This window comes from Microcebus murinus, chromosome 4 (assembly GCF_040939455.1).
Source record: "Microcebus murinus isolate Inina chromosome 4, M.murinus_Inina_mat1.0, whole genome shotgun sequence".
NCBI lineage: Eukaryota > Metazoa > Chordata > Mammalia > Primates > Cheirogaleidae > Microcebus > Microcebus murinus.
The window spans coordinates 60,690,561-60,832,756 of NC_134107.1; the positions used below are offsets into that span (position 1 = coordinate 60,690,561).

Sequence of the window (142,196 nt, forward strand, 5' to 3'; positions counted from 1 at the left end):
GCATGAATCAGTAACACACAGCCAGAGCACTTGGAAGCCTCATATGTTTCCTCCTGGGGACTGGAGGTGGGAGAGGAGGCTCTCCCCAAGATATATAGAGGCTGTGAATAAAGACTGAAATGTGGTAGGTGGAGAAAGAAACCCCTAAACTGGAAGTCAGGAAAGTTGGAGTTTAGTGCTGTCTTTGCCACTAATCTAGACATGATCTAGAGCAAATCACATACCCATTCTTTCTAAGCCTGTTTCCATTTGCAAGAAGAGGATATTGGCTTAAACAATCTTTAATGCTGTGTTCAGTGCTAATATTCTATAGTAGACAATTTTTAAAACAGAGAGGGAAAGGGACTTGCCCAAGGTCACACAGCAAGCTATGGCAAAGCTGAGCTTGAATTCGTGGCCCCTGGATTCTAACACAATGTTATTTCCTCTGCATAGAACTTACTCCTTCATCCACATCACAGACTTTCTTGCCTGGGGATGGAGGCTGAGAAAGTTAAAAACAGATGGGATTGTGTTAATTGGTGCCAACAAAAGAAAATAACATTTAAGATATGTGGAAATGCTGATATCTCTAAAGAGAAGGAAGAGCATGGCATGAGCAGTCAAGATTAGGCAGAAAGGGCCACCTGACAGAGACAGGAATTCAGCCCCAAACCCAGAGAAGCCCTGAAGGTTTTTTTTACTTGCCTGAGGCCATTCAATAAGGCAACTGTAGAATCTTTTTAAAGAGAAAAAGAGTGAGCTCTTATCCCTAGCAAGTGTTAGGGGTGCCCCTGTCAGAGAAGGGGAGAATGGACAATACCAATCAGCAAGAATGTATGAGGTTTCTAAAGTGTGCCCAGCTCTCTACCAGACACTTTGGCAGGGATATAAAGAATAAGACTTGAATCTGCTCTCTAGGCACACCTTTGATGTGCTGCTTCTTCTACTTGGAATTATTTCTAATGCACCTATGTAGGTCCAAATACTGCTGTTCAATCAAGACCCAAAGCAAATATCTCCCCTGCTAGGAAGGCATCCATAACCTCATCCAGAAACCACTTCTTACTCCTCTGAATCTCTAAAACATTTTCTTTGTTCGTGTGTTATAGTATTTAACACTACATGCCTTATCTGCTACTATCACCTCCTCTAACAAGAGTGGAGGAAGAGGGGGAGGAAGAGAGAGAGAGAGAGAGAGAGAGAGAACTATATTTTATTCAGTTTTTGAATCCCTCAGAATACTCAAAACAGATTTGACAAGCTATGGAATCTCAGTAAGCATTGGGTGGATGGATGATGAATACAGATATATGAGTGATTAGGAGAGAGGGTAGGTGAAGAAATGGATGTGTGTATTGGTGAGTGGTCATATTGGTGGAGGGGTGGGTAAATGGATGGATGGACAGATAAATAATTACATAATTGAATAGGAGGATAGAAATGTATGAAAAGTAAATGGACTGGTAGATGGGTGGGTGGATGGACAGGTGAATAAGTGCATGAGTGAATCTATGGACAGATGAATGGAAGGGTATGTAGATGGATAGTAGGGCTGGTAAATGGATGGATTAATATATAGTTGGATAGTTGTGTGGGTGAGTGATTGGATAGATAATTGCATTATTGTATGTAAAGATAAATGTCAGGGTAGATGGAGTGAATTACAGGGGGGAAAAATGGAGATGCTCCTAATATCACAAAGGTTTTTTTCATGGAGACTTTCCATTGCTAGTGCCAGAAAAGTTACTATGGGGGTTAGCTGTGCTTAAGCTAAGTCAAAAGTGTGCTAAGGCCCTAAAAGACTTCAAGCTATTTCAGGCTATATCAATAACAAAACCCAAAAGAGTGATGGTCCTGCCCTGACCTGAGCTGTTCACACTGCTCTGGTCTGTGTTCTGATTTGTGCCTCTGGAGGGATGATGACATCCACAGCTAGTGCACTGCTATGGTTTGAATGTGTCCCCCAAAGTTCATATGTTGGAAATTTAATCCTCAATGCAACAGAGTTGAGAAGTGGGACGTTTAAGAGGTGATTAGGTCCCAAGGTCTCTGCCCTCATGAATGGATTAATGTTATTGCGGGAGTGGGTTCATTATCTTGAGAGTGGGTTTGCTATAAAGGCAAGCCCTCTTTTGTGCTCTCTCTCTCTTGTTCTCCCTCTCTCCCTCCCTCTCTTGCCCTTCTGTCTTCTGCCATGGGATGATGCAGCATGAAGGCCCTCACCAGGTGTAGGGCCCTTGATCTTAGATTTCTTAGTCTACCGAAGTATAAGAAAGAAATCTCTGTTCTTTTAAACTACCCAGTCACAGGCATTCTGTTACAGCAGCACAAATGAACTAAGACATTCCCACAGGAGATGCAGTACGGAGTAATCCATAGAGTCCACCAAATGAGGAACTGGTGAGGTGACCAGAAGTGTTCAGCCAGAGAAGAGCAAACTCAGGGTAACAATCGCCATGTCACAAGATCTGGCTGGATGCCCTGAGGCATGCCCTGTGGCCCCAGTGGTGGAGCTGGGTCGCAGGGGAAGTCATGGGGCTGGTGTCCCAGCCCCAAGTGAGAAAGGACTTTCTCCAAGGTGGATTCATCACCCAGGGGAAGGACTATTTTCAGGGAGTGGGCTCCCCATTCCTGAGGGCACACAAGTAGAGTCTGGACATATCCTATCAAGGAAGCTGCAAAGTGGAGACTTGGTGTGGAAAGTTAATTAAAATTACTTCCCACCCTAAAATTAAATCATGTGTTCATCTCTTCATTCCTCAGCAAATCTGGTTTATCTGTGTCCTGTGCTCAGACTGGAATGCAGGGAACTTCTGTCCAGAGCTGAGGGTTTGAGGGGCTCTGAGAGACAGGTAGGGTCTTATTAACCCTCAACTTTCCCTACATGTAGGATGGGGGCTTGAGGAATGAGGAGCTGCTGAAAATGTCCTTTCATAGACCCGACTGACTGGGGAGGAGGAGGAGGATCAGAGCCGCTCAGAGCCAATCCATGACCCAGATTCCTTGTAATTAATGAGCCTACGTCATGATGTGTTGGCTTGTGACCAACGCCATCTCCCCAACCCCGGCCCCACTCCCTGGTATGAGAAGATTAAATCAATTAAGAGGAGGAGGAGATCTGGCTGGCGCTGGTTGGGGACAGCAGATAATTCACTTACGTAACAGGGGATTGAGGTTTGGACTTGGCCCTTGAGTAGTGGGGGTGGATCCCAGACCCCAGGCCTTTGGAGAGGGACTCCAGGATTTGCGAGTAAATGTAGAAGGGGAAAGGGAGTCCAGGGGAGAAGGCAGTGCAGACCCCAGGCCCATCTTCCATCTTCCATCTTCCTGCTGAGAACGAACCCCCTATTCTCTGGGCTGGAAGAGGTCCAAATTGAAAAATCACTGTCCCATTCCCAAATGAGGGTGTCCCAGCCACCAGTATCATTCAACAATGCAAATCTAGCCAAGCCTCTCTCCTTAGCCTGGCATTCAAAGCCCTGAAACCTCTCCAGCTGCAGCTTCTGCTTCCAAGGGGTGAGTGTGGGTAGAGAGGAAACTACCATGTCTTGGTGTTCCCTCTGTGCCAGGTACCAGCTGGGCACTGGAGGTACAGAGATAAATGGACCCAGCTCCTTCAGGAGGGCTGCCTGGTGCAGGGACACACACGACACTCCACAGCAAGTGGTACAACAGAGTTCTGCATGGGTGGGGCATGGAAGGGGCACACCTGAGGGAGGCCTCCCAGGCAGGGAAGGTTCTAGAAGACTCTCCAGAGGAGGCAGCATTTGCACCCTGAGCCTTAAAGGAAGGATGGATTAGTGGGAGTTCATCAGGCTGACCTGGCTGAGGGAGGGCTTTGGGTGGAGGGAACAGTGTGTGCCGCAGCATGGAGGGTGAGAGAGTTTGGCACACATTCAGGGATCATGAACAGTTCTTGTGGATGGAGCCTGGAGCGTGAGGCAGGGAGGGGGGAGACGAGGCAGGAGAGGTAGTCGGGTCCAGGTCTCGCTCTTGATGGCATGCCAACAAAGGACCGAGGCAAGGCTCCTAGAGTCTCTGATCCATCCACACTTCCTTAAGCTCTGACAGCACGCCAGGCCCTGTGCTGGGACTGGGGTGGAGTGGCAGCGGGGGAGACAGAGACGAACGTGACTCAGGCCCTGCCCCCCGAGGAGTTCTCGAAGGGCACACAAATATTCCCCCTTTCCAAGCTGGGATTCGAGCCAGCTGAGTGTTTCTGGAGCTCCAGCTGTTGGATGGGCCTGCCTCTATCCTATCCTGAGGACCGAGATACCCAGACAAGCAGCCTTGCTCATCAAAAGGAAGCTGACCTCTGGGGGCTGCTCCTGACACTTAGCTGGGGCCCTGAGGACCTGTCTTATGGTGAGCAAGGGCCCCATGAACGAATGCACACAGAGGAGAGACAGTGACAGGATGAACTGTATCCTGGGGGTGGGGGCGAGGCATGGATTGAGAGGTGTTTAGAAAACAGACCCACCAGGACTGACTGGCTGCCAGGAAAGAGAGAACAAGGAAGGGTCTTGGATGGTGCTCAGGATTCTGTCTCAGGCTGTGTCCTCCTCTGGGAAACACAGGAGGATGTGAGGTCAGGAGGGGAAAATGAGTTGCAACTCTTTCAGGCTGCTCAGATCACAGGATTCATCAGGCCGGCCAGGAGCCTTAGGAATTCAAGTGGACCACACACAAGCTGCCTGCAGGAGCTTTCTTCATCGTGTGGCATTCCTCCTTCTACTCCCTCCCTCCCCTGTTCCCTTCCCTCTGTCATCATTTCCTTGGGCAGCTCTCTGAGTACCTCCTCTTCCCAGGCTGGCTCTGGGCCAAGCAGGGAGGCACAGCTCTGAGGGTCATCCTGTTCTTTCTCCAGAAGGCCAGCCCTAAGCATGACACTCCTGGCATAGACAGGACTTTTCTGCAGGAAAACTTGGGCTGGGAATTGAAGCTAGTGCTTCCAATGTATTCGATTGCTAACAAGATTTAAGAACTAACCTTTGTTGTTGCAAGCAACAGAAACTGACTCAGGCTAAACAAACGTATTGGCAGTTCCGCCAGTCAGCTCAGAATGGATGGGAAAGCTGAGGAACCAAATGAGTGGGCAGCCAGATTCACAGCCAAGTTCATGCCATAGGAACAGCTGGCCCCAATGCCTCCACCAACGTGCCCTTGGCCTCTGAACATCACCCAGACTGATGCATGACACCAGCACAAATGAATTGTAATGAAGCTGTCTCCCAGCCTAATTCTCATGTCAAATCCTGAGCCAGGCACCCAGTTGGTCTAATTGCTAGGGGGTAGAAGTGGCGGGGTACCTGGCCACCTTTGACTGTGAAATAGGAAGTGGGATCCTAGTTTCCATAAGGGCTCATCTAGTGGGAGATTTACTCAAAATACAAAGCAATGGATTAGTCCTAGCAGCAAAAAAATGTGACAAATGTCCTCTGCACATTTATTGAGGACCCAATAAGTGCTGGATGCATGGCCATCCATTTTATATATACAAATTTTCACTGCAACACTATAACCTAGAAAAGCATTAATTCCATTTTATAGCTGAGGAAACTGAGGTTAATAGAGGTAAAGTAACATTCCCAAAGTCACTCAGCTGGTAAGTAATGGAGCCAGAACTTGAACACAGGTATTTTGTTGTTGTTAATAAATACTTTATTCTGCCTCCCAAATTGTAAACACAAAGCACTTGTGCATATCAAAAGAAAAAGTGTGGGGCACAGAAAAATAACTAGAAGTAAATATTCCAATATCTTTATACAATGGTTGATGGGATAATCGGGTTGTGAATAATATTTTTTTCCTGCTTTTCAATGTTTTTCTGTACTTTCCAATTTTTTTAAATGAAGAGCATACTTTACCTTAGTAATCATAGATAAAAATAAAGTAAAACATTTTTAAAGATTATAGCAGTGTTACCACAATTATGGAGAAGATATGTATAGAAAAAGAGACTGGAAGGATATTTGTCAAAAAAAAGTCTTTAGACTGGGCGCAGTGGCTCACACCTGTTATCCTAGCACTCAGGGAGGCCGAGGCCGGTGGATTGCTCAAAGTCAGAAGTTCAAAAAGAGTCTTTAGATGGTAGTAATATGAATGTGTTTATTTTTCTTTCAACTTTATTTTTCAAAGTTTCAGTAGTGAACTCATTCTCAAAAAAAGAAGTGATATAAATTTTATTTTGAAACCAAGCATAAGAATGATATTAACCCAGTGATGGGACCAACATGTGTTGGTCCTTCCAGGTTCTCATGGTCGTATCCTACAGTGGTTTGGAAGCAGAGGGAGGTCTGAGTGTTCTGGGGCAGCCGGCAGCCCCCATAGCGTTTGCTGGCAGAGCTGGTGTAGCTGACGTTGGTCACAGTAGCCACAGTCATCTCGGCCACTCGGAGCCAGGGTGGGAACAGCCCAGCGAGCCGCCGCCTCTTGTAGCAATGTGTATGTTATCAGCCCTTCAGAGCTGTGGCTGGAATCCTCCTTGAGGCTGGTTCTCATTCCCCAGGCTTCAAGGTTCACCTTCCCCTCTGCAAATGGGGCCAGGCTGCTCCACCATGTGAGTTGTAGTCCCCTCCGAGGGGCCTTCTGCGTCCTTGTCTGAGTGGCAAGCCCCCGGCCCTTCCCCCCTGCACTGTCATGGCCTCTCCTGGCCTCCAGGGCCCTCTGCCTCCTCACCCTTCCAAGTGCAAGGAGGGTTCTTGGTGCCCAGTGCATACTCTGCGAGTCACTCCCTTCTCTACTTCTCAGTTTTCTGCTGGGTGAAGCGAGGCAGCTGGGTAATCTCAAAGGCCTTCCACCCCAGTGGTGACACTTGTGTCTCTCCCACCCCTCCCCAGACCCCTTCCCTCCCTTCCGCCTTCCCAGCTTCCTGACCAGTCTGCTCCCTCCCCTTCTCTGCCAGGTACACTCCCTTCCTGCTGAGCCCTGGCTCTCCAGGCTGTGGCCCGCTTGGCTCCTGCAGGCTGGCTCTGCAGTACGGGTGCAGAGCAGCAGGACACAGGAGAGGCGGCCTGGGAGGAGGACAGCCCAGGCCAAGGCCGAGGTCGAGGAGGCTGGGCAGGGCAGGCAGCCAGCCCCGGCAACCCAGGCCAGAGCTACCTCAGCAGCTTCTGTGAAACTCTAGCAAGGCATCTACGCTTGAGCGGCAGCCCCAGGGCTGGAGAGGCTCGTGGGGGGAGAGGGACATTCCGCTGAGGTCAGCACAACCTCTAGAAACCTCTCCGGTGGAGGAGGAGGCCACAGAGTGACCCTGGACTCAGAGGTAGGTGGAAATGATACTTCCTGCTCCCTAGGGGAGATGACTCAAGCCCTGGAAAACTAGAATCCCGGGCTGAGCGGGTCCCCAGAGGACACCTGCTGAACACAGGAATCTCCTCTTCTCCCCCGTGGGCTACAGAGCCCCTGCTCTTGTGGCTGCTGGGGCAGGACGCTCATTCCCCTCCAGCGCAGCCCACTCCACTGACAGTCCTTTCTCACATCAACCATCACACTGTCACCCAGGCCTCCTCCGAGCCAGGGCCTGTGCTGGGGACCTGCCCTCCAGGAGCGCACCGTGTGGGGTTGGGGGAGGGGAGACACTGAGCACACGTGGTGATGGAGAAGCAGCGGGAGCCAGAGGGGGCCTGAGCCAGCCCCGGGGTGCAGTGGGGTGGGGTTCAGAGATGGTTTCCCAGAGCAGGGGAGGGACCAAGGAGGGCCCTGGATAAGTAGGTGTGGTGGGTCTGTCGCTTCAATTACCCCGTAAATGCTGACAAATCCCAGCTTTGCGTTTCTAGTCCTGACACGGCTCTTGAACTCCAGACTTGAATATCCCATTGTCCACTCAGTGTCTCCCTTGGGTGTCTCAGCATCCCTAACTCATCGGGACTGAGGCTGAGTCCACTGCTCTGCCCCCTCACTTCTGGCCTTCCTCTCTTGGCAAGTGTCCTCCTCACCCTCCCCACCCCGTATCTAGCTGGTCACCAGGCCCGAGTATCGGAGACCACCCACTGCCCCCCCACCTCCACACCACCACCAGCCAAGTGCCTTTGTCTCTCGCCTGCACTGCTCACACTCGGCCCCCTTCAAACATACAGTGAGAGTGATCTGTCCAAATGCAAATAAAATTGTGTCACCTTTCTGCTTAAAAGCTTTCAGTGGTTCTCCTTGACTTTGGGATAAAGGTTAGAATGGTTCACAAGCTGAGCATGGCCCTGCTTTTGCTGACTATGCTAGTCACATCTCAATAGCCCTTGTCCCCCATTTCTTGACCTCTCGTCTCCAGCCCCTCCTCCCCCCAGGCCTTGTCCCCTGCCTCAGCAACCTTTGTACGTGTTATTCATATGGTCTCTCCTATGGCCACAGAGACTTGGCCTGCCCTCTTTTCTTCCTCCAAATGACTCCCAGGACATCTGTTCTTCACATGTGCACTGCCCTGAACACCCGTCTCTAGCCCTTTTCACTTGAAGGGACAGCTGCAGGACACAGCGGGGGGTTACAAAGTAACGGGTGTGTTCAGAAGCCAAGGTCCTGGAACCTCCCAGCAGCCCCAAGGCACATCCCTGCCTGGCTCCCAGATGCCTTCCAGAACTCCCACTTACCTCCTGCTCTCTTCCACTTCTGGCCAACTTCTTGGCAAACTTCCTCCCTCAGCCCTGCCCCTTCCTGGGCCTCCAGGCTGGTTCGCTCTGAGCCATCCAGCCTCAGGCCTCAGGCCAAGCACTGCCTCCTCTGCCTCTGCCAGGGCTCCCCAGGGCGGCCCTGGTTTTCTCTGGGCTCCCACAGCATTCCACACTCCCAGCACCCTCAAATCCACCTGTTGTAGCATCAGTTTCTCTTCCCCTAGACCAGGAGCTCAGCTTGCCCAGGGGCTGTGAGTTTCCATGTCTGCACCTTGAGCCTATCTCAAGGATGGTCCCAGAGGAGAGCTCAGAAAAAGCTCAGCATACGAATGCAGGACTAATAGCAGATACATGTGTGTTTTGTTTTCTGTTCACATAAACTGCTACCAAGCTCTATTTCCTTCATCCTGAACTGTTGGTGAAGAGTGGACCTAGGAGTCTGCTGAGCCTCGCTTTCGATCTAAGACCCACCAATCTCTTACTATGTGACCTGAGCTGCTCCAGCCCTCACTTTCTTCCCCTATAAAATGAGAACATCCCCCGCCTAGGGTTTTCACAATTAAGTGAGAAACTAGGGTGTGCGTGGTGTACAGTGTATGCTCAGTACTTCCCGCTCCTCTCCCTCACCCCAAACTTTGAGCTCAGTGGGGACTTGGCCTTTACCTCCATGAACTTGAACCTATGGTGGTCACCTATGGGTCAAGTTAATCCAGATCATTTTGAAACCCAGTTCTGCCATCTGACATACTCAGGCTCCCACCCACAGATTTGATAAGCACATTTTATCTGGCCTCATCCAAGTCCTTCAAAAATACATCAGACTGAGTGAGACAGCATGGAGGACCAAGTCCCGAGCAGGGTACTGGTCTTCCCTCCACGCTGCCATTGATTCACTGACCCATTCTCCTCCACCCACTGTCCAGGAAGCTGGGCATTCCCCTAGGGTGTTGCTATTCAATCCCACCTCTGGCTTGCCGTAGAAGAACCTTGGGAAATGTTCCAAATGCTTTTTTGAAATCAAGATTCCCAAGACTCCAACAGAACCCTGATCTATTACAACTCGGGTTCTCCCAGAGCAAGAGGGATGAGAGATTAGCCCAACTTCTTTTAGGTAAACCTAGGCTGGGGCCTGGTGACCCTACATTTTCTTCTTTTTTTAATGATATAAATTGTTCATTTTCTGCTCTTGGTTAATGCTGTTAAATTGGAAGAGTTTTCAGTGATCAGTGAAAAGTCCCAGTTAGAAATGATCAAATGAACACAGGCTACCTGCCTACAGCAGTTGTCTGTTGGCTGAAAACAGTTTAAAACCCTTCAGTAAAAACCCACCACTAGCATAAGAAATGTGCTTTCTGAATGAATGAATGTTTTCTATAGGAAGATGAACATCTGTCCTGCTCTTCTGACTCATTTTAAGTGTGGAATGGTAAAACCCAAATACTTGCCATCTTGTGAGTCCAACTTCACATTTTAAAAACATAGCAACATTGTGTCTTAATAAAAGCTTAGCTGTGTATTTTAAGACCTAGAAAATAAGCTTGGCCAACCATGACTTTCAAAGTTTTCTAAGATTATGGAGAATACAAGAAGCCAGTACAAGAGGAAATAGAATGAAATCCAGCAGGAATAATTTGTAATTAGAAAACCCCACGCAATTCTTCAGCCGGGGATAATGGTGATCCATCTTAAAAACACACGTGTCCCACGCTGGGCACTGATGAGCCTAATCAGACACACTCCACCGGCATTTTTCACAGTGCCTAGCGGCCCTTAATTGCTGGTGGGTGTGTGCGGGCAAACCTCTTGGGCTGCTCTCAGGAGATCATGATTAAGGGCAGGCCTGGAGCCAAACAGCCAGGGGCGGAATCCCAGCCCTCCTCCTAATCATCTGTGACCTCAGGGAAGTTACTTACCCCCTCTGCACCTCAATGCTCTCATCTTCAAAATCAGGACTAAGAACCACCACCTTTAAGGGCATTGGTGTGGAGACGGCATCAGCTGCTAGGGGAAGCCTGCCTGGCCCACACTGTCTCTCCCCTCCCAGTTGCTACTGGGGCGCTCGCAGGCAGAACCAAAGGAGTGTCCACTTCCCTGCCTCTCTCCTCTGTTAGGGACTCTGGGCCCTGCCAGAAGGCCTGGCCTGTGTGAAGGGGCACTGTGCCCACAGTGGCCCTGCCTTGAGGCCCCGCAGGCCCTCTCCTCAGTACCCGCCCCACTCTGGCCGGTGGCCTGGCGGTGGCCCAGCTGGCCTGCCCAGCAGGGGTGGCTTCGTTCCAGCAAGGGCTGAGCTTCTTCATTTTGTTTTCGGCTTCAGCTTAACTATCAGGGGCAGCAAGGGGGGAGAAGAAATGTGCTGTTCCCAGGCTTCTGCCTCCTGTGCCTCACCCCCTGACTGGACATTGTTTTGGGCCCCAGGAAAGTGCCCCCACAGGTCCCCTGCATGGTGTCCCATGGATGGGAGTGACCCGACTCTCTCTGCCTCTGCAGCACCTCCACCATCTCTCCATCTGTCTCCCTCTTTTTGGGTCCTCTCCTGCCTGTCATGTCTCACAGCTCTTCTCAGCGCTTGCCACATGCCCGACCCTTCCTGGGCTGAGCATTGGGGGCACATAGATGACATAGGCAAGGGCTCTGCCTGCCGAGCACTCGTTTCACAGCACCAAGAACACGGGCTACACAGTGCACAGCCTGAGCTGGACCCTCCACTCAGCCCCTTTTAAACTGTAATCTTGGATCAACCACTTAACCTGAGTGTCTAGCTCTGTATTTTAAAATTAGGGCCAAGGTGCCTCTATTTCAGGGCCATTGTGAGAATTAAATGTGGTCCTCTGTATAAAGCCTTCAACTCAGTTTTCTGCACACAGCAGATGCTCAGCCTGCCTGCCTGCCCTCCCTCTTCCCCTTAGCTGGTGGCCTCTTCCAGACAGAGGGCCAGCGGGGCCCCTGGGTACAGGGGAGCCCTGCCCCCAGCCAGGTGGGGCAGTGTCAGATGAGCCTGTGCGGGGCCAAGTCCACAGAGGCAGTGGGGGCGAGGACCAGCCAGGCTCTGCCTGCCAGATGCTTTCTTTCAGTAGACTCAGTCCTCTGACCTCCTTTTTCTCTCTCCCAGTGGCTAATTAGTGCTGATTGTGGGCTCCTTTTTAGCCTTTCCTTTTCTGAACTTCCAACTGGCTTCTTTTTTCCTTCCCCGGGGCAGGGATGGGACCACACTGACAGGGCACAGCTAAAGCCCCTACCATAGCCAGGACCCGTGCTAGAGATGGATCAGAGCTGTTCATGTTGGCTGTGCCATGGGTTGCTGAGGCCCAGAGTTTGGGGTTGCCCCAACAGAGAACTTCTTACCTACTTCCTCTGCTATCCATCCATCTGTTCTGAGGTCTCTGTCCTATGTCCAGGATAGGTGGGACAGCCAATAATCAACATGCTGGCCAGCCTGCAAGGTCTTCCCGACCCCCACAGCCTTCCACTGAGTGATGAGCTCATAGAGGTCCCCAGGGATATCACACCCCTACTGGGTGGGGGAAGCTACTCCAACCCCACCTGGGGCTGCATGCTTTCTCTGTCATTTTGGTACACAGTCAAGGAAATCTGGGGTCCTAAAACCAGACCCACTGGGGGAAGCTAGCCATAGATCATCCTGGTAAATGGCCATCCTGAGGCTGGGGAGAAAAGGCTCTGGGTGGCAGGAGCTCCTGTTCTTGAGGCCACAGCTGGTGACAACAGATGGTCTGCCTGCAAAGAGCAGGCTCTCGGGGGGCTCCAGCACTCCAGTGGAGGGGGAGATGCACAGTCAGTTATGAGTCCCAGGGCCAAGTGTTAGCAGCAAGGGGGGGGGGGTTGAAACCCAAGGTGGGACCCTAACATCTTCAATGATGAGGAAAGGACTGCGGCTGCAGTGAAATGAAGCTGCCCAGCTGGGCAGAGAGGAGGGCTGTGGCAGCTGGAGCCAGGAGGGCCACCACTTCCAAAGCAGCACAGATCAATGCAAATGGTAGGAAGTTCAGGGCGATGTCATGTTCTGACATGAGTTCTGAGCAGAAGTAGAGAAAGAAAGAGACTGCAGGAGGGGAGTGGTCAGAGGAGGCATCGGGAAAGCTTCCTGGAAGAAGAGTGTCACTGTAAAAGTTGTGCAATCTGGTGTCAAAGGTTTGGGAAGTGAACTGAAGATGAGCTCCAAGGCCCACAACTCTACATTCTCGGCAGGTGCCGGGGGTAGACGCTGGAGCTTCGCAGTGCCAAGGTGTCCTCCCTGCTCCAGCTCCAGCAAACGGGAGGCTGCCACATGTTCTCATCACGCCTTCTTCACCTGGAGCCAGAGCCTGCTGCCTGTTGGCCCCTCTGCTAATGGCTTCCAGGTGTGTCCTTGCGCCCCTGGAGGGAGACTTCCTAGAGGACACACCCCCTCCTGCCCACACCCCATCCCTCTAGTCACCTTCAGCCACAGTGCCTGGGGCAGGCCCTGGTGCCCTGCTGCAATCTCATTCCAGATGCGAGGGGCGTGGAAGGTAAGACTGCCTCCTTGTCTGATTGGCTACTGAGTTCTGAGGCCTCATCACCACCAGTGTGTGGAGCCCAGGTAGGAACATGAAAGTTGTCCTCTGGAATAAGACAGCTGGGTGGCCTGCTGCATCCTTGTGAGACAAGTGTGTCTGTGCCGGTGGCTCTCTGACCATGGGCCTGTTTCTTCCTGCATATCTGCAACTTTCTCTCTGCTGTCTGTCTTGCTAATAATTTGTCTCTATTTCTAAATCTATGTATCCATGTGCTTCTCTGTGTATTTCACAGCAAAGTTTTCCTTGACTATAATGACAAGTGCCATCAGTGTTTATTGTCTAATAAATAGAAGTTCAATATTGCCTTTCCTGCTTCCCCTCCCTGAGGCCTAAAGTTTTCATTCCAGAGTTATTTCCAGCCTGAATAGGGGAAATCTGATTCATGTTCTTCGGGGAGTGATTTGGACTTAAGAAGGCAGGAGGCTTGTAGCTGATGAACTGCAAAGCATCACTGGTGACAGAAATCACTCATGCATGGCTTGGAGCAGGCCCCAAGGCTCAGACACTTAGTGGTCACTGGGTCCATCCTCTGGTCTGAGCTGATGCTTAAGTGAGCATGTGCTCCTGGATCCGAGTTACACTGACCACCAGCTCCATCTGTCCCCATCCTCACCATTATCTCCTTCTTCATCACTGTCACTACTGTCATCACCACTATTACCATCATCACCACCACTATCACCATCGCCATTACTGTCAACACCACAATTCATACCACAGTCACCATCAACACCTCTGTTCCATTACTAATGTCAGACACTTTCAGGTTGCTTTTCAATAGCTATTTCTTCTGTATCCTCAGTAACAATACCATACCTTTTTGCTGGATACATTATCTCACTAGCCCTTCAAAGCTAGTTTAAGTGTGGCTATGTAAGGGAAAGTGCTAGATGAAATTATGAGATGTGCCAATAAAGAGCAGGGGCACCTTTGTTTATCTTTTTCCTCCATTTGCTATCTGATGGATGGGCAGCACTCTAGAAAGCCACTCAGACCACAAGAATGAGGACTATACCTTAGGGAAGGTAAAGTGGGAGGCTGGAAGGAGTATGGGGTCATCATGCTGTGGAGAGACCACTCAGATGCTAGACTCCCACATCTGGGCTTTGTTTTGTGAGATAACAAACAAACTTCTATTTCTGCATCATTTAAGAGATTATTTGGGGCATTCCGATGCATACAGTTGAACCTATCCTAATTACTATACATCATTACCACATATTACTTTGCATTGAACAGTCCAGGACAGTGATCTATATACGGGGCCAAGAGGAAAACAACAGGACGTGGGAGAAATCCCTACCTTGGGAAGTGGCCATGCTGATTCAGACAGTGGCAAAAAGGATAAAGATATTCAGCACCATGGACAGATCAAGGATCCCAGTTGTCAGGGACAGGGCAGGAAGAGGTGAGAAAAGAGTTTTATTTGTGGTAGGGCAGGTTATTTTCCTCAAGATATGTTCTGTGCCAGGCACTGTGCTAGGAACTGGGCTAAATACCAAAGATAAATTCCCACTAGGTCCACATTTAACTCCTGGGACGCAAGCAAGCAGATCAGCATGTGAAGGCTTCCTAGAGTAGAAGGAAGGGACTGAGAAGCCAGCTGAGGGGAAGAACAAGAAGACTGTGTGACAGGTGAGACAGAACACTGAAGAATAAGGGACACTTGTGGGTGGGGCGAGGCCCAGCTGAAAAAGGGTGAATGTGTCAACTCGTCTTTGAATGAAAGGAGAGTGTAGCCCTGGGCAGGAGTTAAAGACAGTGAGATTTCAGTATTTCTTTATTCCTCAAATTCTACATCAGTGGTTCTGGTTTCTAGTCCTAGACTTCTATGATGCTGTGATTGTCAGGACACATGAAATCTATGATCAAGATTCTATGATTCCAACTCTAAGGCTCTGCATCAGTTATCTACTGCTGTGTAACAAACCACCCCAAAACTTAGCGGCTTAAAACCACCACCATTTTATTTGTTCACAATCTGTCAATCAGCCATTTGGCTCAGGTTGGCTGGGCAGTTCTGCTGGTCTCACCTGTGGTCACTCAGGCAGCTGGAGCCGGGTAGAAGGTCATCTGGGAGCTCGTTGGTCTAGGGGGCTTCTGCTGGGGTGGCTCATTTTTGGTCTCCTCCTCCAAGAGGCTTGCTTGTGTTTCCATACATGGTGATTTCAGGTGAGCCCCACTGCACTGGCAACTTTTTAATCCTCTACTTGCCTCATATTTGCATGATGTATCATTAACCAAAGTAAGTCACATGGTCAAACCAAAGTCAGTGTAGGAAGAGATGGCACTGAAGTATGGATTCATATAGGCAGGATTCATGTGGGACCATTAACATCACAACCTACCACAAGCTCTAAGTGTCTCATTCACCACCATTCATATTACCAGCACCATAAGAATCAATGTGCTGATTCAAAAAGACCATGTTCTATGGCTCTTTCAGTCTGTAGTTCTTATAACTCTAATGTGTTGATTCTAAGATCCTGTGATTCTAGAACTGGAAGGCTCAATACAGCTGAGGAAGAACATGAGGACCAAGAGTAGGCTAATGAAGTTGGGCAAACAAAGGTCACACTCAGATCTGAGCAAGAACCCACCTGCCTCTTCCATCCCCAGGCCTCAGCCCCTATCTTCCTGCCTGGATCAGGGCAGTGGCATATGCACCAAGTCGGGAGCCAGAAAACCTAGATTATAGGCTCTGTTCGATCATGAATCAGGTTGGCCCCAAGCACAGCTCTTGAACTCCCAGCATTCTCACAGAGCCACAGAGATCCCAACCTTCCGAATGATGCAGAACAGTGGCAAAGCCAGGAGAACTGGGCCCACTAACTTCTGTTATCAGGAGCCTGGGCCCTGGTGCAGTTGAGGAAGAGGGTTTTGCTCTCATTTCTTTGAACTGCATCCACAGCTGCTGAGTTTTAAGGAAATCAATATTCAATAGCTTATTGCCCTTGGTCGGTCCTGACCTCTACTTGCAAAAGAAAAAGGGGAAGGGGAGGGAAGGGGAGGGAAGGGGAGGGAAGGGGAGGGGAGGGGAGGGGAGGGGAGGGGAGGGGAGGGGAGGGGAAGGGATGGGTCTGACTCAGATCTTTCCCCTTTCTCCCCGCCCACTCCTGTCCCTGACTCAGACAAGCTGAATCCTGGGCCAGCCCCTACCTGGCCTTGAGCCTCAATCTGCTGTGCCCTTTAGCTTCTCCCTGAAGATGAGTGTAGAAACAGAGTGGCTCTTTTAGGGAAGGAGGCCTAGACCAGCACAGCAAATCATGAAATTTTACAGCTAGAGGAGGACCAGCAGCAACCCACCAGCTGAAGCACCTTGTAGCACAGGTGAGGAAACAGAAACCCAGAGAGGGACAAGGTCCTGCTCACAGTCACACAGCCAGTCAGTAGTGACCAAGACCAAAAGCCAAGTGGGGTCTCTACCTTTTTCTAAACTTCAGTTTCCAGTTCTAAACTGGGATGACAAAGCCGGCCTAGGGCGCCACTTACAAACTATAAAGCAAGGTACCAATGCAGTTAGGAATCCACTTTTTTGATGGCCTGGGGTGGGAGGATTGAGGTGGGGGCAAGAACATTTTCAGAGAACTCATCCAGCTCATTTATTCTAGCGTCCCCCAGGGGCCCGGGCAGCAGAGTGGAGGAGGAGGGTATTAAATATCAGAGAGTTATTTAAAAGCCGGTTGCCTGCCCCTCAGAAGCAGAACCCGCCTCTGCTGACTCAACGGAGAAAATGAATCTTGGGCCTATGGATTTTCGTGTGTCTGATGGTGGTGGGGGAAGGGGGCAGTGAGAAAGGGGTGAACAGCAAGGCCCAGAGCGAGGCCTTCCCCTCCCTGTGGTCAGGAAGCTGTGCAAGAGGAGAGAACCCTCCCCCACGGCCTAATGACTGATCTTCATCATGCCAGGCCTGCCCGGCTGCTCCCCCATTCGCCTGGAGGAGGAAGGGGGAACAGAGGGAAAGGGAGGCAGCACGAGGACAAAGGGAGCCTGGGTCCCAGGACCCCTTGCGCTATAGCACCCAATCTGGAAGGGCCCCCAGCCGCCCTGCCACTACTTTATAGCTGGGCAACTAAGGCCTTAACTGGGGTGGAGCCAAGTTCAAGGTCACACATTAAGAAGGTAGGGGCATCAACTTGGGCAAATCACAGTATTATTGTCCCCTTCCAGACCTCCATCCCTAAAAAGCTAAGGGGCATTAGACTAAAAGGCCTCCAAGACCATCCTGTTCACACACACACGCACACACACACTTTTTTACAGGCAGAGAAACTGAGGTCTGGAAAGACAGAGACTTGCCCAAGGATTTCAGTAACAGTGAGACACTTCTGATGACAAAATAGAACTGGAGCTTGATGGGGAAGGAGCTACCTGCTGGATGACCTCAGGGAAGTCACCAAACCTCTCTGTGCTCCCTACCAAGGCTCAGTGGAACTCAAAGAGAGCAGAGTCTGTACCAGGAGAAAAGGGACCCAGTGGAGGAGCTAGAGGAACAGGGAGGAGACAACAGCTTGGGAGGCTCAGAGAGGGGCTCTGGGACCTAGTGGGGTAATACATTGAAGAACTGAGGTCCAGTGTGGCTGACGTGGGGCGGGCGGTCACTCTGCCTTTGTGGGGATGGGGTGCCTTGCTCGTGTTGAGTCCTAAGGAAACCCTGAGGGCCTGAGCTCTTGCCCACAGGCTCCCCTGGGATCTGACCCAGCCACACTCCGGGAGAGAGGGATCCTAGGACGGGGAGGGCTGTGGCAGAGGAGATGAGCAAGAAACCTGAGCTCTTGTCCGGCTCAGGTCCCAGTCAGCTGTGCAACCTTGGGGAAAGCACTTAACCTTTCTGGGTGGTTGTCTCCTGGTGTCGAGGATAGACAGGGGATCCTCACCAACCTCACTTTATAGGGATGGGAGAATAGAGCCAGGGATTTTAAAATCATTATTCCATTCAGTAAACAATTCCTGGTGCCTTCTCTGTACTGAGCCCTGAGCTGTGTGCTGACAACACAGGAAACAAAACCAGTCCTGAGCCCCTGTTGCTGACAGTCAAGGAGCTCAGGGGAGTCAAGCCCTCTGATCACTAAACGAAGTTCAAAGAAAGTCACAAGAGCCACAGGGCTGGACTGGAGAAACAGCCAAGAGGAAAGCACCCAGGGGGTGGGGGGTGGGGGCGGGGGGGGGTGGCAAACAGTCCAAGAAAACATATTTCTACTGGATGCATCAGAGAATAAACACACAACCCCAGACTCAATAGACATGCATTTATTGAACACCTACTGAACACTGACAACTCCCAGACGGAGAGGGCTGTCTTTCCAGAGAACAAAGACCACCCCTCCTCCAAACAGCTCACAGACCGGGGTCTAGGGGAACTTGGACAAGAAAGAACTTGGAAGGGAAACAGCTATACAGAGTAGGGAAAGAGGGGAGGAGGCTGAGTAGAGGCCACACCTTGAGTCAAGCAAGTACAGACTCATTTTATTAATAACCACCATGAATTTGATGTTTGAGGGGAGGGAGAGACATGGAAGAGGGAAAAATTACCTGAGAGCTAATTGAAACCAGAAAGGGACAATGCTGGGGTTGCAAGGATGGGTGGCCGCATGGGTACTAGGCCCCCCGACCCTAGGTGATATGGCTTTTCTTATTTTGACACACTTTCAATTGACTTTATCATAACAGCCCTGAGAGGAGTAGGAAGAAGAGGAATTCAGAAGCCTACCCACTTTACGGAAGAGGAAGCTGACAGCAGCCCGAGGTGGAGAGAGAGGTCGAAGGTCATGACAGACCAACCTTGGCATCCACTCCTGGCTCAGCGTCCTGGGCTCAGGATGAGGCTTTCCGGGAGAGGAGGACCCTCTCTGATGCAGCCCACCATCCTGGACAGAGCCCTGGGCAAGGACCCTGGGGCCAGGTCTAGGCTAAACCCTGACAACCACTGGCTTTGGGACAAGTCCCTGGCCCTCTGGCCTCAGTTTCACCATTTGTACAGCACAGAGAACATCTGCTTTGCTCTCCAGTACCTGATGATTCTAGGTCATCTCTGGGCCTCCTTTTCCCAACTGAGGTGTCACCCCCAATCAAGGCTGCCTACTGTCCTGCCCTTTCCAAGGGAAGGAGCTCTGGTCTTGGCAATGTCTGTGATTCCTCAGGGGCTGGAGGCAGAAGGGTCTGTATGCAGCAGGACAGGGAAAGACTGTTCTGTTCATTCACTCATTCACTTATCCACAGATATTTACTGCACACTCTCACTAGTCCCTGTACTGGAAACATAAAAGTGAAGATGACCTAGTGCCTCCCACTAGGGAAGATGTCAGAGCTGGGGCTTTTAGTTGCAAGGGCCAGTGTTGAGGGGCGTGCAGTAGCAGAGGGCCTGACCCCAACAGCATGTATTTGAGCACTTGTACCCACATGAGAAAAGACACCACCAGCCTTTTACCTCCACAGACCAAGGGCATGGTGCAGGGCAGGTGTGGGCGCCTAGCATGTGGCTAATCTCTGGATGCATGTGCTTGCATGCATGGGTCTGAAAACTTGCCCCTCTGAGAATGCACCCAGAAACTTACACAGCCCAGAAATATGCATATTCAAGTATGTATGTGCTTATGAATCTAAGGACACATACCAGGACGCACTCAAACCTATGATCCTATGTGCACATCTATGAATGCATATGTATATGAGTCTATACATACTCGCATGAGGTACACCTAAGCCTGCCTAGAATGGTGAACAAGCTTGTGTAAGCCTTCCCATGCATGTGTATGCACATCCAAGTAAGCGTGACTCTGTTCACATGCAGACACACCTACGTCTGTGTCGAGCTTGCCTTCACCTGTACAGATACATATGTATGTACAATCTCATGTGTGCATGTGTATAGATGTGTCCAGTCCTGCATGTTCAAGTTACTGTTCTCCATCTGCCAATACCTGGGAGAGCTATTAGTGGGGGAAAAAGGGCTAGGGGAAGGGAATGCTGGGGGACCCCCACCATCACCAGCCCTAGTCCTTAATGTTGGTCTTTGCCCAAGACCCAGGCCACTGCAGGGTCTGCCTCTTCTCCTTAAGTGGTATTGATCCGTTGGTCGATCTGTTAAATATAACCTTGGGGAAAGAATGAACCCAACAACGTCCCCAGTTCAGGAGAAAGAGACTGAGTGATTCTTGGGAGAAGGGGGGGAGGCCTCTATCCCAACCAGTTCTGCTGATATCGGAATGGCCTGAGGATCAGGTGTCAGCCTCTCCAGTGTGAATAATTCATGCTAAGGCTAGGAATGTTCTCTTCTCAGGAGCCTGTCTCTTTAAATCAGGTCTGGAGCTTCCCAGTTGGGGGGAGGGGGGGAATCCAGAACAAAACAAATCTATAAACAGCTCAGCTCCCACCTCAGCCTTGGCCCCTTCTGAGACCCCCACTCCATGCTGCAAAATCTGCTCCTGTTCTTCCAACCTCTGGAGCCGGGAACCCTCCCACCCCATTCGCCACTTACAGGTGGGGAAGCCTGAAGGGGTGGCTGGGCTGGTTGATGGTGTCTAACGGAACCCCAGGGGTCTAGTGGGGTACCGAGATGCCAGAGCAGGGAGGGAAAGCAAAGAGCTGAATCACTACACACACACACACACACACACACACACACACACACACACACACACACATCGGTCCCTGTGGTCAACAGAGTGCTTGAGCAAGGAGTCCAGCCTGGTGGGGAAACCAGATGGGAGAACTCCTAGCAGAGGGAGAGCAGCCAGAGAGTTGGGGGCAGGGGTGCGGGGGGACGGAGGGAGACTTCCACAGGGGATGGGATCGAGAAAAGTCTAGTCCCACAAGACCTTCAGGTGGTGACCCAACGGGGTCCAATGGAACTGGGGTCGCAGAGGAGGCGAAGGCTGGGGATTTTCCAATCTCTCTCTCCTAGTAAAGCCCTTTCCCTGATCACAGAGATTAGGAAGAGGTTGAAAAATTAGTAACTTTCTCAGCGCCCCCTTCATCCCTGCCTCCTCTGGTAGCGGCCGATCTAAATTCCTCTTCCCAAAATTCTTCCTGGTGCTGCCCCACCTGCCTGCTCTCCCCAGCCGGCCCTGCCCCACACGTGCCAGAGAGAGGGGAGGAAGGAACCAGCTTAATCCTGGGGGATGGGGAGAAGGGGGGGAAGCAAGTCAGAGCCTCGCGGAGCCAAACTTCTCAGCAGCCCTGGAGCTGGAGAGGGGGGAGAGAAAACGCAGCAGCCGAAAGCCCTGATTCTCCGGAGCCTCCCACCCCGCCTCCCTCGGCGAGGAGGGCGCGGAGGCTCCGCTGGGGGCGGAGGAGGAGGCTGGGAGGCGGGGAGGGGGGAGGCAAACCCTGCCCACTCGGCTCGGAGCCCGGAACGGCCGCGGAAGTCGGAGGCCGGCGCGCAGGGTGAGGAGGGCAGCGGGGGCGGGGGGCTCCGCTGCCCGCCTAACCCCTCTCGCCCCCAGCCAGGAAAGTGAAGGCTCCTCGGACTTTCGAGACGGCGGACAGACCCACACAGATTGGCAGCCACTCCGGGTCAAGGACTTGCCCCACCCGTGCCTCCCACCAGGCGCTCCCAACTCACTGGTGAGCGCAGCGGCCCGGGTGCTGGATGCAGGGACGGCCGCGATGGCCCCGCGCGCGGGACAGCCGGGGCTCCGGGGACCGCTGCTGCCGGGGCTGCTGCTCGTGGCGGCGGCGCTGAGCCGGCCCGCTGCGCCGTGTCCCTTCCAGTGCTACTGCTTCGGCGGCCCGAAGCTTCTGTTGCGCTGCGCGTCGGGCGCCGAGCTCCGGCAGCCGCCGCGGGACGTGCCGCCCGACGCGCGCAACCTCACCATCGTGGGCGCCAACCTGACGGTGCTGCGCGCGGCCGCCTTCGCCGGCGGGGACGCGGACGGGGACGAGGCGGCGGCGGGCGTGCGCCTGCCGCTGCTGACGGCGCTGCGCCTCACGCACAACAACATCGAGGTGGTGGAGGACGGCGCCTTCGACGGGCTGCCCAGCCTGGCTGCGCTCGACCTGAGCCACAACCCGCTGCGCGCGCTGGGCGGCGGCGCCTTCCGCGGGCTGCGCGCGCTGCGCTCGCTGCAGCTCAACCACGCGCTGGCGCGGGGCGGGCCCGCGCTGCTGGACTCGCTGGACGCCGCGCTCGCCCCGCTGGCCGAGCTGCGCCTCCTCGGCCTGGCGGGCAACGCGCTGGGCCGCCTGCCGCCCGCCGCGCTGCGCCTGGCGCGCCTGGAGCAGCTGGACGCGCGCCTCAACGCGCTGGCCGGCCTGGGCCCCGACGAGCTGCGCGCGCTGGAGCGCGAGGGCGCCCTCCCCGGGCCGCGCCTGCTGCTCGCCGACAACCCCCTGCGCTGCGGCTGCGCCGTGCTCCCCCTGCTGGCCTGGCTGCGCAACGCCACGGAGCGCGTACCCGACGCGCGGCGCCTGCGCTGCGCCGCCCCGCGGGCGCTGCACAACCGGCCTCTGCTGGGCCTGGACGAGGCGCGGCTGCGCTGCGCCGACCGCGACGCCGACGGTCGCGGGGAAGACGCGGAAGCCGCGGGCCCGGAGCTGGAAGCCTCCTACGTCTTCTTCGGGCTGGTGCTGGCGCTCATCGGCCTCATCTTCCTCATGGTGCTCTACCTAAACCGCCGCGGCATCCAGCGCTGGATGCGCAACTTGCGCGAGGCCTGCCGGGACCAGATGGAGGGCTACCACTACCGCTACGAGCAGGACGCCGACCCGCGCCGCGCGCCCGCCCCCGCCGCGCCCGCCGGCTCCCGCGCCACCTCGCCGGGCTCGGGCCTCTGAGCTTCGCCTCCCGGGGGCTGCCCCTGCCAGCTGGTGATCTTACGGGGGCCACCTGGCCTGAAGCCGTGGACATGAGATACCCGCGAGGTTGGAGCTCTTAGACCTGCCTGAGACCTTTGGATCCTGGCATTCCCCAACTCGGTGGCCCTGACCTGTACCCCTTCTCCACCGCCTCTGAGACCTACCGTCACAGACCCAGAGACATACCTTCTGGTTCCAGAAACCCCAACTGCCCACCCTAGGTTCTGAAACATCCCTCCTGGACCACTGAAACCCCCTCCCGGTTTCAAGACCCACCCATAGACCCTGTCTGTCCTTCCATCCGAAAGCTGCCTCCACCACCCTGGGCTTGGAGCCCCGGCACTAGACTGCGCTGACCCACATTTCCAGCTTGGAGCTCTCAGCTCTCCTCTCAGGGCTCATGGGCCCTCCCATCCCATTCTGGTCTCAAAAGCAGAGTGCCCCTATCAGAAGGTTTTTGTGGACTTTGAGCCCTTTGTCCCATCCCAGAGCTCTGAGCCTTCCATCCTACATGGAGACCCATATCCTTGGGCTCTGAAGGTCAGGCACCCTCCTCCTTATGAGGATATATTTCATACCCCTGCCTCCCTCATCACACACAAACGCGCACGCACACACACACACACACACACAGAGCTCTGGCTCAGGCCCCTCCCTTCCTCGGTCCAGGCATGGGCTGAGCTCCCAGTCTGTATCCCCCAGGGACAAGCACACTCCCTTCTACCCTTAGTGTAGAGCCGACCCTCAGCCTTTTCCACCCAGGCTCTGATCTCCCAATACTCAGTGCTTGCCCCCAGTCTCAGACTCTCAGCTCTTCACCCCAGTCTGAGTTTCATCCCACTGCCCAGGCCTTAGGCTCTGGACTCCCCCACATCTAGTACCTGTACTCAGTCCCCACCTCTGCCACTCACTAGTCAAGATCCTGGATGTGTTCACCCCCTCTCCTCCCTGGATGAGATCTCCAGTCTGCCAGACAGGTGCAGGTGCCAAGCAGCCCTAGTGCTTACTGGCAGGCCCCGTGGGGAAGGAGAGAGTCCTGGGTGTGTGAAGGGGATGGTGTGGCTTCAGAACCAGGGTCTCCCGTCTGTCGTGGCTGCAGAGAGAGGCAGGGAGTGGGCTCTGAAGGGCAGGGAGCTGCTGCTCACTGTTTTCTCCAGGCTCTTTCTCACCTAGTGTGGTTCTTCTCCCTGGGGTTTCTTTGCTGCCATGACCCCACCCCATATGCCTTCTGGAAGAGAAAGGGTCTTGCCTCCTGCCTCAGGCACAGGCTCCTGGTTCAGGGTCAGAGCCTCAGCACCCGCCTTCTGCATGATCCCAAAGCACAATTGGTGAGTAGGGAGGGGCCACCTCTCCCTGACTCCCCACCCCCTAGGTCAGGCAGAACGGCTGGCCTGTGCTGTCTCTGCACACAGGAAGTCACCCTCCTTTAATATATTGGCTTGAGGCCTGCCTTCCCACCCGTCCCCAAAACTCTGGATCTCCCTCGGGCAGTTTTCTATAAAGTCTGCAATAATCTCAGACACTCTGCTCTCGTAAGTGGTGCCATGTCATTCCCGATGACCTTGGGGCACTGATGGGGGTGGGAGGGGATACGTGGGAGGGCATTTTGGACTCCCTGAGGTGGAGCAGTGGGTCCTACTTGATGTGTTCTCCCTGACTATGAGAGAAGAAAGGGGCTCTGACTGTACATGGCAGGATTAAAGCTAGACACTTGAAGGGACTTCCCATTGGGATGACGCTGCTCTCCAAGCCAGTCTGTGTTTTATCCTCAAAGGTGGGGTTATGCACAGCCAAGGTGGCCTCGGATGGTTCCTCTGCATCTTCAGGGTGGGGGTGGGGATGTAGTTGGACTAACAAGCTAACAGATGAGGCTACGTAGAGGAAATCCATCTACAGAGGATGAGGCAGTTATTCAGACAGGGAAGAGGAGGAATGGTTTGCCGTAGGGTCATCCCTCTGATGAATTACCTGATACTCCTTATGCCCTCCGTCACGCCATGCTGTCCTGGCTGGAGGGGTAAGAACTGCACACTCGATATGGGAGAGGCTGAGAACAGCAGCCTAGAGGTCGGGGGGAGGGGTGGATAAAGTGACTCCTTGAGATATGTGGAGCAGGGGGACAGGTGGCTTCTGGGCCAGTAAGGCCTCAGGCCCCCAGGTGGGATTATTTTGCATTCAGGGTCACAGAGTTCTAGAACCATGGGGCAGAAGTCTAGAATCCGGGCATTTTAGAATCTTAGGGCCACATAATTCTAGAATTTGTGCCTTGTAAACATCGAGAAGGACCTCAGAGGTAATGTGGGAAGCCTGCTAAACTGTCTCAACAGGGAGCTGCCTCATGATGGGGAGCTCACTCCCTTCCCTCCTGGGGGCACTGGAGACACAGAGAGAAATCAGACCTAAGATGTGCCCATGGAGGCCAGACAGGCAGAGGGATGAGGGAAAGAGAAGGGAGCCTAGAACAGATCTTACGGGGAAAGGTGAGATGGGGGTCTGGCCAGCTCCGCCCCGACTCCCCGACACCACCGCCCACTCCAGACCCTCTCTCGGCGGTGCCAAGGCCCCACTGGATGGCCGGCCTCCTGCCCTAGTGGCACACTGTGAGTACTGCTGCAAGTGCGAGGTGGGCCAGGCCCGGAGGCCTGGGAACTGCAGGGGCCAAGAGGCAGAGGGAAAAGTCTACCTCTAGGATGTCGCTTTAAGAGCATTCGGGTAGGGAGCAGGAGAGAAGAAAGGTGTGTGTGTGACTGTCAGAGATGTGGCAGACAGGAAAGCAGCTGTGCACTGAAGGAACATGGCAGACTTCTCCAGGTTCTGTGACCCTGCGAACTTCTGGAAATCGCCTTGCAAAAACGTCTTCTTGAGACACCTTCCACTTGCATGCTCCCTGGCCTGCTCGCACCCCTCGGCCCTGCAGTGGGAGCCAGGCCGGCCTGTCTAGAGTTAGAGGACCGGGTCTGAGTCTGAACTCGGCACCCGACTTGCCACGTCACCTGGCCCTTGGTCAGAAACACTAGTTGAGGCCCGACTGCGTGCCGGATGCTGAGATTCAGCAGTGACCATGGCAGAGCAGCTCCTGCTTCCTGGCCCAGCCCGACACTGTGGCCTTGGATGTCCCTGCCCCTCTGGCTCCAGGCTGGGGCTGGACTTGTGACCTCTGGAAGCACGGCCTGCTCTCCGTGAAGTCCATCTCCTTTTTCATTAAGTCTCTGCCTGGCAGACTCTTGGCCCTAATTTATGGGCATGGCCTTTCCCAGACTGGGAGAAGTGACGGGGGCAGTTAATATTCCTGTGGTAATGTACTTGGCCGCCTTCGGAGTCCCCTCCTCCACTCCCTCACCCCTGCCTCACCACCCCCACCCCCCTCCCTCAGCGCTGCCACAAGGCAATTTACCAGGGATTGGCCAGAGCCATGCAGAACAGTAACTCTTCATTGGATGGGTGGGGAAACTGAGGCCCAGAGTGCGCAAGAGCCCATCCAGGTCACACTGGTTGGCAGGAGCAGCTCAAGAGCCCAGGATGTCCCCAGATACTGGGTCTGAGTATCTGGCAGGGCCACCACACCTCCTAACTTGTATCTCAACCCTGTGGTCACTGCCTCCAGGAGCCAGACCCAAGCCTGTGGCAGCCTGGAGGTGAAACAAATGAAGTGAATGATGGAGGGGAGGGAAGACTCTTCAGCCTCCACTGGCAGCTCCCAGCAGGCTTCAGAAATCCCCGCCAGCATCTCACAGGCAGCAGCCCTGCTGGGACCCATGTCCACCCTCCCAGAGGGGAGAAAGGGGCCAGTTCTGGACCCCCAAGCTCTGGGGTCCCCAAGCATTGAAGTCATTATTCCTGTGATTCTATTCTCTGCTGAGCACTTGCTGAGCATGAGTGAACCAGATCCTGCTTCTGTCCTTGGTCAAGACAGTGACCATGTAGGGTCACCGTGATCATAATGCACAGGGGCCCAAGGAGACCTTAATAAGGTGATCATCCAGACTGGCAAACTCTGGCGTGAAAAGGGACATTATTAATAATGACACGGGTGTGAGAATGAACTGGGACTGTACCAAGCTGGTGGGCCCTGGACTCCACTGACTTTTGACAAGACCTGGAGGGGACAAGAAAAAGTGCTAGACTATTAGGCGAGGCCGGCTAGTCCACCAGCACTAGGTGACTGTTACACTCCCTTTCCTGGAACCCTGTTCTCCAGCCATACCAAACTACTCCAATTTTAGTAACTGAGCCCAGCTATTTGATGTCCCTGTGCCATTGTCACACAGTCCCCTCTGCCTGGATGCCTTCCACGACACATACAGCATTCGAGGCAACTCGGGAGTCCCCTGGGCCTTCTTGACCTCACTCTTTCTCCCATTGCTGTGCCACCCACACCTTTATCTGTACTGACTGGTTTTCTTGTCCCCTGTCTGCAACAGACAAGAAGCTGCCCCCAGGACAGAGGCTGGGCCCAGTCCACTTTTAGGCACCCAGTCTTGGTGTGAAGAGATTTGTGAACACTCTTGCAGTCCCCAGCCCCACAGAAATACAAAACACAGGGGAAGAGGCACCACACGGGGAGCTACACGTGGGATGAATGCAGGCTTCCTCTGACTCCATGGCCTCTCGCTTCATGAAGCTGAGGTTGCGGCGATATACGATGCCGGCATGGCCAGCTGCTTTGTTCTACAAAGTGAGTAGACAGAAAGAAAATGCAGTTTTAGAACGTGATTGTGCAAAACACAATTTAGTCTTGGCTTCCTAACTGTGGTTTTCTAATACAGTGATAGCTTCCTGGCCCTGCGTTTGGAATACTTGTGCAGGGCTTGGTCGGGGCAGCGCCCACCACTGGCTGAGCCTCACTTCCCGGCCCCAGGGAGCTGCAGGGAGAGCTGTTTGCAGATCTGTGTCCCCGCAGAGACAACTTTAACTTTTCTCTGCATACCTACGCCATCTGCTGGTGGAGATGGGAAAGTTCCTTTTCTCAGTCAATCCATTCAAGTATTTAAGTGCCTACTATGTGCCAAGCACTGTGCCAGGAAGAAGCAGGAGATACGATTTTGAAGAAAACTGACAAGGCCTCTGCCCTTATGAAACAATAATAGTAATAACTTTCACTTGTATCATTTGCCATGGGCCAGGGATTGTTCTAGGCACTTCACATATTTATCCTGACGACGGTTCTATGAAGTAGGTATCGTTATTCCTCCTTTACGGATGAGGAAGCTAAGGCACATAGAGGTGAATAATACGCTGAAGGTCACATGCCTCACAAGAGGCCAAGTTCGGCTTAGAACTCAGGCTCTGCTCCACAGCCATGTTCTCAAACTGCCAACAAGTAAATGAATAAGCAAGATACTTCTGAGGAGGAAAGTAAGCAGAGTGAGGGCCAGGGAGGGAGCTCCTCCGAGTAGTGTAGTGCTGGAAGACCCCTCTGAGAAGGCAACCTACACTGAAGAATGGAAAGAACAAGCTACATAAAAAGCCTAGGAAAAAGTAATCCAGGCAGAAGAAACAGCCAATGCAAAGGTGCTGAGACCAAATAGTCAAGTGTCACATGGGATGCAAGTGTGGCTGTTCTAGCCCTAGACACCTCTCCAGTCTATCCTTTTTTTTTTGAGACAGAGTCTCACTCTGTTGCCCAGGCTAGAATGCCTTGAATTAGCCTAGCTGAAAGCAACCTCAAACTCCTGGGCTTCAGTGATCCTCCTGCCTCAGCCTCCCGAGTAGCTGGGCCTACAGGCATGCGCCACCAGGCTCTGCTAAGTTTTTCTATTTTTAGTAGAGATGGGGTCTCACTCTTGCTCAGGCTGGTCTTTAACTCCTGACCTCAAGTGATCCTCCTGCCTCAGCCTCCCAGAATGCTGGGATTACAGGTATGAGCCACCAGACCTGGCCACTTCAGTCTATCCTTATTCTCCATCCCCACCTGGTCCCAGCCTCCACATCTCTCATCCAGATCCCTGCCCCAGCTTCCTCTCTGGTCCCCTGCCTGCAGTTTCCCCTCTGGTCTGTCCTGCGCACTGGGCCCAGCCTTTGTCCTGAGGGTAGCTTCTGGTCTGGTGCAGACATGGGGCAATGAAAATGCGTGAATCTAACCCCGCTTACTGCCCTGCCTAAACCTGGCCCCTTGTCTTCTGGATAAAAATCAGGTTCTTTGGACTGATCATCCATAACCCCCACCTCAATCTCCTGCCAACTCTTCCAGGTCCCTTCTTCCCAGCCACACAAATGTCCTTACAGTTTCCTGAAGGTCCCAGGTTTTCTCACCCTCTGAGGCTCCCATGTGCTGTCCCTTCTACCTGGAATGTCCATAGCCCATTCTCACCCACCTAACTCCAAATTCAGTTCAAGTATTTCCTACTATAGGGAGTGTGCCTAATTCCCCATCTCAGCCACCCCAGCTGAACGTGAAGACCCTCTGTAGGGCTCTGACAGCATACTGTGGCAACATGTGAGGCCCATGTGCAATAGCCCTCAGCAGCAATTCCAAACCTTTGTCATCATGCCTTACCCCCCTATAGATCTGTGAGCAATTTGAGGAAAGGGATTGTCTTATTTATTTTAGTGTTTTCCAGGCCAGCACAAGCTCTAGCAAATGGTACATACCCAATAAATGGTACATGGTTTGCCATGGTACATGCCTATGGTTTGCAGTTGTGAGCTATACACTGTTTGGGGTTTTTTCTTTTTCATTGAAATTTATAGAGAGTAAAATCCATTTCCTTTTGGCATACAGTTCTATGAGTTTTGACAATTATTGATAAGATAGGGAACCATGCCATCACCCCCTCAAAATCTCTCCTGTTGTCTCTTTGTAGCCAGCCCTCCCCCAACCACAGCCACTGGCAGCTACTGGTCTGTTTTCTGTTCCCTTAGTTTTGTCTTTGCCAGGTGCCAGAATGTCGTATAAGTAGAATCATACATATTTGTCCTTTTATGTCTGACTTCTTTCACTTAGCATAATGCATTAGAAACTCATCCATGTTGTCAGTAACAAACTATTGTTATAGTTTATTCATTTTTATTGCTAAGTAGTATTCCATGGTATGGCTATAGAATAGTTTATCCATTCAATAGTTAAAGACCATTTAGGTTGTTTCCAGTTTTGATAGTTACGAATATAACCACTATATTCACTAGCCACTATAAACATTCATATACAGCTTTTTGAAGAAATATCACTTTTTATTTCTTTTAGGAGTGGAATTGGTTAATCTTATAGTTAAATGTTTAAATTTCTTTCTTTCTTTCTTTCTTTTTTATAAGAGATAGTGTCTCACTATATTGCCCAGGCTGGTCTTGAACTCCTAGCCTCAAGGTATCCTCCCACCTCAGTATGTTTAAATTTATAAGAAACTTCCAAAGTGTCTGTATCATTTTGCATTCCTAGCAACAATGTTTGAGAGTTCTGGTGTCTCCACATCTTCATCGCCAACACTATTTGTTGAAAACAACAATTGAATTGCCTTTGTACCTTCGTTGAACATCAATTGACCATATATATGCAGGTCTATTTGTGGATTCCCAATTCTGTTCCATTGATGTGGGTGTCTATTCTTCCACACTACCACACTGTCTTGGTTACTGTAGGTTTATAGTAAGTCTTGAGGTCAAGTAGTGGAGACCTCTAGCTTTACTCTTCTTTTAAAAATTGCTTGGCCATTCTAGTTTCTTTACCTTTCTATATAAATTTTAGAATCAGCTTGTCTATATCTATAAAAACAATCCTGCGGAAGTCTTGATTTGAATTGCCTTGACTCCATTGTCAGTTTAAGGAGGATTGACAACATAACAATACTGAATCTTCTGATCTGTGAACATGTTATAGCTCTCAGTTTAGTTAGGTTTATTTAGATTTCTTTCATCAGTATTTTTTACTTTCCAGCATAGAGATCATGTACATATTTTGTTGGGTTTATACCTAAGTATTTCAGTTTTGGGTGCTTTTATAAATGGTATCATCTTTTAAATTTCAATTTCAATCATTCAAATGTTACTGTACAGAAGGACAACTGATTTTTGTATATTGATCATGTTTCCTGCAACCTATCCAAACTCTCACTTATTATTTCTGGTAGCTTTTTTTGTAGATTTCTTGGGATTTGCAATGTCCTTAATCAAGATGTCTGTGAATAGAGGAAATTTTATTTCCTCCTTTATAAGTAAGCCTTTTGTATCTTTTTCTTGCTTTACTGCCCTGACTAGGACCTCCAGGACAGTGTTGAATAAGGGTTATCAGAGTAGTAATCCCTGCCTTGTTCCCAATCTTAGAGGAAAAGTATTCAGTCTCTCACCATTAACTATGATGTTAGATGTAGGGTTTTTTGCAGATGCTCTTTATCAGGTTAAGGAAGTTTTCTAAAAGTTGTTTGTTTTTTTAATCATGAATAGATGTTGAATTTTGTCAAGTGCCTTATCTATTGAGATAAGCACTGCTTTAGCTGCATCCCACAAATTTACATATTTGTTTTCATTTTCATTTAATTCATAATATTTTCTAATTTTCCTTGTGATTTCCTCTTTGGCCCAGTTAGAAATATGTTGCGTAATTTCTAAATATTTGCGAATTTTCCAGATAAGTTTTTGTGATTGACTTCTAGTTTAATTCTGTTATGATCGGAGAAAGTATTTTTTCATGATTTAAATTCTTTGAAATTTGCTAAGGATGTTTTTATGCCCAGAAAACGGTTCTTCTTGGTTCCATGTACATTTGAAAAGTGTATTTAATTGTTTAGAGAGGAAATATTCCATAATGTCAATTAGGTCAAACTAATTGATATTGTTGATCAGGTTTTCTGTATCCTGACTAATGTTCTGTCTTCTTGCTCTATCAATTACTGAGAGGGGAGTGTTGTGGATTTGCATATTTCTACTTTCAGTTCTATCACAGTTTGCTTCATGTGTCAGGAAACACCATGATTAGAGGCATATAAATTTAGGATTGTTATGTTTTCTTGGTAAGTTGACACTTTTATTATTATATAGGTCCCCTTTTTATCTCTGGTAACATTCCTTGTTCTGAAGTCTACTTTATCAGATATTAATATAGTATTTCCAGCTTTCTTTTTATTATTGTTTGTCTGTATGGAGGATAAAGCAACTCCATCTTGGATGCTAATCTGCATGTTGACTTCTGCTTAACCAGTTAAGATTTCTACTTTATCTTTGGTTACCCTAAATGCTGCCCTTAGGTCAAAACAATGTTGACCCTAAATCCTGCCCTTAGGCAGGTTCACAAGGGCTCCTTGCCTCTTTCCCTGAGGGTTTGGATTCAATTTTGTCTTACACATTTCTTCCCTATGGTATATAAGCCCTGGATCCCAGAGATAATGGTGCAGGATCCACTGGCTGGCAGCTGCCCAGGACATGGCTTCTGTTCATGAGTCCCTATTAAATGTTTCTCTCTGAGAAACTGGATATGTCAGCCTTTTTCTTCAGCCTCTCAGCTTCCTTGGCTTTTGGGAGTAGGTTTGCACAGACCTGCTCTCAGTGGAACAGCATGGTATATCTTTTCCATTGTTTTGCTTCTAACTTACCTATATCCTTATGTTTATTTAAAGTCAGCTTTGTTTAGAGAGCATATAGTTGGATCTTGTTTTTTTAATCCAATCTGGCAATCTCTTTTATGTTTAGACCATTTACATTTAATGTGGTTATTGATATGGTTGGATTTAGATCTATCATTTTTATTTTTCTGTTTGTCGCACTGTTTTTTATTCTTTTGTTTCAAATTTGCTGCCTTCTTTTGGAATACTTGAATATTTTTAGGATGTTATTCTAATTTTTTTTTACTATTTTAATGTATCTTTATTCTTGGCTCTAATTTAGTTATTGCTCTAGAAATCACACTGTACATATATAACTTTCCCCATTCTACTTAGGGTTAACATTGTACCATTTGAAATATAATATAGAAGATTTACAAACAAATAGGCTGCTTTATCTTCCCCTACTGACCTTTCCATTATAGTTGTCACATGTATTTCATCTATTGTTTATTATAGTTGCTATACATATTTCATCTATTTATCAATATTGATAAACCTATCAGAAAATGTTATAAGTTTTCCTTGCAACAGTAGTAAATATTTTAAAGAACCTCAAAGGATAAATGGAGCTTTTTATATTTATCTAAATAATTATCATTTCTGTTGCTTTTAATTTCTGAAGATCTCAATTTATCTCTGGCTATTTTTCCTTTCAATTTAACTAACTTTGTTTAGCTTTTGGGTGGGGGGGCGGTAAGTCCACTGCTAACAGATTCTCTTGGTTTTCTTTCATCCGAGGATCTCTTTATTTTGCACCCTTCTTGAAGGATATACATTTCTGAGTTGACAACTCTTTTATTTTAGCACTTTAAAGATACTGGTCCACTCTCTTCTGGCCTCCATTTTTTCTATGAGAAATCTACATTCAGGTATTCATTCTTTGTATGGAAGAACATGTAAGAATTTGTCTAGCTACTTTCAAGATTTTTAAATTTATCTTTGGTTTTCAGCAGTTTAGTTATGTGTCTATGTATTGTTTTCTTTGACTTTAACCTGTTTGAGATTTGCTCAGCTTGAATCTGTAAATTTATACCTTCCACCAAATTTGGGATGTTAATGGCCATTATTTTCTCAAACATTTTTTCTGCGCCAGTCTCTTTCTCTTCTTCTCTGGGAGTCCAATGACATGCATGGTCTTAGACCCTGTGAGGTATTGTTCCACAGGTCCCTGAGACTCCGTGTTTTTCAGACAGAATAATTTCTATTGATATATGTTCAAGTTCACTGACTCTTTCCTCTGTCACTTCCATTCTGCTATAAGCCCATCCAGTACTGTTTTTATTTTAGATATTGTATTTTTCAGTTCTAAAATTTCCATTTATTTCAAAAGCAGAATGTGACTAAAATGAAAAAAAATTAAAATTAAAAAAATATAATTTCCATTTGACTCTTTTAAAATAGTTTCTATATCTCTGCTAAGAACAATTATCTTTTTCTTTTCTTTTTTTTTTTTTTTTTTTTTGAGGCAGATTCTCACTCTGTTGCCCGGGTTAGAGTGCCGTGGCATTAGCCTAGCTCAAGCAACCTCAAACTTCTGGCCTCAAGCGATCCTTCTGCCTCAGCCTTCTGAGTAGCTAGGACTACAGGCACGTACCACCATGCCCGGCTAATTTTTTCCAAGATATTTTTAGTTGTCCAGCTAATTTCTTTCTATTTTTAGTGGAGACAGGGTCTCACTCTTGCTCAGAGCTGGTCTCAAACTCCTGACCTCGAGCGATCCTCCCGCCTCGGCCTCCCAGAGTGCTAGCATTACCGGCGTGAGCCACCGTGCCCAGCAGAGAACAACTATCTTTCCACCCGTTTCAAGTTATAATAGCTGCTTCAAATGCTTTTAAAATTTCAACATCTAAGTCATCTCAGAGTTGGCATCTGTTGATTGTATTTTCCGCTGAGAACTGGTGGCATTGTTCTGGTTACAGTAGTCTCCACTTATCCAGTTTCTCTTTCCCCAGTTGCAGTTACTTGCAGTCAACCAAAGTTTGAAAATATTAAATGGAAAATTCCTGAAATAAACAATTCATAAGTTATAAATTGTGTGCCGTTCTGAATAGCATGATAAAATCTCAGTCTGTCCTACTCTGTCCTGCCCGGGATATGAATCACCCCTTTGTCCAGAGCATCCATGCTGTGTATGGTACCTGCCCATTAGTCACTTAGTAGTCATCTTGGTTATCAGATCGACTGTTGCAGTGTCGCAGTGCTTGTGTTCAAATAACCCTTATTTTACTTAATAATTGTCCCAAAGTGCAAGAGTAGTGATGCTGGCATATTATTCTCATTTTTTAAATTTTATTATTAGTTGTTGTTAATCTCTTTCTGTACCTAATTTATAAGGTAAACTTTATCATAGGTATATATGCATAGAACAAAGCATAGACTATATAGGGCTTGGCGTATCTGCAGCTTCAGGCACCCACTGTGGATCTTGGCACGTGTCCCGTGGAGAAGGGCTGACTGCCGTATTTGTACATTGAGTGATTTCAGCTTGTGCCCTGGACGTTATGAATGTTATATTGTATAGACTCTGGGCCCTGTTATAATACTCTATAAAATGTTGATTTTGTTGTTGTTATTGCTTCAGTAGTTATTCAACCAATTTAGGTTCAGACCCTAAGTTCTGTCTCACCTTCTGGGGGGGGGGGTTCTAATCTTAGTGCAAAGCCACAACAGAAAAGAGGAAAAAAGGGAAATCACTCCATGGAGATTACTTCTCCGAATTTTGAATTCCCTGTACCATCTGCCTGCTGTTGTTTAACTTTCAGTCATCAGTTAGCTGTGCTTTGTACTTTTGTCCAGAGTTTTTCGGTATAATCAGGAAGAAAGATGGGCTACAGTGGATTTACGCTACTCCTTCTTGGCCAGAATTTGAACCTCCTGCTCAGTGTCTTTTGATTTGCTGGAGTTTTAAAGAGCTAAGAGAAATGAAGCCTCAAAGCACAATGAAGACAGTGAGAGCTGTAGAGAAGTTGAAAGAGAAGAGGAAACAGCAAACCTCTCTCCCTTGTTTAGAATCCCATTACGATGTCAGGGCTCCTCCTAAATCATGATAACCAAGCCAATGTAACTATTCCTATTTTTTGGACGAGAACACTAAGGAAGAGCTGGCCATTTGATTATTTGTCCTGAGATCTCATCCCCTTGCTCTGTATTGCAGGGCCCTGACCATTGCAAACTACATTTCCCCAAATTCCTGGAAAATTAGCTTTTAATTAGACTCTGCCAGTAGGAGGCACTGGCATAAAATTGGAAGAGAAGGTAGGCTGTTTCTTCCCCTCTCTTTGCTTTGGGCAGCTTTGCCAGCAACAGCTGCCTCTTCTGTGGTTCTGGCTTCCTTTGCAGAGACCCTCTTTCTCAGTGTCCCTGCTGGGCTGCTCTGGTTCCTCAGCGGGTCTAACAGCACCTCCTCTTCTTGTCCCTCCACCCTGGGAGAGGCATGGTTTCCCGTTGTACCTGATCTTTGGGCTGCCTCACAACTCATCTGCCCTTCCATCTCTTCCAACATCTTAATAACCTTTGCTCCACTTTAATTCCTGCTACGGCATGCACTGTTTACATGAACTTGGACTGATGCAGTCCTTACGGGAGGGCAGCAGAACAAAAGCTCTAGCTCAAGTCTCCTGACCCAAATGTCAATGTCTTCCCACTGCCCCACGCTGCCTGGGAAGGAACATCGAAAGAAACAGACTACTTTCTGGCCAATCGGGAGGGCAATGCTCTGATCTAAGTTGCACACTATTTTACAGAAATGCAAAAAAAAAAAAAAATGTTTTTCACATATAATTTTCTAGGAAAGTCATCTTATATTCATTGGCATCTTCCTTTGGTGTTAATACAGTACATCACCTATTAGAACATTGAGTCTCCCTCACCTATATCCCTACTCCTCCCCCCTGTTCTGTTAGACCAGGAGGCAGGTGTATCTTAGGATGACCCAGCAGAACACTGAGCAAGAACCAGGGCTGAGGTGAGAGCTCCACCTGATGTGATCAGTGGTGCCAAAGATGAAAGGTGGGGGCTTCGTACTGGGAGCACACCACAGGTCACGGAATCCAGCAGAGTCCGAGAAGGATCAGAGCTTCGGCGATTTCCCAAGACCATAAGGCTGGACCCTGGTGGGAGAGGGACGGAGGAAACGTTCTTGGCAGCCTCCAGAAAGGGGTACAAAGACCAGGTTGGAGTTGGGGACACAGACAAGGGAAGAGAACATGGAACCCAGCCATGGCCCTGTCTTCCAGTCCAGGCGGCATTTCTTAGTGTGTGTCCTGCCATGAGCTTATGAGACAGAAATGAAAGCAGAGCCAGCACCCTCTGGCACAAACAACCTTTAATAATCTCCTATTTATGTTTTTTTGTTCATTTGTCCTGTTAGAGTTGAGTAAACTATAATAACTTATCTGACATAATAAGGAATGCCACAGGTACAACAGATAAACCTGGCAGGTGGTCCAGGAATGAGAATGTCACAAAATAATCACTTAACAAAAGGGCCACAGACCTGGAGACCCATCCCAGTCACCCCTCACTTCTCGTGCCCAGGAAGAGGCCGGCCCCACAGCGTGTGGCTAGAACCTCACACTGGACAGGGATGCCCAGGAAGGTGAAGATGGCACATCCTACACTTGTTCCCGAGTCCTCTGCTGGTTTGCAGTGCAGGCCAGGACCTCATCCGCCTCTCGTATGCCACTACCTCACATGCCCACCTCTTCCCTTGCAATAGTGCCTGTGAGGTGGGAAGAGCCTGGCACAGCCCTACTCTACACGTGGGGAAACTGAGGCCAATGGGCTCCCAAGGGCACACTTGGACTGGAAGTACAATACCAGTAGCATTCAATCCCCTGTGTCATGTGGCTGGCTATGCCCTGAGCTTCATATTTTCACCTAGAATGTCCTAGGTGGGGGCACTTTTGTGCCAAGAGCCGGTCTGGGTCTCACCCAAAGTGCTCACCTGCTAGTGATCCCCAGCAAAGGCCCCGGGCAGAGGACAGAGTTCAGGTGGTGGGGGCCATAAGAGCCTCCTGTTGTCCACATGCTTGGCTGTCCACAAATGTGAGGATAAAATCCCACTATATTAAAGTCCCATTATATTACTTGTTGCTTAGGAGGTCTCTAGGGGAATCCTGCCCTCAACAAAGGGGCTTTTGCCACATATCCTCCCTGAATCTGTCTTTTATGTGAACCTGGGTCCCCATCCATCCGCTGTGTGTAAAGACTCATCTTCTTCCCCCATCACTCTGTCCCTTGGGCATGGGCCAGGGAAGTGGGGCACCGTGTAGGGGAGCAGACACACACCCTGGGTGGGGGGTGGGCCTGTTTCCTGGCTCCATGGTTCCCTGTGCTGCGTGGGCCAATATTAGGATCTAGACCCATCCTCACTGAGCACCAGGCCCCTGCCCAGATCAAACCCAGGCCAGAGCTTCAGGGTGGGTTGGCTAGAAAAACCATCAAATGTGTATGTGTGTATGCGCGTGTATGTGTACATGTAAGCAGAATCTTGGGCCTGGGTCTGTGACCCAAGTTCCAATACAAAAACCCTTTGCATTAGAATGCTGGAGCCATTCCAGCGTGAAAAGCAGGAATAGAACCTGTGCTTGCTGGTCTAAGATCAAACCTCAGAATGGTGGTTTGAAGTTTTTCTTCTAAAGAAAGTTTGAAAGTGAAACCTTAATAGGCAAGACAGATAAAAGCAGAGTTGTTCTGGTGGAAGTGGGACGGGGGGAGGGCTGGAGACCTATGCTGTGCCTCCACCCCCATCTTCCCACCTTAGCAGCCCCTGACTGAGCTCTGTGGAATACCAGGGGTTCCGCAGCCTCTGGTTTGAAAACCGCTGTGTCAGAGTGTCTACAGATCGTGGGTCCCAGGGACCTGTGCTTTGACTTCCCTTTTGGAGTGACAAGTTGGGAGAGAGTGATGGGGGAGCATATTCCCCCTTCATCAGGGCCACTCTTTGAAGCCACTCTTTGCCCTTGTGGGGAAGTGGCAGAGGTGAGCTCCTGCCCCACAGTGAGGCCATATGGATGAGGGTTGGAGGAGTCTGTTTTGGTCCTTATTGAGTTTAAAAAGAAAAATATCAGAACACGCATAGGCCTATGTCCATGAGACCCTATAAAAGTTTAAGACTAGGGCCTAGTCTCTCCCTCCTGGATAGGTGGAGAGTGCCCGGCTCCGGCCACTGGCAGGAGAGAAGCTGCCTCTCTGGGCTGCTGAAACCACTGGGAAAAGGAGGAGCTGGAGCTCAGCTCTCAGGCCAAGAGGCCTGGGTTTTCCCTGGGCCCAAAGCCATCCCAACAGCAGGTAGCTATGGTGGCTCCAGCTGGTCCTGGAAGTGGCCTTATGCTTTGAGGGGAAGGAGCAGGCAGTTTCCCTCTCCCCTTACCCGTGGATTTCTGTGATGGAATGGTTCAGCTCCTAGGCCTGGGGGCTTGTGGTTCTCTTCAACTTGGGGTCAGAACCAAGGCTGCAGGGCTCTGTGGGGTCTGAGCGAAGGGAGATGTGGATGACACTAGGTCTGGGCAGGTACAAGGTACTCTCCTCCCCCAGTCACTGACACTATCCATGCCTGCTCTCTGTGTCCTGGTCCCTGGGACCATGATTCTTGGGCATGGTGTTCCTAAATAGTGTCTAAATCTCCCTCTCAGCTGGGTCACCAAAGCCAAATTGGCTGCATCTCATTCTGGCTGACATCTACCTAAGTGACATGAAGACTGGTGGGAGGAGGGCTCAGCGTGACCTTGGGCCATGCCCCTGCACTTGCAGGGCCACACCTGTGCAGCCATTTGCAACGCACAGAACACAGGCCATGGACTTTCATCTCATCAGGGCCTTACAGCAATTCCTTGAGTCAGGAAGGGGAGGGATTACTGTCCAATTTTACAGTTAGAGAAACTGAGCCCAAGAGGTTGAGTAACTTGCTCAAGGTCACCCAGCAGCTGGTTGGTGACAGCTAGGACTGAGAGATGGGAACTTTCAGAACAGTGTTCCTTTCACTCTACCATGTGGGAACCAGCTTGTCAGGATCTCTCCCAGCTGAACTAACACCCGGGTGAGCCCACGCTAGCCTGGCTGGGCTGTGAGGCTGAGGTGGCCCGTGGGGTCTAGCCAAACAACTCAGTCCTCATGTTCATGGGAGCTGAACTCCTCTCTCGCTGGAGTGCTGAGAAGCCCAGCTGGCCCTCTGCGTGGCAGGTCTTCACCCAGGGCATGCTCTTCCCTCTGCCCATGCCACCCACGGGCCACACTGAAAGTCCCAGTGCAGGGCTGCTTGGCCAGCACAGGCCCCAAATGCTTGGCACAGAAACAGCCAACACTGTGGGCTGCTGCCTGGGACCTAGGGAGGCTCCCCCACCCCAAGTTTCACTCCAAAGTCTCACCTGGACAGGCTGACTCCAGATTAGAGAGGAGCCCCGCAGGGAAGCACTCATCATGCTTTGTAGGGCTGGGGTGGCGGTGGGGGGATGGTGTCTGGAGCCTACTAGAAGCCTGGAAAGATGATCTAGGCCTTCCTCTCCAGGAAGAGGCAGAAGGAAACACCAGGGCCTGTGTGTCCCTCAGGGCTGCAGCACATGGCTGTGTGGGAGGGCGTCTGGCCACGGGACAAGTTGTGCCCAGATCCAACCTGTGTGCCCCTCGCAAAGCTGCCCACTCCAGTGTGGGTCTGAGCCCACCTGAAAAGGGCCATTTCCTATTCACATCAAGGCACTGTATGGACCGGCAGCAGGCATGGGGCCCTGACGGCAGTGGCCCCTAGGACTTCCCCCATAACTTTCCCCTGAGGACAGGGGCTGGGGCCGACCCATCCCTGTGTCTCCAGTGCTTAGCACAGAGCAGAGAAGTGGTCAGCAAAGGATGGTTAGGCTGACTTCAACTAAACTTGACAAAAAAAAAAAAAATACCTGGATAGGGCTCTGACACTTTCCCACAGTTGGAGAAATTGATTAATAACACTAGCTAAACTCAAAAGGGTGTGATATTGAGGTGGAGGAAGCTTAAGAAACCAGCCTGACAGATCTTCTGTGTGCGTGTGCTAGGGATGGGGGAAGAGGTCTGTAGAGGAGTGCTCACCCCAAATGCTAAAGGGTCTTGTGTCAGCCCCAAAGGTTTTGGAAGAAAACACTGGAGGGCACGTGCTTGCCATGCGCTGTTCTAGCATTTCACCAACTCTACAGCTGCCCAGATGAGGTGCAAACTGCCCAGCAAGCTCTGGTAGGACGCGGATGCCCAGGCGTGCCTGCAGCTAGGACCCCAGGACTGGTCAGGGGAGTGTGTCTGCCCCCAGCTGACTTGGCTCTGGCCTGTGGAGGGGGTCTGCTGAGTTGAATGGTCATGAGAGTCAGAAGGTACAGTGCCAGGCTTGTGAAGTGGGAAACGGTTGCACAGCACACCCCCAGTGGTGCTGTACTGAAAAGGGTTGAGATCCAACTTGCACAATAAAATTTTGTTGTCTCCCTTTTCAGGCAAGTATGGAACAGAGATGGAAGGGAACAGAAATTAAGGAGAGATCCCCTTTCCCTGCTAGTCAATATATTTGCTTGGGTAAACCTCAGGGTGTTCACACTCCCCGGGGGCTGTGAGGCATTGAGGCCCCATCCCAAACCCCCACCCAAGCCTCAGCAAACACAAGTTCTTTCTAACACTCAGGCCCTAGGGCAGAGCAGCGCATGCCAGCTCCGGCCACAGCCTGACGTCAAGGCACCAGCCTGACACCGGGCTAGGTGCTCTGTGGGCCCTGCCCCCTCTGAGGTCCAGGGAGTCCCCTCTGCAGGCAGCAGCTCTGGCTCCACCACCAGACCAAAAGCTCTCATGTTCACAAATTCTGAGGCCAGGGCTGGGAGGGCCCTTTGTGGTCATGTGGTCAAACCCTTGGTTTACCAGGTGAGGACCTGAGGCCCAGAGTGGGAAAGAAACTTGACCAAGACCCGGCCCCTCTGGACCTCCAGCCTTGTTTCCTGCAGGATCATGTTAAGTCCACAAAGGAAGGGACGTAGGGCAGACTCTCCCCTTCCTGCTCCCTGCTCCCACCTCTGAGAGCCCCCTGCTCACTCTGCCCAGGGCTGGTACCTGCTGCAGACCCCTCCCTCTCTTTCTTTCTCTGTGCTTGTAGAGCGAGGTCCACACACATAAAATACAAAGAAGCTAAGGTGTCACTTCCTGACAACACTGAAATACACTCGGGCTAGTTCACACAGCTTGTCTTAGTCTAGGTAACTGCTGGTAAGAAAGTCAGTCCAGTTGCTTTTCTCTATTCTTGGGGTCTAGGAACCTTCAGCAGTGTCACTGTCAGACACAGAGGGACATGGGGCAGGAATGAGGGTGGAAGGAGAGAGGTCTTTGGTGGGTCCGAACTGCAAAAAGGCATTGAGAATCTATCCACGAGTCTGCCCTTCCAAGCCAGAAGGAGGTGGCCTTCAATGCAGTCATCTTTTAGCTGCCAGACTGTGTTAACCACGTGGGACTAGGACATCTTCTCATGTATCTTGAGCCCTCATCCCCACCCTCCAAGCCCCATGCCCTGTCCTCCCTGCCTGCTCCCCATCTCAGGTCAAATTCCAAGGCCAGTGCCCTGTGGCCTTTCTGGGAGTCAGTATGAAAAGGAAGGGCATGGAGAGGTAACTGCAGAGATGAGGGTGAAGGTGGCACTTTGTGGTCCTGTTGGCATGGTGATGTGGGGCCAACCATGAGGCCAGAGGTCCATCACCGTGACCTGGAAGACCACTGGGGCCCCTGGTAGAAACTGGAAGAACAAAGGGAGGAGAAACCAGGCGGGAAGAAGACGAATAAGCATCCTAGTGCATGAGAGGGGCCCGGAGCTGCCCGGAGGGAGGGCTGGCCCCTGTCTATCTGTCGTTGAGCTGTGGGGAGCCGGTACCGTCCTCCTCTTCCTCCTTGTCGTCCTTCATGCCTTTCAGTCTCTGGCGGGCAAAGTCCTCAAATACAATGTCGTCATCACTGGTGGGAGAGACAAGGAAAACATGGTGTGTTTGCAGGGGCGGGGGGAGGAGGCATCTCCAGTGTTCTGGCCATAGGTGACCCAGTCTGCTCTGGGCCTGGGGGAGAACCGCCCTCTCTGAGGTCTCTGGCTCCTGGGGTGAACCTTGGGCAGAAAGGCCAGCCAGGCTGCTACATGTGGATGCCCACTGAGGCAGTGAGGACAGTCACATCTGGACGTGGCCAGTTGTGAAAATGCCAAAGGGGGACATGAACTTAACTCTCATGCTTAAACACTAGGAAAGTGACCTGGATTCCTGAGGAGCTGCGGAGAGCAATGGGCTCTGTAGCCACAGGAAGGAATTACTCCCGCTGCGAGAGTCCAGGCCACCCGAGGGAATCCTCCGGGAACAGGCCCAACAAACCCTACCCACCCGCCCAAAAACTACCCTTAGGAAGCTTTCCTGTTGCTGGACAGGAAGGAGTAGACTTGGCTCAATGGAAGAAAAGGCTATAAAGAGCCTTTCTCCCCAGTGTCAGCTCACACTCTACCCTGAGGGACCCTGGATGGGACAGGGGCCGGGTAGGAGGATGGCAAATCTAGGAGGATGGGACAGGGGGGCAGAGGACAGGTGCGTGGGAAAAGGGGACGCCTGAGTGGGATTTCAGGGCTAAGACTGGTTCTAAGAACAGTGAATTCCCTTCCACCAAAACACACATCCACTTAGGACCAGGTAGGGCCCACCCAGGTCCCCTGCCCCACAGGGTTCAGCCAGTGCATGGGGCGTCCTCATTGGGTGATGGAAAACCCCACACCCTGGATTTCTCCTGGGAGACAAGGGAAGGGTGGCCTTGGAGCTGGAGCGAGAAAGCCGCTCGGCCCTGGAGGTGGTTCGTGCTGTCGGCCCAGGTCCTCCCCCTCTGGCCACTCTCCGGTGGGTGCCGCGATGGCCTTTGACCGCTGGGAAATCCACACGGTTGGTCCTCAGGAGTCAGAAGTGACAAGATCCCCAGACGCCTGCCCACCCCACAGCCTGATTCCACGGGTTGGGCGTGGGTGAGGCAGGAGAGCCGAGCCCAGGGCCATGAACCAGCCCTGTGTGAGCTGAGCAGGCGCTGTGGATGGACGGACGGACGGACGTGCAAGGACGAGGGAGGAAGACAGACCCCACCAAGGCAGGAGGAAGAGGAACAGGCACGAGGGTCCTTCAAGTCACATGCAGGCAAGCAGGTTGCTGAAGAGGCGAGCAGAGGCGGCTCTCAGCAGACCGGGTTAGACCAGCGGCTCCTCAGGGGTTAATAAGCATATATGCAAATGACCCCTCCGCCCCGCCCCCGCGGCCGCCCCCCCAGACGTCTGCAGGCAGGGTTTGGCTTACTTTGTGTCAAGTTCTATGAGATTGGTATCTACTGGCGCCTCGTTCTCTGGAACTAAACACAGGGCGGGCGGGCAGGGGTTAGTGAGCTGAGGGCGTGGGGGCGGGTGGGCACAGGCTCCCACCCTGGGACAACCAGGCTAAGATGAGGAGGGCAAAGGAAAAGGGGAGTGGAGAAGAGGAGCTCATCCCTGGTCTTGAAACCCACAAGTCACCTTAAAGGCAGGGAGGAGGTGCAGGGAGGGTACTGATGCCCACTGCAGCCCCAAAAGAGCAGAGAAACCTCTGGCCCCTGGTCCTTGCGACAGGTCTCAACATGACTTAGATTAATTCCTTGCATGTATCCCTTTCTTTAACTCTAAGACAACTCAGAGTTAATTTTTTCACATTTTTAACATCTGAACTTGAGGGGTTTGGCCATCAATGGCATTTCATAGTTTAATGGTGGTATATACCATGCTGGTACCTTCCATAATGTTGTCTCTTGCAACGGAAACAGTCTTAGATTCAATGAAATATGACCAATCTGGTATCACTTGTAAAAAACAAAAATATGGAAATGGTGTGTCCAGGGGTCATCTCATCTATGCAGCCCCTTCCCCTATTTCCAGACGGGACCCAGCCCATGCCAGGGCAAGGCAGGGGCTCAGAGCATGGCCACTGAGCTCCTTCCTCCAGGTCTGCCTCCCCCCGACAGAGGAGAGGAGCCAGGCCCCACTGTCTCCTGGAAAGGTCAAAAGCAAACAGGAGTTTGGGCCCCACGAGAGATCTGGGGAGCTAACAAAAGGGTGACACTGGCTGAAGGCTAACCCAGAGGGAGGTGGGGTGACAGGGTGACACGGCAGTGGTGGAGAACCCCCACCCCAGTGACCCACAGATCTTGCTTACCTTCCCGATGTGGGGGCTCCTCTTTGGGCTTGGGGTGCATTAAGGTGAAGGGCAGTTCCACAGCCACGTCGCTGAAACAGAGACCCAGAGCTGGTGAGCCTCGAGCCCAGTCTCAGGCTGTGAGCCGCGATGCCCTGTCACCGTGAGGACAGGGAGGGCTCGGTGGTCAGAGGAGGAGGTCTGAGATACAGCCTCCAGCTCTGCCTCTGTCTGGGAGATGAACTAGGAGGCCTCTTCTTCTGGCTCCCAAAAGAAATGGAAGCTCCCCCTTTCCCGAGAAGGATCCCTGGATTCCCGAGTGCTGGGCGGAGGCACAGGGGTGGGAAAGGACTGCCCAGGGGAGTGTGCACTGTGGCCACTGCGCAGCCCCAGGCGTGCCCTGGACCCTGCCCTCCTCAAATGGCCACAGCCACCCCAGCCTCCCCGACACGGCCCTTCCCAACCAGCGGGTTGGACCCCTTCCCGCCCTCACTCCATCTCATCTCCCAACACTGCCAAGAGGCTTCTAGAAAGGTGCTCAGGCTGGAGGAAGCACTGCTGAGGTCAGTCTAATCAAGTTTAAGTGGGAGGAGCCCCAAGGCCCAAGACTGTCCACGCTGTGCAGCCTTGTGGAGCCAGAGGGAGCAGCAGCGGTGGGGAAGAACTGGCCCCAGCCGGTGATCCTGATGGGGCTTCTCTGCCTCTGGCCCCAAAGGACCAAGAGCAGACAGCTCCGTGGTGCTGACTGTGCCAAGCACTATTTTAAGCCCCTACCCTGGAGTAACTCATTTCATCCTCCCAACCACCCTATTGTTATCCCCAGTGTACAGTTGGGAAAGTGTGGCACAAGGAGATTAAAATATCTTGCCCAAAGCCACATAGCTATCAATGGTAAGTGGTAGAGGATTCTTGCTCCATAATGCACACCCTTAATCACCGTGTGATAACTTCAGAATTGAGACTAACAAAAGCTGCCCTGAACACTCTTCTCAGCTTGGGGTGTTATCACCCCCAACTGTGAGCACCTCCAGGCACAAGCCATATCCCACTGATCTCATTGCCCAGGCCCAGCTGGGGAGGAGTACAGGACTGGAACGGACTGGTGAGGTGCACAAGCTGTGCAACCAGAGAGATCTGTCACCTGCCCCACCACTCCCTGGCAGAGCACTCTATCTCTGAGCGTCTCTGAGTTCATCTGGAAAGTGGGGTAACAATGCCTACCTTCTAGAACCACTGGAACTTCTGGGAGATGATGCAGGTACAAGGTTTGGTTAAACCTTGAGGTTTGTGCCTGTCAGAATATCACTTCCCCCCAGTGGGAACATGAGGGTTTTATAAGGCTGTCAAAATTATTTGGCTTTTTTAATCCTTCTTTTTTTCTTTTGCTTGCAAAGGGGAGAGCTTCTGCAGGTTCACTTGGAAGACTGAGCTATCAGAATGGAAGCCGGTAGAAGACTGAGTCTGCCAGCCTTCACTAAGGTTATACGGGATGGGAATGGAAGACTCCGGACCTTAACTAAACCATGGGTGGCAAGGGCAGGGGGCTGATTCCTCTCTGGGACTTCAGCTCCCAGCACAAGCCTGGGTTCTGGAAATCTTTGCTGAATTATATTGAACTGAATTGAATTGACTCAATTTCTTAAGATAAGTAACATTACCAGCTTGCTACAGGAGAAGGCCAAACTGCTGTGGTAGTAGCACGTGCATTTTTGGGATGTGAGTCCATCCAGCTGGCTACCAGGGAGCCTTGTCTACAAAAGTGGGTACCCTAAGCCAGCACTGGCCAGCACTTAATTCTCACTAGCATAGAAGTATGAAGGCCATGGAGCCTGCATTTCTCCAAAACATCCTGTACTTCAGGTGATGGGTAATTAAGACAGGTCTCTTGGGGGCCCCTCCCCAGATCAGTGCAGTTGGGCTTTGCTCTCTGTAAAGATCCCTGTCACTTGAGTGGGATGAAGAGCAAGGTGAGGTGTCTCCCCAGCACACACCTGAGCCTGGCAATCTGAAGTGAGCACTAAGATTCCTTCCAACCCAGTGCCCTGTGATTCTGGTCGGCCAGGCCAATGGTCTCTGGGCCCTCCAGGAAGGTGAGTCAACCAGGTCGAAGGGAGGGACTTTACCTGGATGCAAGATCTCCCAGCAGGCTGGGTGGGTCAGAGGAGGCAGGAGAAGTGATCAGGAGAGAGTTCAGAGAGGAAGAAAACAGAAAGCACACATTCATTCACCACTTCTGCTGCCCCTGGGATAGAAAAGACCCATGGGGCACATTCCCACCCACCCCTGCACAGCTCTGCCTGCTATTCAGGGATACACTGAAATGCCATTAGCCCTGTCCAGGGCTACCGAGATTCAGGCCAGCTCAGCAACCCCCCTGAGCCCCAGGATCCTTATCTGGAAAGGGAGTGTAAAAATTAACCGGGTGCTGCCCCAGGGGAGCCTGGGGGGCGGGGTGAGAGCCAGGCTCTCTAATAGCAAAAGGAAGCACTCCAGGTTCCCAGGAACAGGGAAGACTGTGGGTCCTGCAAGGTCACAGGACACTGGATCTGCAATTTGCAATTTTGAGATGTCCTATAGTGTGGTCAGTATTACTTATACATTGCCACCTGCAAAGAGGCATTATTCAAATAATTAAGGTAGCTCAATGTCAACATTATTGAGTTTCTTAATCTTTATATAGAAATTTATAAACTAAATTAGAAAAAAATCCCTCTGATAAAGTAGAAATTCCAGGTTTATAGCAGGTAGGCCCAATATATGGGGAAATGTGGGGTTTTCCTGAGCCTCCACCAACCTATGTTCTAGGGCAGGGGACATGTCTGGTCCACTACGGTGGCCCCAGCAGCCAGCCCATGACCTGAGGTTAGGGGAGGAGATTCAGGAAATGTCTGGGGAGTGTTTGGACCTCTGTTTCACCATCTGTGAAATGGGAGAGTCAGACCCCCTAACATATCCCTATTCCAGCTGTGGGAGCCCCTCTAGCTGTTTCCGCCAAGATCAGCCGGGGTAGGGGTGGGTGCTGTGCCCCAAGGTGTGATGAGGGGTGTGGCATCCCAGGGACCACACAGCATAGTCTCTGAGGACACTGTCCCCCAACTCTCTGTGCAAGGCTCAGACCCAATAGGGAAGAGAAGGAGGAGGAGGAGGAGAAAGAGGAGCAGGAAGGAGGAAGAGTGGGGGCAGGAAGCTCCTCCCCCAGAGGTGGGTGCATCTAGGAGGGCAGGCAAACAGGCAGAGTGGGGTCAGCTGCCAGGGCCTTGGAATCACTCCCCTCTGCACTCGGGGTCTAGGGTTGGCTAGACACTCACCCGCCCCGAGACACCACCAGCTTCACCTTCACCTTGTAGGACACGATGATGCCCAGGATCTCGCGGTTGGCTCCTTCCCTCAGCCTGCAGACACAGAGGAGCTGGTTCAGGGCTCGCTGGAGGGGAGGGACAGGCAGGGGGCAGGGGCAACAGCCACCCATCCCTCTGCTGTGTGTGCCCCACCCTGGGCCTGGTGGGAGGGAAGAAGGTGAGCCGTGCCCTCGTGCCCCTGGCCCCCAGATCCGGCTGTGAGACCCTCTGGGCCCCTCCACCTGCCAGGGCCAGCGTCCCCGCAGGGTCGTGTGTGGAGTAGGGGCAGGCTCCCCGACAGGTCACACGCCTGAGGCCCTGGACAAGCCTGAGGGAGAGGGTAGCCTGAGCCTTGTCCTCGTAGTGGTGGGACCAAGGAGGGTGTGCATCCACAGGGGTGCTGGGCAACAGGAGCCTGGGAGCAGGAGGGAGGGTCCTCACAGGGTGCTGGAGGCCAGGTTCGTGTCTTCGTGCTTGAGTTTCCCGTCCAGGGCAAGGCCCCGCTTCTCCCGGTTGTTGGCCAGGAAGGGGGTCAGCGTGTAGACCTTGCAGAACGTGGAGCTGGGTGCCACCGTGTCGCTGGGAGGAAGGGAGGCAGGTGTGGAGATGGCCCTCCCCAGAGCCGACCCCAGCCCTCGCCCCACGCTGTAGGACATCTAGCCAGGCCCTGCTCCAAGCCTCCCTCTCCCCACCTGTCCCCTGATCACAGGGACCACTTGGGCTGGCCCAGCTCTGGCAGGAAGACCACTGCCACCCAAAGGAGGCGAGTCTACACTCTATACATGAGCAGGACTGACCCTGGGATGTTCTGTAGGAAAAAAACTACCCTAGTCTAACTGGGCAGCACTAAGCAGCACATTTATTTTAGAAATTACAGCTACACACAAGCCATGCACGAAACTACTGGACTTCCATATACCCCCCACCTAGGTTCTGCAGTTAAACCTGTACTTGCTCTATCACAATTGATCCATCATGTATAGGGTAGTTCAACTGTTCAGTTTGGGGTTTTGCTCTGTGCCCACCCATCTTTTCAATCATGTAGCAGCCAGCGGGCAAGCCTTGGAGTCACACAGCCTGGGTTTGAGACCAGCTTTGGCACTTGCCAGCGCTCTGAGGCTGAGCAAGTCCCATCTCTCTGACCCACGTCCTCATTTACACACTGGGGCAGCAGCAGCCCCCGCCCCACAGGGCTTCCTGAGAATTACACAGGCTGGCAGCGCAAAGGCCTCCCCAGCCATCCAAGCTGCTGTCTGTTAGGCAGATGCCGGCACCATCTGCAGGGCTGGGGGTTTTCCACTCTGGGGACTTTATGTCACTCTGTCTCTAGATCCCCTCACTTTATGCCCCTGCCCCCTGCCCTACACCAGAAATCTGTTTCATGGCTCTGACTGCTTTCTAAATCAGCAGTGGATGTAAAAGGGCCCAATAATGGGAGAATGTTTGATCTGATCATAGCATGTTCACCTATAGGAGACCAGGTAGTAACATTTTTAAAATGTTTTTAATTTGCAAAAAAATATTGACTGCAAGTATATGTAAATAAATACACACATGCATATAAAATTACATAAAATTCATTTGCCCCCCCCCCAAATTCTTTGCAGGGCCAGGAGGAAAAAATGTGTGTGTTTTCTAATGGGAGCAACTACTCCTTTAGGTAAGTAAAGATGTTTTGTTTCAGATCTCCCCTCTTGCCTTAGCTGCCAACAAGCTTGGGACAAAATTCTATCCATGCTCAATCATAGTAGCTCTCCTCAAACCTAGATTTTTTGTGTGTGTGCATAATTATTCTCAACCTCCCACACATAACCCACTTTCCCCAGTGAACCAGATTACTCCTTTATCAGGCAAGAAAAGTGGTGCACCTACTGCTTTGCCCCCTTTGCACTGGCTACCAGGAAGCTCAGAGCACAGTATCTCCCTTCAACCTAGGTTTCAGGCACAGTGTAATTATCTTCTCTCCATAGCCCCAATCCTCTCACATTTATTAGCTCTTGTTTTGTTGTTCTAGTTTTAGTGGGTCTTTTGCTTAACTGATAGCATGTATCTCTTGTAGCTAACTCAGGTAGATGGTTTCTAAAAGGTTCTTCAGGATGATCTACTCTGAGTGGCAGGGAAGTCTGAGGCCCAGCCCTCTGCCAGGTGGGCCTGTAACAGGACCCAGAGCTTCTCTTTTTCCCACCCAGTCCCCCATGTCCAAAGCCAGGCTTGTGCTCACTTACTCAGCCTCTTCCATGGCCACAGGGCACTTGTACTGAGCTGTGTTGAAAAGGCAGATGTCCGCATGCTGGCGCACTAGGAGGTAGAGGGATGGGGCGCTGTGAGCCAGGGACCCAGCCCCCCCAGAGCATCTCAGGCTTCCCCAGGCGGGGGATGTCCAGCCCCAAGCAAAGGCCAGAGGCCACCCGGAGGCACTCCTGCAGGAGACCACCCCACCCTCCACCCAAAGGGTTTCTCCAAACACACCCATTCCCTCCCATAACCAGAAGTTTTCCCTTTGACGACAGCTTTGCCCAGAACCCAAAAAACCAAAAAGAAGAGGTCGCTTAAGCAGTAAATTCATTACCTAGCCCGTGATCAGCCTATGTTACCAGCCTCAAAAGCCTTACACTTTGGCTCAGAGCAGGCCCTGGGCTTAGGTAGTTATTTACAAGGCTGTTAGCAAGGGCAGATCCTCAGCTGCCCCCAACCCCTGGGAGGAACCCCTCTGGCCCACCCCCTAAGCTGACCCTCTCCCTGGGCTACCTGAGATCTTGATCTTCTTCACTGTCTTGTTGGTGTTGTTGGTGACATGGACGTTGACGCTGATGGGTTCTCCGTGGTAATAGATCTGGGAGGTGTAAGAAACGAGAGGGTTGGCTGGGAGGACGCCAAAGTTCTAGGGAAAGCGGAGGGAGGAAAGGTCCCACACAAATCTCCTGGGGTTCCCCAAACCTTGGCTGTTCTGCCCTGTGCCGGAGTTCATCATCCACTTCCCACTGATGCTAAGGGGGCGGGCACTACCACCACCAGGTGTATTGGCCCTCAGCTCCCTGTGGGATCCCTGACACATAACTGCTCCAGTGCCAGCTCGGCCACCAGTAACAATGACAATAACAACAGTAACAGTGATGATAGCGGTGTAACCTGGGCAGGTTATCTAAGCCTCAGTTTCTCCCTCTGTTCAATGAAGGGGCTGGACTAGGGGATGCCTCGAGCCTCTGCCAGCTCTAAACTCTGTCCCCAGGAGGGTCCAGAAGAAGCAGGGCAAGGTGGGGAGGGCTGCCCAGCTCTCTGAGGGAGCCAGCTCTGAATCTCACCCAAGGGCCTCACTTGCATCTTGTCCCAGGCACGTGCCTTCAGCAGTGCCCACACCTCTAGGGGAGGCCAGCCTGAGCTCACAGCAGGCACTAGTCAACTGGTTTTGACTCAGAGTTTAAGGAGGAGTCCCCTTCCTTCCACAGGGTTTGCTGCCTTATAGCTCAGGGTTGGCAGGACTATGCCAGGAGTTCCCAGGCTGCCTCTGTCTCCTCCTCTACCGAGCTGGTTGGTTTTTACCACTTGGCCTGATGCATGCAGTTGGTGGAGGTGCAGTGGGCAGCAGGGAGATGGCTGGGACCCTTTGGGAGGGTCCGCTGCTCCCTTCTGAAGTCAATCGCGTCCCTCGGGCTCATGCCCCTCTGCCATTCCTTTAGGCCCCAAGAGGCTTCTCCAAATCCCCAGGGAGGTCTCAGATTCCCTGAGCCCTGTGGTCCTCAGGCTGGGGGAGAAGCTCCTACCTGAGGAGACCCCACAGGCCAGGAGAGGGCTGAGATCTGAGGTCCAGGTCCCCACCCTACCAAGTCCGAGCCTCCTACCTCCTTATCCAGGGAGGCCTCTAGGTGCAAGGGCTTGTCCGACATGAGGAACTGCCTGGTGGTCTCAGCTGTGGGCTGGGGGCCAGGCCTCTCTGGGGCATACTGCACCTTCCGGATGACCAGACGCACGGAATTCCTAGTGGAGACGGGAGGAGTGAAAGATGCCCAGAGTCACCTGTCTTTATCCTCTCTCCTGTGATCTTTGCCTCACTCTCCTGCTCAAGAGACTGCCGTGGGTCCCCCCCTCCCCGCCCCACCTCAGAATCCAGCCACACTGCAGAGGTTGGATAGTGGCCTTGTCACCATCTGGTCCCACTCCATCCTCCCCATCCTGTCCCCGAACCACCCCGTGGCTGCACGTCCTTTGGGTCTGGTCTTGGCATTCTTCAGGGCGGTAGAAGAGGGACTGTGATTCCACTCCCTGCTTCCCTGTGTCACAGAATAGTGTGTGTAAGCTCTCTTAGGACAGAGCTTTTTGTCTAAATTGTGCATGGCTGTATTCTTAGCACCTGTGACACTGCCAGCCATGTAGTAAACACTTGTCAGGTCTCTCATAATGAAAATATGCACAGGAGACATGAGGAAATGGGTGCTAAGGGGGTGTTGGGGTTCAGTGAGGGGATGTAGACGCAGGGGGATGCCCGCCAGTGAAGAGGACAACTCGGTGACATGAGATGGGCCCAGTGAAGATGACAGAGGCTCGGGGGCAAACGCTAGTAAGGGCTGAGGGCATGGGGACTCGGTGTTCATGGTATGCAGCCTGTGCCAGCAGCCCCATTTCTCAGACACGTGCCTCCACGCCCTGAAACCAGAGGGCCAGGCTCACTTGCCCAGCTCCCCTCTCACTGTATGACTGACCTTGAGGAAATTGACCTCTCTCTGCCTCGGTTCCCTCATCTGGACATGGAGACAATAGCAGGACCTATCCCTTAGTGTTGTTGTGAGGATTAAATGAGTTCATACATACCCAGTACTCTGAACGGTGCCTGCACCTAACAGGCCCTTGGCAGACAGATGAGAGCCAGTTTATCATTATTACTCTTAACTCTTTCGCGTGGATTTAAAATGGCCCATTGGTGGTGGGGTGAGGATGATGGCTCTCAATGTCGCCTTCTCTTCCTTCCCACAGCCCCCAACACCCTTCCTCTCCCAGGGTCTCAGGTCTTATAAGGAAGTGGGGGACCGAGAAGCAAGAGAGAAGGGTCCCATCTACACACCTACACACACACAAACGTTGCCGGGGCTGCTGAAGGAAATGCATGCAATACGCCCTGTAGCCACCAGGTGGCGAACTCAGCCTGGTCGCTAAAGAGGCTGCTGTCCCCTCAGCCCGCCTCCCCCCGCTAGAAACTGTGCCTCAAGACACAGGGGCATGGGAGCTGGGGGCTGAGGTCAGCCACCCCGGGAGGCAGGGCCAGCCAGGGCCTGACCCGTGGCGAGGCAGGCGTGAGAAGTCAGGGCTGCCAGCTGGGCTCGCTGCTTGGGTCTGCGCCTCCCCTCTCTGAGCATGCGCTGACCTCTCCTCACTCTCCCCTGAGGGGTTCACTGTCTCCACGGCCCTCCTCGCTGAGAAGACTCCACTGGCACCCCCACCTCCTGCTGATCGCCTCCCAGGAGGAAGACCGGGAGATGGGCATGGCAGGAAACATCCTGCTCACTGCTGACTGAATGTAGGGTATTTTCCAAAACAAAATAAAAAGACATGCAGTCTGGAGGGGCTGAGACTGCAGGCAGGGAGATGGGGGGGGGGGGAGCTGCTACCAGGTGCAAGAGCGAAGATGAAGATGCTGAAGCCCCAGCCAGGGCCAATGCGGGAAGCTCTCCCGGACCTGCTGCCTCGCGGAGCGCCCTCCTCAGAGCACCCTCCTCAGAGCGCCCAGGCGGGAATGTGCCGTCCTTCTTCACACACTTCCAGGTATTGTTACTTATCTCCTCCTCGGACTCTGCCCATCCTGTCTCCCTCTCTCTCCCAGCAGGCAGCCCGCCCCGCAGCCTGGCGACCTGCTCACCGCTTGTGGATCTTCTCCTCCAGGTTCTCTGCGCAGAACGCTTTGACCTCGTAGTCCACACCGCAGGCCTGTGGGGACGCGGGCTCTGACCACGGGGCGGTGGAGAGGCAGGTCCCCAGCCCACTCTCTCGTTTCACAAACGGGGACACCAGGGAGGAACACCAGGCTCCCACAGCCCAACCCCACTGGCCTGACCCCAAAGCCCTTGTGCTCGGCCCAGCGCCGGGCTGCCTCCCTCTGCACCGTCTCCTCCATCTGACCTTCCGACCCAGCTGCCCCCCAACTCCTCATGACACCGGAGGTCCCAAACCACCCTGGCGGGGCTCTACGCTTCGGACTCCTGCCTCAGTCTGGGTGGCCGTCCTCACCCAGGCAGCCAGCCGGAAACAGCAACAGGCACTGAGCAGACTGTTGGGAGCACCTGCTGCGCGCAGACCTGCACTGGGTGGCTTGCTTCAGCCTCACACAACCCGCTAACGACACGAGGAGGCACTTCCTATTGTCTCCACTTTGCAATGAGGAAATGGGGCTCAGAGATCTGGGGCCTGGGACGCTAGTGGTGTCATGTCTCTCTGAGCCTCAGTTTCCCCAGCTGTGGAATGTACTTCTATACAGGGTTGCTGGGGGTAGTGTGAGGCCAGGTGTAGGTCCTCAGAACATTCTGGTCCTATTGCAGCCAACGCCGCAGCCAGTGACAGTGACTCGGGGAGCCTCTGGACTGTCACTGACTGTGGCAGTGAGGCTGACCTCGTGTCTGGGGCCCTGTCTGGAAAGAGACTGGTTGTCTGGGGCGGGATCAGCCCAGTCTAGACACAAGGAAATGACAGGAAGGGCGGTCTTGTTTATCTGCACCTTCCAGGGAAAAAGCAGGGACCTGGGGACATGAGAGTCCTGGTCCCAGAGAGATGCTCCCTTTGGGGTGACCCACCTTCCCCGTGTCTTCGGGCCCTGGCTGCAAAGTCACAGAGCATGGGAGGTTTGGAGGGATCTGTAAAGAAGAATGCAGAATCAGCCACCTGTCACATCCACCACTGTCCCTGCCCACATCCTGCACCCCCACAACCCCCGCCACCCCACACACCCCTGAGACCAGGGTTAAAGGGTTTAGTGCAGCCCAGTCCTCACAGCGACAGCTAAAAGTGATCTTCCTGTGATGCCCACTGTGGAAGGCAGAATAACAGCCCCCCAAAGATGTCACATCCTGGGACTGTGTGACCTCACAGGACAAAAGGGACTTTGCAGATGGGATTAAGTTAAGGACCTTGAGATAGGGAGAGTGTCCTGGACTGTCGTGGCCCAACATAACAACAAGGGTCACTGAAAGTGGAGGCAGGAAGCGTCTGAGCCAGAGTGACGGGGGTGTGAGGATGACACAACTGGCTGACGCTGCGGGCTCTGCAGATAAAGGAAGGGCCACGAGCCAAGGCCGTGAAGCTGGAAAATGTGAGGAAACGCACTCCCCCAGCGCCTCCAGAAGGAACGCAGCCCTGCCCACACCTCGAGGTTAGCCCAGGGAGACCCAGTTTTGGACTTCCAAGCTGCAGAACTGCAAGATCATGCATCGGTGTTGTTTTAATTGGTGTGCTTACTTGAGTCTGTGGCAATGTGTTACCGCAGCCACGGGAAACTACATCTACATGGGAAAGATGACTCCACATCCCCTCTCCGCTCTCTAACCCGCACGGGAGCGGCGGGACTGTGCGGAATCACAGAACCAGAGTGTCTGAGAGACGTGCAATTTTGAAATCCAAAATCTTGGAGTCTCGCATTTGAGAGGTGGCAGGGCAGGGGAATCAACTTCTTGCCGTCCCTCATTTGTGAGCTGAGCAGACACCTTGTAGTGACCCAGGGGTCAGAAAAGGCTCCTTTCTCTGCAGCTGCCTCCTCAGCCCCCCTTGCTCCCAACATGAGGGTCTGGGAGTAGCACAGAGGTAGGGGTGATGCCCCCAGCAGCGGCCAGAGAAGAGACACTTGCCAGGTGGTGTAAGTGACAGTGCCCCCGGTTCCACAATGCACCAGGGAGCTGGGTGACATGCAGCAGGTGACCTTCACTGCCCCCACGTGCCCACCCAGAGGTGGTGCTTCTGGAACTCGACGGGGGGGTGGGGGGGTGGGGTGGGGTGGCAGCCCCTGACCTCAAAGGTGAAGGGGTAGGCGTGCTCGCCCAGCTTCTTGATGAGGCGCTCCTGGAGCCGCGTCAGGGGCTTCTTGTCCTGGGGTGCCGGCGGGAAGGACTGCACGTTGGCCACGAAGAGATCCTTGCGAAAGGTCAGGCCCAGGACATCCAGGTCCTCCCGGCCGTAGCGGAAGGCGCAGGTCAGTGTCACGTAGACTGTGGGGAGCAGGGGCACTGAGGAGGGGTCTGGAGAGCAGCAAATAAGCCCCCAGAGCACCAGCCGCAGGCCTGGGACTGGCCCCGGCCACAGGTCCACAGCTCCCTGGAGATGGCCGCGCTGTCTTGCCATAGGGGCTGGTGTGGAGCACCTGCCCGTGGCCCGGCCCCTGGGAGGAGCCGGGGGCTGCCTGCAGGGACAGTTCCCATCCCCCCAGGGAGGGGCTTGGGAAATGGTCTGACAGGCGGGCATGGTGGAGGCTAGAGTAGGCTGGCAGGTGTGGAGTGGGGGCCAGGGGCCTGGGGAAGGAGCAGGGAGATCGGGGGGTGCTGAGCGATGTCCACAGGTATGGCCTTGTCTCCACCCCTGCTCCTGTCTTCTGCTGCCCTTGGACAATCCCCTTACCTCCCTGTATCAATGTTCCCTTCTGCAAAATGAGGCCTTAACTGCTGGCCTGCTGGCACCCCCAGCCTGGCCACAGTCGTGACATACTGATGTGAACGTGCTTGGGCACTGGAAACATTCTCCCAAAGTGGGCCTGGGGCAGGGCCCTGACTGCGGTGTTGCTGGGGTGTTCAGGGAACCCTGTTAGAGAGGGGCAGGGGGACCCTAGGCTGGAGGTCATGGGGGAGGAGGAGGCCCCGACAGGCCGGGGATTGGGCCGCAGCCTACCTCTCCTCTCTTTGAGATACTCAGGATCCACCAGCACCACACCATCTGTGGGAAGGAAAGAGTGAGCAGACCCTCCCAACTTGACCTCTTGAACCCCTGAGCCCCAAACACCAACCCAAACCCAAGCCCAACCATCTGTCCAACTCAGAGAATCCTGGGAGAAATGGGAAGGGCAGCACCCAGGGGTGGGCCTATTTCTACCATTCCACCCCGCTCCTGCCCCAGGCCGGCCCCACAGACCCAGCTGGTGACTGTCAGCAGTTACTTAACATCTCTGTTGCTTCATGTGTTAGTAAGAATAATACAATGGGTTGAAAATGCCTAGGACCAAGTATACTTGGAAATGTAGAAGTTTCAAGTCGTAGAGAGGCAATACGGCATGTGTTCCGAATATTCTGTGATTTCCTCTGCAGGACCTGCACCCACTATTAAAGCCATTGACACTTCCACGAGGAAATGCCAGTATCTCACCAAGTGGCTGAATAAGACATAAACAGCCTCACATCAGTTTAGGTCAGGCTTGCCAGTAAATCAATTCTGCACCAAACTTAGAAACAATTTTAGGTTTTCAGGGTTTTCTGGGTTTGGCACGTGTGGATCAGGGGTTGAGATCTGTAGTATTCACCTCACAGGCCTCCCGGGAGGACTGAATGGGTCGTATGTGCAGATGTGCACGTGTGTAAAATGTGTCATATGTGTAAAGCACTTAGGTGGTGCTTGGCCCTCGTGAGCAGCATGGAATGTGCCTCGGTGCCCTGAGGCCTGCCCTCGGGAGCAGAGTTCAGCCGGACACAAAGGACATCCTCTCTGCCCAGCACCCCGGGAGGCCAGAAACTGGCTCAGGGGTCACCCCCTTGCCTGGCATCTCCAGTCCATCTCTGGCCAAAGCTCTGTCTCCCCCTCCTCCTCTCTGCCCACACTCACCCACCGCCACCCACCCCTGCGGCCCCCAGTCAACCTCTCAGGAATCTCAGAGGCCTTGCCTGCAATGAGTGCCTGGAGGGATCCCAGTCCAACCCAGTCCTGGGCAGGCGCCAGGGCCACAGTCAGGGGAGTGGCCAACCTGTCCCCATAGCCTGACCGTGCATCTTCCTTTTATGGTGGGCATCTCCTCTGTGCCACGTCCTGCACCGGCACCAGGGGCTCAGTGGAAAACCAGTGTCGAGGGAGGCCCAGCAAGGGCACTCTGCCATAGGAGGCTCCCTGGGAGAGGGAAGCTGGAACCAGGTCTCAGGGGACAAGTAAATGTCGTTGATTACACGACTCAGGGCTTGGCCAACCAGGCAGTGGGAACAGCATGGCTCTGCGGCCTGGGAGAACAGATTCTGGAGGCTGGCGGAAGAGGGGGGCCAGACCTGATCGTAAATGTCCAATTAGCCGGGCCAGAGGCTTGGACTCGCGTGCAGATCTGATGGCAATAGTTAAGCATAGGCAGGATATAATCAGATCAATGAAAGGGCAATGCCATGATGGAAAAAGTATTTCTGCCTGTGAGTCACCTGGTCAACTCTGGACAATGCCCCAGAGCTCTTTGGGATCCCCAGGGCTCTGCCCAGGCACAAACTAGGTGCTCTGTGAACACTTGCTGAACAGCTCCCAGGGTGCCCACATGTGTGCCGGGAAGCTGGCTCCCTCCTGCTCCTGCCCCTCCCAGCCTCTGGGCCGCCTCTGCTGCTGCCTTTAATAGGCTAATGGGCATGGCCAGCCCTGGCCTCAGCCCCTGGGAACCACGCACGACCTGCAGCAGACCACAGGGGAACACTGGCATGCCTGCCGCTGCCTCTGAGCGGCCAGTTCAGGGAGAAGATGCAAATGGCAGAGGAACACTGAGCTTCAGAAGACAGGGAGGAGAGGAAAAGTGGGGTCACTCTGCTGCAGGCCACAAAGCCAGGGGCCTGGAGTGAAGCTGGCCTCACTGCAGCTCACAGCCCTCAGGTCTGCCCCAGAGTACCCAAGGTCCTCCTCCTAGTGAGCTGAAACCCACCACTGTGCATTCTCATTCTTTCTCTCTCCCTCCCCCCACCTTGTGTGGGACCCTGCAGACCACTCCTGCCCTCTGGCCTCAGGACAGCCCCCAGGGATGTGATGAGAGAGGCCACATTCTCTGGGACTTTTTTCCCAAGCAACACCTCCCAGTTTCTGCACCTAGACTCGGCCTCATGCAGTTTCTAGTCCCCATTCTCCAACCTGTCACCTCCTTTGGCCTCACTTTGATTTATTCATGTCCCTCTTTGAAAAGTCACTTACCCTCTCTGGGCCTCACTGTGCCTGCTTGTAGAACAGGGGTAACGCTGGCCTCCCACTCAAACAGCCGTGGGAAGAGGCAACGAGACTCAGGCTCTCCCAGTGAGAGCAGAGATTCTCAAACAGGGGTGATTTTGCCCTCCAAGGGGACATTTGGCAATATCTAAAGATGCTTAGGACTGTCGTAACTGAGGGAGAGGTACTCCTAGCATCAAATGGGTACCGGCCAGGGACGCTGCTATACATCCTGTAACACACAGGACAGGCCCCACCAACAGAGAATTATCCAATCCTAACTGTCAAGAGCGCAGAGGCTGTGAACCTCTGAACTTGAATGAGACCTTGGAAGGTGCTTTCAGCCACTGTCCAGCCTCTGGCAGGACCCCCACGTGGGTGAGGACAGCCCCCATGACTAGCCCCAGGAAAGTTGTTGCACCCTTTGCCATCAGAAAGCAGCAGGATGAAGGGTTTCTGTACAGCCAGACTGCAGGCTTTGAATCAGGCTCCTCTCCCTCCCAGCTGTGTGACCTGGCGCGAGCACTGAGCCTCTCTGTGTCTCATTTCCTTGTCTGTAAAGCAAGGATAGCAATGGTAGCCACCCCCAGTGTCTGCCATGTGATAAACCTTATGGTAAGCAGTGGCTGCTGTCATCGCCCTCCTTATCATCTTTATCGTCACCTGGATGCCTTCCCACAAGTGCACGGTCCCCACGTGAATGGGAAAGCAGCTGCCCAGTAAGAGCTTGCTGCCGAAGCAGGAAGCCAGGCATGCCCACTGCTGGCACCAGGCCCCTCCGAAGACCTGAGGGCTATTCCTGGAGGCTTGGCCGGCCCAGCTTTCCCCTTGCCCTCCGCCTGCCCTCCAGGGACTCACCCACAGGGTCCACCAGGTCGATGTGATCCACAAAGTCCCGTTTTCCCAGATAGACAGTGAGCTGGGGGGAGAGGCACAGGGCACGTTAGCAGCTGAGGGCCTGTAGGAGACAGTCCCCTCCCCTAGAAGAAACGCTAGGGGCAGCCCCTGAAACTCTCAGACCCATTTATAATCCTTATCAAAACCATAACTGGACTTGAACGCTCACCGCAGCCCTAACACTAAGAATAGCAAACCCCTATAAAATTTTAAAAGCATCTCTTCCTCCCGAAGACCTAGGAAGGAGTCATAATTGTTTGTTTTACAGGTGAGGACGCTGAGCTCTTCAACGCCAGGCATCCTGACTGTGCAGCAGCCGCGGCAGGGAGCTGGCCGAGCAGAAGTGCTGGCATCTCAGAGAGCACGAGGAAGCCCCTGAGCTGAGCCCTCCGGGGGCTCTGAGCACTGACACTGTGTTCTTCAATTGCTCGCCACACCCCATGCAGCCCAGGCAGGGATCCACTTACATGAGGACATATTTCTTTCTTTTTTAAAAAATTATTTTTTTAAATTGACATATAAGATCATATTTATTGTGTACAACCCAAGATTGCAAAGTATATACACACTGTGGAATGGTAAACTCTAGCTTCAACAAAGGCATTATGTCACATAGCTATCGTTTGTCTGTGTGAGGACTTGTCTGAGGCAGGGAGGAACTGGGGAGCTGGTGCCCCCCACTCAGCAGCCAGCCTGTGGGGAAGAACCCCCGAACTAGAATTCCAGCGGCTCCAAGCCAAATCCAGAGTGTCATCTTAGATGCTTGCTGTTCCTCAGCAATCTCCAATCCTGATGGCTCTACTTCCATTTCTCAAATTTCTCAAAACCGTCCCTCCCCACCCCACAGCCACTCCTGCCTGGACGGACGACCACACTGGCCCCTTGATGCTCTGCTGCAGGCAGCCTCGTGGCTCAGAGCCCTCTCCTTATCCAGACTGGTCATCCTAAAATGCAAATCCAACCATGCTCCTCCTGCCTGAAAACCCTTTCATGGCTCCTCCGTGCCCAGATGTAAGGATGACAAATGAGTTTCATTTCAAGAGCCGACTCTGATCGGCTGGTAGGGGCTGTCTGGGGCCTGGGCTAGGAGGAGTCTAAGATAGAGTCCCAGTGCTGCAGGAAAGGGTGATGATGACTGGTGGTGTCTGCTGCGGGCACAGCAGGAGGTGTGGAAGCACATGTGGCACTGTCTGCCAACACAGGCCACGGGTCTATGCTCCTAAGCTCAGCCACGGTCTCCTCGTGTCCAGCCCTGCAGCCTCCCAGCCTCAGCGCCCACTCCCGCTGCCTCCCTCCTGGCACCCTGAGGCTCAGCTGCTTGGGACTCACCCACACTCCCTGCAATTTTATGTTCCTGCCAAGAATACCCTTTTCCACCTCGCCTTGGAAATGCATCCTTCCTGGCAGGAGCTGTCACCGAGCACCTAGGCTGGGGCCTGCAGCCCCTGCTACCTGGCATCTCACTGTTGCCACTTCATATCCAAAGGATCCATTTCTGTGTGTGCCCTGCCGTCTGCTATGAGCAGCATGGCTGTGCCTGACTCATCTCGGCACACCCTGCCCCAGTGCCCCAGGCGTGGCCCAGACCTGGCCTGGAATAGCATCTATGTGCTGAACTGAGAGGGAAGCAGGATGGAGCCTGGGGCCAGTGGGAAGAAAGAAAGGGGAACAGGCCTGTGTGCTGCCCTAGATAATGAGGTGACAAGGTGACACCAGGGTCCTCTTCTACCAAGGGACTCGCTCACCCCATGCCCTTGGCACTTACGGATTGGCTTGTCCTGTGTTTATCACACTCGCGTCTCCCCCTACAGCAGGCTGGGGGACCCTGAAGTCCAGGGGAGCTGTACCTGTACCCCACTCACAGAAAGGTTCCTGGGAGCCTCCCCCTTGGGATGCAGGGCCCCTAAGGAAAGAGCTGCGCCACCTTCGGATGGGGAGCAGCGTCTGCCCCTCCCACGGGACGTGCGCATGTCAGTGGAGACGCCACGCCCTCTGTGGTCCCAAGAGAGGACGATTAGAGTCTGGGGTCCGGGAGGAGCCCGTGTGGCTGTTACAGACTTACCTTTCCATTCGGGCTGGCCTTCTTGAACACTCTGTGGAGAGAAAGAGAGGTAAGGCCCGGCTCCCACACGCTGCCCAGGGGCTCCTGCAGGCCACCCAGAGGCAGGACCTCGGTCGGCCCAGGGGCCTGGTGTGTCTGACAGGCACCACTCGAGCACTGAGCACGGAACAGTGCCCAGCTTACCAACTCTACCTCGAGCCACCATTACCGCCATGAGGGCTCTCCTGGGCCAGCAACAGCCACTTTGCAGCCTCTTCCTCGCGGGACAGGCAAGGGGGTCTTTCCAAGTGCAACCCACGCTCAAGCACAGAATGACCTGGCGTGCCAGGAGGCCTGTGGGACCTGCCCTTGCCTCCTCTGCCTCCCAGGTCACCTCCCCGGTTCCTCAAGCGCAGCAGGGCCATTCCCGCCTCAGGGCCTTTGCTCAGGCAGGCCCTTCCCTGGGGTGCTCTCCCCAGACACACGCTCGGCCCACCCCGCAGCCCCATCTGATGCTTCAACCTGCCCCCGCCCCGCCCAATCCTTCTCTGGCTCCACTTCTTCTCTGCTAACACGGTGCTCCATGAGGGCACCTGTCCACCGATGTGAATGTCCCAAGCTCCCAGGGCACCACACTTAACCGCTGTTCAATAAATATGTGTTAATGAATGGCAGGTAGCAAGCATTCAATTAATACCAGTTGAACAGGTGAATGAACGAATTAGTGAGGGAATCAACTGCCTGACTGGACTAAGAAACCAAGGCCCAGGAAAGGAAAGGGACACGCCTGTGGTCACACAGCAGAGCCCTGGACACAAGGGCAGGCCGAGATGCAGTCTCCAGCTCCAGAGAAGTGCTCACTTGCCTTCCGTAGCTCCCTCTGCTGTCTCCGCCCATCCGGGTCTGGGAGCCTGAGACCTCTCACCTACCCCCATCATCCAGCCCCCGACCTCCACACAGTCAGATTGGGAGAGAGAGAAAAAATGTGAAAGATAAAGACAGAGCCCCAGAGACAGGGGTGTTGGAGAAGAGGGGGAAGACAGGGACACAGGCCCTGGACATGTGAAAACAGAAGATGGAATGAGGGATGGAGAAAGCGAGAGGGCTAGGAACAGCCATAGAGAGATGGCGCAGGCCCAGCAAGGCTGAGAAGGACATAGGCCACCCAATCCCCCCGGAGCAGGAGGCCTAGCAGGCATCCCAGTGGGCAGGCTGGCGAGGTCTGAGACGGGAGCCACAGACACAGCTGCTCCCCACTCCTCCAGGAAGAGGAGTGGCAGGTGGCTCTGTGCTGCCTCCCCAGCACCGGCCTGCCTCCCCCACTTCTGGGGTCCCCAGGGACCACTGCTGTGCCTGAGCACGGCTTGCAAAAAAGAGCCTGGCACGTCCTTCCCCCACCTCCCCTAGGAGCCCTGGGCTCTTCTCCCCGCATAAATATTTATCAGTGTTTGGAGTGTGACAATGCCACCTTCAGCTGGGGTGTGATAATTGCTAAAGTGAGAAAAAAGACAGATCACACGACTTGAACCAGCAGCTCTCAAGATGGGTCTGGACCTGCAGAGGAGACCAGAGAAGTGGCACAGGCCACAAGGACCCCAGCTGCTTCTAAAAGCCCCAGGAGCACGGGGTCTGAGGGACAGGAAGGCCACGAATGCCTGAGGCCACAAACAACTGAGTCAGAGAAAGCCACTGTGGGGACTCGGTCAGGATTCAGATGCAATTCTGCCTGCCTGCCCCCAGAGACTGGGTGCTTTCTCTCCAATCCTGCTGCAGGTTGGATAAAGCAAGTGTTTTTTATCAGGAATAACAGCAGAGGGGAAATGAGGACGGGAGAGGTAAGGGTGACAAGGGGCAGGAAGCATGACCAGCAGTGAAGAATGACCTGCCACTAACTTAATCGACACTGGGGCCACCTCCTTCAGGAAGCCGGGACCGCTGATGGCTTCCTCAAACAACAATAGCTGCCGCACTCCCTGAGAGCACGTTATGCCCTACTCACAACTTTAAGTATTTTTCCCAGAACACTGCTGATCCTGAAAACAATCCCATTTCAGAGATGAGGAAACTGAGGCTAATGGAGGCAAACTGTGGTCTGCCTGTTTCCAGAGCCCACGTCCTTTCCACCGTCACACTGCCAAGCCCTCCCTGAAACAACTTCCCTGGCTCCCCGACCCTAATGCTGTCAGAAAAGAGGCCCCTGTGGGGGTGTTTCCAGTTTACCAGGACCCCCACGTGTGCAGCACCATACAGATGGCTCTGCCCGTCCACAAATGCCCAAGACCGAGGTCAAAGCCAGACTCCCAGGTTGTGGGAGGTGGTTTTTAGCTCACCCCTTCCTGTCGTCCCATCTATGCCCCGCAGCTGGGTCCTCAGAGCCACAGCTGGGAGCCCAGCAGAGAAACACCAGCAGCGTTCTAGCCGATTAAGGCTCACTGGAGACAAGGAACAGAGACCGCCCGACCCCCAGGGCAGCTCAAGAAAAGGGGGAGGGGACACTATAAGCGGGAAAAATCTCACGGGAAGGATGAGCAGGCAGGACGCCTGGGCGCTGGAGCCAGCACCAGGGACGCCATCCGATTCTCAGGCGGTCACGCTCTCTCTCCACCTCTCCGTCTGGGGCTGCACATCCTTCCGGCTGTGCTGCTCTCTGCGCGGCTGCTCCATTGTCTCTGCGGACCAGCTCTCTGCTTACTCAGGGCTTTGCCGCTCCTCCATCCTTTTGGCTTGCATGTGACTCTCACTCCGACCCTGTTTCTACGCTGCCTCTCCATCAGCTTCCCACTGCTAACTGGCTGAGTGGCCCAATTCCAAACTCCCAGGGGAGGAATGTGATTGGTCAGCTTCAGTCAGGTGTCCCACACCTGCGCCAATCAGCTATGCCTAGGTGTGTCACACACCTGGTGTGTCCTGTGGTCCATGAGGCATGGGCAAAAGAGGGTCTGTCTAGCAGTTTTTTCCAAACTAGGGGTCACAACCCACTGGTTGATAATGAAATCAACATAAAAGGATTTTTTGGTTTCTAATGAAATGGAATAGAATAGAATAGAAAATATACGCATGCACTGCAGGTAGCAGGGGTAAAACAGATAATACTGCATTCACCAATATTCAGTTTCTCACTAAGGCTTGGCATATGGGAGCATCGAGCTCCTCCAATCATACGAATCTAGGCATGCCCACGTGGCTTGCTCCAGCCAATCAAATACGAGTAGAAGTGCCACGTGTCACTTCCAGGCAGATGCATTTAAGTGCTGGTGCTTGATTCCACATTAGTTCCTATGGCTGCTGTGGCAAATTACCAAAACTTAGTGGCCTAAAACAACACAAATGTACTATCTTACAGTTCTGTGGTTCCGAAATACAAAATGGGTCTCACTGGGCTAAAACCAAGGTATCAGCAGGGCTATGTTCCTTTCTGGAGCCTCTGGGCTGGTCTGTTTCCCTGCCTTTCCCAGCTTCTAGAGGCCACCCACACTCCTTGGCTCATGGCCCCTGCCTCCACCTTCAAAGCCCACAAGAGCTGGTTGAGTTCTTATCACACTGCATCGCTATGACCTCCTCTGCCTCTTTCTTCCACTTTTAAAGACCCTTGGGATTACACTGTGGCCATCCGCATAATCCAGAACAATCCCCCTATTTCAAGATCAGTTGATTAGTAGCCACCATAACCCTCTGCCATGTAACATAACATATTCACAGCTTCCAAGTATTAGGGTGTGGACATCTTTCCGGGGAAGCAATTCTCCTGCCTGCTGTATTCTCTCTCTTTCCTCCAGCACTGAAACCGGCCGTGATCTGATGGGAAAGCCTCCACGAACCTAAATCCTAGGACTCTCCCACTACATGATAGATGTGAAGCTTAAGGCAGAAAGAAAGCTCTCGAACCATTAAGGTTTTGGAGCTGTTACTACAGCCGACCAGCTTTTCCTGGCTGATACAAAAAGTGAGTTTTATTAAATACTTAATGAAACTTTTGTTTTAGGTGAATATGTGTGTACTGAGTTACAATGAAAAATTAATTTTATGCAGCAAATTTTAAAATGTTTAAAATCAAGTGTCTAAAAAAACATACCTAAACCACACATGCCCTAGCAGTGTCTGTGCAGCCTGTTGGATGCTGTTTTCTGATTTCATTCCTTGGGGTGTTCTGCCAGGAAGACAGGCAGGTCAACTCTCCAGTAACCAGAATGTTGGCTTCTCCAGTGAGCCCCAGCCCCCATCTGCATCACGGGGTACACATTGATCAAATTTGACACTAATACTGCTCTTCTGTGAGCCAGCAGTCCTTCCAGTATCCCTTTGTGCCTGTCAGGAAGAGGACTGCACCACAAAGGACCTAAATGAAGTACGTTCTGAGACAGATTATCCAGAAACAAGAGTTTATAATTCTGTACCTTACAGCTAAACAATGGAATATTACACAGCACTGAAATTAGGCTTGCTTCTTTCATAACACAGAGAAATGCCTGCCATAGATTATTGAGCAGAATAAGTCTGGAATTAGAACAGCGCATTTGTCATGAGCTCAACTTTATACTCAATAAATACCCAAAATAAAAAATAAAAAGACAATGTTCTTAAGATGGCAATACCCTCCTAATTGACCTATGGATTTAATCCAATCTCTATCAAAATCCCAGCCGACTATTTTTGCAGAAAAATGACACGCTGATCCTAAAATTCATAAGGAAGTGAAAGGGACCCAGAATAACCAAAACAATCTTGAAAAAGATAGAACCACGTTGGAGGACTCACACTCAAGACTGTGTGGTACAGGCATAAACATAGAGTACAGATCAAAGGAACAGGATGGAGAGCCCAGAAATAAACCCAAATATTTATTGATTTAAGCCAAGACAAGTCAATGGGGGAAAGAACAATCTTTTCAACAAATGATGCTGGGGCCAGCACAGTGGCTCACGCCTGTAATCCCAACACACTTTAGAAGGCCAAGGCGGAAGGATCACTTGAGCCGACAAGTTCAAGATAAGCATGGGCAACATAGTGAGAACCCATCTCTACAAAAAAAAAAAAAAAAAAAAAAAAGACAAATGATGCTGGGACAATTGGATATCCACATGCAAAAGAATGAAGTTAGACCCCCTATCTCACACTGCTTACAAAAATTAACTCAAATGGACCAAAGACCTAAATGTAAAAACTACAATTGAAAAACTCTTAGAAGAAAACATAAAGCCAGGTGTGGTGGCTCACATCTATAATCTTAACACTTTGGGAGGCAGAGACAGGAGGACTGCTTGAAGCCAGGAGTTCAAGACCAACCTAAGCCACAGGGAGACCCTGTCTCTACAAAAAATAGAAAAATCAATTGGGCTTAGTGGTACATGCCTGGAGTCCTAGCTACTGGGGACGCTGAGGCAGGAGGATCACTTGAACCCAGGAGTTTGAGGTTGCAGTAAGTTATGATCATGCCACTGCACTCTAGCCCGGGCAACAGAATTAGATCTTGAGGCCGGGCGCGGTGGCTCACGCCTATAATCCTAGCACTCTGGGAGGCCGAGGCGGGCGGATTGCTCGAGGTCAGGAGTTTGAAACCAGCCTGAGCAAGAGCAAGACCCCGTCTCTACTATTAATAGAAAGAAATTCATTGGCCAACTAATATATATAGAAAAATTAGCCAGGCATAGTGGCACGTGCCTGTAGTCCCAGCTACTTGGGGGCTGAGGCAGCAGGATTGCTTGAGCCCAGGAGTTTGAGGTTGCTGTGAGCTAGGCTGACGCCACAGCACTCACTCTAGCCCGGGCAACAAAGCGAGACTCTGTCTCAAAAAAAAAAATGAGATCTTATCTCAAAAAAAAAAGTTCTTTGGGAGAAGAAAACATAAGTCTAAATCTTCATGACCTTGGATTGGGCAATGGTTTCTTAGATATGACAACAAAAGCACAAGGAAATGAAGAAAAAGCAGATAAAATTTAAAAACATTTGTGCTTCAAAGATCACTATCAAGAAAATGAAAAGACAACCCATAGAATGGAGAACATATTTTCAAATTATGTATCCGGTAAGGGTCTAGTATCCAGGATGTATAAAGAACTATTACAGGGCCGGGCGCTGTGGCTCACGCCTGTAATCCTAGCTCTTGGGAGGCCGAGGCGGGCGGATTGCTCAAGGTCAGGAGTTCAAAACCAGCCTGAGCAAGAGCGAGACCCCGTCTCTACTATGAATAGAAAGAAATTAATTGGCCAACTGATATATATATATAAAAAATTAGCCGGGCATGGTGGCACATGCCTGTAGTCCCAGCTACTCGGGAGGCTGAGGCAGGAGGATTGCTTGAGCCCAGGAGTTTGAGGTTGCTGTGAGCTAGGCTGACGCCATGGCACTCACTCTAGCCTGGGCAACAAAGTGAGACTCTGTCTCAAAAAAAAAAAAAAAAAGAACTATTACAACTCAACAACAAACATGCATATGACCCATTTAAAAGTGGACAATGGATTTATTATATTTGAATAGGCATTTCTCCAAAGAAAATATATGAATGGCCAATAAACACAAGATGTTCAATGTCATCAATCATCAGGTAAATGCAAATCAAAACCACAAGGAGATACTTCACTTCCACTAAGACGCTAAGGTGGCTATAATCAAAGGGAACAATAGTAAGTGCTGACAAGAATATGGAGAAACTGGAACCCTCACACAATGCTTGTGGGAATGCAAAGTGGTACAGCCACTTTGGAAAATGATCTGGCATTTCTCCAAACGTTAAATATAGAGTTAACATGTGACCCATCAAGTCCACTCTTAGGTATATACCCAAGAGAACTGAAAACATGTCTGCATAAAAACTTATACATAAATGTTTGCAGCAGCATTTTTCAAAATACCTATAAAAAGTGAAAAAAAAACCCAATGTCCATCACCGATGCATGTATTTTTTAACATTGTGTATACAGACAATGGAATATTATTCAGCCATAAAATTAGATGAAGTACTGATTCATGCTACAACATAGATGGATCTTGAAACATTATGCTAAGTAAATTAATCCAGACACAATAGGCCACATATTGTATGATTCCACTTACATGAAATGTTCAGAGTAGGCAGATTGATAGAGATACAAAGTTGATTAGTGTTCACCAGCTGTTGGTGGGAAGATGAGAGGGGAGTGATTTCTTTTTTTACCTACATTTCTGTTGGCTGTCAGGAGCAATGGGCACTGAGCTTAGAAAATGCTTCACAGAGTCGGGGTTATAACCACCATCAGGCTGAGCTAAGAATACAGCTGACACACCCCAAACAGGCCTCTGCTCAACTCGGACCAGTGGCTATCCCACTAATCATTCACTTGCCCACCAAACATGCACACGATCCCTCCCAGTGCCAGGCTCCGGGGGCACTAACATGAGCAATCCATGGTCCCTGCTGATGAAAGACCACAGTATAGACAAGTTAGAGAAACCCACTAAGAATAATGGCCACCATACATTAAGCTTTCCCAGGTGCTGGGAGCCAGGTGCTGTGCTAAGCATTTTATTAATACATACATTATTATATTATTCCGTCTAAATATTCCAGTTTTTCAGAGGAGAAGCCCAGACTCCAAGACCCTACATAACTTGTCCAGGGTCACAAAGCCAGTATCAGAAAATTCACACAGGAGAAACCCCACGAATGCTCCACCTATGGGAAACCATTTAGACAAAACACATCTTAATATCAGAAAGCTCATCTGCTTTCTGCAGATTCACTGCCAGTGAATTAAGAGAACACTAGTAACAATTCATTCCTTTGTGAGTGTCAGAAAATTCATGTTAGAAAAAAATGCTATGAATGCAGTGAATGTGGGAAGACCTTCAGATATTTACTCAATCTTTAGTCAACATCAGAGAACACATCCAAGGCCAGGCACTATGGCCATGTCTGTAATCCTAGCATTCTGGGAGGCTGAGGTGGGAGGATTGCCAGAGGTCAGGAGTTTGAGACCAGCCTGAACAAGAGCAAGACCCCATCTCTACTAAAAATAGAAAAATTAGCTGGGCATCGTGGTGTGCACCTGTAGTCCCAGCTACTTGGGAGGCTGAGGCAGGAGGATCCCTTGAGCCCAGGAATTTGAGGTTGCAGTGAGCTATGATGATGCCATTGCACTCTACCCAGGGTGACAGAGTGAGACTATGTCAAAAAAAAAAAAAAAGAAAGAAAGAAAGAAAGAAAGAAAGAAAGAAAGAAAGAAAGAAAGAAAGAAAGAAAGAAAGAAAGAAAAGAAAAGAAAACTCATCCAGGAGAGAATCCAGGTGCCAGTTACTGCTTCAAGTATGTCACAAATATTAACTCATTTATTCTTCCAACAACCCTATAAGGAGAGCCATTACTTGTTTTTCTTTTTTTTCAGGACCCATGTTAATCTTCTCTGTATGGTTCCAATTTTAGTATATGTGCTGCCAAAGCAAGCACTATTGTCCCATTTCACAGATGAAAAAACTGAGGCTCAGAGAGGTTAAGTGATTTGCCCAAGGTCATACAGCGAGTAAGGGGCAGAGCTAGATATTGGCGCCCCGGCAGTCTGGCTCCAGGGACCAGGCTTTTTTTTACCACTCACAATGTTGCCTGAGAGGTAGGATTGTGAGGTTCTGTCTGGGAAGTTGAGAAAGGCTTCAAGGGAGGACGCAGCAATGAGGAGGATTGGGAAGAACGCACAGAAGTGCGGAAGAGGTGCAGGCAGAGGCCTGGAGAGGGCAACTGTGTCCACTGGTTGCTGGGGAGATAGCAAGCGGCCCGGTGTGGCTGCAGTGTGTCCTGAGTGCCCGAGAAGAGCACGAGGTGGGAGGCTGGGTTAGAGAATGCTCCACTTACTCCCCCAGAGAGTCACGGAGCACCTCTATGTGTGGGCCCGGGCTAGGAGACTGGAGGATGCTGTGAAGGGCCTTGAATGCCAGGCTGTGATGGGCCTTGAACTTGGCCCATATCCAGAAGGCAATAGGGAGCCATGGGCATTTGGTAGGAAGAGAGGATGACTGGCCAGGACTGTATTTTGGACACAGAGATGCCCTCAACCCCATAACTTCCCCCCAATCTCTGCCCCTGATGGCAGCCATGGCTCAGCTGTGTAGGGTGGGCACCAGGCAGGGGGCATCCACTCTCAGACACAGCCACCCTACATTCTGACCTACTTTGCCGGCTGTGAGAACAGCCATCAGGGAGCAAGGAGGTGTAAGGAGCAGGTGGCAGCGGCTGCAAAGAGGTTCCTAGGGCCCTTATCACACTCTCCCTGGTAGCAGAGTTATTTGTGTACAGGCTTGTCTCTCTGCCAGAATTTCACAGCTGTCCTGTGTCCAAGCGCTGCCTGCCTGTTTACCCGCCATCAGTGCACCTGCTTCTTGGGACAGCCCAGGAGGGGGACGGAGGCAGGAAGGCAGGAAATATCACCCCATTTCACAGATTTCCGGAGCCTGGGGAGCCTGAGGGATCACGCACAACCTGCTTCATTTCCCAGACAGAGAACTCAAAGCCCAAGGGAAAGAAGAGTCTTGCCGGGGTCAGGAAGCTCAGGCTCAGAGAGACTTGCTGCATGCACAGAGTCAGACTAGAATGATGCTCCTGTCCCCTGTCACATCCCTGCCCCAAAGCCACCATGGCTGCCTTGGGCCTCTGCACGGCTCCCTGGGCACAGGTGGTGTCTGGCAGGCCTGAAGGGTGGGGGACAGTGTGGGGGGCCCTGACAAGTCAGGCTCCTGCACTCCAGACTTCCCATAGACTTCCAGGCGGACAGCGATTCCCCAAGCCTCCTGTCCGCATTCACGTATTCACTTTTCTGGCCACGACCCACAGTTGGGACTGTTTTTGCGGGTGCAGAGTGAAGAAAGAGGGGAGCTTCTGGTGGCCATGGACAGAGGGCAGAGTTTCTTAAAGAAGCTAGGCCCACTTTCTGTTAACCATGAAACTAGAGATCTGAGAATCAAAGGTTAGTAAAAATCTCCCCGAGCAGGCGCAGAAGTTGAAGCAAGCAGACCCTGCCTGACTGTGGCGTGACCTCAGACCAGTGTCACGTGCTCTCTGAGGCTCACCTTCCCTTGTCTGGAGAATGGGGCAATACCCACCCCACAGGCTGCAGCTCCACGTAAAGACCGGGCTCCTAGTCAGGAGTCGATACAGGGAAGCTGACACTGCTGACACCATCATCACCACCATCATCATTGCCCAGGTCAATGCCCTGCCCCGCCCCACACTCAGGGGAGAGTCCTTGCCCAAATGTCCCTCAGGCAACAAGGCCTGAGGGGTGGCAGGAGATGGGTATGTTACCCCAACTGGAGCCGGAAATGTTTCTAGCTGTCTGTCTTCCTCCCAGTCCCAGATGGAAAACAGTTTATGATGTGTTTTTCCCAGATGAAACCTCCACATTCCAGAACCCTCAGAGACATGCCCTGCTCCTCCCTCTTCCTGAACCAACCTTTCCATCAGTTCTCCCAGCTGCCATCCTCCCCGTCCTGCACAGCCTTCCCTGTGTCCCCTCATCCGAGAAGCCATCCCTGACTGCTTCCGATGAACACTCTGCCCTGCCCCACTCTTTCCCTTCCACTCTTCTCTCCTATTTCCCGCCTTTCATTTCTTCCTTTTATCTTTCAGATCTCTGGGCCCGGCTCTGTTCTGACCTGCAGGAGACCCAGGGCCGCGTGCCCTGTCCCCAAAGCACCTACACTCTGCAGCGAGAGACAGACACTCACAAATGAACAACCCCCCCCCCCCCGCAAAGCACAGTGGGAGGAAGGAGGCAGGTGCCACCTGTGATGTGCCCAGCTCAGCTCCAGGCCCACATCAGGTACAGCACACATTCACACCTTTCCCTCCCTCTCCCCACTGTCACCCCAGTGTCCACACAGGGCCCGCATGCCGCCACTCCCTGGTGACACCATGGAACTGAAATGACGGCAACCCCGGAGAGCAGGAACTGCGTCTTCCTCCAGTCATTTCTTTTTCCTTGATACAACATCAGGTGCTTAATAAAGATTCCGAATGAGCAAACAAATGAACAAACAAGAGCCAAGCCCGGAGCCGGGGAAAACAGGCCCCGGGCCAAGCAGCCTGTCGGAGGCAGCAGCCTCGCCAGCAGGACCAGACGCGCAGCTGCGCAGCCCGGCGGGAGCCCGGTGGATGCGGGGCGCCCCAGACACGAGACACTCCGTTATTTTCCCAGCAGGAAGAGATTATGTAGAGGGTTTTTCATCTTGTTTGTTTTGGGTTTGTTTTTTCATTTTACCAATTTAAACGTACAAACATTTAGGGATGTAGAATAACATTTTATGTTAAAATAATATGTTAATTCAGAAACATTATTTTCTTCCCATTCTCACATTTCATAAAATGTCACAATAGATCCAGCATGGCGCCACATCTCTGACTTTGTGTCAACCACTCTGTGGGTCAGTCAGGGACTCTGTAGGGACCCAAATCTCACTTTCCTGAGAAAGGATTTCTGGGGGAAAAAAGCCCAATGCCTTACATTTATCCAGATACGGTGCCCAGGGTGTGCTGGAGCTGGCCTGTATAGACTCGTGACTGTCACATTTTTAGGAATTTTGTGAGCTAGTTATTAAACACAACCACTACCAGTGGTTCTCAGCTTGGGGTGAATTTGCACCCCACGCACATTTGGCAATGTCTGGAGACATTCTGGGCTGTCACAATTAGGGGGAGAGATGCTACTGGCATCTAGTAGGTGGAGGCCAGAGACACTGCCTGCATAACACACAGGTCGGTAGCCCCAGCCCAAGCAAACGTCTCCAGCCCAGAATGTTAACAGTGCTGATGCTGAGAAACCCCAATATAAACGTATAATTAAATAAATCATATTAAAAACAAAAGGAATACATACTCAAAACTTACCACTTACTAAGTATTTCACTATTATGCTCCTGAGGTTATTTATGTCTACTGTATATTTATGTCTACTATATGGTGGGAATACCATATAATGGTGTCGTCTCTTCCTAACTCTGTACAATGACATCATCTTGGTAGTGTGAAATCCGTGGTGGGAAAATTTACACCACAGAAATTGGCAACTGCTACAATCCTACCCCCTTCCTTTTTTTCTAGAGGACCAGTTGTTACCAGTGTACCACTGAGTGTAGTCCTAAGTAGAGAGAGGGGAAACTCACAAGCCTGGTGCATCCTTCCCAGTTTCCAGCCAAGGCAGTTGGCTCAGCACCAGCCTACCATATGGAACACAGTCCTGAATGTGGCCACCTGCACATATTCTACACACCACACACGTGCACACACACACACACACACACACGCCATACGTACAAATTCTAAACACACCCCATATACACATGTGCATCACACACCCCACACACGTGCACCGTACATACTCCACTTACCTCCACATGCAGTCCCACAGTAGCCCTCTAGCCAGCAGAGGAATAATTTGAATAATGAGAAAAATAAGCAAAAGAATGACAATCTGAGCCCAGAAGTTTGAGGCCGCAGTGAGCTATGATGGTGTCACTGCACTCTAGCTCGGGCAACAGAGTGAGACTCTGTCTCAAAAAAAAAAAAAAAAGACAATCTGACTAACCGCATTGTTTGGTGTCTGAGCATCTTCACCTCTACTCCCTCCTCATCCTCTGTGGTCCACCCTTCCCCACACACCCCACATCCAGCCTGCTAAGGTGAAGGTCTCCATACCGCCCTCCCCACAAGGGGCACCCAACCCAGTGACCCCATGTCAGTCCTGCTGGAGGCCCTGGCTGCGTGGTCCCCATCCCTGCTCTGTGCCCAGCTCTCGGTAGGGCTGAGTCTGGCCTCCACCCCTCCCCAGAGTCCAGGACAAGCAGTTCCCTGGGTGGATCCACCCACCTGGCCACTTTAGCTGCCACCAGATGCTGGCAGCTCCAGACCTCTATCTCCAGCCAGATCCTCGCTGACCCCACACCCACCAGCCTTGGGACGTCTCCACTTGGATGTCCCCCAACTCCTCAGACAAGTCCCAAACAGACTCACACACACACACACACACACTGTTCCTCTCCTGTGCCCTCCACCCCTGCTCAGCCCAGAGGCTGGTGCACAGGAACAGCTCAATCCCCTAAAGAGAGGAAAACAAACTTCCCGGTGAGGCAGCTGGGAAGTCTTACCCCATTTCACAGATGAGAGCCCTGGGATTCAGCGGAGTTAAGGGGCCGGCCCAGGAGCAGCAGCGGAGGCAGTGGCCTGTGGGGCGGGGGAGGCCTGGAGAGCCAGAGCTGGGGCGACAGGCAGCAGCGGCCAGGCCAGGGCGAGCCCGGCAGGATTGGCTTCCCCAGCCTGGGTAGGGGCTCATCACAAAGAAGAGGAAAAGGCGTTCCTGATACGCGTCCTGTTTCCTCTCCTCCTGCGGGCTCCTCAGGCCTCACAGGGCGGATGTCCCTGGGCTGGCAGCACGCTGCCTGTGCTCTGACAGGAGGCCGCGGGGAGGGTCTCCCTGGGCCCTCTGCGTGCCAACGGTACGGCCCTCATGGCACAGGCGCTCACTGGAGTGACCCCTCACGGGTTCCTTATCCCCGGAGGGTATTGGTCACAGCCAGGTACCCCCTGTCCATCAGGGGTCCCACAAAGGCACCTCCACCAGGAAGCCTTCCATGTCACCTCACTTACAGGAGCCCATCTACAGTCCCTGTCTTCCCTTCCCCACAGCAGCCACGTCCATAACTCTGCCCAGCTCGCTCTGTGGCTGTTGCCCGTGGGACCCGGGCTCCCCACGCATCAGGAAGTGGAGGGGGTCCCCTAAGCAGAGGCCATCAAATGGGGTTTCTTGAGTAAGAGGACAAGGCGCACCTCCCCTGTCAGACAGGGGTCCTTCCTGAGGGTGGAGGTCAGGTCTCCTCTGTCAAATAGGGGTCTCTCTGAGGGCAGTGGCCATGACTCCTCCATTGGATTGGAGGCTCCTGCAGGATGAAGGTCATGCCTCCTTCCTCAGACAAGGAGCTGCAGAGGGCAAGAGGACTCTGTTCCCTCTGTAACATAGGGAGTCCCAGGGAACAGCAGCCATGTTCCCCCTATCAGACAGGAGTCTCTCTCTGGAAGGCAGGGTCATGCCTCCTCCATCAGACCAGGAGCTCCCAGAGGGCACAGTCCCCATGTGCTGCTGCCACAGCAGTTCCCAGAACAGACTTCAGTTCAGTCTGAAACACGGAGAAGGGTTTCCCTCTGGGGTAGAACTGGGCGGAGTCTCACAGGCTCCTGCCCTTGCCCAGGGCCCATGCCAACTTCCCACTCGTGCCTTCTGGTGAGCTGAAGCCACCATGCCATACTTAAGACAGCCACGTGTCTGGGCAGAGGCTAGCGACCTCTGGAGAGATGGCAATGGGGCACCTGAGGGATTCCTGACAAGAGGACACCCAGGACAGGACAGGCACCTGCTCTGACTAGATGTGACCAGGTGTGTGTCCTGGATGGGTCTCTACGCCTGGCTCTGCCACCAACTGGGCAAACCTCTTCCCCCTCCCTATTGCCAAACCCCATCACCACCCACCTCTGGCTAAAGTGGCATGAAGCATCAGGAAGAGGGGCCAGAAAGCCCTTCCTAGGACCCTAGTGAGAACAGCACTGGCCTTCCCTGGGTGCCTGTCCCTTAGCCTGGTCCAAGCAGCCTCCACAATCGTCTTCCCTACTCATGCCAGCTCCAGGGAGCTGCTATTAGTTAGCATCGATCCACAAAGTGCTTTGCCGACACTTTATGAGCTCAGCCTCACCAGAGGCCCCAGGGACTGGGAGCCAGAGGCAGAAACCAAGGTCTGGGAGCCCAGGGCATGGGGTACAACCAGGGAGCCGCTGAGCCAGCATTTGAAATCAGGCCCCAAGGCTGAGGCCCAAACAAGCCCACAGCCAGAACTAGGTAAATATTAGCTGAATGTATGGTAATGAAAAAGCAACCTGACTAGATATTGGTAACAATCTGGATATATTTTCTTTTTCTTTTTCTCTTTTTTAGTGATTATTATGTATTTATTTATTTATTTATTTTATTTTTCAAGATGGGGTCTCACTATATTGCCCAGGCTGGCCTCAAATACCTAGGTTCAAGCAATCCTCCCACCTTAGCCTCCTGAGTAGGAGGCTACAGGCAGGAACCACCATGCCTGGCTCAAGCATGTGTTCCTATTAAGAAATTATTATTATTGTTATAACTGATAGTTCAGTGTTTACTACAAGCCAGACACTATTCTAAACACTATATTAACTCATGAATACTCACAAGAACCCTATAAAGTTGATACTGTAATTATCCCCACTCGAAACTGAGACACAAATAGGTTAAATAATTTGCCCACAGTCACAGAACAGGAAATAGAATATGGAAGCAACTCAAACCGTCTGCTTGATAAATTAATAAGTAAAGACATAATAACAATGCTTCTGAATTTTAAAAGAATTAGATGCTTTATGAAAGATGCAATTTATCCTATGTGCGTTCCAAACCAAACACGTTCATTATTGGACATCCTGTGGTCTGGTTTAGGATGTAAGAGGGTCTCTGAAAGAGTAGTATTACAAATGTAAAACACATGCTGATCTTAAAGTCATAGTTATCCCTCTTTACAAACTTTTGACTGAGTAATTTTATTATTAACAAAATTTAGAAAACAAAAAGCCCCTTAATAACAATCATTTCAAGATTTGTCATTTATTAATTTGTCATGTTAGGTACTTTGCATATTTATCATGTTAAATCTTGAGGACAGCTCAAGGAGAAAAGGGCATTAATCCCACTTTATAAAGGTGGAAACTGGAGCCCAGAGAGGAGGTCAAGATAAGGCCCTAGTCACCCAGCTCATAGGAGGCAATGCCAGCCTGTCAGCCCCGAAGCCCTGCTCCTTCCCTGCCCGCACGCCCCCCTGTGCTCTCAGAAGGTGGCCTGGGGAGGCCAGAGGCCCACAGCCAGGGCGGCCGGCATCAGAGTGCTCAGGCAGCTGGCTGGTGGGCCCGACCCCGAAAGGCAGGGTCCTGGGTGAAGAGGGCTCACACTCTGCCTCCACCGGGAGCCTTGCCCAGCCTCCGGGCTGAGGACACCTATCTCACACCCCTTCCTTGGTGGGCAGGATCCATTTGGGTATTTGCACCCCAGGGATGGGAGCTTCTCTGGGGCAAGGCTGTGCTTGGCACAGAGGTGTGTGAGGAAGGAGTTAAGGGCACAGGCCAGAGGCTAAGCAGGCCTGCAGCTTCACGGCCCTGCACTTGAGCTGTCTGGAGAGTTAAGTGAGGCCCCAGCACACAGTGGGAGCTCTGTAAGTGGTGATAATACTAACCTCTGCCACACCCAGGCAGACTGGCCCGGTGGCCTGGGCAGGTCCCTGTCCTTCTTGGCTTCAGCTGGCTCACGGGCTCTCAGTGGGGTTCACGTTACCTCACAGGAGCCTGAGTAGCTGAGCAGAGATAATGGGTATGAGCAGTTCCGAGGAGACCAGAGTGCTGAGCAGAGACAAAGGCCTGTTATTAGGACAAGGCTGAATTATCGAGCATTTTTAAGAAATGCATTTCCATTACTTCCAAGAACACTCAGGCTTGCAGATGAGGTGGGCGCAGCAAAGCCAGCCAAGAGCAGCCGTGCCTCAGTTGGGCAGTGAGCAGGGGAGGAGCGTTCTGGGGCACATCCAAACCTGTCCCCAAACCGCACCCTGGGCCTTAGTAATAAACATCCCCTAAACCCACCCCCAAACCTTCCACCTGCTCCTCAAACCAGTTCCTTTATGTGGTCCAGGAGGGGTTGTGAGAGACCTGCCAGGAGGACTAGTACTGGTCCCCTTCTCAGCCACCAACCTATCTGGAGTGACAGTCTCCAAATCAGCCATGCCTGCTGCAGCCTAGATACTCAGGCCAGCTGATCCCACACCCCAGGGGAAGGTGCGTAAACGGAAACGGATGTGGGGAGGAACAATTGGGAACAGGTTCTAGATGTCTAACCTGGCACTAACGGCTCTGTCTGTTTGGACATGGCACCTCACCTCACCTGTTCTCACCTGGTTAATAGGATGGCATGACCTACCCAGGGCATTGAGGGGAATGGACAAGCTGATGTCTGTCCATGACTAGCACATAATCTAAGTTCAATACACGGTAGGATTAGTGCACCAGGAAGCACCAAGAGGAACAAGGCTATCCCTGACTTTGTGGCTCCTAAAGTTTAGGGGGCAAAGATGTAAGTAATCACACACAGAAACACAGATCAGGAAGTAGAGGAGCCTTTGACCGCCATGCAATGCTGTCTCCCAACATCTATTTGGTGGCCCTAGGCACGGGGACATGGGCCTCCAAGGTGTGTAGAGTATGGTGGATGAGCTGATGGAATACACTTCCTTAAGTCCTACACAGCCTCGCCTCTAACGCTGTCCCTCCTCAGCTCAGATTTCACTCATCAGGAGTCCGTGTGACCAGCATGGCCCCCTTGGTGTCCTGGTCATCAGCAGAAGGCTGTGGCTGGCGGTGGGCATGAGCATTCACATCACAGAGTGGGAAGGACCCCAGTGATCTGGTCGCCTGCTCTTAGCTCAGACTCCTGGGAATCCGCCTGCGTCGGTCATGGGGAGCTGCTCAATTCTAAGGGCTGGACTGCCACATGGTGACCTTGCCCAGGCCAGGCCCCAGGAGGCCAACTTCCCCAGTGCCTTTGCCATATTGCCTCTGTCCTTCAACAATTGCAGTGACCTTGTGAGCAGAGGGGTCTGTTATAGATGCTCTGCCCACATACAGCAAGGAGAAACAGACATGCAAACCAGTAAGTGGCTACCAAAGGCACACAAGAGAGGGTTATAAGGAGGGACACAGTAACCCAGGGACAGAACAGCCCCATTCTTCCAGGGATGGACAGAGCCTGCTGAGAAAGTCACAGAGAGCAGGTGCCATCTGAGCTGGACTTGAAGAATGAGGAAGAGTTTGCCCAGTCATCAAGGTGTGGAAGAGAGAACATTAGAGCAACATGCATATGAGCATTAGAGCAATACCCTTATATAGCAGAGGGCACATTTCAAAATCACTCTCTGATCTGATTCTCTCAAATCCCATAATAGTGTTATTAACCGTCCCCACACACACAGGCAAATTTAAAAAGTGAGGTCCAGTGAAGGCAGATGATGGGCCCAGGGACAAAGGGTGACTGAGTAGAGGGAGGGCACGAGGGCCCTGGCTGAAGGGTCCTCTTCTCCCCGAGGGCAGGGGCAGTTCTGTGTTCCTGTCCAGCGACAACTCCCCACTTCAGCCCTGCTGCCCTGGGACACGTTCTTCTCATCCCCAACATACACGCACACTCCTCCGGACGCCAGGGCCTGTCAGAAGGGGCTGGCCGAGAGAGGGCGGCTAGCAGAGGAACAGAGCCTCAGGGCCCGGGCCAAGGAGCTGAGGAAGAGCGAACCATTCTCGAAGGCCCAGATTAGAGGCCCTGCCCTCTTCCACCCCTCTAAGCACTGATTACCTCGACCTCTCCCACCGTAAGCCCCCAACCCAGGCCTCTCTTCTCCTCTCCTCCTCTCACAGCAGCTGCCACCAGCCTCTCCCTTCTCCTCCCTCCACCCTCGCCCTCCCCCGGGAGCAGTGAGCTCAGCCTTTCCCATCAGCTGTCCCTGGGAATGATGGGAAATGCACGCAGGCCAGGAACTGGGAGGAGAAGGGGCGTCCCAGGGGCAGGGCTCGAGTCTGCCACTTCCTATGACCCCCTGGCCAGCCGACGGCCCAGCCTGCCTGTTTGCACGCTCTGAGGAGGTGGGCTCAGACTGCTGGAGCTGGCAGGGGCCTCAGCTTATAGATGGGGAGACAGAGGCCCAGAGGAGGGAAAGAGGGGACTGACTGCCACATCCTGGGCACTGCTGGAGCCTTTCCCAGGCCTTGTCTCATGTAATCCTCACAACCGCCCTGCAACGTATGTGCACAAGGCTGAATGATGGTCTCCCAAGATGCCCACATCCTCATCCCAGAGCAGTGAATACATTACTGCACATGGGAGAAGGGACCGTGCAGATGTGACTTAGTTAAGGATCCTGAGATGGAGAGATGATCCTGCATTGCCAGGGTGGGCCCATGTAATCACAAGGGTCCTTATAAGAGGCAGGCAAGAGGGTCAGAGGGAGGAAAGGTGATGCGATGAGGAAAGCATTAAAAGACAGAGATACTACTCTGGCTTTGATTATAGAGGCCAGGAGCCAATGCAGGCAGCTTCTAGAAGCTAGCAAAGGCAAGGGAATGGATTCTTCCCTGGAGTCTCCAGAAGACACAGAACCTGTCAACCCATTTCAGGACATCTGCCCTCCAGAACGGTAAGAAAATAAATATGCGTTGTTTTAGGCCAGGCATGGTGGCTCATGCCTGTAATCCTAGCACTCTGGGAGACTGAGGCGGGAGGATCACTTGAGCTCAGGAGTTTGAGACCAGCCTGAGCAAGAGCGAGACCCCGTCTCTACTAAAAATAGAAAGAATTAGACCAACAACTAAAAAACTAAAAATAGAGAAAATTAGCCGTCATGGTGGTTCTTGTCTTTAGTCTCTCAGCTACTTGGGAGGCTGAAGCAGGAGGATCACTTAAGCCCAGGAGTTTGAGGTTGCTATGAGCTACACTGATGCCATGGCACTCTAGCCTGGGCAAAAGAGTGAGAATCTGTCTCAAAAAAAAAAAAAAAAATATATATATATATATATATATGTTGTTTTGAGTCACAAAATATGTGGTAATTTGTCATAGGAGCAATAGGAGACTAATATAGCAGGCATTCTCATTCCCATTTTGCAGATGAGAAAACAGAGGCTCAGAGAAGGTACATGACATCCTCAGGTCCTGCACGTCCCCCTCCACACAGCACTGGTTTCCTGGGACTCTCCATGGGCTCTTAAGCCTGGGAGCCCCTCAGCCAGGGCTTCAAGGCCAGAGTCTGCTGCTGCAGGGCTGAGGCCAAGGACAGGGTAGGGAACTGGAGAAGGTAGAGCTCTGTGTCCCCACGGAGGTGGTGGTTGTGGCTGGGCCCTTCCAGAGCCAGTGCCTGAGTCCTGCCATGTCCCGACCCAGAAGCAGAGTCATGTGACCCAGAGGAAGGGCCCTGACTATGCAGCTGGGCGTGGTTGGCTGAATGTGTTCAGGATTAACTGAGATTAGATGAAATCCTCCCCTCATCTCATTTTGATCCTGATAAAATCCCTGGGAGGAAAGCTCCTTATCCTTCCGCATCACTGGTAAGGAAAATGAGTCCTGGGGCCAGTGACTGGCTCAAGTTCTCCTAGCTAGTGACCCGGGGAGCCTGGGTATTCGTAGCAACAGAACAACAGCAGCAGAGCCCAGATTAATAGCTACTGAACACTTCTACACGCCTAACACTGAGTAACTGTTGCTGGCATTTTCTCAAGCATTCTAGATGCAAATCTGATCGAGTCCCTCCTCTGCCTAAAAACTCTTCACTGCTCCCCACAAGTCCTGGCCACCCTGCTCCCCTTGTGGGTAAGAAAGAGGGCTCAGGGGCGAGGGGTCTGCCTCAGATGGCAGAAGGCCCGGGAGGCCAGTCATCTCCTAGGTAGCAAAGGTCACGGCAGACTGGTTGGGGCAGGGTGTGGTGGCACACCTCCTGGGCACACAGGCCCCCCAGAAACACAGACCTAGGACCCTGGAGCTGAGGGAGCCTTGCAGAATATCTGGTCCGCTACCCCGAGGGTGCACATGGTGCCACTGAGGCTCTGAGAAGGCCAGGACTTGCCCCAGGCCCCATGGTGTCACTTTGGGAGTCAGGGCAGGGCAGTGGTTAAGAGCGTGGGGTCTGCCACTAAAGGGCTGGGTGACCAAATCTCTCTGACCTTCATCTCTAAAATGGGGAGAGCAACAGCGCCTTTCTTCCCTGGTGCAAGTGCCCGGGGGACAGCAGAGCCCGTGGTGGACGAAAGCCTCTCACCATTGAGAGAGCAGGGCCTGCACTCGGGCGCCTGGGTCCCAGTTAGTGCTGTTTCCACCACCCCACACGGCTGGATGGAGAAGTTCACCCCCTGTAGTGAATTCTTGTACTTTTTGTTGCCTTCGAGTCTATTCTGAATATGTCAGACTTCCTCATACCCAAAGCAGGGCTCAGTCACCCTTGACAGTTTCCAGTCCTCCCTGTTCCTCAGTGAGGTCCATCCAGGTATCTATCTGCCTTACGCAACCTCCTGCTGGTGACCACCTGCCTATGGGACAGCTGATCCAGCCCACCTGACCCTCCCCATTGACCCCAACCCCAGCAGGGCTACACTGACCTCCCTCAGTCACAGGGACTCGTGCCTGCCGGCTCTAAACTCACCAATTAGATTTCCCCACAGGAAACCTGCTTGGGTAACACCCTGGACACCAGCAAAGGTGCTGGCCCACAAGTCGCTTGCTCTCCCGCTGGCTACGCCCATGTCCTGGGCGGCTCCTCCCTTCCCGTTGGCCCCGCGAGGCGAGCTGCCCTCTTCCCTCTGGAGGAACAGAACTGCTTCTGTCGTGCCATGCGTTCTGCCGTGCTGCATCCTCCCCGTGTCACCTGACCAACACCCCCGAATCTAACTCTCCAATGTCTCAGAGCTCTCCTACAAAGTGGCTATCTTGTAGAAATAAACTGGACATAGGTCAGACAAGAGTCACAGAGCATCTACCTGCATAAACAAGTTTCCTGCGAAAGGGACACCTGGTCAGACACTCAGGCATTAGACAGTCAACTGCCGGGGAAGGATTCTGCGAAAGGCACATTGTAAACACCACGACCCCCTTCCCTGGAGCCCTGCCGGGGCAGGGCTAGAGTTTATAGCCACTCCCCAGAGAGACCTCAAGACCACATTAGAGGAAAACACAACACTCCCTCTCTAGGGATACAGCTGGGTGGGTTTAATTTAACCCCCAGGCTGGACCCCCAGGGGCAGGACTCCCAGACAGGTGGGCACTCAGCTCTCTGTGGAGCCACTGCTTCTGGGCCCCCAACCTGGTTAGCTCTTTATCTTCTCTGATCATCTCCAGGAAAGGGGTTATCAGCCTCATTTTCCTTAAAATTAAAGAAAGGGACCAGCACTCCCCCAAGGGAGCAAGCCTGGGCTAGGGGAACTTGTGATCCCAGACTGGGCTCCCCACTTCCAAACTGATACAAGGGAAAGAGGAGTGGGCTGTCACTGAGCACTTCCTGCGGGTGGGAGCTGTGCTCAACCTTTCATGCAATCATCCCACTCAAACTTCCCAGCAGCCCAACCGGAGGGGATTACTGGGCCCATTTTGCTGTGCAGGAAGCCAGGGTTTCCAGAGGTCAAACAACATGCTTGCGGTCCTGGCTGGCAGAGCCATACCCCTACACTGCTCCGGGAGGCTCTGGGGGAGCCCCACTCCCGTTCTAGAGCGCTGCAGGTTTTCGAAGGGAAGGAACCCAGACCAGGGGGAAGAGGCCCCTGAGGCAGCCTCTGACCAATCTTCAGCCGCTATGGCCAGCGCTTCCCTCCCAGCCCCTCTCACCTCACCTCAGCCTTCCTCCCCGAGCCTGTGTTAACACCTGGAGATAATGCATCTTCCTGGAGATAACCTGACAGCATCCCGCCCCCACGCCCAGTTCTCATCCACTTCCTCTGAGTTTCGCTCGGGGGGCACTTCTTCAGAAAGCCTTTAGTGAGCCTCTGCTAGGTCGGATTCCCCATCAGACCCTCTCCTGTCCTGCACTGTTCCCTTGGAGCACTGCTCACAGTGTGCGTCTCTTGCCATCCGCCTCCCTGCTCCAGACCATAAACCCCATTTAGCCAAGGACGTGTCTGCTTGGCTGCCATGGCATCCCCAGAGGTGTGCACAGCGCCGGCACCGGCCTCAGAAAGTCACTGCACACTTGGCTGTGCCAGGCCCTGCGCTAAGGGCTGTACCCGGGCATCACATTTAACACTTGCCAGTTGGGGGGGGGCATTGTCATCTTGCTGTAGAGATGAGGACAGTGAGACTCTGAAAACGAAAGTGACTTCCTGGAGGCCACCCAGCTAACCTGGGACTAGCTACGTAATTTGTGGGCCCAGTACAGAGTGAAAATGTGGGGCCCCTGTTCAGATGTCAAGATGGAGACAAAAGAGCAATGACCAATCAAGACGCCCTTCTGAGTACAGGTCCCCTGGGGATCCTGTGTCCTGACTCCAGGTCACAGCCAGGCTTCCTCCACTGAGATGCTCATGGGCACAGGCCCCGTAAGGCAGTGGGTCAGAATCACCTAAAAGGCTTGTTAAAGCACAGCTTGCTACTGCCCACCCCCAGAGTTCTGATTCAGGAGGTACAATGTAGGCCTGGGAACTGGCATTTCTAATGGTTGCATTTCTAAGAGGAACTGCCAGGTCGGTTCTATTATCCTTATTGTGGAAGCAACTGTAGTACGTAAAAGTTAATAATTTACCAAGGGTCACAGCCAGAAAATCAAGGACACCAGAACGGAACCTGGTTTCATCTTACATATCGTCACAAACCTGCTTCGATCACAGCTGGCCCTGCCTGGTTCCAGTCCCACGCACGACCCGCTCACCCAGGGGAGCACAGCCAAGGCTCAGGGAGGATTTGAACAGCCTCAAGCCCTGGAACCCTTGCAAGCCCCAGAACCCTCCCCTTCCACTGCCTGCCTGCCCACCAAACCCAGGCCTGCTACACAAAGACCTGAGACAGTGGCAGGGGCTAATCGCTGGCATCATTCCAGCAGGCCAGGGTCCCCACCACCAGGTCAGGGTTTCCTCACACGCACTCTGAGTGCCAGATTGGGCCACACTGTCTCAGAGTTTGCATGGGCTGTTCCTCCCGCCTGGAATGCCCTTCCCACCCTACCTATCTGTCTAACTCTTATTCATCCTTCAAAACCTAGTTCAGCTCTACCTCCTTTGGGAAGTGCTCCCTCGGCACCTTGTCCACCCTCACAGCTCCACCACGTCATTCTCTGCTTCCTGGCTATTCCTCCAGCCATTCAGTCCACAGATACTTATTAGGCATCTGCCCTGCCCCAGGCTCAGTGCAAGATGCTGAGGCTACAAGGCCAAGATTGAGCTCTGTCGGGCCAGGGTGTAGGTCTGCTTTATCTCTGGGAACCCCTGCTAGGAGCAGCAGGCAGAGAAAGGACTGGTGAGGGTCTCCAGAGGGATTCAGAGGGGTGATGGACCTCAGCTGGGGGGTTGAAAACTTTTGAGAGTACTCAAATTCCACATGCCAGGCCACTGCCTGGGTGGAAGGGGGAGCCCCTACCAATGCCCCCAAGCTTAGAGTATAAAGATGCTTGGCAAAGCAGCATAAAGCTCCTACTGAACAAATGCAAGACTCACTATGTATCTCTGTTCCAAGGGGCCCAGTCAGGCATGAGCACCCCACTGCCAGAAACCAAGGCCCCAACAGGGAAAGGGATGAGCCCAAGATCCCACCCAGTGCAGGAGACAGCCCTGGAGTGGGCCTGAAGCCTCCTCCCCCAGGAGGTTTGTTTTGTTTTGTTTTGAGACAGAGTCTTACTCTATCTCTCTGGGTGGAGTGCAATGGCATCATTACAGCTCACTGCAACCTCCAACTCCTGGGCTCCAGTGATCCTCCTGCCTCAGCTTCCCAAGTAGCTGGGACTACAGGTGCACCCTACCATTATGTCCAGCTAATTTTTCCATTTTTAATAGAGACGGGTTCTCACTCTTGCTTAGGCTGGTCTTGAATTCCTGAGCTCAAGAGATCCTCCCCCCTCGGCCTCCCAGGGTGCTAGGATTACAGGCATGAGCCACTGAGCCCAGCCAAGGTTTGGGTTTTAAACAGAGGATAAAGGGAGGAGGCGATGGGTGTCCCCACCTGAAGGACCTGCCCTGCAGACCCCTCCACTGGGCGGCAGGCATTAAGGGCGCCCTGGAAAGCCACAGCCCACAGAAGCCCCAGGTGGGAGAAGGTGGCGGCGGCCCACCCAAGGCAGGGAGGCTGGAGTGCAGCCAGGCTGGCAGCGGAAACATCTTGAGCGGCAAGCAGGAGGAAGGGAGGAGGAATGAGAGAGGAAAGAGTCAGACACGCAAACTCCTCCACCTCCTCCTTCCAACCAAAACAGAATCCCCAGCAGACTGAGACCTGTGTGGAAAGAGAGAGGGAAAGAAGCTGAGGCCCCCGAGGGTGGGTGGTTGAATGGTGACCCTGGGGCTGGAGCCTCTAGAAGCTTCTGGGGGCTGGGTAGCCCCACCAGAGATGGGGAGTGGTTGGGGAAGCCCCATTAGTCATCCGGGCCTGCCCAGCTCGCACCCACAAGGGCTACAGGCTCCAGGAGGAAGGAGATGTGGGTTCCACCTGGTAACTCCTACCCTTCCTTTGAGACCCCACCCTGGGGCTCAACTCTTCCCAAAGCCCCCAGACCTGACCTTGGCTGGGCTGGGCTGGGCTGGACTAGGCTGCAGCACAGGGGTTAGCAAAAACTCAAAAAATATTGTGGAGCACAACTGATCTGTCCTAGTTCGAAAATCCCAGAGTCTGCTGGGACTCAAAGAACCCAAAGGAGGCAGCACTGGCCTGGCACCGAGGTGGCTCTGGACTCCCAGACAACCAGATACTGGAAGCCTCTCCATGCCCATCACAAAGCCTTCATGGGCCTTTTCCTCTGGTAGGACAGGAGGCTGGGATGAGGGGACAGAAGGAGCCATGGAAAAGGGCCAAGGAAAAGGAAGACATTGTCTCTGCCCCCCACCCCTACCACATGCACGCACGCATGCACCCGCACACCTACATGCACACAAACATACACACACATACACACATGTACACACATGCACACGCCTGCACCCGCACACACACATGTGCACACACATGTACACACAGAGCACTGGGGGCTGGAGGCTTCCAGGGACCTGGTCTAGGCCTGGTTCTGTGACTTGGACAAATCCCTTGACTTCTCTGGTTCTCTGTGTCCCCTCTCCTGTACACTGGGGGCTTTCCTGTCCCCGTTCCTTTCAGGGCGAATAGGAATCGCACCCCCATCCCTACTCCTGCCCCTCCCGCCCCTCTGTCCTGAGGCCTCTGTCCCAGTGCAGTGAGCCCAGGAGGCAGAGCAGTGGTCAGGAGAGTGCACAGGCAGGCTCGGAGCCCACGGGGAGAGGGACCCCCAGAGCAGCCCGTTTTCTCTGTGGGGGCTGTTCTTCTCCTTCCTGTCTCCCTGACACACAGGTCCTCGCCACCGTCTGCGAGAGGCTTTATGGGATGCCTTTTGTCTGTGCTTTTCCTTACAGCCGTCGCGCGAGTTACTCAAAGCTGCTGCAATTTAGGGGTCCTTCTTTCACTCACTTTTTTATCCAAGCAAACCAATCTGCCTCCGTTAAAATCTCCGCTCACTAGAGGGTGTCTGTTGCATGACCTCCCCTCACTCAGCCTAGTTCCTCATCAGTAAAACGGAATGACAGCAGTGGCTACACCATCTGTTTGTTTTGAAGACTAAATGATTGCAGTGCCTGCCACCTAGGAATACTTGTTAGCTCTTATTATTAATGTTCAACAAATATGCTTTGAGCACCTGTTGTGTGTCAGACACTGTTGGCCACCAGACATAGGGTGAATAGGGCAGATTAGTGCAATGGAAGCTTCCCTTCTGGTCAGGAGACTGCAGGGACTGCACCACACAACTCCAGTGGGTCCCATGGCACGGACCACAACGCACAGACCACCGTGTGTCCCCACACGTGGGCTACACAGCAGGCCTGCAAGTCAGACATCAAATGAGTACATGTTGACTCTGACAATAAGAGCTGTAAAGTGCAGTGATTCAAGAGCCCAGGATGGGTGACAGACAGCCTGACGAGTCAGGGAAGGCTTCCCCAAGGAAGTGATGTCTGTGCTAGGAGCCGAAGCAGAAGCAGTGATAACCCTGCAAGGGGCAAGGGCTGGGAGTGTTGCAATGAGGCAAAACCCAACCAAGCCTGCAGTGGGAAGGCTCTGGGGCAGAGGCAGAATCACTGGAGGGCTACTGGAGCCAGGCAGGTGAGGCCAGCAGGGGCAGGGTGGCCGGGCCTGCTCACCAGGAGCCCTGGTCAGTGGTCTGGATTTTACTCTGACATCATGATAAGATGCTGGCAGGGTTTCAGCAGGGAATTGATACAATGCAGTCATGCTTTAGTATGCACACTTTGGGCCAGGTGTGGTGGCTCACATCTGTAATCCCAGCACTCTGGGAGGCTGAGGCAGGAGGATTCCTTGAGCCCAGGAGTTCAGGATCAGCCTGGGTGACATAGTGAGACCCTGTCTCTATTATTTAAAAAACAATATGCTCACTTTGGCTGCTGGGTGGAGAACGGAAGGGCAGAGAGGCTGGAGTGGAAGCAGGGAGACCAGTCGAGGGCAGGTTCAACTAGACTGCTCTGGGTTCAAATCCTGGATTTGCCATTTATTAGCTGGGGAACCTCTCAGGGCCTCAGTTTCCCCTTCTGTAAAATGGAGATAACAGCAGTACCTAACATCTTGAGTTGTGAGGATTAAATGAGTAACTTTATGAATATACAGAACTTGGAGCAATACCTGGCCCACCGGAAATGTTGGCTTTGGCAGATATTAGTCATCTAGACAAGAAATGAGGTGACCCAGATTAGGGAGGGAGGTAGCAGTGAGAAAGAAAGAGAGGTGAACAGATTCCAGAGATAATGTCAACAGGTAATGTTCCAAGCACCCGGCCACTCCAGCCCTCTGTGCCACCTGCAGCCACAGAAATTCCTGACCCACAGAAATCACAATCAACAATAAAATGAATGTTGTGGTTTTGAGCTACTTAGTTTTTGGGTGATTTGTTATGTAGCAAAAGATAAATGGAACAACCTGCGTTGAGATTTACCTGGAGGAAACCTCCTCTCTGCCTCCCCACGGGCAAGAAGGGGAAGCAGATGAGCAGGAAGGAAGCGGAAAGGTGTGTTTGTGGGGGGGATGGGGAAGGGCAAAACCAGACCTGGAACCTCGGCAACTTCCAGGGTTCTGCCTTCAGGAAATGATCAGAGAGCTTCAAAGCAAATCATTTCGGCACTATTTGCAACAGCAAAAACCCAGAAATAATGTAAATGCCCAATAAGAGGACAGTTAAATAAACTGTGGACCATCCACATGAGTCATTAACAAATATAGACACTGAGTTAATGGCATGGGAAATGCTGGAGGAAAAAAAAGCAGTATTCAAAACTTTATGTACAGTTTAATCACAATCGTGCTTGAATACCCAAACACATGCACACCCATAGCAAGAGGGGCAACACCAAAAATTGTTTTCAATGTTTTCTAAATGATGACACTGAGGAGGCGTTATTCTGAGGATGACACATTTGGTGGACGGATGAAGGGCTGAATAAATGAGCATCCTACCCAGAGAAGCCCTCCCTGATCACAGTGTGCCCAGCTCTCAGGCCTGGGGCCCGTGTGCGTGAGTGCAGAGGAGGGCGGGGCAGAGGGCAAGAACAGGAATACATCTGGGTGCTCCAAGAGCCAGAGAGCTTGTCTGCCTGACTCTGACTCCACCTGCCTCCCCAGCCCACTCCCCTTCGGCTGCAACTTTACCTGTCTGGTCCCCTCCTGAGACCACAGGGGAGTTCTGGAAGGTTTTAACTGCTGTGCCTTCACTCAGATGTAGCTGCTTTTAAAAGAAGAGAGAGGGCAAGCCCCTTCCTAGACTTTTCTGACCCCCCCTCCTCCCCAGAGACAATTTCTGGGAGGGAAGCCTGCAAGTGGAGCCCCAGGACTGGTGATTGGAGTGTGAGGTGGGGGGAGGAGGGGATGCAGGTGACAAAGACTCAGGCAGTGCTGGGGGGGGGGTTGTACAAGACCCAAGGAATGCATGGCCAGGTGACAGTGTGTATGTGCTGGCTGTCACAGGGACTGGGGGAGTGACAACTGAGGATGACAGGAGGGGAGATGCCAATGTGGACAGGTTGACAGAGTAGGGAGGGCTGCAGGTAGAATCAGATTGTTTTTGCCTGGGACGGCTGAGGTCACACTCTGAGCCTGAATGAATGCCAGAGGGAGGGGACGAGAATCCCCCAACCCCCAGTCCAACCCTCACCCTGCTGCCCAGCATGCCAGCCCGAAAAAGATGTTTTACATATAAATCTCAACGGGCATGACACCTCAAGCCTGTCCCAAACGTAGACTTGTGAATCCATGGCCCATGCCAACGGCAGGTACAGGCTGAGGCCACCAAAGCCCCTCCACCAGCCAGGCTTGGCCGTTACTGCCACCGCACCCTCATGTAGGCCCAGCCCTCTCTGGACCTCTGAGAGCCCTCAGGGACCTCACACCCTAGGGCTTTCTGGTCTGCCCCTGCCGGTGCTCACACATGCAGCTAAGGCCGGGCCCAACGCAGGCCCCTGTGGCTAAGAAGTTGCATTTTCAAACAGCCATGCACGAGCTCCGCTGGTCCCAGGGCAGGCTGTAGGCTGTGTGGGCTCAGGCAGCCCTGGTGAAGCAGCGGGAGGTGATGAATAATTCTCATTACAGGGAGCCAGCCGCAGAGCCACAGGCAGGCGAGGCAAGGAGGAGGGTGCCGCAGGATCTGACTCCTTCCCCAGGACCGGAGGGAGCTGCTGAGAGCAGGCACTGAGTCATGCTTCAGCTGCGTCCCCAGAATCCAGCCCCGGGCCTGGCTCAGCGTGGGTGCGCAGTAAATGAACAAATAAATAAAAACGTGAATGAGTGATAATACCAGCAGCCAGCGTGTAGTACTTACTTTGCGCCAAGCACTTTACAAATATTAACTCATTTAATCCTCACGAAAACATTAAGATTCCCATAATAAAAGACTACAAGTCCCATGATAAAAACCTTATTACTTCTGTTCTCTAGACAGGGAAACTGAAACAAAGAGAGGGCCTCTCTCGCACCACCCTGCTTCAGCAGCCTCGCCCAGCACCCACGGCTCACCTCAACTCCATCCTCTCCTAACAGATGCTGTCTTTTTTTTATCATTGCTAGCAATTTAAAAAATAATTGATTGAGGTAAAATTCACATAACATAAATTTTACCTTTCTTTCTTTCTTTCTTTCTTTCTTTCTTTCTTTCTTTCTTTCTTTCTTTCTTTCTTTCTTTCTTTCTTTCTTCTTTTTCTTTTTCTTTTTTTTTTTTTTGAGACAGAGTCTTGCCCTGTGGCCAGGGCTAGAGTGCCGGGGCGTCAGCCTAGCTCACAGCAACCTCAAACTCCTGGGCTCAAGCGATCTTCCTGCCTCAGCTTCCTGAGTAGCTGGGACTACAGGCACATGCCACCATGCCCAGCTAATTTTTCTATTTTTAGAAGAAACAGGGTCTTGCTCTTGCTCAGGCTGGTCTCGAACTCCTAGCCTGAAGCAATCCTTCCACCTCGGCCTCCCAGAGTGCTAGGATTATAATAGATACGAGCCACCGAGCCCAGACAAAATTTATCATTTTAAAATGAATAATTCAGTGGCATTTAGTACATTCACACTGTTGTGCAAAACCACCGCCTCAATCTAGTTCCAACACATTTCCGTCACTCTACAGTGAAATCCCTTACCCATTATACAGTTTCCTTCCATTCTCCCTTCTCCCCAAACCCTGGCCAACACCAGTGTCTGCTTTCTGTCTCTTTGGATTTATCTGTTCTGGATAGTTCACATAAATGGACTCACTTACAATAGGTGACTTTTTGCATCTGGGTTACTTTTTTTTTTTTTTTTTTGGCTTAAACAAGAGAAATTTATTTACTCACAGTTCTGGGTTCTTTCACTTAATGTTTTCATGGTTCCTTCACTTTATTTCAGTAATTCATCCCTGAATACTACAATATGGCATGGATAGACCACAATTTGTGTATCTGTTCATCCACTGATGGGCATACAGACCACCTCTCTCACTTCCTGGCTATCGTGGACGGTCAGGTGCTGCCCGTTAATCCTCACTGTAACCCTGTGGGTGAGGATGGTTGCTCTATCCCCATTCCCCATGGACAACACTGAGGTTCATTCGTGGTAAAGACGGTGACTTGGACCAGAGCCCCCCACCTCCCAAACTAGAGAGCCCTTTCTATACCCTTGTCTACCACCAGATATTCACTCATCCCAAGTGTCACACCTTTCCAGAGGACCCGTTACCACGTGCTGGGCTCTGGGCTGGGTGCTGGCACATGATGTGGACAGCTTAGGTCCAGCCTCTGCTACAATTACAGCCTAAGACCACAGAAGATAGGGGCTGCAGCGCCACCTTCCAGAATGGGCTCCTGCCCAGCCAAGGGGCTCCAGGATCCAGGGCTAGGGGCCAGGCACACCGCGCCCAACATGGGTGCAGGCAGGAGCACGTCCAGCTCCTCTCCTGCCTGGGTCTCAGTTTTCCTCCCTGCAAAGAGGGAAGATGGTCCCCAGCAGATGGCTCCAGAGATCTGCACAGGGAACCAGAGGGACGACTGCTGAGTGGAACAGGAATTGCCAGGCTGGAAGGGCCATCGGAACAGACAGGGGCATGGAAGTGGGACAGCCAGGGAGGGTTTCCTGTGCCAAGTGGTCACGGCACCTCTCAAATATAAATGCACTAGAAAAACCACTTTATCAGAAGTCCCCACGATCCCTTCTGCTGTACAACTTTGAGCCAAGACTTCTCTGAGCTGTCTCTGCCTAAAAGCAGGGCTCGAGGATCTAAAATTCCAGACTCTAGAGTGGGAGGAGTAGGTTGACTTTACAGAGCCCTTCCTGGTGAAGACTACTTCCATTCAAGCATCTCTTTGTGTAGGATGGTGTGGCTGTGATGACAGACCCGTGCAGGCCGCCACCTTCCTGGCCTTTCATGAAACTGCCTTCTGTTATACAGTAGCCTGTTGGTGGGACCATCGTGAGGGTGTTTCTGACGTTCTGTGTAGGGAAGAACAGCCCCTGAAAGTCACTACTGCCTCCTCAGGTTTCCTTCACATGTGACAGGGCCTGACAGATACGTGTTGAATGACTGAACGAATGAGTGAATGAACAAACAAGCCCTCACTAACTTCCCAACTCCTAGCCTCTGTTTTCTAGCCCATTTACCTACATAGCTGCCAAGTGAACTTCAGATCCTGCCACTCCGGCATGCTGTGTGGCCTTGGGCAAATCGCTTAACTCAGCTGAGCCTCAATTTGGTGCAAAAGGGGACTCCACTTGCTGGGTGATTAGGAAGATTGAAAGAGAAAGCATAAGCGCAGCAGCTCAAGGGCTAAGGAGGAGTCCAGGAAAAGTTGTTGAAGGAAAGGAATTCCTCACCACCCCACCCCGTCCCATCCCATCCCACACCACCTAAACCTCTAATCTCTCTCAGTTCCAAAAGCTGCAGGAAAGAGCCCAGCCCCTGGGCTGGCCCCTGGCTGTATGTAAATGTTTACTCCAAGCCCAGCCTCCCAGGGACAAGTTATTTGCTTTGCTTGTAATTAATTGCAGAAGGCCTGGCTGGGTAATAAACTCTGCTGGGGAAACATAAACAGTTTGCACAGAGCTCTAAATCCATTGTGAGGCCAGGAGAGAGGGTCTGCTAGGAATGGAATGTTCTCCTGTCTCCTCCCCAGTCAGAGGCAGAGAGATCAGGAAGGTCAGAACTGGAAGGACCCTTGGAAATCATTTGAAAAATGGCAGCTGGCACCATCACCTTGTTCCAGGCCCAGCTGAACACTTGATTTATCAAGCATGGCTATTTTCCCCATTCTAAAGATAAGGCCACTGAGCTGAAAGAGACAAAGGGACTTGCCCCAACTAGAAAGTGGCTGGGCTGGAAGTTGAACTAGGTCTGACTTCAGAGACGGAAAAGAAAAAGGCATTCATTCAACGGAATGGCCCGCATGCCCTCGGTGCCAGGCACTGGTACCTGGTGACACAGCTCCTGCGGCATTTGCATTCCAGGGGGGAGAGGCGGATCTGAGATCCTCACCAAGCAGCGATTTGATTACAGCGGGTGCTAAGTGCTCTGAAGAGAAGAACACAGCTGCTTATCGGGAGTGGCACAGCAACAGCTGCGAATGCCCACTCGGGCTGCAGGGCAGAGACCACACGGCAGTCCTCCGGCAGGAGCACACCGTAGGTGTATTGTAAGCAAGTTTCCAACTAAAACTCAATGCTCTTTTATTTGGGCCAGCGCACCTTCCTGCCAACCAATTCAAGGTGTCCCAAAGGGACTGTGCCAGGACAGGGAAATGTAGTGGTGGGTCAACTAAACTCAGCCTCTGCCCAAGAGAGCCCGCACCAAGCTGGGGGCACAGACAAATGGGTAAAGTGCCAGACGGAAGTTAATGAGAGCCATAGAGCAGGAAAGAGGGGCAATCGGCACTTATTGAGCACCTAATGGCTGTCAGGCACTGTATCAATAAGCCCTACACTATCTCACAGAAGCCTGCCACAACCCCATGGGAGTGAGGAGAGGATATTATTACCCCCATTTTAAAGACAAGAAGACTGAGGTTCAGAAAGATTATGCAACTGTCTCAAGGTCGCAGACATAACAAGCAGTAGAGGTGGGATTTGAAACCGGGCCTGACACCAAGGTGACGTTCGTTCCTCACAGCCCCCACCCCAGTTGCCACCTCCCTCCTCTCCCTGAAGGGGGCGCTGAAGTTGAGGAAGGACAGGAGGTAAAGCATCGCTGCTGCTGAACTACCCTTCCCCAACTCTGCAGAGGGATGCGCAGGAAAGGTCAGTCCGGCCCGCCCGGGCACCAAGCCAGACAGACTCCTCTCCTAGTCCCAGGAGCAGGAAAGGCCCGTCCAGACTCCCAACCCTCTCCCCTCCCCCCCCAGAAGGCCCCATTCCGGTTACAACACAGGTGAGCTGTACTCCACAGTTTATAACCACGTTCGCCTCCTCATCCGACCACCATTCCACCCCAGCAGCCTGTACCCCAGCACCTGGCATGGCACAGAGCAGGTGAACTTGACGGACAGCAGAACAAATTGCATCCCAGTGGAAGGAATGGTCTCCCCCAAAGCCATCTCCGCCCAGCTCCCACGAGCATTTTCCGAGCTCCCAGGACAAGCCTGGGGCTGGACCAGGCAGTTTCACCTGTGGTTCACTGTTTCAACCTTTCCAGGAAGATTTTATCCCCATTTTGCAGATGAGGAAGATTGAGGACAGAGAGGCCTCTCTGGTCTTTAATTTACAAGCAAGCGGTGCTCTGGGCTCAGCCTGGTCTTGAACTGGCTCCTCCAGGTGCCTTTCAGGTCCTGCTTCGGCAAAGAGAGCTCTAACTGGTGACAGGTCCATGCTGTGGGGTATGAGCTCCCTGAGGACATGCAGCAGATGTGGCACCAACATCCCAGCCCAAAGGACCAGCTGCCAGAACACGGCAGAACCAGGCTGCGGGCCTGAAGCTTACACAGTTTGGAAATCTTCTTTAAAAGAAAAAAGAAAGAAAGAAAAAGAGTACAAAAATATCTTCTTTTTGCAAATTGCACAGAACCCCAAGCAGGTGGACATGTCGCTAGGCCTTGGAAAGGGCCCTGGAGCATGAAGGGCCGGAGCTGAAGCGGCAGCAGCAGCCTCGCGGTGAATCCGCCTCGGGGCTGGAGGAAGGGCCCAGAGGCGATCTGAGCACCACCCGCCTTCACAAAGGCCCTGCCTCCAGCCCAACAGACAGATGAGGCTCCGGAGGACACTCCTTCTTCTTGTCACGAGTCCTGCTGCTACTTAACCCTCTCTGCAGTCAGTCCAAGTCTGTCTGTCTGTCTCTCTCTTGCCACGGTTTCAGAAGAAGCAGAGCTCATCTGAGTCCTGCCCGCAGCAGTCTGCTTCTCACACGGGCGGCGCAGTTGGATTTCTCTGCGATCCTCCCACACCTGGGCAGGCAGGAGCAGCCCTATTAAGAACCCCACCCCCAAACATTTGTTGGGTACGACATGGCCTAGTAATGTTAAATGTCCCCAGAACCCACAGTCCAACTGGCCCACACAACAGGCCTGACAGGTGTACAGGGCAAGTTTTATTTTCCCCATTTTATAGGGGGCAACAAATAACATTTCCTGTGTACTATATGTTAGACATGCCACCAGCTTTCCACAAGTGACATCTCACAGATACCCTGGGAGGAAAGGCAGTGTCCCTGTGGATTAAGTGGGGAAACTGAGGCCTCACTCAGCTTCTGGGCCTGAGAATGGGGGTGCAGCCCCACTCTCCCACCTCCCGACCCACGCCTCTGCCCAGCCTCACCTCAGCCTGGAGTGGACAACTCAGAAGGCAGTGGGCAGACACACTGCGACAACATCATGGGTTGAGGAGTGAGGGGCCTCCAGCCACCCAGGCAGAGGAGCAGCTGAGGGCTCAACACAGGCCTTCCTGGAAAATGTGGAAATCAGCCACTGCCTTCTCTCTGGTTGTGTCTGAGGAAGAGCAAATGGCCTTGGAAGCCTGAAACCTGTTTCAAAGCAGCAGCCTTACAGACTCAGGGCCTTATGTCTCCCTCACACCCTGCCAGGCAGCAGAAGGCCCCGTCCCCACCTCCCACTGCCCCCTCCTGGGACTTCCAGACCCTCCGGCTGCCTCGTCTCTCACCAGACCCCTCTCGCCCCATGAGTCAGCCACCTAGCACTTGCCGTTGCTTGTCCAGGTCACACCTCTCTCCTTCACTAACAATGCACTCGCTGATAGACCTATTCTACAAGCCTTTATGGAGAACGTACTGCAGGGTGACCAACATTTCCGATTTGCCCAGGATTGAGCAGACTCAGAACTGAGACAGTCCCAGGAAAACTGGGATGGTTATCACCCTAATGCACTATGCGCCTGGTCCTGGACTAAGCACTAAAGACACACTGATGTGCTGGACACAGATGGTCACTGCCCTCAAGAAGCTTCTAGTCTGAGGATGGCTACCACTGAGTGAGAAACCACTGCCAAAGGCACCTGCTCAGCACCGCACACAAACAATCAGCTAGCACCTTATAAGAAGAATATTATCACCTCTATGGTTTGCATAAAAAACTAAACCTCAGCAAGGTGTGACCTGCCCAGTGTCACAGAGCCACAAACAACATGCTAAGACTTAAACTCAGATCCAATAAGACAGATAAAGGAAAGGGCAGGTCCCGGCAGGAACACTAAGGAGAGAGAAAAATATAAAGACATGTTTTATTTAATTCATTTTTGTAGCCCCAGTGTCTGGCACTGTCCTAGGTATTCAGAAAATATGTGAAGGGAAGGAGGGAGGGAGGGCAGTCTAGGTCTTGTTTAATTATCTCCAGGCTAGGAGATCCCAACCCCCAATTCAAAATACATACATTTCCTTTTTGAAAGTCAGTTTCAGCTGTTTTCATTCAGCATCAGGACCAGGAAGGAAGTCAGAAGAAGGAAAGAGTGCTTCTCCTTTGGGTCAGCAGCTCAGGGCTCACTTCCTCCTGGGACTCTTCCCGACTCACTCCCCCACCCACTTCTGTCCCCACTGTGCCAGCCCCCTATCAGTAGCTGGGGGTCCAAGAAGTGTCAGACACATATCTGCCCCCCAGCAGAGGGAACCAACATGTCAGCAGTCAACTACGACAAAGTGCCACCAGGGAAGCCTGCGAGGTGCGCTGGGAACAGGGAGAAGGGCCACTCTCTGCCTGGGCAGGGAGCACAGCGTCAAGGGCAGGCTCAGAGCACGTGCCCCATGCAACTGCTCATGTGAACTATAGCAAAGTGTCTTTACGTTCAACCTGAAAATATAAGGAAGATTTCACCAGTCCGAGGAGGAAAGGTGTTCCAAGCAAAGAGACTAGCTCGAAAAATTGCACAGAGGCATAGAAAATACAAAGACTATTGAGGACTGTCCTAAAATGTTAGTGCATCCAGAGTGGTGGTGTGGTGGGGAGAGCTGGGAAATGAGCGTGGAAGGTAGTTAGGGACAGATCTTGAAGGGCCTTCTGTGCCACCTAAAGAATGTGGACGTTTATAGGAGATGGGGAGCAATGGATCAGTCTTTTGGCTGAAAAGATATGGTCAGATGTGAATTTCAGAATAAAAGGATGGTTTGGCTTGGAAGGTTTAGACTGAGCAGAGGGACAACAACTAGGAGACTATTGTAACAGTCCAGGCAAGAAGTGTGGCTTGACCTGAGCCAGTGGCAGTGGAATGAGAAGAAAAATACTTTGGGGGACATCACCATATCACCATTCAGCACTGATGCCCCAAACCAGGCTTGCCCATGGGCTTTTCTTCATGGAGCTTGGCGCACCTCCATCCACCTCTGCACTCACATGGAAGCTGAGGCTAGAAGCCAGGGCTGCCTGCACCCTGGGTCAGGGCTCAGTCTGGGGCCAGGTCATGGTTCTTTGAACATTTTTCCTGCTACAAAGTTTATCCTGCAAAATGGTGAACATCAGAGATGATTGTTTCAAGCATGCATACTGGATGGCCACTGCAGGAAAGTCAGCATTCTGCATAATGTGAGAAATGACTATGTGCATATTAACCACTTGATTATGATGTGTGATCATCTTTGTCATTTTTAGGATATCAAAAAAATCCATTGCAAAAAAATAAATTCTCCTTACTGAGTTTTAAAATGCCTCCAGGTTTCTCCTACTGCCCTGAGGCTATACAGACCCATAATAAAATCAACCGTTTGATGAGCCCTGCTAATGTGCTGGGCACTTTCATTAGCACAGATACAAGAGAGAAAGGATGAAAACATTATCCCCAGAGGCCGAAAACTCACCCACAGACAGGCAATTACTGGGAGAGGGGAGGTGAGAACCCCAGCCTGCTGCGGCTCTCCACCGTGCCAGGTGGCCTCCGTGTCCCCAAAGACAGCAGTCCAAGCTATAGAGACCAGTGCACACGGCCTCTGGCTGCCAGCCCGCAGCCCCAAAGCCTACTACACGGTTTCCCAACTATGCCATGGCTGTCGGTTCTCCTGGGAACAGCCATCAGACCTCTGCAGTGTCTCCTGGGCTGCAGGGAAGCTTTGCTCCCCCTGCCCTGCAGCACAGAAGACGTGGACAGTCCCTGGTTTCCAACGCTGGGTTTGCTGAGCCCCGTGTCTCCTGATATCCATTCCCTCTCTCCAGGCCAAAGCACTCACTGCGATGCCATGTGGCATAACTTTCTCTTTTCATCCTAGAAAATGCTTTGGGAGACATGTATCTATCACCATTCAGCATGGACACCCAAACTGAGGCTGCCAAGGGAGGCGGCGGGCAGTTTTCAGTCTGCATTCCCGAGACACTCCTTCCGACAGCAATGAAGCCAGCGCCTGACACCATGCCTGCCACACGATGGGTTCTAAACTCTCTGATGAAGGAAGCCAGTCCTGGAGGAAAACACACGTCACAGAGATATTGCCAAGAAAAGTGTCGCCTCTGGCTCCCATCAAATGTACTTTCCAAAGCCCTCCATCTGAGGAGCTGCCTCTGACCCTTAACCAGTGCTTACTTGACTTGCTTTGTCCCTGCTATAAACTGCTCCTGCTACCCCTCTTCCGACAGCATGTTGTGATCATCTATTTCCTTTCCCACAACACATGGGGGTGGCGTGAGGGTGGAGACTTGTTTGCTTCCTCTTCACACCTTAGGTGCCCAGCACAGGGCCTGGGACCCTGGGGCGTGGCAGGTCCTTGTAGTAAAAGCCTTGTTCACAAGAACCTTCTCAGGAGGGCGGTGGTGGCTAATAGGAAGGGTACAAATCAACCCTGAAAACGCCTAGCCCAGAGCCCCAGGAAAGCAATGCTCCATGTCACGATGTTCCCTGTCAACATAGGACCCAGGAGGCCAAGTCCCCAGCCTCAGAGAAAGGGCACAGTCTTGGACAGAAGACAGAGCAGAGCTGCTCCATAATCGCCTTCCCACTCCCTGCCTTGAGTGGCGGGAGAAATGTTTGTGGAAGTGAATGGAACAAACAGTAAAATGCTGGCTATTTGTTCCTCTGGCTGCAGAGAGGTCAGCTCCCCTCTGGGGACAGTTTGCAGGCAAATTATCTCAGGAAGAGGCCTGTTTCCTCTAATGAAGCTTCTCCCCTTTGCAGCTCTGCACCCAGGAGTGTGAGCAGGAATGCTCAGAGCCAATGCCAGAGGCCTGCACTGAGACAGCACGCACAGCTTGCCACCCACCCAAGGCAGAGGGACAGTCACCATGACCTTCTGAGCCCAGGAATTCTGAGCAAAGCACCTCCTTCCAAGGCCCCTCTGGGGAGGAACGGAGGAAGGGAGCAGGGAGTCATAGCGAGTTATGTAACCAGCTTCCTTGGAGTCAGAGGCCCTGGCATGTCACAGCCCAGTGAGCTGGGAGGAGAGGCTGGGGGGTGGGGGTGTGTCTCTCTTCCCCCCTTCACTGCTTCTCCTCCAGCCCTGGCAGACCCCACAGCAGGCGCTGCTTTCCAAGTGCCCAGGCCCCAGCAGGCACCTCTTGCTAGGGGTTGGGAACCAGGAAGGCTGTTGTTTTCCCAGTGTGTGAAACAGTGGCCTGCCGGCTGCCTTGGCAGAAAACCAGGCTCTGAGCTCTGCACCCAGAGCAAGGGCTAAGGGAGAGGGGCCTGGGGCCAGGATGCCAAGGGCCCTCTCCACAACCGCCCCCAGCTTCCTGCTCCCCAATCTCTCCCGACTTCCTCTTAGAGAATCTGCCATGGGCGAGTGGCAGAAAGAAAGAGGCCCTAGCTACTCTAGCACCACGCTGCCCTGGGCAATCTCACTTCCCTTCCTGCCGTCCTCGTCCTCGTCCTCTCTGTCCTCCTCCTCTCTGTCCTCCTCCTCTCACTGGAGTCTCCACCCCTGCGCACCCAGCTGTGTGCACAACCCTGGACCCGCTGCAGGAGGAGGGAGGGAGGGATACTGGAGGGGAGGAGCAAGGGCAAAAAGCTAAGATCCACACTTGGTCTTGAATAACAGTGACTTTTTATCAAGTCCTTACCCTCTCTGCCACTGAAACCGGTGTTGTGGCTGATATTGTTATACTTACTTCCCAAATGAGAAAACTGCAGCCCAGAAAGTTTAAGATCTGTGCTGACAGCCACGGAGCTAACAAGTGAGCAGCAGAGCTAGACCGAAAAGCCTTCTGATGGCTTTGCTAGCTGACAGACAGAGAAGGAAAGCGTCCTAGAGACCTCTTAGGCCAAAGCCTCCCCTACTTCCTCCTTGACACGTGGAGAAACTAAGGCCTGATGAGGAAAAGCAGTCTGTCCAGGTGTCACAGAGGCAGTCAAGAAGTGGGTCTCTGCCTCCCAGGCCAGATCCCTGCCCCCCACTCATCCCATGTGGGTGCTCTCCCCGGACAGCACCTCTCCATCTGCCTGCCTGTCCCTCTCCCTGCTCCCCAGCCTCTCTCTGCTTCTTGCTTCCCTGCCCAGCTGCTAGGCAGACCCAACTCCGAGCCTCCCCTCCCACCCCCCTCCCCTCGCTCCTCTGGGCCAAGGAGCCATTCTTGGGTGGTTTAATTAGCTGATTATGACCGCAGCCTACTGGATCCAGTGCCCAGAATTCTGTCCCCAGTAATTAGGTGGGTTCTGAGTACTTGCCCAGCGGGGAGCCGATGGGGAGCTCTATGCTCTGCCGGCCAAGGGAGTTCTCTCCAGATGCATAAAGAGCTCCTTGATCACCACTGGGTCATCGGAAGCCAGGGTCCCCTCCTCAGGCCAGGTCAAACCACACTGGATAGACTGGAGCCAGACTCAGATGTGCATCCTAAAGAGGGACTCCCTACTCTCCCAGACACAGCCCACACCCAGGAAAGGCTCCCCAAATGTCTGGGGCTAGGGATGATGAATGGAGCCCACCCCCTGGGGGCCAGGAGAGAATAGCTCCACAGCTGGGCACCAGCCATGGAAATGGATTCCAAAAAGCAGACAGAGCTGGGACAGCATTTGAGACAAAGGAGGAAAGGCCCAGAGGCTGGAGAGAGCCGCCAATCCCCTTGCCAGGTAGCTCTGGTCGTTAGAAAACACATTCTCCCCTGGAGAACAGCAAGGTAAAGCCATCGTCCAGTGACCGCTGCCCTTTGGGTCACAAAGAATAACCTAATTCCTACGATTCTGGACTACTTTTAGACATTTGGAAATCAGCAATGATACCCATTGTCCTCACCAACCACACGGCCCACTCCGCAAGTGTATCTTCTCCCAGGGAAAAGCCTACATTCAGCTTCCTTGGTTGAACAAATATTTATGGAGCTCAGGGCTGTGCCAGGTCTGCACAGGTGCTGGGGACAAGCAGCTCCAGGCCAGGTGCCCTTGAGTTCTTGACTTCACAAGAGGACATCACAAGTATGCACATAACCAGGACCCAAGCAGGAGGGAGGGATGAGCGCTGAGAGAGAGAGAAGATGGTAAAAAGGTCACAAAGCACTTGGAGATGAGGGAAGGCTTCCTGGAAGAAGAGGCATGCATGATCCAGGCCTTGAAGGATAGGAAGGGCATTGTATGGGGTCAAGTCACCAACCAGGTACTAAGAGCCATCAATAATATAGGCTTTTGCTGAGGCCTTGAGGGCCACAAAAAGTGAATCAAACAGGGTCCCCTCCTGGGGAAGCTTTCAGCCAGATGCGGGAAGCAGGCCCTGCGGCGAGAGGTCATCTAAGAGCTAATACATTATACTGACCTTGTGCCAGGGACTTTCTGTGCTTTATCTATTTTAACTCATTTAATCCTCACAACAACCTACTACCCCATTTTACAGATAAGGGAGTTACCGCAGAGAAAGGGTTAAATAACTAGGGATGTTACCAGCTGGTAAGTGTCAGAGCTGGGATTTGAAACCAGGAAATCTGGCTCTCCTAGAACCTCCCCTCTAGGCCAATCTGCTTCTAATCTCTGCTAATGGGATCACAGAGGGGGTCGTGGGCCCCAGAGCAGCCCCTGGAGGAAGCGATCCCAAGCTGAGCCTTGAAAGGGAGAGAGGGAAGGGTGCCCATGAGGAGGGAACAGCCTGCGCAGAGTTAAATGAAACCTTCACGGACCTGCCCGTTCCTCCAGGTGCTTTGACGTCCCTGGAGAAGGGGACAAGAGATGTGACCGGAGAGGCAGAACACGGCTGCCTTTCAACGACCTGAACCCATGGGAGAGAGCACAGCTCTTTCAAGCAGGAGCCACCTCCTTCCTGGCCTCAGCACCCACCCCCTACCCCCACGCAGGACATGCTCCCTGGCAGTCTCAGCCCCACTGGTCTGTGGCAGAGGCCTGAGCTGCCCAATCCCCCACTTATGCCCCCCCCACCTCCCACCCCATCCCCTGCCCACCAGCAGAACACAGGAGAAGGGCCTCACACATGGCTGATTTCATTCTCATAGGGACTCCAGGACCTGCAGAGAATGAATGTCATGCCCAAGGTCACACAGCAATGAGTGAGCAGCAGAGCACGCATCTGGGACCCTCCTGAGACGGTGCATCCCAGCAGTCTATTCCCCACACCCTCCCCTGGCCCTTTGTCGAAACTTGTCAGCGCCCATGGATGGCAAGCTGGGGGATGGGGTGAAGCTGCAAAGGGCCAGGTGGGCCGGTTGTGGGGCCAGAGGCCCAGGGCCAGCATGAAAGGGACCTGCTGCCTCATCTGGGCCCATGCACGGCCCGCCGAACCACTGAACAGCTCAGACGTTGAGTTCTGCCTGCTGCTGACCTGACATCAGTCACAGCACCCCGCCTTGATCAAGGCTCTTTAAACCAACAGAGGGAGACCCAGGCTCAGCTGTGGCTTCAGCCGAGCACGGCCCAGCCCGGGCAGAGGGAAAGCACACAGAACTCTGGGGACCTGTCTATCAGGTCTCTGGGACCTGGCCTCCCAAGGGCCTCCTCTGGCACAAGGTCTCCTGGGAAGGAACAAACAGTTCCTCTGAAGTGGGACTAAAGATGGGCCAGTCCCAGGAAGGAGGAGGCTCGTCTCCTGAGAGATGACCCAGCCAGGGCCCCTTGGGGGGGCGAGGGGACTGGGACAACAGAGGCCTTTGTTCCTCTCTCGAAAACAGCCACCCTGTCCTGCCACCCCCTCCATTCTTCAACCCCCTACTAGGACTCAAGCTACTCCTGGGACAGGACCCATCCTGCACGTGGGAGGTGCCGGGAACCATCTGAAACACGTAGCTGTACTAATCCCAGGGCTCATCCAAGGCCCCACCCCCAGGAGCCCCATTCTAATAGGGGTGCTACATCCCACTTCCCAATCTGATGGAGGAGTCATGACTCCACCCCTCTCTCCAAGCACCCAGTCTAAAGTGGGAAATGTTGCTTTCATTCTTAGGATTCCCTAATGGGAAAGATCTAATTTCAACACTTAGGGAGTCCCTGGGCTGATAGTAGAAGCAAGAAGGGAGGAAAGAGTTCAGTCCAGTTCAACGAACTTCTGCCAGGCACCTCCCATGAACCAGACCCAGCGGTGGATAATGGACCAACAACCAGGAAGCAGAAATAGCTCTGAACCACAAGGAGCTCCGGTTGGGGAACTAAGGCACCTGAGGTACGAATGAATGAATAAGAAAGTATCTTGAAACACACTCACTCCAGTACCCAAGGCCTGCTGGCCAGGGCTGCCCCTTTTTCTACAGCCTCACCCCTCACACTCCCACACCTGCACCCAGCATCTGCCCCTTGGCATAGGGCCCAGGGGTGGGGAACCTGTGGCCTTGGGGCTGCATGTGGCCTTCTGCATGCTTGGGTGAGGCCTTTTGACAGAATTCAAATTTTATAGAACAAATCCATAGGCTCTTCCTTGTGTCAAGAACACCCTCCTCCTGCCTAAGCCTTTCTCATGCTCCAGCACCCACCTCAGGGGTCACCTCCTCCAGGAAGCCTTCCCCAAGTCCCCCACCTGAGTCAGATGCCCCTGCTTTCTGGAGCCACCACAGTGCACGCCTTCCCCACCACAGTGCACGCCTTCCCCTGGGAGCAGCTCCCACTTCACCAATGTCCCTCCACCTCTCAGCCTGAGCCTGCAATGACAGCACAGGGCAATGGTCTTATGCCTCTGAACATGAGACAGAGGAAGGGGGTGGCTGGGATAACCACCCCCGGTCCCCAAGCCCCTAACTCCCACTGCCCGCAGCTTAGGGCCTCACGCCCTTCCTCCAAGAGGCTCAGCCCCAGGCATGTAGAAAAGCAGGGTCCTCCCTCCCTCCTCTGGCCCCTGTAGTCCAGCTTTGCCCTCACCACTCCACCACAGCCCCATGTCACTAGCCACTGCCCCCTGGCTAAATCTGAGGGGTCTTGCTCCAGCCCACCCGCTGCGGTTCCTTCCCTGCTTCTCTGGCTCCCAGAACACAGCCTCCCTTCAGGTCTCCCTCTTCTCTCCGTCCCCAGGCACTGGTATCCTCCAAGCCCCAGCGATCCCTGCTCATCCCCTCTTCCTATCCACATTCCCCAAGTCAATTGCCATCTCCACAAGGAAGACTTTCAAACCGCTGCCTCCCACCTTGATTCCTACCCCAAGATCCAGATCCAGGTATACAGAAGCCTCCCTGCATCTTCCGCAACTTCCAGCCTAGAGCACTCGGCCCTGCCCCTCCACCAAGCTGCTCCGGCTCTGCAGCCCTCAGCCAGATGGGCAGCATGGCCCTTCTGGCAGCAGTGGAGGATGGCCGGGGGCTGTACTGACTCCCAGCCTGCTGTTCTGCCATTGTCACCACCCCAAAGTGTCAGAAGCCCAGGAAGTTGCAAGCCCACAACTCAGGACCCCTGAACTCATGCCAATGGGAAGCTGCAACCTCAGGCAAGAAGGCCCAAATCTGGAAGAGAGCCATGGAGAAGTCTGAAGCCCAGAAGCTGGCCTGGAAGCAGGGATCAGAGACAGCGGGGCCAGGCTCAACACTACCACTCCCAGCAGCCCCACAGCAACGCTGGCCAAAGCCACAGGACTTCCCCATGTGCCAGCCAGGATGGGTCACACAGGGCTTAACCGCCATGAGAAATGACAGCCAAGGTTCACAGAGAGCTGGTGATTACACGACCCCGTCACAGCCACCCTCCTCTCCCTGAAAAAAGAGGAGTTCATAAACATCTGCAGGAAAGGAAATTCCATTCCATCCGACTGCCTCTCTCTCAGAAAGTCCTTCCTGTTGTCTAAATCTGATCCTTCATGTTGCCTATTGAGTTAGTGAGAATAGCAAGGCCTAGAAAGGATGCAAAACTTGAGGCTGGGGCCTCCCTCTGGGGAGGCCAACTGTGAGCCAGACAAGCCCCCTTCCCTCTGGGCAAAAGTGTGGAGTGGCAGAGAGGACTTTGTGACAAAAAGCCTGGGTTTACACGCTTGCTGAGTGAATGACAGTAGACAAATGCTTAATCTCCCTTGGTCCATTTCCTCATCTGCAAAAGGGGAACAGCAATCCCTACAATACCAGATCACTGGGAGAATACAATGAGACTGTGCTCAGAATTCTAACACACGCCAGACACCCGACAAAGGTCCAACCAATCAGCAAGGCCGATGGACCCCCCTGCTTACTCCTATTCGTATTTCTCAGTTCCATCCTCTCTGCAGCCTTAGTCCAGGTTCCTCCCCAGCCAGTGACCTCCTCACTGGTCTCCCCACTTCTAGGCCTGCTCCTCCCACCCACCCTCCGTGCCACTGCCAAAGACACTTCTCTGAAATGAAAATCTGCTCCCACCCCTCCACGGCCTCGAATTCTCTGAATTACCAGCGCCTTCAGGAGGAAATCCTCTCTCCTTAGCTTGACATTCTCGAGCTGTTGATGACCAGCCGGTGCTCACCTCTTAAGGCCCGCCCATCATCCCCTGCCCAGCCCCTAAGCCGCACGCAAGGTTTTGCACACCCTGCAGCCCCGGCCCAATCCCACCCCCTGGCTTCTTCATCCTTCCAGATGAAGCTCAGTAGTTCCAGTGCCACCTCCTTCCCAGGAAATCTTCCTTCGCCATGCCCCCCGCCCGGACTGGGTTGGGGACTCCTTCTAAGGCCTCCCACAGCACATGTCACCCTGCATCATAACCACCTGCTCTGCTCTAAACCCTTGCGAGGCAGAGTGGACTCATTCGTCTCTGAACTCCCAGCCCCGGGCACCCAGAAGGCACTCAGGCAACATTTGGTGGCGAATATATGATTGTCCCCAGAGCACCTTGTTACAGAACCAGCAGATTCCTGCTCTGAATTTGTCTCGTCCCCTTTTGCCCCTTGGTCCTGGGAGTTCCTAGAGGGCAGTAACAGCTGCTGATTAATTTTCATTGTCACTTTCACGCAGGGCATGCAATGCCAAATGGAGGGATGGATGACTCCTGACCCTCACGGTACTGGCCATTTGCAACGTCCTCTTCCAAGTCACAGGTAAAGTGAATCCCACAGCTTATGGAATGAGACAGTACAGCCCATTATTGATTTTGTCCTTGACTTCCAAATTACTCAGGAAACTGCCTGGAAAGGGAGAAGGAGACCTCGTGGGGCTGTCTGAGGGAAGGACAGGGCCACCATTGAGTGGAGTGTAGCCAGGCTTTGGCTCCAAGCTTCAGGCAGCACCTTTCCCTGACCAGTGAATGCACTAAATACAAGGAGAGTCCTGAAGAATGTAAGTATTGATAGCTCCAATTCACAGATGGGAAAACTAAGGTACAGAAAGGTGAAGGCAATTGCCCAACACCCCCAAGGTGCACCAGTGAGTTAGAGACAGAGCAGAGGGAGTCATGGAAAAAGCCCTGGTCCCAGAGACAGGGTCTCCATCAGGTGCCTGGAAGTCCATGGTATCCTCGCCCTGCTGACAACCCATGCCAGCAGAGGAGCAATGACACTCCTCTCTAAGTCACAGAGAGAGGCCCAAGAGGGGCTGAGTCACCCCAACCACAAAGTAGCACAGGAGGAACAAAGGAGGAGAGAATGACTCCTGACTCCCTGCTATGTCCTGCAGGGAGAAAAGCCTGACCTCACAGGTCAGAAGGATCATGGCTGTGGGGAGGCAGAGGTGGCAGGAGAGGGAGTCACATACCTTCCTGCTGAGGACAGAGGCCTGGATCACAGTGCTGTCCAGCCACCACAATGGGGATTGGCCATCAAGGTGCACACAGATACCCCATGACCTGCCATCTCCCCCACAAGCCTGGGCCTCCAGCACAGAGTGGGCACCCTTTCCTGGCCCTCAAACCTGGGGCCTGTGAAGGGCCTAGTGGTGCCCAAGGGCCAGCCGCAAAGACAGACCTAGTGGGCCCCAGCCTCTGCCCTCCCTCTGGCCCCTCCTGACCTAAAGCAAGTCAAGTGGCCTCTCTAAGCCTCTGGTTACCCTGTCAGAAAACAGGAAGAGCAAAATGAACGTCCCGAAAGAGGTGGCAGGAGGATGGCTGGGAAGCAATTTCTAAACATTAAGAGCCTAAGTTACCTCTGAGTCTCAGTTTCTTCTCCTGGAAAATGGAAACAATCTCTGAAGACCTTTCTCATGCTATTGGAAGACAATCTCAGAGGCAGTGGGTGAAAAATGGCTTTGTCAGTGGCCCCCAAATGTGGTGACTACTGTGATGGTTTCTCTCTCCACTGTCAGCACCCTCAGGGGAGAAGTGGGCCTCGCACCCCTACACTACACCTAGTGCACAGCAGGAGCTCAGGAAATGAATGTTGGAAGCAGGGAGGAGAGAGGGGAGGGGGGAGGGGGAAGTGGGACACAAGGATGGGAGAGGGTAAAGCAGCAAAATGAGAAAGAGGGAGCACAAGCAAAAGGGCTGAGAAGAGGAGTCCCAGCAGAGGACTCAGGGGTGGGAACGAGAAGGGGACATCAGGCGCAATGCTGAGCCTCTGACCAGGGCCCGTCTCCTCTGAAGGGCTGTCCCGGGGCTGCCCTGTCCCAGACCCCTCCCCCTTTTGTCCCAGTTTCCCACTGGAAGCATAGACTCTCCCTTTCAGAGTCTTTCAGGGCCAGGAAGACAGGAGCTGCTCTCCCCACCCTCAGTTCAAAAGAGCCCCTGGCCAGCCACCCCTCAGGAGGGCAGAGGGAGACAAAACAGTAGATGGAGGGGACCTGTTTTTCCCAGGCTCCAGGGGGGCGACTCCACCCTGTGTGATATGTGTGTTCCCACCTCTCGCCATGCTGGGCCTGGATGAGTGTGTCAGCAGCCCTAGGGTCTGGCAGCCTGTGCCCATGGGGTGCCAATCTGTGTGGACACTAGTCTGATGTGTGTCTGTAGGAGCCAGTGTTGGCATGGCCTTGCGCTCCACTGTGTGGGTAAGACATGTGTCAGTAAGGGTGACAACAAAATGTGTGTGCCAGCAAGAGTGTTTGTTACAGCGAGTGCAGGCGACAGCATGTATGTGTGTATCAGTGTATGGCCACATGTGTGCCAGCACGAGGGTGTGTTAGAGCCGTGTGTGTTGGAGTGTGCATGCCAACAGGGCTGTCGGCAAGAATGTGCTGGCTGATGCATGTGTACCAGGGAGTGTGTGTGACAGCGGCATGTCACCGTGTGTGATGAACCTGTGCCAGTGGTTGACTGTGTGTGTGCCAGCATGCATGTGCCCATGGGTTAGTGTGCCCGTGTATCAACCTGTCCCATGCGTCTCTGCATCTGCCAGCCGGTGCTGGGTGTCAGCGAGCAAGTGAGAGTGTGTGAGTGTGTGAGTGTGTGTGTGTGTGTGTGTGTGTGTGTGTGTGTGTATCCTGGCCAAGAGCTGCGGCCCACAGGGGGCGGCAGGGTCCTAGCCTTCTCGGTACCCACGCCAACGGCCCCTGCCAGAGACCACACAGGAGACCTCCGGTGGAAGACAGCCGGCTGCCAGGTCCTGGGGTGACCGCGAATGCAGAGCCAGGACGCCGACTGGAAGACCCGCCCGTGCCCTCTCCCACGTCGCCCCTACGCGCGCCAGGCCGGGCGGCCGCCCGCACTCACCGTGTCCCTTTGTCACCCATGGTCCGCGGCGGCCGCAGGGAGGTCCGCGGCGTCAGCGCCTAGGCTGGAAAATCCCCGGCCAGCAGGAGGAGCGCGGGCCAGCCAGCTCCCGGCTCCCTGCTCCGCCTCCTCCGCTCTCGCGGCCGCCGCCCCCGCCCCCGCCCCCGGTCTCCGCCCGCCGCACCGAGCCGTGCAGCGCCCGGGCCGCGGCCAGGGGCGTGGAAGTGTGCGGGGTGTGCGTGTGTCGGAGTGTGCGCGTCTGCGTGTGCGCGCCCGCCCAGTGAGCCCAGGGCAGGGCGGCGAGACGCGTCAGGGCCGGGTGGTCGGCATTTGGGGTCTACCCGGGTGCGCGTGTGCCTGTGTTTGCGTGCGTGTGTGTGTGGGGGGGGGGGGTGCACGCGAAGGCGCACGGCTGTGTGCGCGGGCCTATTAAGGAGTATATTTGTGTGGATGGAGGAGTGTGCACGTCCCTGTGCAGTTGTGCGTGTGTGCGCACGGCCGTGGGTGCGAGCGCGCTCCCCCGCGCACGCCAGGGCAGCCTTTGTGTGCGCGGGTGGGTGGAAAGAGGAGGTCTGCGGACCCCAGAGCCGAGCTCCCAGCTGCGCCCCTGCTTGGGGGAGATTCCAGACGCCTGGCAAGGCCCTGGCCCCACGCTCCACCCTCCCTCACCCTCCCCTCAACCCCTGCCCCCCAGCTCCCCTCTGGAGAGGTAACACCCAGACACCCAACAGGGACAAGCAGAAGGGGCCGAGGGGGCAGTAGACTGCGTGGACGCTGGGGAACTGAGGAGGGTGAGAGAGGGACCGGAGGCTAGCAGAGGTGGCGGGTGTTGGCCCAGAAAGAGGAAGCTGTGAGTAGAAGAGATAAGGAAGAGGGCAGAGCAGGGGAGCATGCCCTGGCCAGGTAGCAGGGTGGAGAGCCTGAGGCCCAGCTCCCTTGCCTGCTGTGGGTGACTTTGGACACCAGGCCTCTCAGGACCTGTTTCCAGACCTGTAAAGTGGGAATACTAATATCAGCTTGCAGAATGGTTCTTAAGTTGAAAGAACTTGCTCCTGTTTGCTGGCCTTCCCTGAGTACCTGCTCATAGTAGGTGCCCAGAAGACGTTAGCCCACCCCTCTGCAGGCTTCTTGATGTCCCGTGAAATCCTGGTCAGGACCCTGCTTTGTAACTAGTGGGAGAGTGTGAGGTCTTTCCCACACCCTCACTGCTGGGATTTGGCTAATTAGCCCGGATAGCTCCCTTCTATTGGAGTATTAAAGGGAAAGGAAGCTATCATTTACTATGATGCTGTTGTGGGTATGTAAACATCTCCAGTAATTATGCTCAGAAGCAGTTACCTAGGCTGTTTATATATAGTTGGTAATGATATCCCAGTATAATTACTATAATTATGTCCAGATTTGGTGTGGGGGGTGCTGATGGGCAGGCAGGGTAGTCCACATCTGGGCTATGTCAGGAGCCAGGAGAAATAGCCTAGAGCCCTCCTCCCGGTCTTGGTCTCTGGGGTCCCCCCTCACCCCTACACAGGAAGGAGAGGAAACCACCTGCTGTTCCTACACAAGTCCGGAATCTTGAAAGGAGCAGACTAGAGTCCTCCTTGATGACAAGAGGGTCACTTTGTGAGCCAGAGAGGCCCCTAACCAGGATGGAGAGGCCAGGTCATGCCACTCTCTGCATCACAGTTTCCCCACCTAAAAAACACAGGTTTGACCAAACCGGATAATCTCCAGTGGTTCTCTCCATACTGGTGCCCAAATCATCCGAATTTTAAAATTCAGGCAAATTCTTCATTCTACTCAATAAATATTTATGTTTATTCTACTATAAAAATAGTGTTTTAAATTACTTTGAGTAAAACAGTCCAAAAAGGTACGGCAGGGGGTTTCAGATAACCCCTACACCCACACTGCTTTCCCCAGCCCAATTTGGAAAGCATGGCTCTAACATTTGGGGACACTACGCAGATTGGTTCACTATGGAGTCAACACACAGGATTCCAAGTACTGTCCATCCCCACTAGCCTGTAAACTTCACAAGGGGGTGTGTGGTGTGCCCGGCGCTACTTGATGCTCATAATTCTATAAGATAAGTGTCATTTTATCTTTTTTATAAATCAGAGAAGCTAAGTCATTTGCCTAAATCCATGGCCTCCTCTGGACCCTGGCCTCTGACCTGCCTTCCTCCAGTCCTCCCCAAAGGGAAGTTAAACATAGTAGAGCCAGAATCTGGCCCTTGATTTATTCTTTATTCAACAGCCACAGTGTGCCTGCCATGTGTGGTTCTAGGAACTTACAAACCAGTGGTCAACAGGACAAACAGAACCTCCATTCCAGGGAGGGATCTGGAATGGGGGCAGAGGAGTTAAGGAGGCACATTTGCTTTACCTGTCAGGTAATATGCAGAGTTGGAGCTCACAGCACCAGCTGAGGGACTGGCTGTGGATAGCGGAGGATCCAGGATGACCCAGAGGCTCGGGGTAGGGTCTGTTTGTTCCATTCTCCCTATACATTCCTGCAAGGGGAGCCACAGTTGAGAGGACTGGACAGCTCCATCCTTCCTGTCTCAACCCATGAGTAGTACACCCTTCCCTGAGCACCAGGGTGACTTTTCTAAATGGCAAATGGATTCTACAGCTGAGGCTCATAGGAGATGGTCAGCTCCAACTATGTCCCAACTCAGGCCAGTCACATGTCTGAAATTTTCCACTCACAATAAAAATTTCTTATTCAAAATGAGAAAGGCAATATTATTCCTGCTTTATGAAACAAAACTTTAAGAAGGAAACTGCCTAAGCCAAAACCATAGCAAATGAAAGGTAGAGCAAAGGCTCAAATGCAAAGCTTTGCCAACCGGTCAGGTTGCTGAATGTCAGACTACAGTGTGAGTGAGTGGGTGGTGCATGGGTGGCTGAGTTTTCAGCTCCCTGTTCACAAAGGGCTTGAGGCTGATGGGTACTCTCCTTTGAGATGTTAGGAATTAAGAAACTAAGGGGCTGGGCACAGTGGCTCACACCTGTAATCCTAGCACTCTGGGAGGCCGAGGTGGGAGGAGTGCTTGAGGTCAGGAGTTCAAGATCAGCCTGAATAAGAGTGAGACCCCATCTCTATTAAAAATATAAAAAATTAGCCTGGCATAGTGGTGCACACTTGTAGTCCCAACTACTCCGGAGACCGAGATAGGAAGATTACCTGAGCCCAGGAGTTTGAGGTTGCTGTGAGCTAGGCTGACCCCCACCCCTCTCTAGCTCCGGCGACAGAGTGAGACTCTGTCTCAGAAAAAAATAAACTAAGGAGCTTCCCTAACTCAAGCTCAACCAGAAACCTAAGTGTGATCCTTGATTCCTGCCTTGCCCACCTCGGTTCATAACAACCCAGCCCCAGACTTCTACCTCCTAAGTGTCTCCCAACAAAGCTGGAGAAGTAGGCAGGAACCAGACCACGCTGGCCTGCAGAGTGGTGTAAGGAATTTGGTCTTCATCCAAAGATCAGTGAAGGAGCCAAGGAGAGAGTGACATGCGCAGACAAACGTTTGGAGAGCATCACTCTGGCTGCTGTGTGAAGAATGGATTGGACGTGGACCAGAGGGGTACAGAGGGGAAGACCAGTTAGAACATGGTGTCAGCAGTTCAGGGGAGGAATGATAACTCCATTCCAGGAAGAGGACACACAACAGCTGCAAAGCTAGGGAGGAAGGAAAGGGCATGACACTTTGGGGGAACTCAGACGGATCTGTGGCCAAAGCACAGAGAAGGGAGGGGCACTGGAAGGAAGATGGGGACATATCCCGAGGAAGCAGGTTCAGAGACGGGCTGCTGCCCAGCGCGGCAGGGGCTGTTTTAGGTCTGTCTAACAAGCTCTCAATGATAAGTATATGGACAAATAGCCCATGGATCAAAGAGGAAATCACAAGGGAAAAAATGAAATTATTTTTGAACTGAATGATAAAGAAAATGCATACAAACATTTGTGGGATGTATTAATACTTAAAGCAGTGTTTTGTGGGGAATGTATAGTTTTACACACTTTTAGTACAAAGGTTTAAAATCATTAATCCAAGTTTCTACCCTAAGAATAAAGAAAATATGTCCAGGCATGGTGCCTCATCCCTGTAATCCCAGCACTTTGGGAAGCTGAGGTAGAAGGATTGCTTGAGGCTAAGAATTCAAGACCAGCTGGGCATCGTAATAAGACCCATTTCTACAAAAATATAAAAATTTATAGCTGAGTGTGGTGGCGTGAGTCTGTAGTCTCAGCTATTCAGCAGACTGAGGTGGGAGGATTGGTTAAGCCCAGGAGTTCAAGGCTGCAGTGAGCTATGATTATGCCACTGCACTCCAGCCTGGGCAGCAAGTGAAATCCTGTCTCAAACATAAAAGAGAGAGAGAGGGAAAGAAAGAAAAAAAGAGCAAATTAAATCCAAAGTGGAAGAAAGGAAGTAATATAAGAATATAAATCAATAAAATAAAAAAATAGAGAAAAGCAACAAAGCCAAATGTTGGCACTGTGAAAACAGAATAACAAAATTATTAAATCACTATTAACACTGCCTTTTTTTAAAAAAAAGAAAGCACAAATTACTAATATCAAGAATGAAAGCAGGAATATGCAGATCCTACAGACATGAAATGTATGATAAGGGAAATTAGGAACAACTTTATGCAAATAAATAACCCAGATAAAATAGGTAAATACCTTAAAAGACACAAATTACCAAAATTGACACAAGAAGAATAGAAAATATGAGTTCATAACCAAATATAATTTTATAATCAAAAACCCTGCCACAAAAAAATCCAGGTCTGGAAAACTTCAATGGTAAATTCTAAAAAAGATTTAAGGGAAAATTAATTCTAATCTTACATAAACTTATTCAGAAAATAAAGAAGGGAATACTTCTCAACTTGTTTTATGTAGCCAGGAAAACCCTAATACCAAAATCTAAAAAAGATATTACAAGAAAAAAATAACTATAGATAAATATTCCTCATGAACTCAGATGCAAAAAAATACTAAACAAAATAGCAGATTGAATCTAGCCATAGGTGAAAAAGAGAATACATTATGACCAAGTGGGTTTTATTTCGGGATATAAGGTTGGCTTAAAATTCTAAAATCAATGTAATTGAGTACATTTATAGATTAAAGGAGAACGGCCATATGATTAATCTCAACTGAAGCAGAAAAAAGCATTTGGCAAAATTCAGCATCCATTTGTGATCAGAACTTTCACTCAGCAAATGAGCAATACAAGGGAACTTCTTCAATTCAATAAAGTGAAACTATGAAAAACCTACAGCATAACAGGATACTTAAAGCTGAAACACTGTGGTTTGAATGTTTGTGTCCCTCCAAAATTCATGCTGAAACTTAATCCTCATTGTGGTAGTATTTAGAGGCGGGGCCCATAGGAAGTGGTTAGTGCCCTTATAAAAGAGGCATAATGGAGTTCATTCACCCCTTTTCCCTGTGAGGATGCAGCACGACAGAGGCCATGAGGAACGGGCCCTCACCAGACACAGACTCTGCTCATGCCTTAATCTTGGACTTCCTGGCCTCCAGAACTGGGAGCAATAAATTTCTGTAGTTTATAAATTATCCAGTCTAAAGTATTTTGTTATAAAGTATTTTGTTATATAGTCCAGCAGGAATGGACTAAAACACTTTCCCCCAATATCAAGAATAAGACAAGGATCTCAGTTCTCACTCCTTCTATTTAACAAAATACCAGGGACCTTAGCCATTCCAATAAGGAATAAAAAGAAATAAAAGACTAAGAAAAAAGAAGTGGGGCTGTCTATATTTGTAGATGATGTGATTGTTTACATAGAAAATACTAAGGGCTGGGCGCGGTGGCTCACGCCTGTAACCCTAGCATTCTGGGAGGCCGAGGCAGGGGGATTGCTCAAGGTCAGGAGTTCGAAACCAGCCTGAGCAAGAGTGAGACCCCGTCTCTACTATAAAATAGAAAGAAATTAATTGGCCAACCAATATATATAGAAAAAATTAGACAGGCATGGTGGCGCATGCCTGTAGTCCCACTATTTGGGAGGCTGAGGCAGTAGGATCACTTGAGTCCAGGAGTTTGAAGTTGCTGTGAGCTAGGCTGACACCACGGCACTCACTCTAGCCTGGGCAACAAAGTGAGACTCTGTCTCAAAAAAAAAAAAAAAAGAAAAGAAAAGACAAGACTAAGGAAAGGGCACAGTGGCATATGCCTATAGTCATAGCCCTTTGGGAGACCGGGGCAGTATAATCACTTGAGGCCAGGAGTTCCAGACCAGCTTAAACAACATAGTGAGACCCTATCCATACAAAAAATAGAAAACTTAGCTGGGCACGGTGATATGCACCTATAGTCCCAGCTACTCAGGAGGGAAGAGGATCCCTTAAGCCAAGGAGGTGGAGGTTGCAGTGAGCTATGATGGCACCACTGCACTCTAGCCCAGGCAACAAAGTGAGAAACCCTTTCTCAAAAAAAAAAAAAAGAAAAAGAAAGAAAGAAAAGAAATACTAAGGAACATACAAAAAATTACTAGAATTAATAAATGAAGTCAATATATAAAAATCAATTGTTTCTGTATGCTAAAAGGAAAGAAATGAAAATGAGATTTAAAAATCTATTCACAATAGCATCAAAACCTATAAAATACTCAAGAATACCTTTATAGTGATAATCAGAAAACACTGTAAGAGAAATCAAAGAAGATCTAAATAACTGAAAAAAAATACCAAGTTCATGGTTTTGGAGACTCAATATTAACCCGTTATTTTGCCCAAAATTGATCTATAAATCTAATACAATAAACTTTTTTGTAGACATCTATATGGGAATAACCAAATCAAGCTTGAAAAAGAAAAAAAAAAAAGAACAAAGTTGGAGGAGCCATACTAACTGATTTAAGATTTTATTATGAAGCTACAATTATGAAGACAGAATGAATGGTCCTAGTGTAAGGATAGACAAATAGATTAATGGGAAGGAAATACGCCATATGGTCAATTGTTAACATCCCCTATGGATTGTAAGCTTTGTATCCGTAGTTGTTTGGTTCCCTGCTGTGCATCCCCAGAGCCTAGAACATGGCCAAGTTAATGAACGAGTGTAATGTATTATAACTTAATCAGAGCCTAGTATATAGTAGATACTCAATAAATAAATATTTATTTGTTAATTTTTTTTGGTGGGGGGCAGTCTCATTCTGCCACCTGTGCTCGAATGCAGTGGTGTCATCATAGCTCACAGCAACCTCAAACTCCTGGGCTCAAGCAATCCTTCTGCCTCATCATCAAGCTGTGGTACTACAGGCGTGCACCACCATGCCCAGCTAATTTTTGTATTGTTTGGAGAGCTGGGGTCTTGCTCTTGCTCAGGCTGGTCTTGAACTCCTGGCCTAAGGCGATCTCCTGCCTCAGCCTCCCAGAGTGCTAGCAGGTGTGAGCAACTGCACCTGGCCTCAATAAATATTTATTGAATAAATGCATTTTAAGGTATGGTGTGGGCCTAGCAATCTAGTCCCTTCCAGGGCCAAACTGTATGCTCCCAGACATGCTAATTCTGGAGGATGGGAAACCACCCTACCTTACTCTACCCTATTCCCACCTCTCCTAGTTCCGTTTCTTGGAGTCTTTGCTTTCCTTTAATGATCCAGAAATCAGCATTACCAGCTCCCTGATCTGCACCCCCACACATACTACTGCAGACCCTTCAAAATTCAGAAAGCTGGCCATGCTAGGGGCTCTAGAGGTTCTCCTGTAGCAGAACCAAGACTGAGGAGGAATGAGCGGGTGGGCTAGAATTACCTCCCTGGATGGGTGATCAACTGCACAGGTTTGCCCAAAACCAAGGAGTTTCCTGAAATGCAGGAATATGAGTTTTAAAACTAGGACAGCTGTCAGCAAACTGGGCTAGTTGGTCACCATACCTCCTGGGAAGCCCCCAACTTCCTTTACTGGAAAACAAAAGTGTTGGTGGACTATACCCTCCTACGGCAGGGAGCGCCAACTCTAAGGTCAGAAGTCTTTTCTTTTTTTTCGAGACAGAGTCTCGCTTTGTTTTTGTTGCACAGGCTAGATAGAGTGCCGTGGTGGCAGCCTAGCAACCTCAAACTTCCCGAGTAGCTGGGACTACAGGCATGCACCACGATGCCCGGCTTATTTTTTCTATATATATTAGTTGGCCAATTAATTTCTTTCTATTTAGAGACAGGGTCTTGCCAGGGTCTTGCTCTTGCTCAGGCTGGTTTTGAACTCCTGACCTCAAGCAATCCACCCGCCTCAGCCTCCCAGAGTGCTAGGATTACAGGCGTGAGCCACCACGCCCGGCCCAGCAGTCTTTTCTTAACAATTGGTTTAAATGTCCAGAGCAAAGACAGCTCCATATCTTCAGCCCCCAGACAGGGTCTGAAGCTCAACATGTTCTAGGTCAGCAGCTACAGCCCCTTCCCCTCGGCACACATTACACTCCTCCAAAGCAGGGACATGTCTTTCCTGCCCCACCCAGCCCCAACACGTCCCCTCCCATCCTGCACATTCCATCAAGGCCTGTGTGTTTCTACAGTCAATATTGATATACATTTTAATTATTTTTTATTTTTCATACTTTTTTAAATGTTTCAATACAGAACATTAGTAAGGGAAAAGCCAAAGTCCCATGCCACACCGTCCCCACCACCCCATCCCAGCCTGCCCTACACCCTCTCTCTAAAAAAACCAATTTTAACCTTTTCAGGTTTTAGCTATGGTGGCTTGGACCACAAATCTGATTAATATGCATCTACCTCAATTTCTTAATTTGTCAACTGAATTGACATTTATCGATTCCTTTCATGAAATAAATGAAGACATTTGCTCACTTTCACTAATGTTCATCTCCAATACTTTCCACATTATGTTATAATGTTAGTTTATTCTTCTATTGATTAATAATCACTTAAGACATTTATTCCCAGTTCTATCCACTTTAGATGGTATCTCTTGATTTCTACTATGTAAAATGAAAAAGTGAGCACCTGTGCACTGTTTGATCTCTCCTCCTCCACCCCAGCCTTCTGAGGCTGACAGTTATACTATTACTTTCCATTGCCAAGAGTTACGACATTTACACATGTTCTGTAACTATAATTAAGTTCTCTATGCTTTATCTAGAGAGTAATTCTGATCATTTCAATCCAATACATAGCATTTTCAATATTATGATTAGAAACAAATTCTAATGTGAGTTTGTATTGGATTCATAAAATGAGAAAGATCAAGCAGAACCTTGGAGGTAAAAAAAAAAAAAAAAAAAAAAAAAATGAGAAAGAACTGCCAATAAAAGAGTCCCGGGAAATGAAAAATATGATTGCCCAAATAAAAAATATAATTAAAAAGTCTAGAAGCTAGTGCCAGAAAATAAGGAAGTGCTAAAAAAAAAAAATGAGGATGTCAAAGGGACACAGGAGCCAATCTGAAAGCTCTCAGCAAGCCAGAGCTGGAACAATATGAGCGACAAAATAAATAATGTCATACTGGATTATAGCCCAAAGTATAAAATAAATAAACATGAGTCCACACTGATCTAAACAAATGGTTAAATAACTAAATACATGGGGAAGAAGGGGCAAAACTTCCTTATAGAAGAATACCAAATAATATATATAGATACTTTCCCTTCCAGATGGAGCTTAATTGGCCCTCCTCCTTTGAATGTGTGCTGGACTTAGTGACTCACTGCCAAAGAACAGAGCATGGAAAGGGAAAAAAATAGTAACTTTAAAGTGGAAAAATCTGACAAACAGTGCTTTAATCAAGTGGTCCAGGTTACTAGGCCTGCTAGGTGGATCACGCCTTTAATCCTAGCACTTTGTGAGGCTAAGGCAGGAGGACTGCTGGAGGCCAGGATTTCAAAACCAGCCTGGGAAACATGGAAAGACCCTGTCTCTATGGAAAAAAAAAAAAAAATTAGGACTGGCATAGTGGCTCATGGCTGTAATCCTAGTATTTTGGGAGGCCAAGGAGAGAGGATCACTTGGGCCCAGAAGTTCAAGACCAGTTTGAACAAGAGTGAGACACTGTCTCTACAAAAAGTAGGAAAAGTAGCCTAGGCCAGGCGTGGTGGCTCATGCCTGTAATCCTAGCACTCTGGGAGGCCGAGGCAGGTGGATTGATCAAGGTCAGGAGTTAGAAACCAGCCTGACCAAGAGCGAGACCCCATCTCTACTATAAATAGAAATAAATTAATTGGCCAATTAATATATATAGAAAAAATTAGCTGGGCATGGTGGTGCATGCCTGTAGTCCCAGCTACTCAGGAGGCTGAGGCAACAGGATTGCTTGAGCCCAGGAGTTTGAGGTTGCTGTGAGCTAGGCTGATGCCACGGCACTCACTCACAAAGCGAGACTCTGTCTCAACAAAAAAGAAAACAGAAAAAGTAGCCTAAGCTACTTGGGAGGCTGAGGCAGGAGGATCACTTGAGTCCAGGAGTTTGAGGTTGCTGTGAGCTATGATCATGCCATAGCCCTTACATCTGGGCAACAAAGCAAGATCCTGTCTTTAAAAAAAAAAATTTGCCAAGCATGGTAACACACACCTATACTCCCTGCTACTCCAGAAGGTTAGGCAGTAGAGTCTCTTGAGCCCAGGAGTTCAAGGTTATGTTACCAAAAGCTTGGCACTTGTCTTTGAGGACACACCAGAAGAACGAGAGGACAAGTCGTTTGAGGAGAAGGAAAGAGAAGTTTATTTATATTAACATTTCTGGGAAAGGAAAAAAAAGGGGGAGAATTTATTAATTTGCCAGCGAATGAGGAGGTTGGCAGACTCCCGTCTCAAAGTATCAGCATCCTGCTTCTGAGCAGAAATACAAAGCTTTTAAAGGTTTTGATCAATCTGGTCTTTGGCTAAGACAATCTTGTGATCTCTGCCCAATTAATCCCATCTCCTGTGTCACAAAGAACAAAGGACAGTCCCCTGCCCCTCCTGACCTCTGGTCTGAGACAGGGATGCAGGTCCTAGCTCTCCAAAAGGTGGGGGGGGGATGTTTTAAAGAGACATAGAACATTTTTGCCATTTTTTTCAAACCATTCCTTCTGTTACAGTTACAGTGAGCTATGATCAGGCCATTGGACTCCAGCCTAGGTGACAGAGTAACTCCCATCTCTAAAATTAAAAAAAATTATCTGTAAGGGAATAAATAAATTAAATTAGCATTGGGCTTCTCTGAAGCTAGAAGCTATGAAACAGTGGCCTGCAAATTACAAAACAAGCAGAGAGGCAAAATAGACTTGTGAGAACTAATAAAATTTACCTTCCATGCACTCTTGCTGACAAAAGTTACTTGAGCTTGGCCAGGCACAGTGGCTGACGCCTGTAATTCTAGCACTCTGGGAGGCCAAAGTAGGAGGATTGCTTCAGCTCAAGAGTTTGACACCAATCTGAGCAAGAGTGAGACTCTGTCTCTACTAAAAATAGAGAAAATTAGCCGGGCATGGTGGCACATGCCCGTAGTCCGAGCTACTCAGGAGGCTGAGGCAGGAGGATCGCTTGAGCCCAGGAGTTTGAGGTTGCTGTGAGCTAGGCTGACGCCACGGTACTCTAGCCTGGGCAACACAGCGAGACTCTGTCTCAAAAAAAAAAAAGTTACTTGAGCTTGCAGTCTAGGAAAACAAAAGAGGAAGATATAATGTAGTGCTTTGATTCTCAAAGGATAGTTCCAGAAGCAGCATCCGGGAACTTGTAAAAAAAGCAGATGCTTGGGCCTCATCCCTGACCTATTGAATCAGAAACTGGTGGTGAGGGCCCAGCAATCTGTATTTTAACAAGCCCTCCAGGTGAGGGTGGTGCATGCTCAGGTTGGAGAACCTGGAGCACCCTGGTATTGTAGATAGTGCCGGTGACCACCCAAATCCCCTTTGTCAGTCTGGGGCATTGCCTGGCTGCTGAGATCTGCTGCATAAGATGCCCCCACCCTCACCCCGACTCAAGGGGAGACCAGTCTGAAGCTAGTCTCCAGCCAAGAATACCTCCTAGTTTAGCTTTCTTTTTCTGCCCTATCCTGCTTCCTTCCCTCCTCTTCTGAGATTATTCCCACAATTGATCACTTTCACCAGAATCTATGTGTCCGGCTCTGCTTCTAGGGAGCTTGACCTAAGCCACCTAATAACCAGGAAACAATAGAACTAACCCAGACATACATTGAAAAGAAACTCCATGATGATAACTATTTGCCTGGAAGTATTTTATTTAAATTAGGACAGGAAAACAGACTCCTATAACAAAGTCTTTAGAATGTTTTTAAGAAAAAAAGTGAATTTCAGGCGATAGCACAATGAAGAAGCTAGAAGCCCTTAGTCATATGGTAAAGAAGGCACACATTTCTTCTCTCAAAAAGGAACAGGAAAGGTGCCAAGAAACTCCAGGAAAAATACAAAATTATACCAGAAAATTGTTATTTAAATATGAAAATGTGGCCTGATTTTAAGCAATCAATGATATATAAGGAAAGAGAAGTACTTGATCTGAACATCTGAAATATTCCATCTTTTCTTTTCTGGCCTTATTTTATTTTACTGTATTATGGAAAAATTCACACATAGGCAGAAGTAGAAAAAAATAGCAAAATGAACTTCATGTCCCCATCACTCAGCTTCAACAGTTATTAAGATCTAGTCAATCTCGTTCAAGACCAGCCTGAGCAGGAGCGAGACCTCGTCTCTACTAAAAATAGAAAAAATTAGCTGGGTGTAGTTCTGGCTATTCAGGAGTCTGAGGCAGGAGGATTGCTTGAGCCCAGGAGTTTGAGGTTGCTGTGAGCTGTGATGACACCACTGAGACTCTGTCTCAAAAAAAAAAAAAAAGATCGCCAACCTCTAACATCTAGTCAGTTTTCAAATTTCCCTAAATGTCTCATGTTTTTTTCCTTTTTGCATGTGGTTCATTTGAATCTGGATCCAAGTAAAGCGTATGTATTTCATTTAGTTGGTACATCTCTTATATCTCTCCCAGCCTACAGTGGAACACTCATTTGAACAGCTTCAGTTTAGAGACTTGGAATTACATTTTCTTCTCTACTGATATAGACACCATCCCAAATCTGCAATTACTATTTTGTTCATGCTTGAAGGCTAAATCCCTTGCCTTAATCGCCATTGTCTCCTGAAATAACTATTGGAGGCCAGGTGTGGTGGTGCACACCCATGATCCCAGCACTTTGGGAGGCTGAGACAGGAGGATTGCTTGAGGCAAGTAGTTCCAGATCAGTCTGGGCAACATAGTGAGACCCTGTCTCTACAAAAAAATATATATATATTTTTGAGACAGAGTCTTACTCTGTTGCCTAGGCTAGAGTGCCATGGCATCAGCCTAGCTCACAGCAACCTAAGACTCTTGGGCTCAAGCAATGCTACTGCCTCAGCCTCCCAAGTAGCTGGGACTACAGGCATGCACCGCCATGCTCGGCTAATTTTTTCTATATATTTTTAGTTGGCCAATTAATTTCTTTCCATTTTTAGTAGAGACAGGGTCTCGCTCTTGCTCAGGCTGGTTTCAAACTCCGGACCTTGATAGATCCACCCGCCATGGCCTCCCAGAGTGCTAGAATTATAGGGGTGAGCCACCACACCCGGCCTCTATAAAAAAAATTTTTTTTTAATTATCCAAATGTGGTAATGCACACCTGTAGTCCCAGCTACTCAGGAGGCTGAGGTAGGAGGAATGCTTGAGCCCAGGAGTTCTAGACTGCAGTGAGCTATGATTTTGCCACTGCACTCCAGCCTGGGTGAAGGAACAAGACCTTGTTTTGTTTTGTTTTTTTAAAGAAATAACCATTGGGTAGCCTTCAAGTTCAGATTGTTTCAACCTCTATTAAATTTTCAATATCTTTAGAGTCAAAAGATTATCTCTAGTTTCTTTGGGTCTTAAAGGACCTTTTCTTGGTGGCCCAGTCAATATAGAAATTTGAGATCACCTGTTCTAGCATAAACACTGAGGCAGGTGTCCTGTGTCTATAAATCTTCCCTTTTTCTGTTTACCAAAGTTTGTTAAGAGCTCCCCTGGTTACACACACTATGGATACTTGAGTGCCGGATGGAATTAAAGATATCCAAACAATGCTCTAATTTATATCTGGACCTCTCAGAAAGTCCAGGAAGTTTAGGTGAGGAGCCAAAAGGTATCTGGAGCTGCAGCCACAAAAGATCCTCAGAAATAATCTCCAGCTGTGGGTCCCAGGTTTTGCTCTTTATAAACAGCCCATGACCACGAGGATGAAGGAGGTGACCCTGCCTTGGGCACACAGACTGCTGTCACGGAAGCTCTGCCTCCTGCCTAACCCTGAGTCATGGCTTCTGGACTTTACCCTTTCCTTCTCTTTATTGGGGTGGCTGGTTATAGGGGCTAGAGGAGCAGGAAGGGCAGGTGGGGCTGGAACACAGATTGAAAGGAACTTTAGTCTTAGCTGCCCGAGAGTTCACAGCTACTAAGTTGTCAGGCCAGGATTTGAACTCAGATTGGTCTGGCTCCTGATTTTAACCCCTCCTCCCTCCTCCTCTCTCTCATGGATCTAGAAGGCCACGGAGAAGCCCTCATGCCTACTTGGGAATTCAATGAGGGACTCAGAGAGGAATCAGAATGGCCTGTTTCCTGCAGTTTAACAGTTGACTCAGACAAATATCAACAGACACACCCAGAAACATGAAACCAAAGTCAACCAACCAACTAACAGAAAGTCCTTTTGACAGGTGAGAGAAAACCAAAGAGTCATTCAGGTCAACCTCTGCGCCCTTGTCCTAGACCCCTGGGGAACTCCAACCTTAACCAGCTAATGGCACACTTACCTTGAATTATGCCAGACACCTGTGCTGAAAACTAGGGACTCCAAGATGAGAAGAGACAGCTCCCGCCCTCCAGGAAACTGTCCCTGAGTGCTCTCTTCCTGTGAGTGATGGACTCCCTTGACAGCAGGGGTGATTTCCATAGTCTCTAGTCTCATTGCCAGCAGAGGGCCTGGCACAAAATTACCATTCACCCCCTGAGTGAATTGCATTTTTGAAAAGCATCCCACTTTCTCTGTCACCTGATAATTCTTCTATTAATATAATAGTATTGGGTGATTTTGTAAATTATTAGAAAAGAGGAAAATGTAGTCAGATAAGGGAATTTAGAGATGATGATGCATGCTGCTTAGTAGACATTTTTTTAAATGCCTTCCTGGGTAAAATTTGGGAAGCAGAGGGAGGGGACAGCCAGGACTTAGAATGGCAATCCTGTATCTGCCCAGGAAAAAGGCCTGTGACTTCTGGCAGAGGTGATAGGTCCATCTGCTGCCCTCAGAAGTCCTAGGGATCCATAGCCCTGTGGTTGGGAAGGGGACAGAGTTTGGAACGGTTGTAAGGAGCATATCCTCAGGCTTCCAGGAATGGGTTTATTCATTCATTCAACATGTATTTTTTAAGCACTTACTATGCACCAAGCCCCAGGTTGAAAAATTCCTGCTCTCTCATGAGCTTACATTCCAGTTAGGGAGCAGGAAAAAACTAAAAAGTAAGATGAAATTATAAATACACTTACTCCTTGACCCAGAAATCCCATTTCTGGAATGTTAGCCTAGAGCTTCAACTGCACAGTAAGAAATGATGCCGGCACAAGGTTATTCATGGCAGTACTGTTTGAATCAGGAAAGAGTGAATACAACTTTAAATTTTGAACCATGTGAACATATTATCCATCCAAATCAAAACAAAAACTTAGAGAATTTTAGCATATGTTTTACTGGATGGCGATAAAGGTGTTATGGAGAAATATTAAGTGAGGAAAGGGATTAGGCAATGACGGGAGGTGATGTACTGTTTTAAATCGATTGCTAGGGAAGGCCTAATGGAGAAGATAACATTAGAGGAAGAACCTGAAGGAGATGAGGATGTACTGGGGCATCCTCCAGGCAGAGGGAACAGCAAGTGCAAAGGCCCTGAGGCAGGAGCCCATCTGACATGTCCAGAGAACAGCAGGAGGCTAGAGTGAGTAGGAGCAGCCTGAGCTGGGGGAGAAGGTGTCCCAGTGTTACCACCCCCAGCTGCTTGGTCTGAGGGGCTGTGGCTACAGGAAGCTCATGGCCCCGGAGGACCATCACCTCCTCCAGCCCACCGCCCACTCAGCAGAGCTGCTTACAGCTCTGCTCTCCCTGGGAACTCTCTTCTCCACTGGCTGCTCCACATTGACACCCTCCTCCCTCTCTGGCCTTGTCTTCCAAGTCTCCCTCACTGCCTGAAACCCCGAGGCTTCCCGTTCTGTCTTCATCCTCCTGTCTCTCTGGCCAGCTCCTGCCATCCCACCCTCCTCCAGAGCTGCGGCTCACCTGTCTCTCCTGAGCCCAGACCCACAGTTCTTCTGGTCCCTGGCCAACTGCCTTGGATGTGTGTCAGGCACCTTGGACCCACATATGTCCAGAGCTGACCAAACTGCCCGCTGATCACCCTCTGTCCCCCAGAGCAGTCAGGCTCATCCTCTGGACTCCCACTGCACATGCCTCCCTGCCCAGCCAGCACTGACTGCACCTGCTGCCTGCACTTCCACACCGCCCCGCCCCGAGCAGCCCTGCAGTCACCAGCTCCGCCTGTCGGCTGAGGCCTCCCCAGCACCCATATGGCATGTGGCCAATCTCAGCAAACAGATTTATCAAATGACGGACAGTCTCAGCCACTGCCCCCAACTTCTGAATCTGCTCCCCTCTGCCAAGCCCAAGGGTCCCATCCTCCAGGGTCCCCAAACCCTGTGTGGGGGCAGCCCTGTGAACCTGCTTCTCGAAGCTCCCCAGGCTCAGAGGTGCACTTCCTGTGGGAGATAAAGACCCCAGGCGCCCACCAGCCCTTTGCACCTGCCCACTGGAGGCTCCCTTTGCTCCTTTGGTTTTAGTGACTTCTGCCTGTGGAGAGCAGAGTGTGACTAGGTCATGGACACCCTTGGGGAGAGGCAGAACCAGGAGGTGGAGGCTCAGCCCTGCTGGGCACGTAAAGACCTTGAGCTGCACCTCCTGTTGCCTCCCGTTGTATGTGTTTCCCACGATGAGACTGTCAGCTCCATGGAGCGAGGATCCCTCCTCTGCTCCTTTGTGCCTGGCACCCTGGCAGTGGTTCTCAACGGAGGGTGCTCCCTCCACCCCCCCCCCAGGGCTGCCAGTTAAGTTTGAATATCAGATAAACAAGACATTTTTCAGCATAAGTGTGTTCTCTACCCAATACGTCCTTTAGGGCATACTTATACTGAAAAATTATTTGTCTGAAATCCAAACTCAAATTTAACTAGGTGGCTGGTATTTTTGCTAGCTAAATCTGGGAACTGTACCCCCAGGAGACATTTGGCCATGTCTAGAGAACTTGCGGTTGTCACAGCTGGGGAGGGGGATGGTACTGGCCTTTAGTGGGTGGAGATCAAGGACGCTGCTAAATATCCTACAGTGCGTGGGACAACCCCACAACCACGAATTATCCAGACCCATAGGTTGAGAAGTTCTGCCTGTGGGAACCCAGGGCACAGAGAACTCTCCACCTCATTTTCATCGCATACCCCAGCCCACCTGCCTTCCACCCCATGCCAGTAAGAGATGTGGAGAGAGACTCACAGACCTGGCACAGAAGTTAACCAATGCTAAGTTATGAAGTTAATGGGAAACATAGATACAAAATTGTGTGTACTTTCTCGACATTGCATAGGGGTAACCTATGCATGAAAAATGTGGGGGTGGTTACCGTAGGTAATAGAAACTAGATACTCCCAAATTGTTTCAGAATTAGCTGTACCACTGGGTGCAGTGGCTTGTACCCATCATCCCAGCTCTTGGGAGGTTGAGGTGGGAGGATCACTTGAACCCAGAAATTCAAGGCTACAGTGGACTATGATCACACCAGTGCCCTCCAGCCTGGGAGACAGAGTGAGATCCCATCTCTAAAAAAGAAAAAAATATGATCTATACCATTTAACTCTGCTGCCAGCAAGGTACGGCGGGCCCAGAGTGAGCCAATACTTGACACTAGGCTTTATAATGCTGGCCGGTCTGATAGGTGAAAAGTGTAATGTCATTGTTTTAATCTGGATTTTCCTTATGACAGTAGAGAATGAATATCTTTGGGTGTTCGTTTTTATTTTTAAATTAGTTAAAATTTTAATCTATATATGGCACATCACACAACTTTCAAAAAAGAGTAGGCAGTGAAAAGCAAGTCTCCTTTCCATGGAACCAAAGCCCAGCCCTACAGCCCCCTGTTCAGAGACTATGTCTGAAAGAAGATTCTGGTATTTCCTTCCAGAGATATTCAGGTATGTGTGTGTGTGTGTATATATATATATGTGTGTGTGTATATGTATATATGCACTTACATATATAGTCCTTCATTTTTAACCACTTCAGTACGGCACTCACCAGCTTCGAAACCTTGCCCATAGCCGGCACTCACAGTCCGCATGATTTGTGCATAGTTTGTGCTGTGCATTGACGACGGATCCGTTTTGCTCTTGTGTGATAAGGAAAGCTGTAAAGCACTGAAAGCCTGTTTTACAGGCAGCTTTACTTGTAATGTAAATCAGAATAGCTAACATATACATATATGTTTTCATTACGTTATTTTTAAATGTTCACAATTTTATTTATTTTTTATTTTTTTATTTTTTTTTAAGACAGAGTCTCGCTTTGTTGCCCAGGCTAGAGTGAGTGCCGTGGCGTCAGCCTAGCTCACAGCAACCTCAAACTCCTGGCTCAAGCAATCCTCCTGCCTCAGCCTCCCAAGTAGCTGGGACTACAGGCATTCGCCACCATGCCCGGCTAATTTTTTTGTATATATTAGTTGGCCAATTAATTTCTTTCTATTTATAGTAGAGATGGGGTCTCGCTCTTGATCAGGCTGGTTTTGAACTCCTGACCTCGAGCAATCCGCCCGCCTCGGCCTCCCAGAGAGCTAGGATTACAGGCATGAGCCACCTCGCCTGGCCCACAATTTTATTTTGATAACTAAAAAATTAGAAAAGTCATATCACGACTGTCAGCTAAAGTCACTGCGCGCGTTCATCTGTGGCTGTCGACTATAGTCAACACTCGTACCGAAGTGGTTAAACAAACGGTAACATTTTTCATGCTATTCTGCACTTTGCTTTTCTTTTTTAAATCCTGGAAAATAGTTTATCCCTATATACATAGAGGCATCTCATTATTGTACATGATTTCATAGTATCCCATTCGATGGACATATTAAGATTTATTTCTGTAATCCTAGCACTCTGGGAGGCTGAGGAGGGCGGATTGTTCAAGGTCAGGAGTTCGAAACCAGCCTGAGCAAGAGTGAGACCCATCTCTACTATAAATAGAAAGAAATTCATTGGCCAACTAATATATATAGAAAAAATTAGCCGGGCATGGTGGCACGTGCCTGTAGTCCCAGCTACTAGGGAGGCTGAGGCAGGAGGATTGCTTAAGCCCAGGAGTTCGAGGTTGCTGTGAGCTAGGCTGACGCCACGGCACTCACTCTAGCCTGGGCAACAAAGCGAGACCCTGTCTCAAAAAAAGAAAAAAAGATTTGTTTGAATAGTTCCCTAGCATAGGACATTTGGGTGGTTTCCAATATTTTGCTACAGTGAATATTCTTGTACATACATAAGTTCTTACCTATGGGAATATACTTTTAGGATAATTTCCCAGAAGCACAAAGGAAAAGTGTATTTAAAATGTTTAAGGTTATTACCAAATTGCTTTCTATATCAATGTATTGATTATGTCATTTTATGATTATAAAGAAACTATCTTTTATTTTTAATTTAGAGAAAAAACTAACATAGTGTCTTTGATGATAAGAAGCCATCATTTATGAAGCATCTAATATGTGTCAGAAACTTTACACATACTGCCAACAACACTCATGACATCTTTAAGGCACAGTGAATTAGGCCTTTTGTTTATAGCACCCATGAAGGAGGTGGCAAAGCCAGAAATCAAGCCTTGGCCTATCGGGCTTCCCAGCGTGAGCCTGGGCCTGGTCCTTGTCACCGTGCAGGAAGCTGACATCCAGGTATGAGGAAGTGGATTCCAGCATCACTCACAGCCTCTGGATGGAGCCTGGGAACACGGGCCCAGAGCACAGCACAGCTCCGGTAGGGCTGGGGTGGCTGAAAGGGCTTCCCAGAGGGGAGAAGGTTTTGTTTTTGTTTCTTTTTTTCATTGTTCCATATTCTTGATAATACATGTATAGCTATCTCATAACTTTTTTTTTTTATTTCAGCGTATTATGGGGGTACAAATGTTTAGGTTACATGTGTTGCCTTCCCCCTCTTCCCCCTTGGAGTCAGAGCTTCAAGCGAGTCCAGCCCCCAAATGGTATGCATCACACTCACTAGGTGAGAGCTTCTAAGGTGAGGCCTAAGAGGTGTAGGAAAAAATTTTGCTGGTGAAAAGTAGAAAATGATGCTCAGGGAAGAAGCATCAACAAAGACACAGAGGCTTGCAAATCAAATGGGGAAAGAAGGATGGGTATGCACAGAGTGGAGGCTGGTCTTCAGCTTCAGGCAGGGGGCGATGGCGCCCCCCCATGCTGTGCCCAAGAGCCTGGCTTCTCTGGGGGACATCACTTATATGGGACGCAGAGCACTGGTGAGGTAGCACAGGGCGGAGTCAGACTCTGGGGCCAACCCTACTTCTGCCCCTTCCTAGCTGTAGAGCTGTTTCCTTGGCTGTGAAATATAAAATCTCATTCATAAAATTGTTTTGGGAATTAAATGTGTTAAAGCACATTTAAAAAGCAAAAGACATCTGATGCTTCGCAAGCTCTTAATAAGCAGTAGCCATTTATCAGCAAACAACTACTGTTTTAAAAATTGTTAATCTTTTTCTTTACATTGTTAAAAGTTTTTAGCTGGCAGAGTGTGGGCTCTATTTGGCTGGAGGTGACAGGATGCAATGTCATAACAGCCCGGGACTGGCGCCATAGGCAAGGGTTTGAACAGAGCAACGTCAGGCCCATCTCTTGTAGCGCAGCCACTGAGACAGCTCTTGGTAGTTTCTTTTTTTCTGAAGGGGTGGAGGGTTGTAAGGAGGGGTGGAAGGTTGTGAGGAGGGGTGTTCAATTGCCTTGTTTGTTTTTTTGCTGAGACAGAGTCTCCCTTTGTTGCCCTGGGTAGAATGCAGTGGCAGGTGTCATTGTAGCTTACTGAAACCTCCAACTCCTGGGCTCTAAAGCAATCCTTCTGCCTCAGCCTCCCAAGTAGCTGGGACTACAAGCACGCACAGAAGCACCTGACTGGGTTCTTTTTCTTTCTTTTTGGTAGAGACGGGGTCTCGCTCTTGCTCAGGCTGGTCTCAAACTCCTGAGCTCAAGCAATCCTCTCACCTCAACCTCCCAGAGTGCTAGGATTATAGGTGTGAGCCACCTCACCCAGCTTCTGGGTAAAAAAATAAATAAATACTTATTCATTTTTTGGAGACAGAGTCTTATTCTGTCACCCAGGTTGGAGTGCAGTAGCATGATCATAGCTCATTGCAGCTTCAAACTCCTGGGCTTGTGATCCTTCCACCTCAGGCTCCCAGGAGCTGGGCGTGGTGCACGGCACGATCCCTGGATAATTTTTAAACATTGTTTGTAGAGACAGGATCTTGCTATGTTGACCAGGCTGGTCTCAAACTCCTAGGCTCAAGCAATCCTCCCTCCCTGGCCCCCCAAAGTGCAGGGATTATAGGCCTGAACCACCATGCCCAGCTCTTAGTAGTTTATATATTCTGCCAAATAATAATTGCTCTTAAGTGTTGAAATGCAGTTATGCCAATGTAGACTTTAAAAAGTTAACGATTATTTAGCTCTTACTATGTGCCAAGCATTACTATAAGTATTTCATTGAATCCTCACAACCACCTTCTTATTGTCTCCATTTTACAGATGAGGAAACTAAGGGACAGAGAGAGCTTTAAGCAATTTCCCACGGGATCCCACCAGGCTTGTGAGTCCAGAATCTGCTCTTATTTCTCTTTGGATCTGCCTTCCCGGTGGGAAACTGGATCAAGAATGCAGGTGGTGGTGGTGTTGTCTTCCCGCTCACAGTGCTCCTCTGAAGTTCAGCCATCTAAACTCTCAAACCTGAATCCTGAGCAGCCTGGTCGCAGACCAGAGAGAAGCAGAGGGACAGGGAAGCCACAAAAGTTTCCCGATCTAGGGCAGGATAGGCTAAGCTGCATTGCAGAAAGCCGCTCTGGTGTAGCAAGCAGGGGCCCCGAGGGGTGAAGAGAGAGACAGCAAGGCCTGGAGGAACTGTGTGTGGGAGACGTGGGCTGGCAGGGCTGGAGGTCAAGGCTGTTGATGGGGCCAGAAGAAGCCCTTGACCTGAGCATCTCCCCAGGATCCTACCAGATCCTTCTAAGCCCTTTGTCCACAGCAGGTGCTAACCTGACCCAAATGAACTATCTATGGCCACAAGTGGCTACTGAGCCCTTGAAACGTAACTAGTCCACTTAAGAAGAACAGTAAATAGAAAATATCAGATTTCAAAGACTTACTGCTGAAAAAGGAATGTAAGATATCTGAATGATTTTTATATTAATGACAGGTTGAAATGATAACATTTTGGATATATGGGGTTAGCTAAAAACTACTATTACAATTTGCGTCACCTGTTTTTTTTTCTTTTTTAAGTGGCTGCTAGAAAACGTGAAATCACGCCGTTATGTGGCTCACTATTGGCCAGCACTGGTCCATAACCTCCCTCCAGGTGACCCTCCCCGCTTCCCCTCCGGGAGGAGCTGTGTGCTGGCGGTGGGGAATTGCAGTCAGAGGGGTTCGTTCTCCCGCCAGGCTTTTTCATCTGGGTTGGCTCCTGCGGCAGGGCCACCGCGGGGCGCCTGCGACCGACCCGGCTCCGCTGCGTTCTACCACCCCCTAGCGGCTCCTCTTCCAAGCTGCCTCCCGCTCGTCAGCGACATCCCATCTTTGCAGATGAGACTGTGCTGGGCTTGGGGTCCTGAAACACTTTGCGGTCCCACACCGTTTATTCCACTACCTACTATCCTGTGTTGATTTGAGTGCATTGAAAGCACATGACGTGAAGAATGTAGTGCATATTCTTATCCCAGATTTCAATACAATTAAGATGTCTTAGGTATCTCTTCTCCAACTGTGGCTTCCAGGTGGTGAAAAGTTATCAATTATAGCTTGAAAACAATATTGCCTACCCCATTAAATTTCTGAATGTTAATAAGTAATTTGATTTAGGGAGCTAGATTTTTGGTCTCGGAAGACAGTTTCCTGTTGTTAGTAAAATTGGTTAGTAGTAAGGTAACAAGTTAAACAGCACTGTGAGGATTATGGGGTATATAAAGTATTTAGAACAATGAGAGTTAGTACATTACAAACTCTCAATAAAGGTAGCTATAAGTATATGAAATTAATTGTTGTTTATATAATCAACAACTGTTCATAACTTTTGAGAGTGTTATTGGCCCCTGCATGTCAGGACCCTGGTTCAGACCCTTTTTGAGTAAAAAAAGGGAATGGAAAAGAACTAAATCTCAACAGGTCACTGGGCTGGGAAAACACTCAGCTGGTCACGATTTTCCTGGAAAATTACCCAGCTAGACTAAACCCGACTCAACTCGGCCAACCGGGGCAAGGGGCGTGAATGGGTACAAGGTCACGGATCAACTCCACTGGGACTCTGGATTTTCCAGGGAGCATGAAGACATCCCCAGGGCTGTGTGGGATGGAAATATAAATTCAGAGAGAAAAATTAAACAATAAAAAATGTGCAACTGTTCAAGAAAAACTTATTTGTGTATTTTTCAAGTGATGATTGCGGGTATCACATCACCATGACATTTATATTCGTATGGATACATTTCGAAGAGTGACTAACTGCTCTGAAGTGTTGACATTATGATAATTCTGGAAATTATAGACTTTGCAAGTTTATTTAAACTTATGGTGAAAAGTTCTACTTATGTTAAGGTTCTACATGACTTTAAGTGCACAAAAGAAAACCACATCCCTCAGATTCTTGCAGGGAGAATGTGAGCTCAGCATTGTGAAGTCCAGGGCTCTAGGGGAGGGGTGGAATCGCCAGGCTGTTGGGGCGCACAGTCGACAGTCCTCGAGGATACCACACTTTCCAGGCCAGCTGTGCTACTTTACGTTCCTCACAGCAGGGAAGGCAAGATCCCCTGCCCGGCATCGTCCCCGACACTCAGTGACTGTGCGGAGGTCTGCAATGTCCACGAGCCAGACACATCTGACATATCTCTAGGGAAGCCCAAGGCTAAGCAGAGGTTTCTTGGAGCCAGGACCCCAGGCCTCCCAAATCTGTGGAGTCAAGGTCTAGAGAACTAGATTGGATGGTTCCAATGGCTTCTCTCTACAAAAGCCCATGGTACTCATCTCCAAGAAAGAGCCCTCTCTGTCCCTGTCATAGCCAAGGCCTGGTTCCTGCCCTCCCTGGACAGCATTGGCCACATGCCAGTCCCACTTTGCCTCCAAGCTAACCAGCCTCTTACACACTGCCCTGTTCTAGGTAGAAAGGTGGGCAGTTGGTAGCACTGGCTTGTTAGCATCTTGTTCCTGTCCTCTGGCCACATCAGTGGAGGTGCACAGTAAATTCAGTCCCTTATGTGCGGATTTCCCTAGTCCAATCCTGGGAAGCCAGCCTCCTGCCTGCTGCTTTTGTGGAGCACGCCCACTGCCCTCCCCAGCTATGTACTGTCCCACATTCTCAGACACTTCAATGGGGCTGCCAAAGATGCCCATCTGGTTAGTGGGCAAGTTGAAGGGGTAAGGGTGGCAGGATGGGGAGAACAGTAGCCCCAACGCATCTCGGAAAGAAATTGACCAAGTTGCTGTAGTTTCTATAAAAGTTGTGGCTGCCAGAGGGTGCAGTATGCACTGCTTTGGGAGAGCCTTCTAAAATTAAACTGGATAAACCTACTATCTCTCCAGAATGTTGAATGTCTAGAAAAAAAAAAAAAACAAAACCTACTATCTCTGGGCATTTCATCTGTGTTCTTGTGTCCTCCATCCTCAACCTGGGGTCAGTAACACCCTCTCAAGAAGGGTCCAGCCAGTCTTTCTTACTTGCATGGCCACTGAGACTGCCCTTCCCTTCCTAGCCCTTACTGGGGGGGGGGGAGTCCTTGGGCCACATCTCTCAAGAGCAGGTGCTGCTTCAATACCCCTGGATGAAGCCTGATGAGGTTGGGGCCTCTTTTGGCTTTTTCTCTTCCTTTTTGGAGAGAAAAGAGGCCAAAGAGATTTGGCCACACCTTTCTGCTCCAGCAGTCTGATTTCTGGCCCACTTATTCCCACATTTTTCCTTTGAAGGAGTTTTCTCTTCCCCATACACCATAGTAGTATAATAGTAGTAGTCAAATAGTGCCCAATGTGAGTGAGAATGAAAAGTACTGGTGTCTGTTGATCTTCCACTAAAAACAGAGATGTGAGCCATTTGTTAGTGTTGGGTAATACTTGTCGAAGGTGACTCACTAACCAAAAGCACTGAAATTAATGTAAACCTAAATGCCAAGTTGTCTTTTTTGCATTAAAATCAATGAAAATCCTTCTGATCCAATGAATCCTTTCCATGTGCTGAAGTCCTAGATAGCACCTTCTTCCAGTAGAAGGCTATTTTTAGGCTGGGCGTGGTGGCTCACACCTGTAATCCCAGCACTTTGGGAAGCCGAGGTGGGAGGATCACTTGAGGTCAGGAGTTCCAGACCAGCTTGTGCAACATAATGAGACCCTATCTCTACAAAAAAAATTAGCAGGGCACGGTGGCATGCACCTATAGTCCCAGCTACTCGGGAGGCTGAGGTGGGAAAGACTGCTTGAGCCCAGCCTCAAAAGTCCATAATTTCCAGAATTATTATAATGTCAAGTTCATGGTTACAGTGAGCTTTGATTGTGCCACTGCACTCGCACTCCAGCCTGGGTAACAGAGCAGGACCTTGTCTTTAAAAAAAAAGAAAAAGACTTTCATCTGCAGGAAAATCTGTTGTTCAGTGTGGCCACCTACATCAATGATCTTGGCTAGATCTTCTGGATAACTTGCTGCAGCTTCTCCATCAGCACCTGCTGCTTCACCTTTTATGTTATAGAGAAGGCTTTTTTCCTTCAACCTCTGCTAGCTTCAAACACTTTTTCTGATGCTTCCTCACCTCTCTCAGCCTTCAAAGAATTGAAGAGAGTTAGAACCTTCCACTAGTTAGGTTTTAGCTTAAGGGAATGTTGTGGCTGGTTTGATCTTCTATCCAGACCACTGAAACTTTCTCCATATCAGCAATAAGGCTGTTTCACTTTCTTGTCATTGGTGTGTTCACTGGAGTAACCCTTTTAATTCCTTTCAAGGACTTGTCCTTTGCATTCACAGCTTGGCTAACTGTTTGGCACGAGAGGCCTAGCTTTCAGCCCATCTCAGCTTTAGACATGTCTTCCTTATTAAACTCAATCATCCAGCTTTTGATTAAAGTGAGAGATATATGGCTCTTCCTTTCACTTGAACACTTAGAAGCCACTGTAGGGCTATTAACTGACCTAATTTCAATGTTATTATGTCTCAAGAAATAGGGAGGCCAGGTAGAAGCCATCTAAGACTTTCATTGAGTCAATGCCTGGCTTCAAAGCTTCAAAGGACAGACTCTCTTGTCAGGGGTTAATGTAGCTGCTGACTTTAAGTTGAAGCCAAATGCTCATTTACCATTCTGAAAATCCTAGAGCCTTGAGATTTATGCTAAATCTACTCTCCCTGTACTGTATAAATGGAACAACAAAGCCTAAATGACAGTACATCTGTTTACAGCATGATTTACTGAATATTTTAAGCCCACAGTTGCGACCTACTCTCAGAAAGAAAGATTCCTTTCAAAATATTTCTGTTCATTGACAAGACACCTAGTCACCCAAGGGCTCTGATGGAGATCTGCAAGAAGATTAATATTGCAAGAAGATTAATGTTGTAGATCTTCTAGAGAATATCTGCAAGAAGATAATGTTTTCATGCCTGCTAACGCAATACCCACCCTGCAGCGCATGGATCAAGGAGTAACTTCAACTTTCGAGGTTTATTATTTAAGAAATACATTTTGTAAAGGCTATTGCTGCCATAAATAATGGTTTCTTTAATGGATCTGGGCAAAGTAAATTGAAAACTTTTGGAAAGGATTCACTATTCCAAATGCCATTAAGAACACTTGTGATTCATAAGATGAGGTAAAAAAATCAACATTAACAGGAGTTTGGAAGAAGTTAATTCCAACCCTCATGGAAGACTTTGAGGGGTTCAAGATTCCAGTGGAGAAAGTAACTGCAGATGTGGTGGGAATAGCAAGAGAACTGGAATTAGAAGTGGAGCCTGAAGATGTGACTGAATTGCTGCAATCTTATGAGAGAACTCAAATGACATAGAGTTGTTTCTTAGGAATGAACAAAGAAAGTAGTTTCTTTTTTTCTTTTCTTTTTTTTTGAGACAGTCTCACTCTGTTGCTTGGGCTAGAGTGCCATAGCATCAGCCTAGCTTACAGCAACCTCAAACTCCTGGCCTCAAGCGATCCTTCTGCCTCAGCCTCCCCAATAGCTGGGACTACAGGCATGTGCCACCATGCCCAGCTAATTTTTTCTATATATTTTTAGTTGGCCAATTAATTTCTTTCTATTTTTAGTAGAGACGGGGTCTCACTCTTGTTCAGGCTGGTCTCAACCTCCTGACCTTGAGCGATCTGCCCGCCTTGGCCTCCCAGAGTGCTAGGATTACAGGCGTGAGCCACCGCGCCTGGCCAGAAAGTAGTTTCTTAAGATGGAATCTACTCCTGGCGAAGATGCTGTGAACATTGTTGAAATGACAACAAAGGACTTAGAACATTATATAAACGTGGTTGATAAAGCAGCAGTAGGGTTTGAGAGGACTGACTCCAATTTTATAAGAAGTTCTACTGTAAGTTAAATGCTCTCAAACAGCATCACATGCTACAGAAAAATCTTTCATGAAAAGAAGAGTTAATCCATGTGGCTAATTTCATTGTTGTCTTTTTCTAAGAAATTGCCATAGCCACTCCAGCCTTCAGCAACTACTATCCTAATCAGTCAGCAGCCATCAACATCAAGACAAGACCATACACCAGCAAAAAGATGACTCACAGAAGGCTCAGATGATTGTTAGCATTTTTTTAAGCAATAAAGTATTTTACAGTATGTACATTATGTTTTTATTTTTAAGATATTTTATTTTATTTTTTAGAGACAGAGTCTTGCTCTGTTGCCTAGGCTGGAGTGCAATGGTGTGATGATAGCTTACTGCAGCCTTAAACTCCTGAGCTCAAGTGATCGTTCCAGCTCACTTGAGTAGCTGGGACTACAGGTGTGTGCTAATACACCTGGCTAATTTTTTTAATTTTTTGTAGAGATGGGGTTTCACTATGTTGCCCAGGCTGGTCTGGAACTCTTGGCCTCAAGCAATCCTCTCAGATTTACAGTCTGATTAAGTGACTCTGAATTTTCAGAAAAAAAGGATTATGGGATTTGTTGTAGATGACAAAGACATCCACATTGTATCACGAGTGGCTATGTGATCAGAAATCTATGTTTGTGGTTCCTTGCATTTTTCTTTGTTTTTATTTCACAAGTGATATATGAATATATTTTCATTATAAGAAAAGTCAAACATAAAGTAAATTGCTCCTTAACCTCCCTCAGAAGTAACCTTAGTTATCTATGAATTGGGTATACATCTTTCCATGCATTTACTTGCATATACATGTTTTATTTTATTTTACATAAATATCATACAGTTATATTGTTCTGCAACCTGGTTTTTTCACATAATGATATTACTTGGTGCACTCTTCATGTGAATTTATAGATCTATCTCATTCTTTTTAATCACTACATAATAGTCCATAACCACTTTCCTACTGCAAAGCTTTTTGGCTGTTTATAATCTATTTTTCACTATTATTAATAATTTTTTTTTTTTTTGAGACAGAGTCTCGCTTTGTTGCCTAGGCTAGAATGAGTGCCGTGGCATCAGCCTAGCTCACAGCAACCTCAAACTCCTGGGCTCAAGCAATCCTTCTGCCTCAGCCTCCCGAGTAGCTGGGACTACAGGCATGTGCCACCATGCCCGGCTAATTTTTTCTATATATATTATTTGGCCAATGAATTTCTTTCTATTTATAGTAGAGACAGGGTCTTGCTCTTGCTCAGGCTGGTTTCGAACTCCTGACCTCGAGCAATCTGCCCGCCTCGGCCTCCCAGAGAGCTAGGATTACAGGCGTGAGCCACTAATAATTTTTTTTTTTTTTTGAGACAGAGTCTCACTCTGTTGCCCGGACTAGAGTGCCGTGGCATCAGCCTAGCTCACAGCAACCTCAAACTCCTGGGGTCAAGCGATCCTCCTGCCTCAGCCTCCCAAGTAGCTGGGACTACAGACATGCGCCACCATGCCCGGTTAATTTTTCTATATATATTTTTTAGTTGGTCAATTAATTTCTTTCTTTCTTTTTTTTTTTTTTTTTTAGTAGAGATGGGATCTCACTCTTGCTCAGGCTGGTTTCAAACTCCTGAGCTCAAACGATCCGCCTGCCTCAGCCTCCCAGAGTGCTAGGATTACAGGCGTGAGCCATGGCACCCGGCCACTAATAATAATGTTATAATGAGCATTCTTGCATCCTCTTCCATGTACATTTATGTAAGTATTTTTCTGCATGAGTTAAAAAGGAATGTATTTGCTGGGCCAAAAGGTATCTACATCTCCAGTTTCAGTGGATGCCATCAAGCTGCCCTCCTAAAAGGAAGTACCAATTTACACCCCACCTACAGTGTGAGGTTGCTTCTTTGATCACACCCTTCCATATACTGAATCCTATTTTTATTTCAAGTAGGGATATTCAGAAATGTAAGTCTTTTAGAAAGGTTACAAAGCAGTTAAAATAAATCTGTTCAAATTTATCCTATAGCATTCTTCTACTTATATGCAGAGACTCAATTTGAAGCTCAAAGTGAGTCAATGATCAATTTAAATCAAATCAATGAGAATGTGATGACATCCCTGTGTCTCACTGGGGGTGTTAGAGTCTAAAGTAAGTGACAACCAAATTATGGTCACCATTACTGTAGAATAGCAATCCCTTAACAGGTGTCCTAGTAGAAACCGAAGCACTATGAATCTGGCACAGACTGACACAGATCCCTGGTTCTCTGGTTGAAAACTAGATAAAGTTATTAGCTTATTCAGGGGTCTTGTAGGAAAAAACATAAATCTTTGAACACTACTTCAGCTAGATCCTCACCCCATAAGAGGTCCCCAGGGAAGCAAGGCTAGACTACCTGAGAGGAGAAACTTCTCTGTCTTCCCACCTTGCTCTGAGCCACCCACTCATGGCAGAGAGGCAGGTATACTCACCCTCACTGCCACTATTAAATTCTCTCTCCTTCTTTGCCAAGCTCTTTGGAGCTGGATTCAGGGAAGTTAAATGCTTTCTATGGGGTTCCACTATACTGGTTTTCAAGGGACTAAACTATTCTCAGAAACTGTGGGCTGTATTCATTCAGCCAGGGCAAATCTCATTTTTTATTTTTGGGAATTTCCGGAATGTACCTTTGTGGTACTCACGGAGCTCAGGCATAGTCCAAGTGTGGCCACAAAACTGTATGTGTTCTCAGACACACAGTCCTTTCTTCACAATTCCAGGGACAATTTTGTGACATTGTAGGCTAAACAGATAAAACCTTGTTTATATTTTGGATACCCAGTCAGAGATTAAGACACTCCTATAGTTCTTGCTCTTAATTAGAATTCAATGTATTGTGCCTACTATTATTTTTATAGTGTTATTTTGAGTAACAGAATGTCTTTTTTTAATAATAGTCTTAGAGAAAACAAAGGGCATTATGTTAAAGACAAAGGCTTCCTTCATGGGCTTTCTCCTGGGACCAGAAGATGACATCCAGGCGGGCAGCCTCCTGGTGTCGCTGGGGAAGGGCAGCATATGAGCTACCATGGAGCCTCAAGACGTGGCATTTATCTCAGAGAACTTGCCTCTGTCTGGTCCAGGGCTTTGAGTATCCAGTTTGGTTTTGTGCACATCCCAGATGAGATATGGCACTTGCAAGCATATTCATGTGAACCATTCTACCAACAGCTGATCTGAAAACCAGAATCCATGCATTACTTTGTTTGCTCATCAAATTTTTACTGACACTGCGCCCAGGCCTGGCCAGATCCCAGGCTCTAGATATAATGAACAAAACAGGCTTGGTCTGGGCTCTTACAGAGCTTACTAGGAGAAACACATAAATGGACTATTCCAACCTAGTGATATGAGTGTTATGGTAGAGGATGTACAGTTGCTATGGAAGCAACTGGGAGAGGCACAACCCTGAAGGATGAGGCATTTAACACAAGGAGCTGGCAGGGAAAGGAAAGGGAGCAAATGATTGCTAGAGCAAAGACTCAAAGAAACAGAGCTAAATGTGAACAGAACACAAAGGGAAGGTTGATCTTGGGCAGGAAGAGGATCTCCAGGTAGGATGGCCAGGACACATAGGACTATAGGATGGATAGGAGGCAGGTCTTTCTTTCTTTCTTTCTTTCTTTCTTTCTTTCTTTCTT

At 50.8% G+C, this 142,196-nt stretch overlaps 2 protein-coding genes, 1 long non-coding RNA gene and 1 pseudogene across 6 annotated transcripts; 1 reads left to right on the forward strand and 3 right to left on the reverse strand.

Annotated features, from left to right (window-relative positions):
- Positions 1 to 14,983: 14,983 nt before the first annotated feature.
- LOC142870482 (uncharacterized) lies at positions 14,984 to 25,214 on the reverse strand. Its single transcript, XR_012918849.1, has 3 exons — positions 24,902 to 25,214; positions 16,298 to 16,338; positions 14,984 to 15,428 (listed from the first exon to the last, which is right to left on the reverse strand). It is a non-coding gene; the product is annotated as an uncharacterized LOC142870482 (long non-coding RNA).
- On the forward strand, positions 21,746 to 22,912 carry TPBGL (trophoblast glycoprotein like). Its single transcript, XM_076001298.1, has one exon. The coding sequence runs from the start codon at positions 21,746 to 21,748 to the stop codon at positions 22,910 to 22,912; it is 1,167 nt and encodes a 388-aa protein (XP_075857413.1).
- Positions 25,215 to 36,773: 11,559 nt separating the features above from the next.
- ARRB1 (arrestin beta 1) lies at positions 36,774 to 110,753 on the reverse strand. 4 transcript variants are annotated; one of them, XM_012745058.3, is made up of 16 exons: positions 110,615 to 110,753; positions 62,040 to 62,070; positions 59,939 to 59,999; positions 56,822 to 56,866; positions 55,952 to 56,148; positions 54,745 to 54,804; positions 53,817 to 53,884; positions 51,808 to 51,943; positions 50,717 to 50,801; positions 50,194 to 50,266; positions 48,410 to 48,547; positions 47,939 to 48,022; positions 46,754 to 46,777; positions 44,652 to 44,722; positions 43,767 to 43,818; positions 36,774 to 42,408 (listed from the first exon to the last, which is right to left on the reverse strand). In XM_012745058.3, the coding sequence occupies exons 1-16, from the start codon at positions 110,632 to 110,634 to the stop codon at positions 42,297 to 42,299; spliced, it is 1,257 nt and encodes a 418-aa protein (XP_012600512.1). In that variant the 5' UTR covers positions 110,635 to 110,753; the 3' UTR covers positions 36,774 to 42,296. The 4 variants fall into 4 exon arrangements, with proteins under 4 accessions (XP_012600512.1, XP_012600509.2, XP_012600511.1 ...); XM_012745055.3 differs by lacking the exon at positions 110,615 to 110,753 and adding an exon at positions 75,120 to 80,435; XM_012745057.3 differs by lacking the exon at positions 110,615 to 110,753 and adding an exon at positions 64,536 to 68,235.
- LOC142870771 (uncharacterized) lies at positions 70,338 to 70,437 on the reverse strand (annotated as a pseudogene).
- Positions 110,754 to 142,196: the final 31,443 nt, after the last annotated feature.

What these genes read in the sequence shown, in the direction of transcription:
- TPBGL (XM_076001298.1), top strand. Translation starts at nt 21,746, where the DNA reads ATGGCCCCGCGCGCGGGACAGCCGGGGCTCCGGGGACCGCTGCTGCCG.
- ARRB1 (XM_012745055.3), bottom strand. Translation starts at nt 75,304, where the DNA reads ATGAGCCCCTACCCAGGCTGGGGAAGCCAATCCTGCCGGGCTCGCCCT. An exon ending in GAGGAGAAGATCCACAAGCG is followed by an intron (nt 51,944 to 53,816) that starts GTGAGCAGGTCG and finishes CGTCTCCACTAG; the next exon opens with GAATTCCGTGCGTCTGGTCA. An exon ending in CTGGGAGATCTTGCATCCAG is followed by an intron (nt 44,723 to 46,753) that starts GTAAAGTCCCTC and finishes TCTCTGTTTCAG; the next exon opens with CGACGTGGCTGTGGAACTGC.